We start from the raw sequence: 144,179 nt of genomic DNA, 5'->3' as shown, positions 1-144,179 counted from the left end.
AGATGTAAAGAGCAGGGGACATCTGTGATAGGGTGGAGGCTGAGAGTGACTGAATAATGCATTGATTGCCACTCCAGTTAAATAGGAAATGCAATTTTTAATCTCTCAACAAAAACTCCAATGAATGGCAATGTAATAATGACCGATCTGTTCTTCAAGATATGGGCTGAAGAGGTTGTATCAGGACATCAAGGTTAACTCTTTTGACCTTCCACTACCTGCAATCTCCGGCAACCACCTGCAACCTCCAGCAACCACCTTCAATTAGCATCGCAACCGGCTTCGACTAAAAAATTGCCGATTTTTAAAACGGCAACCTATTTTTAGTCGCGGCCGGTTTTGAATTTTTTGAAATAATCGCCGGAACCTAGACGAAGCGGAAACCACTTTCGACCATTAGGGAGACTGACAAAAACCTCCGGGAACCTCCGGGAACCGCACGGAAACCTTGGGTGGGGAGCAAAGTCTCCAGAGGTTTCCGTTCAGGTTTCCTAAGTGGGACAGGGGCATTAGCCTGAGCTGTGAACGTTACTTGTCATGCCTGAATGTAGGTTAAGTACTGCTACGAGGAGACATGGATTACCCCATTTTCTGAGGAATTGAACATCAACAGGGAACATCCGATTATGTTTTTATGATTGAACAATTGCTGCTGATGGTGCAGCTGAAGGTGGTAGTGCTTAGGACATGGCCCAAGGAACTCCTGCAGTTGCAGGTTGAAATGATTAACCTTCGATAACCATATTCATCTTCTTTTGCGCAAGGTAAGACTCCAGCTGTTGGAGTTTTAACCTCTTAATTTCCATTAACTTCACTTTACCAAGGCTCCTTGAAGCCACGCTCAGTCAAAGCTGCTTTGATGTTTAAGGTAGTCACTCTCACCTCACCTTTGAAGTTCAGCTCTTTGGTCCATGTTAGGATCATGGTTGTGAGGAGATCTGGAGCCAAATGGTCCCGGTGAAGCGCAGGTTGGGCATTAATAGCATGTTATTGCTTCTTGAGAAAACTGTAGACAGCCACTTGCATCATTTGGCTAATGACTGAAGTTACTGACTGGGTAGTGATTAGCTAGATTGGATTTGTCCTGCATTTTTTACATTTGGTGGCTTTCCGCATTGGCAAGTAGGTGTCAGTGTTGTTACAGCATTGAAGCAGTTTGGCTAGAGGCTTGAAAAGGTCTGGGACACAGGTCTTCAGTACTGCAGGCAGGCTTTGTAGAAATAAATGGATGCATGTTTGGGTGTATATACATGTGTACATATGAACATGAATGTATGACCACCTGTGCATATATGTCTGTTTTTAATGCATTTATGTTGGCTTGAGATAATAAATGGCCATTGACATGACACATTGACCCTGTTTCTCTTTATTCACAAATGTTGCCAGACCTGCAGAACATTTCCAATATTTTCTGTTTATATTTCAGATTTCCTTCATCTGAAACATTTTGGTTTTGCATGTGTGTGTGTGTGAGAGAGAGAGAGAGCGCGCGTGAGAGAGAGAGAGAGAGAGAGAGAGAGAGAGAGAGAGAGAGAGAGAGAGAGAGAGAGAGAGAGAGAAAGAGAGAGAATTGCTAGTGTTAAATAATGTAACTTTATGGAATTCAGGGGAAAATTTAGATTCCAAATACAATCAGCTCCTGGGCAACTAAATTGATGTTGAAAAGTTCCTGTTAGTCACTTCAATAAATGAGTAGATGTCTCGCTTTTCATAACCACTATTCCATTTTGCAGAGTCATGACGTTTGTCCTTTCTTTGATGTTCATTTTTGTGCATTGCATCCATTGTTCCATTGTGCCATTCCTGCAGCCACTCATGTAATCATCATTCCATTCTTCCCACCAGAGCCAAGCAGGACACAGCCCTCCACCTGCCTACACTCCCATGACAGGAGTAAGTATTGAACATCCTTTACCAGATAAACTCAAGTCAATAAGAGATGTTTGAAGAAGCCATTCAGAATCAGTAAGAGTTACTTTCTTTATTACTTGTAGGATTCAGTGCATGGGCCAGTTGCACTGGGGAACTGTTCCCCGATACAGAGATGGGTTCTCCCTCACCCTCTGCCTGCCCAGCAGGTGATGTAAGGTGCTGCGTGGAGACAAAGCAACTTACAGTAAGGCAAGGAGGGAGAAGGGGGCAGATCACCCTTCCTAATCTCGTTCACCTTCTAGTGACCAGTGAAGGTGGGGATTGCTGGAGGTTTCTGAGGTCCTGGGAAATCTCTCCAACTCTGGAGTATTGCCTGTCACAGGAACGAGCAGAAAGGGGAAAAGTATGGAACTGGGAGAAAGTAATGCTACAGAACAGGAAGGAAATCCTTTAAAAAACACTGATTCCACAATTCTCTCAAATTGGTGGGGTGTCTATCAAGTACATTTCTGATTAGATGTTTTTAGTTAAACTAGTTGTGATGAGAAATGGACTCAAAGTAATTTGAAATTTTATCGTTACTACATAAAACTTTGTTTCCTTATTTATGTGCGCAAATGAAGCGGAACACCTACAGTGCTGAGTGGTACTCTTTGTGTTGTTTAGTGTAGTTCAATGTTACAGAAAAATGCAATATAGCACAGTGTAGTACTATATTGCAGATGAATATACAGTGTTCAAAAAGGAACTGCAGATGCTGGAATATCGAAGGTACACAAAATTGCTGGGGAAACTCAGCGGGTGCAGCAGCATCTATGGAGCTATGCATATACAGTGTTTACTTTCATCTAGTACTGTGCACTGCAGTAAACTCAGTACAGTACAATGCTGTGAGGTGTAATATTATGCAGTATAGTACTGTGCAATGGGGTGAATATATGATGCTTAATATTAGGCACTGATATAGTGTTGCACAATGCAGTGCATTACAATACAATATGATCAGATAGAGTCCAGTACAAACAGTACAAGACAAGACAGTGCAGCCTAATATAATGCAATGTTGTACAATGCATACAATGTGGTAATAGTAGGGATAGTCCAATAAAGTAGTGGAGTACCAGCAGTAAGGTACAGTACATTGCAGCGCAATGCACTGCTGCAATAATAATCAAATGCAATCCAAAAAGATGAAGATCAAAAAGTCTAGTACAATACAACAGAGTAGAGCAGAACTATATACGTTCAATACAGTGCCATGGAATGCAGTACAGTACAGTAATTCTAATACTGCAATGGTTTACAATACCGCAGAACCTAATCCAATACCAGAATGCTGCCTTTACCAGAATGCCACCTGGAGAGAACAGTAAACTGCACATTAATATATTAAAATACAACGGAGCAAACTGATCTGTGGAGTTTCCAGCCGACGATGATCTGATGGGCCAGTGTCGAGGGGTGTTTACTCTATATTTAACCCATACATTTTGCCCTGGGACTGTGTAGCACATTGTGAAGGGAACTTTCTATCGAATCTTGGACAGTTTGATGGTTTGTGCAGAACAGGCTTTACTTTCCTATTAACGATTTAGAAGAGTTGATTGGACTGAATTCAATTGGTTTGGATTTGACTCAATTTAACGTCCATGGAGAGTTTTTGGTTGATATATTGGAAAAAAAAACAAAAGGCGTGGCAAATTGTTTTTGAACTTATGATTCTTTTTTTGTGTAACAACTCCCTAACATCTAAGCACACTGGAAAAGAGAGACTGAATAAAAGAGCTTTGTGATAATAGAGACAAACTATTCAAAGCAAAATCCCACAAGAGTTCCCAAACACAAAACAGATGGTGGCAGATCAGACGGAGGACGGTGTTTAATATAAGTGTGCAAGTTTAATGAATAGCGACACTGAGCACAAAAATAAGGAGGTGATGGGAAACCCTTATAAATCACTTATTGGAACTCAACAGGAGTATTGTGTCCAGTCCTGGGAACCATGTATTGAAGGTTGTAAAGTCTTTGGAGAAGGTTCAAAGGAAATTTACCGGGATGAAGGAACTCAGTTATTTGAAGAGACAAGATTAATTTGTGTTGTTATTCTTGGACCAGATAAAAGATAAGGTCAGAGGTCGTCAAAATTATCAGGGGAGTGGGGGAGGCTTTGAGTAGTAGATTAGGTAGTGGCGTACACCCAGATGACAGAGATTTAAGATCATGCAAAAATATCGGGCAAGGGATGAGGACTTTTCTTTCAGAGAATTGTTATGATTTGCAATGATGCTGTCTGAAAGTGTCATAGAGTTATTTTCAGCAATAACTTCCTAAAATAAGGAGGCTATAAATAAAATGTAATATCGGACAGGGTGATGGAGATAAAGCAGGAGGATAGGAATAATTGAACAGCTTGTTCAAAGAAACTGCAGATGTTAAAGGCCTGAAATAAAAACAGGAGCTGATGAGTATCCCCTGGTCCCTTCTAAAAGACCGACCACAAATTTGATGGGAAAAATAGTTACCAAAAATAAATAAATACAATATTCGAATGACCGGCAGTTTACCAAGGTGGGAGGCAGATGGCGGCTAAGAAAACCATTATTGTAGTTTAGTCTAAAGCAGATGAAGTGAGGTGGAATGGAGTCTGACAATGTTATGATGATGAAAGAAGATTTAGGTGATGGAGTAAAAGACACATGATCAGAAGCCTATCTTGGTTCAAATATGACACCAAATTGGCTTGGCTGTACCTCAGTAAGGCAAGAGAGCATGGCAGGATCTAATGATAATGTCTGCCAGTGGACATTTCCCCTTATCTACTGAGAAAGGTCGAGCTGGGTGCAGGCACTATATACAGATGGAAAGGAATAGTGTGCATTAAGAAAGTGGCACCAAGGGATGGCTGGTAAATGAAAAGTCAGACAGAGCCAAGGGCAGATCTCTGTAGGGCAACAGAGGTAACCCAACTGGGGAGATAAGTTATTGCACGTGCTTCCCTGGTTTTGATCAGATGGTTCAGACTGGAGCTGGATGTGTGCAGATGAACCCTGATGATAGCAAGGGTGTGTCATTGGAGGAGGATTACTCATGTCAAAGGGTGAAGGCAAATCAAAGATGATGAGAAAAGCCATTAAAAAGATTAGCAGTCTTGTGGATCAGGAAGGAAAATTGAGAATAGAGCAATGGGAGAAGGAAAAGGAATGGATAAGATTAACATGGGGAGCATAAGGCAATGCAGTAGACAAAACGGTAAATGTTGTGAACTCAGCCAAGGGCAGGGGGGAGTATGCTTCAACGTAAAAACAAAGAAATGAAATTCTTTTAGCTTTCTTTCCCTCCCCTTAAAATCAATCTAAAGAAGAGACCCGACCGAAACTTCATCTATCCTTGATCTCCAGGGATGCTGCCTGATCTGCAGATTAGTCCAGCACTCTATGTCCTTTTTAAGAGTAAGCGTAGTCTACTGAACTGGGGTGGGAGGGAAATGGCATGCAGGTGATTGACTGCTCCCGGCACTTGATGTTAGTGTTAGTGGAAGAGAAAGACTGGAAGAAGATGGAAAAGATGCTGGGGATTATCTTTGCATTCCATTAGATCATGGTATGGTGAGTGGTTTCAACTGATGTGCTGCCCCAAGAGTACACTGACCCTCAATGAATGGTTATGCCAGACATCCACCATGAGCACTTGCGTCTCGCATCTGCCTCCACTGGATAAAGGCAGTGGAAACCTGATGACAAAGGGGTGACTAAGGGAGAAGTTGATAATCCAGTGAAGGAAAAACCAGCAAATCAAATCGTTGTTACTTTTTGTGACATTGACATATCCGTTCGTAGATATCTCTTTAACTCTTAAAGTGTTAAACCATCAGTATATTGTTTAGTTGGTAGTTTAAAGTCAGAATCCAAAAGCAACAAATGAATAGATTGGCCATTGCACTTCATGCAATTGCTTCCACCAAGTACTATATCACATTGTAATGGACATTGAAATGTGTTTTATGGTAGAATAGAACTGATTAAAACAGAAGACCTCCTGTAATGCATGCTAGAGCATTCACGGTGAGATGGATTGGTTGCATCTACTTGAGTTTATTCACATCGGAGGAGCTGTTAGCACATTGCCAGCTGTCAGCAGTGCCAGCTGTCAATGATTTTGTTGCCCATTAAATCCTCCTGTAGAGTCTTTGCTATAACCCATATACCACACTATCTTCATTCATTTAGAGTGAGTTTGGCTTAACATTGGCCGAGAATCCCTCAAGGTTCGATTCTGTACTGAAACATGCTTACAGTTATATTTGGGAAGTTATCAATTGTTGTAATGTGATTTTGATAAAGTTAACTTAACAGCTGAATGTTACATAAATACATAGATACATAGAAAATTGGTGCAGGACTAAGCCATTCGGCCCTTCGAGACAGCACCGCCATTCAATGTGATCATGGCTGATCATCCACAATCAGTACCCCGTTCCTGCCTTGTGTCCATATCCCTTAATTCCTCTAGCCCTAAGAGCTTTATCTAACTCTCTTTTGAATGTATCCAGTGAATTGGCCTCCACTGCCTTCTGAGGCAGAGAATTCCACAAATTCATAACTCTCTGGGTGTTAATGACAATTCACCAGTTATTGGCATAGTGGGACAGTGGGAAATTATGTAAGGTATTGGTGAGATTGGGTATTAGTGTTCCAATCTAACTAGATGACCACAGGGCCACATGCTTCAATAGATTTATGATAATGGAAGATCAGTGAGATAATATGATTGGAATGAAAGGACACTATATGGCAGAGCTTTCAGCTTTTGAATAAACGGGATGACAGTGGAGTGAAGTGGATGAAGGTTTCTGAGACGGAATAGATAGAAAAGCTCATTAGGGAGGGATGACGATGTTCCATTTAGTGCTGTTGTCTCACAGGTGATGGTTCCTGGGCTCTGTGTGAAGATCGCAGGTTGTCCTTCTCAACGCAGGATTTCCTCTGGGGGCTCCCGCTTCCTCCCACATCCCAAAGTCATGCTAGTAGATAAGTAGCTGGCGGCTGTAAATTATCCCTCAATATAAGTGGCGAAAGAATCAAAGGTACTTCGAAGGGTATGTGAGAGAGAATAGACTGAAGGGAAATTAGGAGCAGTGAAGGGATTGATGAGATTGCTGTGGTGGAACTGGCATGGACCCAAAGAATCAAATGGCCTGCTTCTGCATTGTAGTAAATAAGGGTAGTGTGGTGACTGTTCAGAGACTGATTAGACTAGGATAGACAACACAACCACATGAATGGAGAATGGAAGAATTTAACATTGGGGTGGCAGAACAATGGAGTGATTTTGCAATGGTATTATAAGATTTATAAAACGATGTAATTGGGCAAAGAGGAGATCCGACAGTGAAATGATTGGTCAGTAGAGAGTAAAGTGAGTTTTGTGGGCAATAGCATAACTTGGATTGTGCAGTGTGGCCAAGCAGTGCAAAGTGAGAAATAACACACTAGATAGACAGGATTCTAGAGTTATTGGGTTATGGAACAACGAGAGAAAAGAGTGAGAGAGTTGAAGAGTAATTGAAAAGTTCTGTGAATGAACAGTGGAGGTTAGTCAATTGGATAAGACCCTGGAAATTTGGATAGAGGAATCATAGGAGAATAGGCAGCATGTCATTGCATCAGTTGGAAAGTGGGATGCCTGCACAGCTGAGTGAGTGGATAATGAATGATGGTAGTGGAAGGCAGAGGAACAACTTTCTGGCACGTCTTCCTTAATTTAGACCTTTTTTTATTCAAGTAGTTAAAAACATTTTTTAATACTTCTGAATTGAATGGAATTTAACAATGGAAGAGATCAACACGGAATTCTATAAACTCACCATTTTGTTGCTGAACATATTCATTCCAAGTGATTCTTTCAGCAAATTGCTTTAAATGAAATAAACAATGTTACCTTATTGTATGTTATTATCACAATGGGGTATAGTTTATAGAATTGGTCTATTTTGCTTTGATTCTCCCAGGTGCTTGCTAAAGTTACAAATTAATGCTCAGCACATTTGTTTTATTAGTTGGCCACTTTTACCTTTGGTGATGATATTGAAAGAACCCCTCTGTTTGAATTAACAGTGTCCCCATGTTGAATTTGTCCAGTGCTCCAATTCAACCTGTGCCAGTCATCACAAAGATGTGCTCACAAATTCACCAAAGGTAAAATAATGTTGTTCAATAAAGTCAGCATATTGAAATACTTGCAGATCAAAAATAAGGAGGAATTGTTTAGAGACTTCAAAAGACACTTGTAACTTTGTACTGGGCTGATCAATGTGACGTGTGAGCAGTAGGGCCATTGCACACTGGGTGGCAAGTGTGCTCAGTTTGCTGTTGATGGCATTATTGCAAGGATTCCAGAACAGGAATTTCAGGATAGACTTCATAATGGGAAAGGGAACAAAAATGGGAGGACCAGGGGTAAATCTGGAGAGAGAAAGGGGGACGCAGGGGTGAAGGATGACCTGAAATGTAACTTCAATGACAGACTCACCCAGTCATTAATACATCATCTGTTATTTATCTAATGACACAGATGGACACTAATGCAAGACTGCTTGATATTTCTTCTTTGATCGACTCCCCGGACAGAGTAAAATGCTTATCACCCCTTATGCCCAGAGTTAGTCCATTGATTTCCACAGCAAGCATTCGACTGAATCCCATTTAAAAATTCCTCCAGACTAACAATACATGGTAGAGTTGTCCTTTGGTGTACAAAGCACAGCCACTCTGCTAGTGCTTTTGTGAATCCCTGCCAAATATGTATGCCATTAATTCAGAGTTCGCAATGTTCCACCTGACATTCACTCATGCTCCTGCTTCTGATTCCCGTTCCACACTGTTTCATTGTTCCTGCAGGATTAAAACCAAAGGTTCTCAAGGTTCACTCATTTAAGAGCCCCGAATCTCTCAATGTCTTCCTCTCTCCCATCATTTGCAATCCTCTAATCATCTATATATTACTAAAAGTCTGTTCTTGACCGGTTTTGGCCATCTGTGCTGCGATTTCCGAGAGAACGCCACCACCAACAGCCATCATTTTTGGCCACCTTGCTCAGAGCCCCCCTCCGCCATATGTGTGCCGAGGATTTTTCCCGTAGATGAAAAATGACAGAGATATTAATGTTTTTACAAGATTCCCCATTCTCTCTGCTGCCCCTGCTGGCGGCAGGGGGAGGGACTATAAAACCAGGAAGTGGTGTGCCTCACAGTCTCTTCAAGATGGAGGGGCAGAGGGTCACATTTCTCTGAGCTGTGAATAACACTGAACACATGTCTACTCAAATGTAAGTGTCCTTAGTGGTTCTAAAACGCTTGCAGAATGTGTCTATTGGTTCTAAAATGTTTGCAAAAAGTGTCTACTGGTTCTAAAATGTTTGCAAAAAGTGTCTCTTTTGGTTCTACAATGCTTGCAGAATGTGTATTTTTTGGTTCTAAAATGTTTTTTAGGTTCTCCCCCCCTTTCCTCCCCCCCCCCCCCCCCCCCCCCCCCCCCCTCTCCCCTCCCCCTCCCCCTCTCCTCTCCCCCCTCTCCTCTCCCTCCCTCTCCTCTCCTCCCCCCCTTTCCTCTCCTCCCCTCCCCCCTCTCCTCTCCCCACCTCACCCCTCCTCTCCTCCCTCTCCTCTCCCCCCTCTCTCCTCTCCCCCCCTCTCCTCCCCCCCGCGTTCCTCTCCCCCCTCTCCTCTCCCCCTCCTCTCTCCCCTCCTCTCTCCCCCCTCTCCTCTCCCTCCTCTCCTCTACCCCCTCTCCTCTCTCTCCCTCTCCTCTCCACCCCCTCTCCTCTCCCTGTCCTCTCCTCTCCCCCCATCCTCTCGCCCACCCCACCTCTCCTCTTCCACCCCTCTCCTCCCCCCCTCTCCTCTCCCCCCCTCACCTCTCCCCCCCTCTCCTCCCCCCTCTCCTCTCACTCCCTCTCCTCTCCCCTCTCCTCTCCCCCCTCTCCTCTCCCCCCCTTTCCTCTCCCCCCTTTCCTCTCCCCCCCTCTCCTCTCTCCCCCCCTCTCCTCTCTCCCCCCTCTCCTCTCCCCCCTCCTCTCTCCCACCCCCCCTCTCCTCTTCCCCCTCTCCTCTCCCCCCTTTCCTCTCCCCCCTCTCCTCCCCCCATCCCCTCTTCTCCCACCTCTCCTCTCCTCTCCCCCCTCTCCTCTCCCCCCTCCCCCCCTCTCTCTCTCCCCTCTTTTTCTCCCCCCCCTCCCCTCCATTCCCTCCCCCACCTGTCCTCCCCTAAACCCCCCTCCCCTCCACACACCCCTACCCCCTTCCCTCCACCCTCCCTCCCTGCTCCCCACCTCTCCCCCTCCCCTCTCAGCACTCCCTCTCTCTCCCCCTCTTTCCCCTCTTTCACCTCTCTCCCCCTCTCTCCCCCCTCCCCCCTCCCCCTCCCCTCCCCCTCTCTCCCCCCCTCTCCTCCCCCCTCTCCCCCCCTCTCTCTCTCCCCTCCTCCCCTCCATCCCCTCCCCCAACCTCCCTCTCCCCTAAACCCCCTCCCCTCCACACCCCCTACCCTCTTCCCTCCACCCGCCCCCCTACCTCCTCCACCCTGCTCCCCACTTCTCCCCCTCACCCCGCTCTCAGCACCCCCTCTCTCACCCCCTCACTCTCACCCTCTCTCTCTCCTCCCCTCCTCCCCCTCCTTTCCCCCCTCACCCACCCTCCCTCTTCTCCTCCTCTCCACCCCCCTATCCATCTTGCCCCTCTCTCTGTGTCTCTGTCTCTCTCTCTGCCCCTTCTCTCTCTGCCCTCACTCTCTACCCCCCCCCCCCCCCCCACCCCTCTCTAGGTGTGACTGCAAGTTGGGGGCTATGCGTCAGTAGATAGGGTGTTTATGGGGTAAAAGGAACAAATTAATAATATTAATATAATATCAAGGGGGGTAATTAGCGTGTGCGGGGGGGGGGGATAGTTAGTGTGTGTGACGCCTCCCCCCCCCCCACAACCGCACGTTGGGGGAACAGACCCAACGGGTCTGCACTTGGTCTAGTACTCTATAAAGTTAAGTATCTGGTGAAGAGTATCAGACAGTAACCCTGGGATTTGTGTATGGCTTTTACTGCTCAGCATTAAATGATAACATTGGTAAAAAACATACAAAGGATGTAAAATATCTCAAGACGCTGCATTTGGCCATTGATTTTAACCTATCTATTCATGTGTGGGTCATGGAGCCTGCTGACCACAGTAGCATTTATTACCCATCATTAAAATGAAGAATGGTGAGAGTTGACCACATTGATGAGTCTACACAAAGGCCTGATGATGAAGGAATGCTTATTTCTTGTTCTGAAAGCCATGTTAATTATGAGAGTGCTTATAACAATCCAGTGGTTTCATGATCATCATTAGCAAGACCGTCTTTATTCCTTTCATTCCGATTTATTTAATTATTTGAATTTAAATACTCAATTGCTGCGATGGATTCTAGCTCATGCATCTGGATCAATGGTCCAAACTCTGGACCTGTGCTAACTGGAATTTAGAAAGATGAAGGGATATCTCATTGAAAATTACAAGATAATGAAAGGCCGAGATAGGGTAGACGTGGAAAGGATGTTTCCAATAATAGGAGATTCCAAAACCAGAGGGCACAGCCTCAGAATAAAAGGACGTAACTTCAAAATGGAGATGAAGAGGAATTTCTTTAATTTGTGAAATTGCGGAATTCATTGCCACAGATGGGTGTGGTGGCCAAGGCATTGGGTATTTGAAGATGGAAATTGATTGGTTTTTGTTTAGGAAGCGTAACAAAGGTAACAGGGAGAAGGGAAGAGAGTGGGGTTGAGATGGAAAAATAAATCAGCCATGATTGAATGGTGTAGACTTGATGAGCTGAATCAGCACCAATGTCATTTGGTCTTTAAGTAGGTTCCGTGACATTTTGCACCATTGCTGAACACATAAAGGTGACTAACAGGGAATGGGTGACAGGAGAGAAAAGGCTGATGGTGCAGGTTTGGGGCTCATTTAGGTTGAAGGGAAAATGGTAACTGGGATTGAGCTGACTCATAAATGATGGGCTGAGCAATATAGATCTGTGGCTGTAAGTCATGGATCATGGACTGAGGGTCATAAAATAGACCCTTGGGGTCATGAATTGCAGCTTGAGATTCATAGAATAGAGCCTGAAAGATCATAGATTATCACCTGGAGGCCAGGGATCAGAGCATGAGGTTTGTGACCTGGAGCCAGAGAGGGCAGGGGTGCCAGGAGATTGGTGGATGAAGGGGACTGGAGATCAGTCAGCAGTTGAAGGTCATGCGTTGTGAACTGAGAGCGGTGCGGTCAGTGTAGCGGGTGTCTTGTTGGAGGTGGTCTGAGTAACTAAACTAAAAAGGATGTAGATAATCGGGGCCAGGTACCCGCACAGGTTTGGCTGCATTTAAATTACACTGTTAATGCCACAACCAAGAGGTGATCCCAGTGTAATAACAAGGAACTGCAGATGCTGGTTTACCAAAGAGAGATGTGAAACTCAGCAGGTCAGGCAGCATCTCTGGAGAACATGTATAGGTGACGTTTCGGGACGGGGCCCTTCTTCAGACCCATCTTTAGGTGGTCCCTGTGATAAGTGACCAGGACCATGTGAATCGATCTGCCCAGCAACAAGAAGCGATGTCGGTAGGTACAAATCTGCCACAGAAAACATGCAAAATTTTAACATTGCCTCTTAGCTCAGGGATCACATCCCAGTTCCCACAGCAGTGCAATTTGAGCCCACAACCTTTCCCATCAGCTGTCTTGCTCACAGCGCTGTACAAAACAATGCTCTGTATCAAGGTTTTTAGATCTGACCACCACTAATGTGAGGTCAGTTCAGGAAATAATTATAATGCAAAACATATTCTGAGGAATGAGTTACCCAATGAAAATGCAACGTTGCCATTTAAAACTTCAAGAGACTTGCTAATTCAAAGGAGATGGCTTCTTATTTTAATGTGCAAGATGTCAGTCCTGCTGTATTGGAAATGGTCTTGCAGAACGAGAGTAGAATTAGGCTCTCTACCAGCATCACCAATGTTGCTCTCTCCTTGTCCCACACTCCTTCCACTGGAAATTTCAAAACAGTTTGAACCTGCTGCCAAGGAGGTTACTGTTCCAGCCTCTGTTTCCAGGAATTATGCCAAGATAAATGCAAGGTTGCATCGTAAGCATCAAACGAACATGCTGGGCATGGATTGAATTGGCCAGTTGCTGAGCAGGACAAATTGATGAATACTTGGCAGCTAAGGTTCAATTCCTGCAGAACAGTGGCACCTGTTGCAAACAAGACAATGTTTGTCCCAGGAAGATAGTTACAATTATAATTAAAACAATTAACAGCATTGAATCTTCCAACGATAGTTTGGGAGAAATTAATATTGATGATTGCTGGTCATGCAGTCTTAGATTGCTGTATCAGTGTGTCAGTGGAAAGTACAGCGCATATGTCTGGATTATTTTTTAATAGACATCAGATTACAACATCAAGGTCTGTGAATTAATGATGGGCACAAAAGCCTCCCTGAGTGATAACTTTTTAGTGCAGGTTGCTGCTAAACAACTGTCTGTTCAGTTGGTTGAGGATTAGAACATTGATAAAAGAAGGTTGGATATACCAGCCATTAAAAGCAACTAAGTGATACCAGTGTATCTGAAATATGACCAAGGTAAGACAGAGTTACAAATGTGATCAGCAGACCATTAGGTGATACGGAAGTTCCTTCACTTAGAATGCTTTTACTTACCCAAGCACAGTCTCATTTATAACAAAATATAACATGTTCTCTGGCTCACTGAGTCTGTGCCATTACCTCCCATTTACACTCATCCCATTCTGTCCTTTCTCAAGTTCCATTAACTCTTCCTATATTCCACAACTCATCTGCACACTAGGGGCAGTTTACATTGGCCATTTGGCTTACAAACATTCCTTTTTGATGTGGGAGGAAACTGAAGCATCTGGGGGAAACAAACGTGGTTACTGAGAGAACATGCAAACTCATGCACTGGAGATCAGGATCAAACGCGGGTTACTGCAGCTGTAAATGATAGGTGTACCAACTGCGCCACTCTGCTCAATGATTGTAACCTCAACTTCACATGCCAACTACCACTGGTAACTTTTCACTCCCTGTTCATCAAGGATCTCTCAACCATAACTTAGAAAGAGTCAAAGATTCTTCTTCCACTATTCTTTGAGGAACAGAGTTCCAAAACCTGATAAAATTTCTGAGAACAATGAATTCACCTCATTCCTGCTTTGAATACCAGATCCTTATTTTAAAACTGTGGCCACTTGTTCTAGATTCTCCCACAGGACGAAATCTCCCTCAGGTGAGAATTATCAGGACATGGAATCGTAACCCAGTCTGTCATTGGCAATAGCAAGCCATACTTGCACTGTGGCCACTCTCCTGTGGCAATCAGTGGCGTTGAGACCAACACAGTGCACAAACACTGGCCTGGTATCTGGTCAAAACTATGTTGTTAGAGCACCATGTTTCAGAAGAGAGGTTAAACAAGGTCCTGAGTACGTGTGAGATGAAAGTGGGGAGTTAACATTGCAGCCTTCCCTCTCTGGGTGAGCAAGGCTGGAGAGTGGTGGAAAGGCAGACATAGCATATGCATGTACAAGTGTGTGCGTGAGTGTGTATGAGTGAGTGAATCTGTGTGTGTGTGTTTATGTACACATGTGTATGTGACAGTATGTGTGTATGTATGTAAAGTGTTATTTTTATTTTTTTTCCCGAAGTTGGTGAACGTTATGTGATGGTTACTATTCTTGCTGAAAATCACCACTTTTCTCGGCAGTAAACTGTTACGAAGGTTTAAAATCAATGTGTTATACTGAAAAAGTTTTTTTTGGTGGTTTATTTGAGGAAGATACTCTATGATTTGAAAGTCTGTGAAAAATCTTTGATTTTATATTCTTAAATCAGTTATATTTTACAGTGTTGTTCATCATAAAAATGCGACAGATATGACTGAATGCAATGGACAACCTGGAAAAAGTAGAGGAAAAAATGAATTAAATTCTCTAAAAGATTGTGCCAAACATATTTTTCCCATAGTAGAGATGTTCATCTATGTGAAACAATGTTCAAATATGTAAAAATTTAAGTTTTATAATCGGGTTCCAAGAAACTTCAAAGTAGACACTTAACGAAGAATCACCCCTATGAGCATTGGTGTGGGTGAATGTAACAGAGAGAGATCATATGTTTGTATGTGAGCAAGAGATGATCTATGTGTGCAATGGCATGTGTATATGTATGTGAGAGTGTGAGGTGGTTTATGTATGTCAAAGAGAGAGAGACTGTGCATAAGTGTGTTTTTTGTATGAGTGTATTTGAGTATGTGTCAGTGTCCTTTTGTGAAAGAATTGTGTATGTTAGAATGTGACAATGTGTGTGTTTAAACATGTTTTTGTGTGAGAATATGCAGGAGTTCAAGAGTGTTATAAGATTGCTTATGCATGTAAGTCTCTGTGCGTGAGAGAGACAGTATGTGGTGTATTTGTGGTTGTATATGAGCATGTGCATGTGTGTATCCATCCATGTAGGAGTGTATGTGTCTCAGTGTGAATATTTGGGTGCATATAATAGTGTTTCATTTTTATTTGTATGTGAATGCCTGTGTGTGTGTGCATGATTTTCTCTTTGTGATGCGTGAGTGTATATGCCTGCATGGTGTCTGTCTTGGTGTGCATATGGTGTGTTTGTATGTGTGTGTGTGTGTGTATGTCAGGGATTGTGTATAAATGTGTGACAGTGAATGGATATAGATTATGTGTGCATATCTGTGTTTATATGTGTGTTATTTTGAATGAGCTTGCTGTGCATAAATGCAACTAGTGTGAGTTTGTGTTTGTTGTATGTAAGAGTGTGAATATATTTGTGGGTGCCTTTGTGCTGTGTGATTTGTCCATGAGTGTGCTTTTGTATGTGTCTATATCAGTGCAATGTCAGTCTGTATGGAGTCAACATGATTGTTGTGTATGTTTATCAGTGAATGCATGTGCACAAGTGTGCATGTTTTTGCCTGAGTCTCTGGGGGTCAGGGCCTGCCTTAGGAGGTGCGGGGCCCAATTGGGAACAATTTTGGTGAGCCCCAGGTTCCCAGCCAAGGTCTGTAGATTCGTAGAAATATAATATAAATATAATATATAATTATATATAATATATAATATATAATTAAATATAATTAACGTCTATTATAGACTTTATATCTCTATGGTAGAATGGAAGGTAATCAAAATGTGCGCTTAAAAAGTGCCTGCGACTTAATGTACCAAACAGATCTAAGCTACATTTTAATATAAAATTGCATACATGTAAGTCTACAAGTAACAAACAAAATGAATCACCTCTGAAAAGTACATAGTTACAATACCACTTGTTTTAGTGACTGAAATTAAAAAAAGGTCATTTAATTAAATAGATCCTGGAAAACCAATAATCATTGGTGAAAATCCAGTCCAGGCATTAAATTTTGGGCTTCAGCCCCATCCTACCCCTTGGGCTTCTACCCCATCCTAACTTGGTTGTGTGTGTTAGTTGTCTGTGCGTGATGTGTGTGTTAGTTGTCTGTGCATTATGTGTGTGTGGGAGGGAAGGAGAGAAGGGAGGGTGGAGGGAGGGAGAGAAGGGAGGGATGGAGGGAGGGAGGGAGAGAAGGGAGGGAGGGAGGGAGGGAGGGAGAGAAGGGAGGAAGGACGGGAGGGAGGGAAGTAGAGAAAGGAGGGCGAGAAGAAGAGAAAGAAGGGATGGAGCGAATGAGAGAAGGGAAAAGAGAGAGGAAGGAGGAAGGGAAGGAGAGAAGGAGAGAAGGGAGAGGGGTCCGGCGGCAGGAGCGGATGCCGGGTTCCGGGCGGACGGGTGTGAGCTGAGGCCGAGGTTTGTAAACGTTGCTCCAACCCACGGCCTGGCCATCCGTGTATTGTTCACCGCATTTCCCCGGGGAGAGAGAGTGGTGGAGCCGGGGCTGTGTGCGTGAAGCACAGCGACTGGAGGGGAGGGAGCGCTGCCATGAGTGAATGACCCACCTCCCCCTCTCCCCCTTCTCCATTCCCCCTCACACCCCCACCCCCCCTGCCCCGTCTACCCCTTTCTTCCCCCACCACCCCTCTGCACTCTCTCCGCCCCTCTGTCCCCCCTCCACCCGGGGTAGATCTACCCGAGCCGAGAGTAGATTATTCTGGCGCGAGTCACCTTACTCGCGGGGCCCAATTGGGAGCAATCGGTCCAAACGGCTTAAGGCCGGCCCTGCAGGGGGTGTGTGTGACAATGTGTGAGTTTCAGTGTTTGTGTATGTATCTGTGAGACAGTGTATATTGTATATATTTAGTGATGGGGAGAAGGGTCTCGACCCGAAATGTCACCCATTCATTCTATCCTGAGATGCTGCCTGTCCCATTGAGTTACTCCAGCATTTTGTGTCTACCTTATATTTAATGATACATGTCAGAAAAGGACACTGACAGTGTTAATGTGTGTTTATGTTTGTGAGTGCACATATGTGTGTGTGCAATGTATACTTGTGTGCAGAAGTGTGTATGGGTTTATGCATGTGCACTTGTAGATGTTTGTGTGTGTGAATGAGTGTGAGTGAACCTGGGTATATGGTGTTTGTGAGTGTTTATGTGTTTGTTTGTGTGTGCATGTGTATGTGGAGACATCAAAAGGTTGCGGTCTTTGGATATTGTTGCGATCGAGGTGGATACCTGATCAACAAGGCATGGAGGGTATGAGGAAGGCTGAGATATGTTGAGCTTATGGTCGGATCAGCTATGATCTTATTGAATGAGGAGCAGGCTCGAGGAATGGAGTCCAATGTTTGCTCCTAATCTGAATCCAATCACTGAATGATTGAACTAGCTGGTGGGCTGAGCATTGACTGCTGCTCCTTCGTTAATCCTTCGGTAAAGCAGGGCTTGTTGCCTTGTTGTATGCTCACACACCTCCAGCTCAGGTTTGTTTGATGATATTTGTAAATGCCGGGTTACAGACGCTATATCAATGCAGGTTGTTTACCCAGTTCCTCTCTGCCCGACAGCAGAACCAGTTTGTGTATCGTGACGGGGTCTTTGGGCCGGAAGAAGGGTTGCCAGTGCACGGGCTGTCCCTCAGCTGCTCTGGGACCACCCCGCTGGAGGAACAGGGTGCAGCCTCTCCGCTGGAGGTGTTCGACGACATGTGCTGCAATGGGACACTGAGGAAGCAGGTCCCACGGCAACGGGAGGACAGCAGCACCCAGCGGTACAGCGCTGACCCCACCGTCTTCCTGTCGGAGCGTGGGCAGAGGGGTGAGCTGGACGAGGGGGGCTACATGACCCCAATCCAGGACAAAAAGACCACAGGTAGGTTCGGCAGCACGAACTGCTCGGGAGAAGGTACCGCACAGAATGGCACTTCACCAGGGAACAGATGGAGGGAGGGCGGGACTCACACAGAATTTAGCAAACACAGTCGGTTCATGAAATGGAAAACAGGTCTCATGTGCAAACGTGCGGATACCTGTCACAGGAAGAGTAGTTGTATAAGAAGAATATAGAACTGTGCAGCACAGGAACAGGCCCTTTAGTCTACAATGTCTGTGCTGAACATGATGCAAAATGAAACTAATCTCATCTGCCTGTACATGATCTGTATCCCTCCATTCCCTGCACATCAATGTGTTGATACAAAAGCCTCTCAAATGTCACTATAATATCCGCCTCCACCATCATCCCCGGTAGAACATACCGTGCACCCACCACTCTCTGTGTAAAAAAAACTTGCCCCACACATCGCTTTAACTTCCCCCCACTGACCTGAAAGCTATGCCCTTTAGTCTTGATATATCCATCCTGGGAAAAGGTTCTTATTGTGTACCCTAGCTATGCCTTTCATAATTTTATAAACTTCTATCAGATCTCCACTCGCCCTCCAGTGTCCTGGAGAAAACAATCCCAGTTTGTCCAACTTCTCCTTGTAGTTAATACCTTCTAATGCAGGAAGAATCCTGGTAAACCTCTTCTGTGACCTCTCCAAAATTTCCATATCCTTCTTATAATAGAGTAACCAGAACTTCATACAATACTCAAAATCTGACCTAACCAGTTTTATAAAGCTGCCTCGATTTGCTCACTCTTATACTCATTGTTCTGACCCATGATGGCAAGTATACAATATGTCTTCTTTACCACTCTATCTACTTGTGTTGCTGCTTACAGGAAGCTATGGACTTGGACCCCAAGTTCACAACTTGTCCAATGTACACAATTACTTTTGAAAGTCCTCCCATTAACTACATTTTCCCTTTACATTTGCCCTCCCAATGTGCAATACCTCACACTTTTCCAGATTAAACTCCATCTGCCATTTCTCTGCCCATATCTGTAGCTGGTTTATACCCTGCTGTATCCCTTGACAGTTTTCTTCACTGTCCTGCCAGTCCTATCCCTCTCGCAACCAAGTATCTGTGATGGGCACAGCATTATAGTTTCAAGCACTTTTCAGGTTCAAGTTCATCTGCTTTATCCATCATAGTCCTTGCATTGAAATAAACATCCTTCAGCCCAGGATATTGGATGAAGGATGGCAGCACGCTCGTTAACCTGTCCTTGTTTACCTTCTATCAGACTTACTTATCTTAGCCTCTCCCTTTCCATCAATCCCTTTACCTGCTGATCTCGTTCCACCCACCTTTCAACCCCAGAAATTTCAGCAGGAAATTGCAATGAGTGGAGGATGCATACATGACCAATCAATCACAGGGCTGACGGGATTTTCCCTTCAACATTGCTGTCAGGGAAGTGATACCAAGTGTGGAAACAAAGAACTGCAGATGCTGGTTTATACTAAAGATAGACATAGAGTGCTGGGGTAATTCACTGGGTCAGGCAGCATCTCTGGAGAAAAAGGATGGGTGACGTTTCAGTTCTGGACCCTTCTTGTGACCCTTCAATGTGATAGCATCGTGATACCAATGCTGATTCAGCCATATTAGGCTTTGAAAATACTTAATTGGCCATAAACTACATTTGGACACTCTGAGGTTCTCTGTAGACTTAATCTGTTCTTTCTTGAAATGCAGGGTCATAGTAACTGTTGCCCTTCACACTAGATAGTGCAAGCACATAAGACAAGGAACGCTACTGAGGTAGGAGGTGGCACATCTAAAATGATCCAAAAATGCATTTGCCACTTCTCGTATGACACACCGTTACAGTGTTTCTGAGAATGGCAACCAGAACTGGGAACGTGAGTGTCTGCTGTCAGCTGAGTTCACCCAAACAGGAAGCCATCAGGTCCAATCTTCCTGTGGTGACTCTTTCCACTATGATGTTCCTCTGGTCTCATCCTGCCTGTGAACCTTCTCCAGCAGAATTCCCTCCTGCCTCCCTGTTTCCGTGCCCCCTTCTCGTGGAACAATATTTCATCCAGTTGTTTATCGGGAAGACAGTGACAGATCAACGCCTACCCCGCATAAAACTGGTGGCCACAAAAAGCAAGAGGATTGCTCAGGTGGTTCTCTGTACGGGTGTCAAGCACAGCCTCGAGACAACACTGTCTTTATGTTCCTCACCAAGTCCCCGAGCCCCTCACCCAGTACGGCAAGATTAGCTGCAGAGTTCCTACAAATGCTTCCCAGGCGGGCGCTTGGTGGAGAAGGCCATTTATACTTCCTGAGAATTTGTTTGAACCTGACTGACCTGGAGCTTACCCTCCATTTTCCCAACAACACCGTACCATTAGAAACCATCACCCAATAACCATGAAGTATTGTTCCCTATGCCTGCCCTGACTGCCCCTGCTCCAATTATTGGGTTATTCTCTAATATTATAATGCTCCTAGGAAAGGAGAACACCTTCCAGCAATCTAGCCCAGCACCTCCTTTAAACATCTCAAGCAATAACCTATCGTTAATCCTCATGGGATAACAAGCCCAGCCAGAGAGCAGGACATAATCTGTGGGCCTGGTATCATTCTGAGTTACACGCCCACAGTTGTGAACACAGAGCTGAATTGGCAGAAAACTTTAATATATGGCGACATGAAAATTACATTGTTGGCTGAGTGGTTCCACTATTTAAGAAGGAGAGTTATTATCTTGAAAAGAATCACTCACTATCTGTTGATCGATCTGTGTGCTTGTCTGATGGTGGTGGTGCCCAGTATCAATCCCTGGAATTATTTCCCTGAACCTGTCCGCCTCTCCCACTCTCTCTCCTCTGCCAAAAATGTTCAATAAAATCTATCACATTGGGCATCTGTTTTACAAGCCCCTCCCTAGCTCAATATCAAACTTTATCTATGAACCTTTCATGAAGCACCTTGGGGGGGGGTTCCACATTAGTTCCACCACACAAATACAAGTTGTTAATACTTGAGTGCTTCTATGTCAGAGGTTTAGTTAGAAACATAAACCATGGAGTAAATGACCTAGTTAGACATGCTGACCAGCATGTCCACTGTCTCCTCAACCTTTCGATCCTTCTCTCAGTAGTTTGTGAGCGAGCAGGACCTACTCAGGAGGACCGAACACTGACAAGACTATCCAAGGCAGACACCAAGCCCAAACATTCGCGCGCAGGTTAGTAATGTTCTCTGAAACCTCTGAAGATGTAATTGCCGTCTGTTCAACTTTTTGAATTGGGAGGCAGCACATTCTCGCCAGCCAAATAACTCTCTGTTTTTTCCACAATTCTATGAAAGTCGAATTTGTTAGTGATGCAATGCTTTATTTCAGAATGTAACTTTGTAGTAAGTGCATCCCTGTTCATTATCAGGGCTAGGGTCCCCCAAAATCTGAGGGATCATTTGCATAAAATGCAGAGCCACACACAGTGCAAAGCATGAGGCTTCAATGCTAGAATTCAAAGGAGATTTATGTTGGACGTATGCAGAAGCCTGTTGAACCCCGACCCTCATTACAGTGCTCAGTATTCAGGAAGAGGGGCACAGGGGAAGGTGCCTCCCAGAGAAGATGGAAGCAAGCTGGCTCGCTTCTCAGCAGGAGACAGTTGAGGTCTTTGAAGTCGCACTGTCTCAGAACCACCAAAATGCTACCGTTCCCAGGCAAGTAGGTCCCAGACGTATGCCAACCCACAGTAAACTGGGGAAGACTAGGAGTGTTAGAACCTGACATGGTGAAAGTGTGATGGACCAGTCAGGGTCTATATGGAGTGCCCAATGCTACAGGTTTTCCCCAGCAACGCCTGCAAATCCACCTCTATGACCCACACTGACCGGACGTTCATAAGATCAGGAACCCCATTCACTACAGGCGATTCGCATCCTGGAGGCTGAGAGGGTAAGGGTAGGTTCAGACTGAGGTTGACCTTTCAGGGAAAGATGAATGGACTGGGAGGAAGCCTGAGCGATGCACATATGGAGGTCTTTCAACGATTACAAGTTTGTTTGAATGAAGAGAGAGAGAATCTTTTCACTTTGGAGAAGAGTGTAACTAGAGTCTCCAAGAACTCATGTAAAATGATGTACCCAAAGAGCCAGGAGAAAGGCTAGCACTTGAGGGAGAAGAAATAAAGGGTCACACCGATGGAGAGGGAGGATGCTCGATGAAATGAAGCCCAATGGGAACATAAACAGCAGCACAGACCGGTTGCTTCACACAGTCTGTCTATACTGCCTATCCAATTAATCCTTTGTACATTTTTGTGAAACCTATTTTTATGCAATTGGTAATTTGTCAATTTAATTATTAGTTGAGATCATCTTTATGTTTATACATTTAGTAGACTTCAATGGTTTATAAATGTCAGTCAGATATGTTTACACTATATACACCACCCGAGAGTTAAGCCCTTGCTTGGCCTCCAGTCAGGATCGATCAGGGTCTCTCTAATTCCTAAGGCTTGGTCTCTCTGAAGACGATGCCCTGGCCTCCAGAGTGGGGATGGGACAGCTCATCCTGCCCTGTACTGGACGCAGTCACAGGATACCCGGGATGGTGAGACTGGGTGGCAGACTGAATCCAGCTCATTTTAGACACTTTAGTCAGAGGGTGGTGAAACGGTGAAATACATTGTCACAGACACCTGTGGAGGCCGTCATTTTCAAGGCGGAGATTTTAGATTAGTAAAGGTGTCAAGGGTTAAGGGGAGAAGGCAGGGGAATTGGGTTGAGAGGGAAAGATAGATCAGCCATGATTAAATGGCAGAGTAGACTTCATGGGCCGAATGGTATTCTGCTCCTACAACTTATGAACTTTTGAACAAACGCTGGAATCTGGAGCAATAAATAATGTGCTGGAAGAACCCAAAGGGGTTTAGCAGCATCTGTGGAGGGAAAGGAGTCCTGATGCAGAGTTTCAACCTGAAACGCTGACCACTTTCCTCCACCAACAAATGCTGCTCAACCCAGTGCTGTTGCAGAGACCCCAGCTCAATGTCATTTTCAGGAGGACAGATTTGGAACGATATCTTCACTTCTGGGGAATCCGTGTACCAATGAACGAGAAAAATCCACTCAGCAGGAAAGTCAAGGCAACCCAATCTGTTCAGAGAGCATCAGATATAAAACCTGTTGCCATTTGAGTGGTATAAGGGGGAAAAGGTCTAGTGACAATGATAGGAAGTGTGAGATGTGCGGAGACTCAAGCAGATGCTTGTTTTTTCTGAATTGTCATGCCTTTCACCACCAATTACCAAAAGAACTGAAACTTCCAGATTTAACTTCAGAAGGACCAGATGTGTGGCTTTCACTCCTGCAGTAAACTCTGATACCTTGTTCCTCTGGTGCTGATGGAGGCTTAGCCAGGCCACTGTAGCCCTGCTGCTGGGTTTACCCATGCGCTGTCTACTGTGCCACCAGTCAGCAGCAGACACCTCCGCCCCTGCTCTCATTACCAGTTCCAGCGCTCTCCTGCCACCCTCCCACCTTTAACCAGACTTTGCATTGCTCCAAACCTCTGCTGCTCTTGTCCCAACTCATCACAGCCGCCCATCCTTCATCCACGGTTCACAGGTCAGCAATGCATAAAGTCCGTGTCCTTGTCCCCAAGTTCATCTGCTGCCTCGCCCGTCTTCTGCACCATGCTATCCTCCAGTCTCTCACTCCCTTCAGATGGTGGAGACACCCTGACAAACACTGCGTTCCCCACCTGAGGTGCCATGCACAGCTCAAGGTTTAATTGCTGCTTCAATCTGAATTGATGCCCGAGATCGCACCTCCCATTCGTGGCCACACAACTCCCAAATTCCTGCCGGCCTTGACACTTCAACCATTCTGCAAGGACGTGAATGACAACTTGGCCTCAGGTGGTGGAGACTAAAGTCCTGCCCCCAACCATCCCACAAGCCTCCTGGAATCTATACTAGTCCAAGGCCTTCTACATTCTCTCTAAATCTTTGATCATTGAAGATATCAAGTGAGAGTTGAAAAAAAGTTGTAATTTATATATATAGATCAATAAATAAATTACAATTAAAAAGCAATTCATTCATTTAAATTCACATTCAACCAAACTGAATTAATCAGAAGCACTAACATAAATTACAGTAAAAACAGAACAAACCACTCAGCTTCATTTGCTCTCCGAGTGAAGGTCAGTGACTCCATTCTATTGAACGGGGCCTTCTGGATGTCCCAGTTACAAGTGTCATAGAGTCATACAGCACAGAAAATGGCTCTTCGGCCCAACTCGACCACGATGACCAATATGTCCCATTTAAGTTAGTCCCATTTAAGTTAGTCCCATTTGCTTGCATTTGGCCTAAATTCCTCTAAATCTTTCCTATCCATATACCTGTGCAAGAGTCTTTTAAATGCCAGGATAGTACCTACCTCAACGATCACCTCTGACACCTGGTTCCATATACCCACCACCTTCTGAGTGAAAATTTCACCCTTTACATTTGGACTATATCTTTCCCCTCTCACCTTAAACCTGTTAAAATTGCATTCACCCTATCTATTCCACCTCATAATGTTATATACCTCTATAAGATCACCCCTCAGTCTCTTGCACTCCAAGGAATAAAGTCCTAGCGTGCTCAACCTCTCCCCTTAGCTCAGCCCCTCAAGTCCTGGCAATATTCTTGTAAATCTCTTCACTCGTTCTGGCTTAACAACATCCTTCCTACAGCAGGGTGACCAAAACTGAACAAGTACTCAAAATGTGGCCTCACCAACGTCTTGTACAACATGTATCGGACTTTACTCTTGCACTAAACGTTATTCCCTTAACCTGTACCTGTACACCATGGACAGCTTGATTGTAATTTTGCATAGTCTTTTTGCTGACTTGACAGCATGCAACAAAAACCCTTTTCACAATAATGAACTAAACTAAACACAACGTCCCAACTTCTACACCCAATACCCTGACTGATGAAAGCCTCTTCTTTACCACCCTACCTACCTGTGACATCACTTTCAGGGAACTATGCATCTGTATTCCTAGATCTCTCTGCTCTACAACACTCCCCAGGGCCCTATTATTCACTGTGAAGATCCTGCACTGGATGACAACACCTCACGCTTATCTGCATTAAACCTCATTGCCATTCCTTATCCCACTTGCCCAACTGATCAAGACACTGCTGTAATTTTTGTTAGCCACCTTCATTATCCTTGATACCACCTACTTTAATATAATCTGCAAAGTTATTAATTATACTTTGATATTCTCATATAAATCATCGTCATATTACCCGCGTGAAGTGTGTCCAGCCTCTTAGCTCAGTGCAATATGGAACGCTGGAGAACTCGGGTTGAGTGGTAAAGCTGGATGGGCAGCTGGGGTAAGGTGGTGTGTGATTTGGAGGGGACTCTGTAGGTGGTGGTTTTCCATGTGCGTGTTGTTCTCATCCTTGGTGGCGGATGTCCCAGGTTTGGGAAGTGCTGTCAGAATAGCCAGTGTCGTATCTGCAATGCATTGTGTAGATGGTACTCACTCCTTAGGTTGGTGAAGGCAGTGTCGCCCAAATGGACTATCTGGCTCTGGGTGAGGATGAGCCCCCTGGGAGTTGTATGGATTGTACTCATCCAAATAATTTACTGGTGATTTGGAATTTAAATGGAGTTCAGGAATTACAACTATATTTTCCTCTGTACCAAAGATATAATGGTTTCATTGATTCTTTCGCAGAGTTCTTGAACCCCGTGGAGGAGAACCCATTTGTGACTCTTCGGAAAAATGGTGACGTCCATGCTCTGGATAACCCGGAGTACCACAATGTCCCAGAGGGGCCACAGACCACAGAGGACGAGTACGTGAACGAACCCCTCTATCTCAATACGTTTGTCAATGTGGTTGAGAACCCAGAATATCTACAGGACAAGATTGCCATATCAGAAAACGTTGACAAGGCCTTTGATAACCCTGACTACTGGAACCACAGTTACCTGTCCAAAGGTACCATGCACAATCCTGAGTACCTGCATGAGTACGGCACAAAGTTTTTTTACAAGCAGAATGGACGCATCAAACCCATCGTGGCAGAGAACCCTGAGTATCTTTCAGAGTTCTCACTAAAGCCAGGGACTGTACTGCCTTCATATGGACAGCGTAACACAGTGGTGTAACCTCACACCTCCTGGGATTCCAGCTTCACTGGACCTCCTCATCAAACTAGAAACTGGTATCCTCAATGATAACTGGAAGGAATATGTCTGAGGTCTTAGTACTGACAAACTTTGTCTGAACTGAAGGAGAGTTGGATTGCTAGAATTCAGCCCTAGTCCAATTCGAAGCTTCTGAACTGACACCCGTTACAAAGCAATATGGTTATAAACAGAAAAATGAAGGATTGCTGTGGAAGTACCAAAAATGTAGATCTTTGGGATTGAGTTTTCTTTTGGACCTTCCACAAGATGATTCAGAAAGTTATGGTCAAGGAACAGAGTGCAATAGCCTGTCAATGGGGGGATGGGGAGGAGGGTGGGTGTGGATGGCTCCAGGAGTGTTCAAGTTGAGGGTTAATTCTCAAAGATTGTTTGTCCAACCAAACATAACCCTCTAATTAGGGCGAAAATCCACAAACTCAGCCCATCAGTAACACTAAGGTATGAATTTTTTTTGGGGGGGGGAGGATCATGCTAACATCTCAATATCTGGTACAGGTTGAATCCTCTAAATTGGTAAGCTGACATGGCACCCCATGTAATAAGTTTTTTCAACAATTGACAATGGAACTAACCTGGATGGGCCTGACCTGACTACTGGTCCTGAAGCAAGCACATCTCATTGTTGATTGACCCCTTTCCACCCCTATACCCACTATTTACCTGAACACTATAGCAGGCTTCATTTTGAAGGTGGCTTTATTATGTAGCAGATCTCTCAATTCTTTTTTGTACTTAAATACAGTTTAATAATGGATAACCTTTGAAAAGATTGGAAAGTAGTGCCATTCTTAATTCTAAATAATAGATTGAGAGAACAGTTTTGTAATTGAAAAATTAATGGAAGGGGTTTGTTTTGTCTATGATAAGCACACATCATTTATGCCAATTGTGTTTATTACTAAGGTTGATATTGTAAATGTCATGATTATGCTGCTTTTATTAAGTCTCATCCAGTGTTTCTTTACCGTCACTGGCACAAAGACATGAACTCATTCAGTCAGCAATGGGGCCACCAGAACAACACGTATTAAAAAGATACACTTTTTTTTAGTCAGTTGGACAGGAGTTCAAGAGGCAGGCTGGATCTTATCAGAGACGTGAAGCTAGTCACTGGTTGCATTCAGTCAGGAAAGAAAGCAAGACAGCTTGGCGCAGAGTTGGCACACACTGGCTGACTCAGGCAATTGCACCTGCAAGGTTCCCCAGCATTACCGAAGCTTGCATATCTTCACAGAAAGAAGTGAAGGAATGTGAGTGAACTCAGCTAATCAGCCCATTGATATCTTTTTTCTGGAAATGATAAAGTGCTGGTATCTCAAGGTGGCCTTCCCTGCAGTGTTAGAGTAATTGCTCACTCTTTACCAAAGCCACAAGGTTAATCGGAAATTACATGACTGATTACTGCTTGGCTCTATAACATTGCTCTCCGGAAACACCACATTGCAAGTTTTCCCAAAGGCAGTGCTGCAATAGCGTTGAACATGAAAAAGAACACAACGTCTATTTACAATCTAGGTCAGTCGATTCTGTCAACAATTTGTCGTTAAGTGCTTCAAAGGATTGTTGTTTTTTCCTATTTTGATGCTAACCATTGCTTAATATTTTTGTCCCAGGGCCTAGACACCTTATTTAACCTGCAGTTAAATGTTTTGATCGAAATGGGTGCATATCAGTCATTAAAACATATCGCAGTCTCCAATGGGAGATAAGCCGGGGACACTCAAAGGTTGAAAAATCTCCTCTTTGAACTAAAGATGAATGGGGCTGAGGAGATTCAGGTCACTGCATGGGTTTGGTTTACCGGCCAGCTGGCCATATGGTGACTGGTTTGTCATGTACACCAGTGACTTTATGTGAGATTTAATAACTCATATAAAGACAGCAAAATGGTGGGGTAGAAACTCAAAAGTGGTCATCTCTGCGTTGAATAATCTTGTAATCTTGCTGTCTGACAGTGAGAGGCTTTGAAAATCAGGTTGAAATTAGAAATAGTTTTGCAGCAGTTCACACAGTGATAAAGGGGATTTGTTGGGTTCCCATCGCAAGCCATACATAGAGCCTGCTACTGCCACATTCCTACCATGTTAACTGCTGGGAAGGTGGACAAAGATCTCTCCCAATGGCAGCCACAGAGGTAAGAAAAATCCCATGGTTAGGCAGCTCAATGATCTCCATTTTGTGTTTAATCTTGATCCCGTGCCGCAGTCATGCCCAATTCTATGAACGGCCCATGCCTCTGTGAGGTATGAATAGAATAATCTAACCGATATGACAGCTTCGTGTACTGAGATGCATAACATGGAAATGCCGCATAAAATGAAAGCCAAGAGTATTCACAGTAATGAAAAATAAGTCCAGCCGAAACTGTGAGTTAAATATTAATGTCACACTGGGAACCCGTCAACTCAACACTCTGCTAATTTGTTATGGGATTGCTTCTTGAGTTTTGAATTTGATAAACAATGTTACACCTTTATGCATGAATTTATTTCAGTAACCGTGACAACAGCCACTGCACGAGCAATGACATCATTGGGTGTGCGGGCTGATGCAAGGAAAATGTCAACTGCGTTGAGGTGAATCACACATGGAAGCTCCCGGAATAATTTCCCAATGGGCACAGATTGATCCAGAATTGATTACTAGAGCGATCTAACCTGGGGAACACTGCACATAATGGAAACGCAGTCAAATGGATCCAACTCCTTGAGGTTTTGTCACACATTAAGTGGCATTTCTTGTCATGGTCAAAATCAGGAGCTATTGCCAGCATTCTGCATAGACGACATGTATAATAGAATGTATTGCATCTTTTTTCTAAGCAATTGTAAGTACAGATACTCACGATGGAAACGTCATACAGAAACTGACAGCAATAACTGTGGTTCTAGATGACAGTGCAATTGTAACCTGACTGGGGACATCTGACACTAACTATGGCTGTTTTTCAGATTTGAAGAACTTTGCAGAGTTATGGGTCAGACTTAATTACAGTGAGGTTTGTTGGATAGGACTTTCAGAGAGTCAGTACAAGCATGATGGGTTGAGTGGCCTTCATGTGGCGTTAAGCAGCGGCTATTAATAAGTGCGTGGAACTACTGCATCAAGAATCTTTCCTTGTTCTCTATCTACACGCAAACATAAAACATACAAATTCAGAGCAGGAGTAGGCCACGCTGTCCCTTGATCCTGCTAGCCTATTCGATAAGATCACAGCTGATCTTACTGTAACCTCCTCTCAACATTCCCATCAGGTCCAGTAACTTTTCACCCCTTGGTATGTTGGTAGGTCATAACATCTCTTATGTCATCTCTCTGTTTCCTCTGACGTTCTGGTTAATACATGATGCACGGGCACATAGGAGCCAGCAGCAGGAGGAGGAGGCCATTCAGCCCTTTGACACTACTATATCAGTCAATATGATCATGGATGGTCCCCTATCCCAATACCATATTGCCATTCTCTCCCCTTTACCCATAGATGACGTGCCTAGAAATCTATCTGTCTTCTTATATATATTCTGTGACTTGGCCACCACAAGCTTCTGTAGTAGAGACTATCAGAACTTCACCAACCTCTGGGTGAAGAAATGCCTCCTCATCACACCCATAAATGTCACACCCTTTGACTTCCAACCGTGACACTGGTTCTGGATCCTCTAACTTCTGGATCCTCTAACCCCAATCTTGAGTAAGGGAGTGATCAAGTCCAACCAGTGATTTCTGTGTTGGTATGAGACAAAGAACCTGCTTCCTTTTCCAATCCCACAAAACGTCACCACAGTAGGTTGTTATAGTGTTATACAGCACAGAATCCGTCCCTTCAGCCCAATACATTCATGCCAACCTTCAATGCCTTGCCTATTTGTCAGCGTCTTTTTTCCATCCCAGCTGATAGAAAGTCCATCTTTGGGTAATTGTGTCTTCACTCTTTGATACATCTTCTTTTATTTCAACATGGGGGTGTTCCTCAGAATAGGCCTTTGTGTCTGAGTATCACAGTAGTGAGGGAAATCTCCATACGGAGATGGTAATGACATTACTGTAAGCTTGCTGGCCTGGTGTAAGAAAGGTGAATGGGAGGGGCAGTGTGGTGTGTAAGCACAATTGGTGGCATTCCCCAGCAACAACACCTCCACCCAATCAAAATTCCATCAGTATCCATTCTCCGGTGGCCTTTCACTTCCCTCTCCTTTGAGCTTCAACCTCAAAGAATTCAATGTTCCCTGGAACTATTAATAATCAATCATCCTGCCTTGAGTTTAGAAATGCTTTGACAGCATTAGTTTATGTATCGTTTAGCCTGACTAAAACATCGGGTTCTCAAATTCAATTTACAAGAGGCACATTTAATTCCAGAGAGGAATGTTATTGATGTATAGAGAAGAGTTTGTATATACCGTTCCTGTGCACAGCCTGGCTTTTCATATAATCACTGTTTTCAACAATCTGATGCCTGTATGAAAGTCTGGCCAGAAGATCATTTTATCAAGGTCACCTTAACCATACTATTATATGATTCATTCCACTGTGAATCACTGTGAGGGATCCTTGGGATGTGATAAGCTGCGGTCGACGTGTTAAATATTAACTGCTTGCAGTTTCAATGGGAGCATTATTGTGCAGAGGTTAATCGCGCTTCGAACTGGGGACTGGACAGATAATTGACTTATACAACAGATGTGGTGCCCACAACACACTAGTCCTGAGCAGACTGCCACGAGGACCTGGGAAAGCTACATTGTGAACAGATCAAGGTCCAACCACAATAGTTGTCTGTATCTGCCTGATTTAGACAACTGGTTAAAAGTTTTCTCTTGCGTTTTTGGTAAAATGTCTCCCTTATGTTTTTGCTTGAAGTTAATACACAGCATGAAGGGGTAATGTGAACAAAGACTTGGGTAATATTTTCACAATGAGAGCCAACTGCTGTTCATTCTTTCTTGAAGTTCAGATGGGCCCTAGCTCCCTGTAGATCTCAAACTGATATACACAAAACATATTGGCTTTAGAATTTTTTTGAGGAAATAGTCAACACTCTGTGAGGCTGTGTGCAGTGATTAGTAAACATCATTTGATATGGATTACTTGATTCTAGGAAGCAACTGCAGGTACTTGCTTAAACCAAATAAACGAAATGTTCGCCATTCCTTCTCTCCAGAGATGCTGCCTGTCCCGCTTTTTGTGTCTACAACTTTTTTTTAGGACAGGGTTTTTCATTGGGATGGGTTAAAGAATTGGAGGATGGTTCATAGAGGGACATTCAGACTTTAGGGTTTAGCCCGCTGCTGGAATCTCAGAGCTCGTAAAAGCCCTGTCCCACGGTACGAGTTCATTCCAAGAGCTCTCCCGAGTTTTCCCTGATTCGAACTCAGAGATTTACGATAATGGCCACTCGTCGGTACTCGGGGCTCTCGTGGACATTTTTCAACATGTTGAAAAATCTTCACGAGTTTTCCCGTGCTTACCTTCCGTTAGCGAATCTTCCCGAGTACCTGCCGTTAGCGTTACGAGCCGCTAAAAGACGTCCCCGAGCTCCGACGTACCCGCTACGTTCATTCTCCGTGCTTACCATGAGTTTGATTTTTTTTAAACTCGGGACAGCTCTTGGAATGACCTCGTACCGTGGGACAGGGCTTTTAGGCTGTATCAAGTCAGACATGAAGCCTGAAAGGAGCTGGTGAACAATGGGGCTTTGAAATTTAAAACATTTGATTGTGAATGACTTTGTGTCGCAGTGTATGAATGATCAGACAACCCAACATCTAGGAGTGCTCCACGCAGTGAATTTACCTGGGGTGGATTCTCATTGGACAACTTGGAACCAAGGTCACTAGCACCAAACATTACACATAGGCAAGTTCACCAGGAAATCATTATACCAAGCTTATCCTGTCACAGTGATCTGTACAAAGCAAGCTTCATTGTTTTCTATGATTCTATTTTATCCATCTGTCTTTTTCATATTGCTATATGTTTATTTTTAACTGCTGGTAATTGCACATCAACTTCAATAGAGTGCATGCGGAATACAGAAAATCTTTGCAAGAGTTTATTCCGTGCATTGAAACTGATGAACTGTTTTACTTGGAAGCCTGAGGCAGATTGTGTTGTTGTAGAAAGAATACCAGCAGTCTGATTGTCCACAGACACTATCAGCCCAGTGTCCTGCTGTGGGGAGATGTTAAACTTGTGAAATGTGAACCTTGATACTTCTCTGATTTCTGTCCTTTGTGGAAGTAAGTAAGTAAGTAAGTAAGTTTATTGGCCAAGTATTCACATACACGGAATTTGCCTTGGTGCTCTGCCCACAAGTAACAACATGACATACAGCGACAGTTACAAATGAATCAGAAAACACTACACATTCATAATAATAAAACATTAATGATAAAACACCATTGATCAAGCATGTGAACCAACAAATACCAGATCAAAGGGAGGCTACAGATTTTTGGCTGTTGAGTAGAGCAACTACTCGTGGATAAAAACTGTTTTTATGTCTGGCTGTGGCAGCTTTGACAGTCCGTAGTCGCCTTCCAGAGGGAAGTGATTCAACGAGTTTGTGGCCAGGGTGAGAGGGGTCAGAGATGATCTTGCCCGCTCGCTTCCTGGCCCTTGCAGTGTACAGTTCATCAATGGAGGGGAGGTTGCAGCCAATAACCTTCTCTGCTGATCGGACGATTCGCTGCAGCCTCCAGGTGTCGTGCTTGGTGGCTGAGCCAAACCAGACCTTGATGGAGAAGGTGAGAACAGACTCTACGATGGCCGTGTAGAATTGGACCATCATTGCCTGTGGCGGATTGTGCTTCCTCAGCTGCTGTAGGAAGTACATCCTCTGTTGTGCCTTTTTGAAGTGTAAGGTGGCCTCACATGGTTGCTGTTGGCAGTGCTTTTGGGGTTATCATCGTGGGCCTAATGAGCCAGGTATCTATATTTATGTGTTTCTAGGCTACAGACATCACAGGCACGTAAGGTCTAGGCAACGGGTGGGTCCAGAATCTCATTGAGACCAAACCGAGAAGGCACATCTGAGCGGCATTAGTGAATTGGTTGGGAGTTTATAACAAGCAGTAGTTTTTTAGCTATTGTTACCTAGAGTACTTAAATCCCAGTAGAAACAAGGAACTGCAGATGCTGGTTTATCAAGGCAAGACACAAAATGCTGGACTAACTGAGTGGGTCAGGCAGCATCCCTGGATAACATGAATAGGTGACGTTTTGGGTCAGGGCTCTTCTTCAGACTGATTGATTAAACTACTGGAATTTAAATTTTACAGCTGCCATGGTGGGATTCAGACCCAAGCCGGACCATTTGTCTGGAACACCAACAAACTGAATTAATTTGTGAATTATTTTAACTTAATAAGAAGATCTCTTTGTTTAAAGAACATGCAATTGAAATTCATTATCAAGATACCAATCCACATTTTAACACTGGATGCTCTTCACTCCCCCTTGACTGATGGTCAGGCCTATCTCTTCTATCAGAGCAAGGATAAGGGGGGGGGGGGGGGCAGGTGCTTGGGCTTCCCATTGCCCTTATTAGCAGTCCCATGTTGACCCTTGACAATTCAGTTTATTCTGTCTTAAGGCTTTTTGGCTTCCAGTTTATATATTGTCTGTGATAAATGCACTGGTGTTGGGGCTGGTGTTCAGTCATGATGATTGATTGGTTGGTATGGCTTGTAGGTAAAAAATAATTAATACCTTACATCAGTCTCCAAATTAGGTTACTTGGAGTTATGATAGATACACATTACCAATGAGACTGGCTGTTGGGTGGGAAATCTGCCAAAGGAGTCTTAATGGCATGCGTTTCCATGCAAAGAAAAAAAAGATTCTCGTAGCACCGTCACCCCCTTCACCTCAACATTCATGTTCTACTCAAAGCTCCAAATAAATACCAAATCCAAATCTTAACGAAATTCCCACATGGCTCACATCCAGAGGCAATGTTACTGTAAGTGACTGGATTGCTTTAATGCACATATAGCTACTCTATAGCTATCCTTCACTCACAAAATGCAGGTGAAATAACCCTGCTGTTATCAAGAGAATTTGCAGTAGTTTGATAATGTGCTCTGTTTGTTGTAATGCATAGAAATTTGGTCTAATGTAACTACATTCTGTCTGATGTAAATCCTGCCCTAATTCCTAATCCATTAACTCACAGTTCATTAAATATTTCCAAACTGGAAGTAATGACTAACAATCACTAACGTGGTCTGCAATACTTATCCTTTTATTGAAGGGATCATGTTCTGCATTGGAGCTTGGTGTTTACACAAGTAACTCAGAATGGTTTGAATGGAAAATTCCAAAGACAAAATATATTTTTGGGATGGCCACAGCATTGTAAAAAAGCACTGTAGGTACCCTGTGTAAAAAGGTGGTGTTTCCTTTCGATGAAATCATCGTATGTTCCCTAGGCCTTTGCTGTGTTGCAGGATAAAGAGTTGACCAATGAAACTCTGAGCAAATATTGATACTGAATTCACTGCATTACACGGAAAATGTGAATAGTATTTTTTATAGATTGTTAAAGAAATGGCTAGATGCATCTGTAAATAAGGGAGACTGTTGCTTTTAATTTGTGGAATTGTTTTATTTGAGGCATACTTGTTCCTTTAGGGTTGTTTTGTATATATATGTATTTGGACTGTGGCTTTTTTAAATTCACAGCCTTGTAGAACTGCTGATGATTATGTGTTCAGCACTAGTTAACGTGGTGTTTTAACTTTTGCGCTCGGCTGTAGCTATAGGAAGCCTTAGCTCTATGTCTGGTGTCTTATTAATTAGCTTTTGGAAACTCAGCTTAAAACAAATAACTGTATTCACAATACCAATAACTAACGTTGAAGCTATAATTCTCTTCAGCCTCTAGTTTAGCTTCTTATGCTCTTTTCTTTCAGATGGCAATGTTCATTCCTGGCCTTTGATTTTTCTGTGCTCATTCACAGTGTAAACCTGCCTCCTAACTTTTGTTTGAGTGTTTAAGTAGAATGATGCTTTAAAGCTGGGTTATATTGCAGCAACCTACAGCTTAGCCATCATCTATGCTGTACAATTTGAAGATTTCTTCCTTTTTGTTACATGAATCTGTCAAAAATATATTTTTAATTTAATATAAACAAACTTAAATAAACTGTGAACCATGCTGTCTGTGGTGTTTTTAAACAATCGAGATTGTGAAGTACAAAACCTTTATAAAAGGTCAAAATCAAAGGTAATGTTGAAATTACGTGAGCACTAGTAACCTGCTCAATCTCAGTGGAAGGGGAACAGTTCATCAATTAATTGCAAATGTGAACCTGAAGCAAAAACAAGGACAGAATAATGATTTGCCCGCAAATTCAATCTGTGCTCAAACAACACTCCCTGGGCTTTATTATTAAGATCACAACACGAGAAAGGTTTGCTCCCAATTAAAAGATGGATTTAAATGTTCAACAGCTGAAACAATAATTGTCTACAATGATATTTGGTGTGAATGTGGTTATAGTTGGGGTCAATTTCATTGGCAGAATCAATCCTCAAACCAATGTGAACTACCATGTTTCACAATATTGCGAATAGAGCCATTCACGTGAGCAGTTGCGCACGAGTTTAAATGCTAGCAATTAATTTTTTGGGGGGTGGGTGGAGGTGATTCTAGACATGCAACTCAATTTAGTGGCCTTCTGGGGTCGGAAAAGTTCCAGCAATGCCATATCATATGGTCTCCGAATGATCTTCTGAATTAAAACACTTTCTGCTCAATTAAATGATGTCTAATGATTAATAGAATTTGATCCACAAAACTATGCACACAACGGTTGTGCGTAGCTTTGAATCAATTCAACTCAGGGCTCCCGTGGATTTTGAAGAAACAGCAGAAATGAGAAGCAGGAAAAAACAGTGATTGGCTCTAGCCTGAGTGGGAGGGGTTAGAAGTGAGTCAGAGGGGGAAAACAGTTTAAAAAGAGAGGCAAAGCACAGACATACCCAACTCAGAGCTCCCGTGGATTTTGAAGAAACAGCAGAAAAGAGAAGTAGGAAAAAGCAGTGATTGGCTCTAGCCCGAGTGGGAGGAGAGGTAGAAGTGAGTCAGAGAGGGGAAACAGTTTAAAACTGAAAAATTTGGTTTGTAAATTGGTAAATTAGGCAATTTATCAATCAATATAAGCAAGGGCTCTGCGGGAGCAGCCTTGTGCGGGAAGTGTGAGTATTTGGTGAGGAGAGGAGGCTACACATAAAGCTCGAGAGGACGGAGCGGGGTGAACACATGTCGGGGCAGATGAGACAGTGTGAGGCTTGCATGATGTGGGAGCCCAGGGGCATAGATGGAGCCTCTGGCTGCTACAACTGTGGCAAGTGCGTCCAGCTTCAGCTACTAAAGGACCGTGTTGAGGCACTGGAGAAGCAGCTGGATGACCTCAGGGCCATCCGGGAAAACGAGAGTTTCCTGGACAGGACCTACAGTGAGGTAGTCACGCTGAGGATATGGGAAGAACCAAGGTGTGTGATGGAGAGAAAGGGTGGAAGTCGTGGCGTGCAGAAGACTCAGGTGGCTGTGCCTAATGAAAACAGGTACGCCCTCTTGGGAACTGTCCGGGGAGACGATGTTTCCAGTCCGAGCGGCGGACACGTCAGTGGCTCCAATCCTGGAGATGGGACTCGACCGGCGAGACCGACGTCGGCTGAGCCCTAGTGGTGGGTGACTCCATTGTCTGAGGAGCGGACAGGAGATTCTGTGGTGGCAGACGATATGCGAGGATGGTCTGTTGCCTCCCTGGTGCCAGGGTTCAGGATGTCACGAGCCGAATTCAGAACATCCTCGAGAGAGCCGGCAGTAGTTGTGCAGTAGGCACAAACGACATCGGGAAGAAGAGGAAGGATGTTCTCCGACATGACGTCAGAGAGTTGGGAAGAATACTGAAACGCCGGACCTCTAGGGTGGTTATCTTTGGATTGCTTCCAGTACCTCGTGCTAGTGAGGACAGGAACAGGGCGATAGGGGATCTGAATATGTGGCTGAGGGGCTGGAGCAGGGAGCAAGGATTTAGATTTATAGAGTTTCCGCAACTCCCTCGTCAATTCTTCCCTTCCCTCCCGCACCACCCCCTCCCCGGGCACTTTCCGTTGCAACCGCAAGAAATGCAACACATGTCCCTTCACCTCCCCCCTCGACTCCATTCAAGGTCCCAAGCAGTCGTTCCAGGTGCGACAAAGGTTCACCTGTATCTCCTCCAACCTCATCTACTGCATCCGCTGCTCTAGATGTCAGCTCATTTACATCGGTGAGACCAAGCGTAGGTTGGGCGATCGTTTCGCCGAACACCTCCGCTCAGTCCGCAATAACCTACCTGACCTCCCGGCGGCTCAGCACTTCAACTCCCCCTCCCATTCCCAATCCGACCTCTCTGTCCTGGGTCTCCTCCATTGCCAGAGGGAGCAACAGCGGAAATTGGAGGAACAGCACCTCATATTCCGTCTGGGGTCCTTGCGCCCTTATGGCATTAACATTGAATTCTCCCAATTTGGCTAGCCCGTGCTGTCTCCTCCCCTTCCTTAACCCTCTAGCTGTCTCCTCCCACCCTCCCATCCGCCCGCCCTCGGGCTCCTCCTCCTCCTCCCCTTTTCCTTCTTTCTTTCCCCACCCCCCATCAGTCTGAAGAAGGGTTTCGGCCCGAAACGTCGCCTATTTCCTTCGCTCCATAGATGCTGCTGCACCCGCTGAGTTTCCCCAGCAATTGTGTGTACCTTAGATTTATAGACTACTGGGATCTCTTCTGGGGTAGGGGTGACCTGTACAAAAGGGACGGGCTACACCTTAACTGGAGGGGGACCGACATTCTGGCAGGCAGGTTTGCTAGGGCTACAGGTGTGGGTTTAAACTAAATTATGGGGGGGAGGGATTGGCAAATTGGGAGTATAAAGATGGAGTTGAATGGGAAGTGACTACAGGAAAAATTACAAAAGGTTCTCGAATTAATGGGAAGGAAAGCTCGAGAATGGACAACAGAGTAAGGTCAGGGATAATTGCGAGTGGTACGAGGGGGGAAGTGAATACGGAGGTCAAAGTGCTGTATATGAATGCACGAAGTATAAGGAATAAAGTGGACGAGCTTGAGGCTCAGTTAGAAACTGGTAAGTATGATGTTGTGGGAATTACCACCTCCAGTTTAAATTCCATTTCGAATATTTTAGAGGACCAAGAAACCAAGAACCAAGAACATGGCTGCAAGAGGGTCAGGGCTGGGAAATGAATATTCAAGGGTATACCGCTTACCGAAAAGACAGACAGGTGGGCAGAGGGGGTGGGGTTACCCTGTTGGTGAGGAATGAAATTCAGTCCCTTGCAAGGGGTGACATTGAAACAGGAGATGTGGAGTCAGTATGGATAGAACTAAGGAATTGTAAGGGAAAAAAGACCCTAATGGGACTAATCTACAGGCCCCCAAACAGTAGCCTGGACATAGGGCGCAAGTTGAATCAGGAGTTAAAATTGGCATGTAGTAAAAGTAATGCTGTGGTTGTTATGGGAGATTTCAACATGCAGGTAGACTGGGAAAATCAGGTTGGTACTGGAGCCCAAGAAATGGACTTTGTAGAGTGCCTTCGCTTGTATTGGAGCCTACCAGGGAGAAGGCAATTCTGGATTTAGTGTTATGTCATGAACCGGATTTGATAAAGGACCTCAAGGTTAATGAGCCATTAGGGGGCAGTGACCATAACATGGTCAGGTTTAATCTACAATTGGAGAGGGAGAAGGGTAGATCGGAGGTGTCAGTGTTGCAGTTGAATAAAGGGGACTATGGGCCATGAGGGAAGAGCTGGCCAAAGTTGACTAGAAAGATACACTAGCAGGGATGACAGTGGAACAAAAATGGCAGGTATTTCTAGGAATAATACAGAAGGTGCAGGATCAGTTCATTCCTAGGAAGAAGAGAGATTCCAAGGGGAGACCATGGCTGACAAGGGATGCCGGGGAGAGTATAAAAATGAAAGTGAAGAAGTACAACATAGCAAAGATGAGCGGGAAGCAAGAGGATTGGGTAATGTTTAAAGAACAACAGAAGATAACCAAAAAGACAAAGAAAAGATGAGGTACTAAGGAAAGTTAGCCAAGAATATAAAGCAGGATAGTAAAAGCTTCTTTAGGTATGTGAAGAGGAAAAAATTAGATAAGACCAAAGTTGGACCCTTGAAGACCGAAAAAGGTGAATTTATTATGGGGAACAAGGAAATGGCAGATGAGTTGAACAGGTACTTTGGATCTGTCTTCACTAAGGAAGACACAAACAATCTTTCTGATATAGTAGTGGCCAGAGGATCTGGGGTGACAGAGGAACTGAAGGAAATCCACATTAGGCAGGAAATGGTGTTGGATAGACTGATGGGACTGAAGGCTGATAAATCCCCAGGGCCTGATGGTCTGCTTCCCAGGGTACTTCAGGAAGCGGCTCTAGAAATCGTGGATGCATTGGTAATAATTTTCCAATGTTCTATAGACTCAGGATCAGTTCCTGTGGATTGGAGGGTAGCTAATGTTATCCCACTTTTTAAGAAAGGCGGGAGAGAGAAAACAGGGAATTATAGACCAGTTAGCCTGACATCAGTGGTAGGGAAGATGCTGGAGTCAATTATAAAAGATGAGATAGCCGAACACTTGGATAGCAGTAACAGGATCGGTCCGAGTCAGCATGGATTTACGAAAGGGAAATCATGCTTGACTAATCTTCTGGAATTTTTTGAAGATGTAACAGGAAATGGACAAGGGAGAGCCAGTGGATGTAGTGTACCTGGACTTTCAGAAAGCATTTGATAAGGGCCCACATAGGAGATTAGTGGGCAAAATTAGGTCACATGGTACTGGGGGTAGAGTGCTGACATGGATAGAGAAGTGGTTGGCAGACAGGAAACACAGAGTAGGGATTAACGGGTCCCTTTCAGAATGGCAGGCAGTGACTAGTGGGGTACCGCAAGGCTCGGTGCTGGGATCGCAGCTATTTACAATATACATCAATGATTTGGATGAAGGGATTCAAAGTAACATTTGCAAATTTGCAGATGACACAAAGCTGGGTGGCAGTGTGAACTGTGAGGGGGATGCTATGAGAATGCAGAGTGGGGGAGTGGACAGATGCATGGCAGATGAAGTTTAATGCGGATAAATGTGAGGTTATCCACTTTGGTAGCAAAAACAGGAAGGCAGATTACTATCTAAATGGCGTCAAGTTGGGAATGTACAAACATTGGGAAGTACAACGGGATCTGGGGGTCCTTGTACATCAGTCTATGAAAGTAAGCATGCAGGTACAGCAGGCAGTGAAGAAAGCGAATGGCATGTTGGCCTTTATAACAAGAGGAATCGAATATAGGAGCAAAGAGGTCTTTCTGCAGTTGTACAGAGCCATAGTGAGACCACACCTGGAGTATTGTGTGCAGTTTTGGTCCCCTAATTTGAGGAAGGACATTATTGCTATTGAGTACAGCGTAGGTTTACAAGGTTAATTCCCGGGATGGCGGGACTGTCATATGTTGAGAGAATGGAGCAGCTGGGCTTGTACACTCTGGAGTTTAGAAGGATGAGAGGGTATCTCATTGAAACATGTAAGACTGTTAAGGGTTTGGACATGCTAGAGGCAGGAAACATGTTCCCGATGTTGGGGGAGTCCAGAACCAGGGGCCACAGTTTAAGAATAAGGAGTAAGCCATTTAGAATGGAGACGAGGAAACACTTTTTCTCACAGAGTGTGGTGAGTCTGTGGAATTCTCTGCCTCAGAGGCCGGTGGAGGCAGGTTCTCTGGATGCTTTCAAGAGAGCTAGATAGGGCTCTTAAAAATAGCGGAGTCAGGGGTTATGGGGAGAAGTATTGTGGATGATCAGCCATGATTACATTGAATCATGGTGCTGGCTCGAAGCGCCGAATGGCCTACTCTTGCACCTATTGTCTATTGTCTATTGAATAATCTGATCAGAGTCAATATCCCAGACATTTACTCTCCTGAGGTGTAGTCTGTAAGAGGAGCAAGACATCTCCCTGTCAAGAGCAAATGAAAGCAACTGGTGTACTTATTTTCTGAATATATGGCGTAGGACAATTGAAAATTATTTATTACAAGTCTTTTCAGTTGTAACTCTGACATGCATAATCCATGGCGTGCATAATCATATTGCCATACATGTTGGAAACATGCCCTTCAACCCACCAAGGTCATCTTAACCATTGAGCACCCAGTTAAACTAATCCTACACAAATTTCATTTTAATCTCCTCAAATTCCTCTACACACCTCCATACTATGGGCAATTAACACACCGACACAGATCAATTAAACAACCAGCATGTCTTTGGGATGTGGAAGGAAACCAGAGCACCTAGGGCACAATCACGCAGTCACAGGGAGAATGAGCAAACTTCACACAAAGAGCATCCGAGGGCAGAATTGAACCTGAGTCATTGGAGTTGTGAGACAACAGCTCAACCAGCTGTGTTGCTATGTTGTGTTTCCAGCTACACCACCACATCACAGATTCTACTGAATTCAATGGTAGAGCCGTTCAATTCATTATCTCATGCAGAAAACTTTGAAACCACCAGTGAACTAAATGGGGTACATCTTTCCCACACACTAATGCTTGAGTGATAGTGGAGTGCAGTATAATATACACTCATTATTAATTCTGGACTTCCATTTTCCAAATTGGCTGATGTCCATGGCTAACTGACAGTTGGAGCACTGTGTCACATCACTTAAGAGACATAGTGAGAGGCGTTTAGATGACAATCTCTAGTCATGAAATCACTGGCTAGATTGATTTTAAGATCACCTAAGTGCATCCTTACAAAGCTCACAGTTGCTAACCTGAAGCAAGGTTGATTTATCATCACTCCCAACAACCAGACCAGCTGTTTGGTAATTAAGTAAGACAAGGCCTTGATAATAAATTAGAAAAATAACTAATTTCTGATAATGAGAAACTGTGGAGAAAGAACAGAAAAATATATTGATGGACAACAAAATAAAGAGGTTGGAGAAAAGATATAAAAAGCTGATCAATAAATATCTGAGGCAATTCATTTCTCTGAAGAACAAGAATAAATGACAGTAATGATAAACATTGCATGGATAAGGGCATGTGAAAAATTGAATTTTTGAATTTAATAGAAAACAAATACACATAATATACAGAAAATAAAGGATGGCAAATGATATAAAGAGTACAGGAAGGAATACAAAAATTGCAATCAGGAAAATAAAATGACATTTAGAAAAGAAGTTCTCATGAATCTTAAAAAAGGTAATATTTTCCTGAAAGCTGTTAAAAGGAAAAATGATGGTGACCAACATGTACACAAGATAAACTTGCAACTAATGGTACTGAAATGATTCAAATATTAAATAGATACTTTTCCAATGGGATTAAATATTTGGACATGATATAAAAGAAAAATAAACATAAAATTTGATATATTAAAAATAAAAATGGTGATGTAATTTTTAATTAGAAATGATGAACCCTGTGCGCTTATGAAATTGTGTTAGATGTTTAAACAAGTTAATAAGTGATCATAGAGTCATAGTAATACCGCATAGAAACAGGACCTTTGGCTCAACTTGCCCACACCAGCCAACATGGCCCAGCTACACTGGTCCCACCTGCCAGTATTTGGTCCATATCCCTCCAAACCTGCCCTATCCATGTACAGGTCGAACTGCTTCTTAAACGTTGGGATAGTCCCCGCCTCAACTATCTCCTGTGGCAGCTTGTTCCATACACCCACTGCCCTTTGTGTGAAAAAGTTATCCCTCAGTTTCCTATTAAATCTTTTCCCCTTCGCCTTAAACTTATGTCCTCTGGTCTTCGATTCACCTACTCTGGGCAAGAGACTCTGTGCATCTACCCGATCTATTCCTCTCATGATTTTCTAAACCTCAATAAGATCACCCCTCATCCTAGTGCACTCCAAGGAATAGAGTCTCAGCTTACTCAATCATTTCCTATAGCTCAGACCCTCTAGTCCTGGCAACATCCTCGTAAATCTTCTCTGTACCCTTTCCAGCTTGACAACATATTTCTTATAACATGATGCCCAGAACTGAACACAATACTCTAAATGTGGCCTCACCAACATCTTATACAACTGCAACATGACCTCCCAATTTCTATACTCAATACTCTGGCTGATGAAGGCCAATGTGCCAAAAGTCTTTTTGACCACCCTATCTACCTGCGACTCCATTCCGTACAAATGGAGCAATTCATCAGAGAAGGCTAGTATAGTATAGGCTCGATCCTCCTATCTCCAATACATTTGAATAAGTCAACATATGAGCAAAATCCGATAATATATAGTACTATCCGTATCTGGAAACAGCAGAAATTCAGTCTTAAATTGAGAAACATGTCTCTCCTTCTTCCTATTGCAAACAATCCCTTGTTTAAACCTACTTTAGATATGGTGTTTGTTCAATGGAAGAACCTGGGAATTAATACTGTGGGAGTCCTCGATAAGAAGGGGACTCTCTCTTCTTTTCAAGAACTACAGGAGAAATGTCACTTGAACGCCAACAATTTTCTTAGATACCTTCAAACCCGAGATTATGTGAAAACATATACACAGGACTGTCCTCTTATGGGTCCAGATATATTAGACGATTGTTTGAATAGACATGCCGATACAAGTAAGTTGATATCTTACATTTATAACACTCTTCTAAATATTGACACCTCACCTTCTGAGATTTAAAGGCGAGCATGGGAGGACGAGCTGGGTTTACCCATTTCAAAAGGTATATGGGAGGAAAGCCCACTATACATACATTACTGTTCTTTAAATGCCAGGCATTGCCTGATACAATTCAAAGTATTGCATAGGTTATACTACTCAAAGACCAAATTGAACAAGTTCTTCCCAACTGTCTCCCCTCTCTGTGATAAATGTCACTTCCAAGAAGCTACCCTAACCCATTCTTTTGTATCCTGTATAAAAACACAAAACTTCTGGATGGGAATATTCAATACCATTTCTAAAACACTCAAAATTCAATTAGATTCAAAATTAATAATATTAGGAATGTCAGAGGGCTGCCCGAAGTTAACGATATTCCAAAGACGTTTCCTTGACTACTGTTTAATAACTGCGAAAAAACTTATATTTAAATTCTGGAAAAAGATAACAGTCCCCACAGTGAAGATGTGGATCACAGAAATGACCGAGACACTACATCTAGAAAAATTAAGGCTTGTTTTGTCTGACAAATCAGATCAATTTTCCAAAATATGGTCTCCTTTCATTGAATTTCTTCAACAACAGAATGGTTGAACACAAATTCAAAACCGACGCTAGGGTCGGGTGAGCGGGCGTAGGGAAAGGTCGTGGGATATATCTCCGCTTTTTTTTCCCACTTCTTCGTTAGTTCAGGGGTTTTTCTTCTTTCTTTTTCGTATCTTTTTCGAAATTCTTTCTTTTCTTTTCCCTTTCTTCTTCCTTTCCCTTCTTTCCTTTTTTCTTTTTTCCGATTTACTTATTAGTTTATAAAATGTTAAAACTGAAGCTGTACAAAAATTGTATAATTGTTATGTCGATTACTTTCTCCTTGTACAATTGCCTCTAATAAAATAAATATTAAAAAAAAAAAAGTTTGCAGATGACACTAAAGTAGGTGATATAGTAGATAGCGAAGATGGTTATCAAAAATTACTGCAGGATCTTGATCAGTTGGGTAAGGGGGCTGCAAAATGGTTAATAGTGTTTAATGCAGATAAGTACGTGGTGTTGCATTTTCAGGTCAAACCAGGGCAGGACTTTCACAGCAAATGCCAAGGGCCTGGGGAGTGTTGTAGAGGAGAGGGATCTAGGAGTACAGATACATAGTTCCTTGAAAGTGACGTCTTAGGTAGATAGGGTGGTCAAGATAGCTTTTGGTACATGCGCCTTCATCAGTCAGGGTATTGAGTATAGAAGTTGGGATGTTATGTTGTTCAAGAGGTTGGTGATCACATTTAGTATTGTGTTGAGTTTTGGTCACCCTGCTATATGAAGGACATGGTTAAGTTGGAAAGAGTGCAGCGGAGATTTACGAGATGTTGCAAGATAGGGAGAGGTTAGGCAGGCTAAACTTTATTCCTTGGAACACAGGAGGATGAGAAGTGATCTTATAGAGGTGTATCTGATGAAGCCATCAGTGAAGAAGGGTCTCAACACAAAACGTCACCCATTCTATCCAGAGATGCTGGCTGTACTGAGTTACTCAAGCATTTTGTATCTATCTTCGGTATAAACCAGCATCTGCAGTTCCTTCCTGCACAATACCTTATGTTATGCTGCCCCCACCCTCTCCCCCCCCCCCGTTAAACTACGTAGCTCTAGGTTATATAATACAATGTCCTGTGTTACACTGCAGAACCCCATGTTACACTGCCCCATGTTATATAGCACAGCCCTTCATTACATTACCATGCCTTGTGTTACTCAATAACGCCCTGCATTACACAAAGCAGCCATGTGTGAAGATCTATGAGGTTATGTAAAGGCCTGTCACACTGCGGGGACCTAATTTGCGAGTTTAGAAGAGTTTGCGCTCAACTCAAACTCGCAGCATGGTCGACACGTGGGCCTAAGAGGTCTATGTAACTCTCCTTCATGCTTGAGAGAAGTTCCCGCATACTCAGTTTGGTCGGGGAGTATTTTGTAGCATGCTGATAATTGTCCGCAAGTAAAAATTGGTCGGCATGAAAAAAATTGTTTTTTTTTTATTCGTAGGTTTAGTCGAAGTAGGTCGTAGTAGGTCGGCATGTTATTCGTAGGTAATTGAAGGCAATCGAAGGTAATCAAAGGTAGTCGAAGGTAATCAAAGGTAGTCGAAGGTAGTCGTAGATAGTGTTAGTGTAGTTGAAGGTAGTCGAAGGTGGTCGTCTTCACTCTCCACTATTCGGTGTCCAATTTTCCTGAAGCTAGTCGAAGCTAGTCTTCAATATAGTCGAAGGAGGTTGAAGTAGATCGAAGGAGGTCTTCTACATATTCGTAGGAGGTTCTCCATAGTCGAAGGAGGTCGCAGGAGGTGTTCTACTTCAGCGATACAACAAGACCATTACACTTTTTTAAACTCTCCTAAACTCTTCTAAACTCGCAAATTAGGTCCCCGCAGTGGGACAGGCACTTGTTTTAAGTGTTTTAAGTGTTGCAAAAACTCTGAGACATTTAAAAAACATTAAAATGTCTTTAAATAATAGTTCTTTAAAAACGAATAAACATAACATAACATTTATTACAACACATCACAATGCCAATAAATAATTAAAACCTAAGAGCAAAATGAAATAAGTAAAAAATAAATGACTGAACTAACCTTTATTTAAAAATCTTCAGCTCAGCAAGTTAACAGGTATCGTAGGATTTGTGACTTTGCAGAGGACTGGCTGTGATGATGATCATGGTGACAGACTGTGTACCTATCAGCAGCTAAAGCACAGACAACTGCTGGGCCCAGCAAATCAACTTGTCCAATAAACCAATTTTCCGACTTCCACGTTGATGCATTCTATGTATATAATTAGCACAATTAATTCTCATTGAACTAAGTAAACAGATAACTTGCAACTCAAAACTATAGGGGACTTACAGAACACAACATTAACCTCCAGTGTGAATACACCAGGAAAATGACAGAGAGGATTACTGGAAAGACAATAATCCATGATTTGCAGTTTACATAAAAATGAAATATTATGAAATTTCAATAATGATATGATTTATATCTAATTGCAGACACGTAACTTAACACATCAGTTTTGACTGTGCAGATCTTTCAGAATTTACACAAAATATTTCATAATTATTAGACAGAATATCTGAAACATTGTCTGCCAGAAAGCAGGTGCTAGTACCTTAATTAAGACGTTTACTGATTTTTTGGGGGGCAAGGTCAGCATTTATAGCCCATCGCTAATAGGTCTTGAGAAGATGGAGGTGAGACTCCTTCTTAAACACTGCAGTCTTTCTGGTGAAGGTGCTCCTGCATTGCTATTGGGGAGAAGCATCCAGGATTTAAATCGAGTATCAATGGAAGATCAATTATATATTTCCAAGTAAGAATGGTGTGAAACTTGGAAGGCAACCTGCAGGTGGTGTTGATCCCATGATCCCATGCATCTCCTGCCCTTGTTTTTCTTGCTGGCAGATATATGGGATTGGGAGATGCTGTCAGAATAATGTTTCGGATTTGTCTTGTAGTCAGTGGACAGGTCTTGAAGTGTCGGAAGGTAAGTCATCCCAGGAATGATTGGGTTAATATATGATGAGCTTTTGTCGTCACTGAGCATGTACTCACTGGAATTTAGCAGGATGAGGTGAAGACCTCATTGAAACTTACCAAATAGTGAAGTGCCTGGATAGAGTGGATGTGGAGAGGATATTTCCACTAGTGGGACAGTCTAGGACCAAAGGCCATAGCTGCAGAATAACAGGACTAACCTTTAGAAAGGAGATGTTGAGGAATTTCTTTATTAAGAGGGTGGTGAATCTGTGGAATTATTTGCCGCAGAAGGCTGTGGAGGTCAAGTTAATGGATATTTTTAAGGTGAAGATTGATAGATTCTTGATTAATACGGGTGTCTGGGGTTATGAGGAGGAGATTGGGGGTTGAAAGGGAAAGATAGATCAGCCATGATTGAATGGCGGAGTTGCCTTGATGGGCTGACTGGCCTAATTCTGCTCCTATAACCTATGAACTTATGAACTATGAGCCGATCTTATGATCAGAGTTATTGTGTGGATGGTCCAGTGAGTTTCTGGTCAACCATGACCACTAGGATATTAATGGTGGGGTGGGTGGTATTGTAGGTGGCAGGTGTTAAGATTCTCTCTTGTTGGAGCTGGTCATTGTTAGGAAGGCTTGTAATAGGGGCCTTCCCTGCCTGGCGAAAAAATAAAACTGGGAAGCCGGCTCAACCGTGGCTGACGAGGGAAGTCAAGGATAGTTAAAGCCAAGGAAGAGACATATAAATTGGCCAGAAAAAGCGGCAAACCAGAGGACTGGGAGAAATTTAGAACTCAACAGAGGAGGATAAAGGGGTTAATTAAAAGGGGGGAAAAAAGCATGAAAGAAAGCTTGCGGAAAACATAAAAACAGACGGTAAAAGTTTCTATAGGTATGTAAAAAGGAAAAGATTAATGAAGACGAATGTGGGTCCCTTATAGTCAGAGGCAGGTGAATTTATAATGGGAAAACAAAGAAATGTCAAAACAGTTAAATGAGTACAGTCTGAAGAAGGGTTTCGGCCCGAAACGTTACCTATTTCCTTCGCTCCATAGATGCTGCTGCACCCGCTGAGTTTCTCCAGCATTTTTGTGTACCTTCGATTTTCCAGCATCTGCAGTTCCTTCTTGAACACAAATTAGTACTTTGGTTCTGTCTTCATTAAAGGGCCTGTCCCACTTGGGCGACCTAATCCACGAGTTCTGGCGAGTTTTCCCTCGACTCATACTCGCAGCATGGTCGACACGAGGTCATAGGAGGTCTTCGTAACTCTCCTTCATGCTCAAGAGTGGTCTCCGCGTACTTGAGGCCTCAGCTAGGTCGCGGCGTTTTTTTCAATATGTTAAAAAAATGCCTGCGAGTAAAAAAATGGCGCCATGGAAAAAATCGATACCTTTTTTACTCGTAGGTTTAGTCGTAGTAGGTCGTAGTAGGTCGGCATGTTAGTCGTAGGTAATTGAGGGTGATTGAAGATAATCGTAGATAGTCTTCATCATAGTCGAAGGGAGGTCAAAGGGAGGTCGAATGAGATCGAAGGAGGTCGTCTTCACTCTCCACTATTCGGTGTCCAATTTTTCCGAAGTTAGTCGTAGTCGAGTGAGTCTTCAACATAGTCGAGGGAGTTCGAAGGAGGTCTTCTACATAGTCAATTTTTTCAAATTCTTCTAAACTCGCCAATTAGGTTGCCCAAGTGAGACAGCCCCTTAAGGAAGACACAAACAATCTCCCAGAAATAATAGGGGACCGAGGATCTAGTGGGAGGGAGGAAATGGGAATCCACATTAGTCAAAAAATTGTGTTAGGTAAACTGTTGAGCCTGAAGGCAGATAAATCCCCAAGGCCAGATGGTGGCCCTAGAAATCGTGGATGAATTGGTGACCATTTTCCAATGTTCTCTCGATTCTGGATCAGTTCGTGTGGACTGGAGGGTAGACAATGTAACACCACTTTTTAAGAAAGGAGGGAGGGAGAAAATGAGGAATTATAGACCAGTTAGCCTTAAGGGCCTGGGTACACACAATTGCTGGGGAAACTCAGCGGGTGCAGCAGCATCTATGGAGCGAAGGAAATAGGCGACGTTTCGGGCCGAAACGCCTTAAGGGCCTGTCCCACTTCGGCGATTTTTTCGGCGACTGTCACAGTTGTAGCAGGTCGCCAAAAAAGTGGCGAGCTACGACAACTTACCACCTAGTCGACGTCAAGCTACCAACAACCGGTGACCCATTAGGACGTCCACATCCGACCACACCTACGACAACCTACGACAACCTACGACACAACCTACGACACAGGCGACAACCTACGACACAACCTACGACACAGGCGACAACCTACGACAACCGAAGTCAACCTGCATCCACCCGCGACAAGCTACGGCAAGCAACGACCCTGTCGGCGACATCTGAAGACAACTGACGACAATTCAGTCGCCAATATGTGTTGCCAGTTGACGTAGGTTGACGTAGGTAGTCGCCAATGGAATTCACCGAATCAGCATCCGGCAACAACCAGCACCTGGCGACAGCCTGCGTCATCCTGGCGACAACCTATGACAGTACCTACGACAGCTACGTCAAGCTACGTCAAGCCCACAGTCGCCAAAAAGTTTTGAACATTTCAAAATCCAGCGGCGACCAGAAAAACGTTACAACTCTTTAGGCGACTTGAGGAGACTTCTCACAACCATACAGGTGTCACCCCGCGACCATGTGGCGACAGCCTAGTCGCTTGTAGTTGCTGAAAAAATCGCCTAGGTGGGACAGGGGCTTTACATAGGTAGTGGGGAAGGTGCCGGAGTCGATTATTAAAGATGTTATAGCAACGCATTTGTAAAGCAGTGACAGGATTGGTCAAAGTCAGCATGGATTTATGAAGGGGAAATCATGCTTGACTAATCTTTCGGAATATTTTGAGGATGTAACAAGTAGAATGGATATGGGAGAGCCAGTGGATGTGTTGTATCTGGACTTTCAAAATGCCTTTGATAAGATCCCACACAAGTGATTAGTGTGCAAAATAAGAGCACATGTTATTGGGGGTAGGGAAGTGACCTGGGACTGGCGGGACTGGCGTATGATGAAAAAATGGGTTGACTGGGCTTGTATTCGCTGGCATTTAGAAGGATAAGAGAGGATCTTATAGAAACATATAAAATTCTTGGTGGATTGGACAGTGTAGATGCAGGAAAAATGTTCCCGATGTTGGGGGAGTCCAGAACCAGGAGTCATAGTTTAAGAATAAGGGGTAGGCCATTTAGGACTGAGATGAGAAAAATCTTTTTCACCCTGAGAGTTGTGAATCTGTGGAATTCTCTGCCACAGAAGGCAGTGGAGGCCAATTCACTGGATGTTTTCGAGAGAGTTAGATTTAGCTCTTTGGACAAAGGGAATCAAGGGATATGGGGAAAAAACCAGAACGGGGTACTGACGGGGTACTCAGCCATGATCATATTGAATGGCAGTGCTGGCTCGAAGGGCCGAATGGTCTCCTCCTGCTCCTATTTTCGATGTCTGTTTCTATGTTTCTAATATGAATGTTACGTCAACCCGTACCTCAAGGTTTGCTAGGTCAGGCCACAGCAGCCATGGGCTATTTTTGGTTGAAGTAAAACCCTTCTGAAGGAGTTAGAATACAGGTCGACTGTAAGTAACTGATAATTGTACAAAGCCTCATCAAAGCACAATTAAATCCTCCCACTAACCATGTTTCAACATAAATCAATAGAGAAAAAGTAATTTGGTGCAATGTCTGTCTTCTTAAAAATTGCAGTTACGTTAGTGATTGAAATCTGCCAAAAATTCTTGTAAATTAGCATGCTCAAAGCATTCTTAAAGAGGGCTGAATATGACAAAACATCTTGGAAATACTGAAAGCCACGGAGGGTGCAGTAACAACCTGGATTTATATACCATGTTAACAGTATTACATCCAAAAGTGTTTTGTGAGAGTTACCTAACATAATTTGCTTGTTTGCAGACCAGGAGCTGTTTGTGCAAAATGATCAGAAATGTGCTAAATGACCAAATTTTTAGGAGGATTTTAAAGAGGTAGGAAAGGGTAAATGAGTTAGGAAAGAAAATCCCAGAGTTTGGCCCTTGGTAGCTGAATGTGTACCTGGCAATAAAAAAAGCACACAGAAATTTTCCAGAGTCCTAAAAAGAAGGCATAAGGGAGCTTCTGATAGAGCTGCTGCCTAATTGTCTCAGATGCCCAGGTCCTTCCACATTGGCCACATTTCGAGTATTGTGTGCAGTCCTGGTCACACCATTACAGGTGAGCTGTGGAAGCATTGGAGAGAGTGCAGAGGAGGTTTACCACATTGCTGCCTGCATTAGAGAGTTTCAGCTACAGGGAGAGTTTTGATAGACTTGGGATTGTTTTCTATGGAATGTCGTAAGTTGAGGGGTCACTTGTAAGAAGTATGAGAGGCATAAATAGAATGTATTTCCCAGCGTGGAAACGTCCAGTACTAGAGGGCATAGCTATAAGGTGAGAGGGGGAAGTTTAATGGTGATATGTAGGGCAAGACTGTTACACAGAGGATGGTGGTGTCCTGGAATGCATTGCCAGGGGTGGTAGTGAGGGCATATACAATAATGGCCTTTGAGAGGCTTTTGGATAGGCACATGGAAATGCAGGGAATGGAGGGATATGGATCATGTACAGCCAGATGAGATCAGGTCAGCTTGGCATCATGGTCCGCACAACAGGGCCCGTCGCTATGCTGTCGCTGTCCTATGTTTTATGTACCTGGTGTGTACAAATTAGATGCATGCTCATTGAAAGTTGCCTAACTTGCAGCTCGAGAATCAAACCTGCGTGATTCTGACCACACCGAATCAATGAGAGGCCGAACATGCCCACATCAACCTCCTATATACTTTCATCCAAACACGTCTTTCTGAGAATTTATACTCAAGAATTTATATTGATTTCACCAATGTTATTTTCCTCTATCAGTTCATGAGCATGCAAGTTCCAATTCTAACAATTCTTAATAAAGTTTCTCTTATTCCTGGTTGGATTTATTGTTGACTGTTTATGTTTAATTGTTTAGTTTAGAGATACAGTGCGGAGATAGGCTCTTCTGCCCACCGGCTCCGCAACAACCAGCGATCTCCACATATTAACACCACCCTACACACAGGAGGGACAAATTACATTTACTGTATACCAAGCCAATTAACCTGTACGTCTATGGAGTGTGGGAGGAAACCGAAGATCACGGAGAAAACCCACACAGGTCACAGGGAGAATGTACAAACTCCGTACAGACAGCATCTGTAGTCAGGATCAAACCCGGGCAACTGGCCCTGTAAGGCAGCAACTCTACCGCTGTGCCACCTGTGAAAATGTGAAATTGATTACCTCTCTTTTCGGTCTGTCCAGAAGTGAAAACATTTTATAGCCATCCCACCAATCTCCTTCACAATCAATTTCTGGAGCGTCCTGATAAATATATCCTCCTAATTCTAAAGCTGTATCCTATGTTCACGATACAAATGTACATATTCATTTAGTGAAATTGTTTTTGTGAAAATTATGCCTTTACCTTTAAAGCACAAGAGAAATCTCAGGCAAGCACTTTCTTTATTCTGTTGCTTTAAATTCCTAACCAGAAATAATATGCAGTATGTGCCTATCACCAATTTTCTTTGAGTGAAATCTGAATCTAATGTGCGTGGGTGTACAAATGAGCTTTTTCGTATAGGTAATAATACTTCATTAAAGAGTACTGTAATAAGGCTAGCTTTGTTCTTAATAAAAGGCTTTTTATTGCAGAACACCTGCTAACTAACATTGTTACATCCTTCCACTCTCCTTTCAGTAATACCATTCAGTTGGCAGCTCTGTCCACCTGCACAGCCTCACTTCTAAATAAATGAAAATCAAAGTAGGGTATTGTGCTGTTATGTTACATCACCATGTCATCTCAGACAGATTGGAGAGGCTACATAAAACTTCACAAACTTTATCTACATCCCTTTATGCAATTGAAAAAGCATTTTGTTTCTTGTTTCGAATTGTGAAATTATTGGCAGTTAGATTCCACATCCCTCAAGAGTGACTGAGGGAATCACAATAAGAGATAAACTCATGCCCTTGAAATAGAATGGAACTTCATGGGGTCTGCTCATTTCCACAAACACAGATATCCATCTTAACCATTGACTGGGTGCATACTTAAATAGTAAATGATTGCAGTGCAGAAGTACTTTGTTGGGATTATGAAAAATAGTTCAGAAATTCCGTCTTTCTTTACTTTAAGAACCCAATATCCTGAGTGGCAGCAACACAGGTTGATTAAAGCTTGCTCGCCTTTCTCCAAAAATGCAAGTGTATTGTAGCCATGACAGACTCTTGGTGCCCACCAAGTGAAGGGGAGTTGGAAAACATCAAAGAGTGGTACAGCGTTAGTTTTGTGGGCTGTATTGAAGATCTTGCAGAAGCTGCAAATTAACAAGTTCTTGAGATTCTGATTTTCCTCTCTGCCCGATTCCCAGTTATCATCCTAAGCCACTGGACATTTCTCTGCTGTGATTCCGTCAACCCTCCTCAAATTGTGCCTGGGACCTTGGGCAAATCTGTTATCCTTTGTGCACTCCACATGCTAAAGGGAATGAAGGAAAACCCTTTCTATGTAAGATGGAATCTATAATGCACTTGGGCTTCATGTGCAGTAGGAATTTGCAGCAATGTCCCTCAGAAAGCATTTACTGATTTGCGGAGCAACCCTCTCCGGTCACCAACCTTAGAGGGTTAAAAGGAGAAATAGAGGGTGAGGTCAATTTTTAAATTGGGACACTAGTGACAGAAAAGCACATAAATAGGGAGTGATTTGGAAAATAATCATCAATGAATGCTTAAGGCTTCTGTATGATTACAAACAGAACAGAATGCATACATTCACTGGTCGGGAAAGAAAGCTAGAAGCTTTTTAAATTTAAACCCGAGGCCTCATAATGCTGAGGTTGCAGGTTTGATTGATGGGCCAATTATGAACATGGAAATAATTTTAGAATGGGAATTCCCATGGAGAAAGAGAGCACAGGGCTGCCAGCTTTAACTGGATGTGTCCATTAGATGACCTTTCATTTCTGACTATCTCATTCACTCAAATGGTCTGCCCCTTCTCCAATATTTTATAACTGCAAGTTAAAGCCTTCAAATAAAAAGAAACAGACTATTTGTTCATTGGCTTATGATTTTCTGCACACTCCATTGCCCTGTAGAATAAGTTTTAGTTCTTGTGATATTTTCAGACTATTCTGGAACACTGGCAACCCTCAATGTGTAGCATTTGACATTGCCTGTAAGAAAGAAGAGTATGGGAAATAGAAAATGTCAAAGATTCTAATTGTAGGAAATGTCCCATATGTTGAAACTGTCCTGAATTTACATTTACTTTGTAGTCTGATTTTGTTTTTAAAACATTTATATATAATCCACTGTAGCAATTCGGAAGTGGCAGTCTGGGGTGGGACATTGCAACCTTCACGTGGTCCACCCTGCTTCGACTAATGCAATCAACCCGACGTGCACAAACAGTTAGATCAAACAAAACAAGTTGATCTACACGCTGTGCACGCCATACGCAAGAAGATGCGGCAGTCTGTTAGATTTGAGGGTCAAAGAAATTAATTTTGCCCAGAAAATGATCAAAAGAAGTATTAAATATTACAAGAAGTGCTGGGTGGCTTACTGATACAACATCCTGCCCTTAAATTCATTTGCAACATTTCTGACACTTCTCTCCTTTTTTCTGGACCTTTAAAACTCCATCTCCAGAGACAAACTATCCAGCAATATCTATCAATATACTTATAACACTCTGATCTTGGATGTGGATGTATTTGTGTGTAGATTTGTGTGTGTATTTGTGTGTTTTTTTGTGATTCACATCTCCTCGAAAACACGACGCGCTAACGGTGAAATCTTTACATATTCCGATAGAGATTTACCTCATGATCTCGAAAATCGCCTCATCTGAAATTTTGATTCATTATTTCCCGAGTTTTTTATTAAAATTGATCACAAATCTGAGATCATTTTTGAAGCTAACGAGCTGATGATGTCACAATGGCTCTGCTCCTCACGGCCAGCTGCGCAGAGTTTTCAATGTGCAGCCTGCTGAGCACTGTTTTGCACGAGCTGCGAGTTACGTTAAACCCCCCCCTCCCCCCCCGCCCACTCACAATCATTTTGTCACCTCCCATTCGCTGCCAACTCGCACTCGGCCACAACCAACAGATTTAATATAATATCAAGGGGGATGGTTAGTGTGTGTGTGGGGATGGGGGGTGGTCAGTGTGTGTGTGTGTGTGGAGGGGTGGTTCTTATGTGTGTGACGCCACAGACCTACCTCCTTCCCCCCCCGCGTTGAGGGGGGCGGGACCAAACGGGTCCCCCGTGGTCTACTATACTTATAAAACTCTGATCTTGGATGTGGATGTATTTGTGTGTTTTTCTGCGATTCACATCTCCCCGAAAACATGACGCGCTAACAATGACATTTTTACATATTCCGATAGAGATTTACCTCATGATCTCAAAAATCACGTTATCTGAAAATTTGATTCACATATTCTTGAGTTTTTTAATTAAAATTGTTCACAAATCTGAGATATTTTTTAAAGCTAATGAGCTGATGACGTCACAATGGCTCTGCTCCTCGCGTCCAGCTGCGCAGAGTTTTCAAATGTTTTCCATCAGCTGCGAGTTACGTAACTCTCCCCCCCCACCCGACTCGCAGTCGACTCGCACACGGCCCCATCCGCGCCACCCGCCGAGTTCAAGTTCGCCCGCTCCCTCCACTCCCCCTCCTCTCCCCCCTCCTTCCCCCACTCCCCCTCCCCCCTTCCTTTCCCTCTCCCCCTCCCTCTCCCTCCTCCCCCCCCCCTCTCCCTCCCCCTCCCCTCCCACCCTCTCCACCTCCCCCTCTCTCTCCATCTTCACCCCCTTCCCCCCTCCCTCTCCTCCCCCTTCCTCTCTCCTCCCCTTCCTCTCTCCTAACCCTCTCCCCCCTCTCCATCTCCCCTCTTCCCCCCTCTCCCATTTTATTTACTTTTCTCAATATACTCGTCAGCAAACCAGAAACAGCTTGCCTCTTATGTTTTGCTGCAAGCTCCATTACGTTGTGTAAATGAATGGGTCACTGACACAATAAAGGATACCATAAGAAATACTTTGCTTATTCTTTTAATGCATCAAATTTGAAATGCACCTATCACTGTTGTCAGATGACCATGTTTATGACATTTATACTAGTTATAATTCAGTGTTGTAGGATCTACAGTATTTCTTTGGCATTCAGTGCGCAAAGTATTGGGTGTTTTTTTTGTTTCTTGTGTTTTCAAAGGACATTTGGCGTCCTTGAATCTTGATGCATGTGGCGGTTTCTCTGAATTTCCAGGTTGACACTTTGAAGCTTGGGAAACAAAGTAGTTTCTGCAAGTAAGTAAGATGTTAAACAATTGGTTATTTTCTATCAGCAAAATTACCCATTTGCATTTTCATACGTGATCAGAAACCGGACACATTAAAAAAAAATCAAATGTTGGAATTGTGAAACTGGGGAATTGCTACAAATCCCCAGAAGAACCATCAGTATTCGAGAAAGGGTTAGTTACAAGTAAATCAATTTCTCCCAGCAATTTATAATTTCCCATTTAACCAAAGGGAAGAATGGTTTGGCATTGCATTCAAAGGAGTACACTTGTTTTTCAAAACATACTTTTGGTGATGAGGCTTCCTAAAGGAGAATTTTGACTTTCAATTATTATATATTATATATTATACTATATATTATTATACTATATATTCAGTCATCCAATATATTGTGTAGCAACATCATCCTGTCACACACGGTAGAGTAGAACAGATTTGGCAGATCAAAACTGGGCTTCCTTGAGGCACTCTAGCCTATCATCAGCAGCAGAACCGTTCAGTACCACAACTTGCCAAATTGTATCCCTACACACCATTCACTCAGCCATTATTACTAAACCAAGAGACTAGTCTGGTTCAATAAGGAGTGCAGAGAACCATCAGGAGCAGCATCTGGAACACCGAGAAATTAAATGCAACATATTAGATGCCAATTATTGAATGTAGCACACGTGACCGGATCTAAGCAACCCCACAACCAACAGATTTAATATCATCACATCAGTCATGTCATATCTGGTGGTATACAACTGAACAGCCAAGAAGAGAAGAGGGTTCCAGGAACACATCCAATGTCAATGATGGAGAGGCCTAACAAGAGGACTACACTCAAGACTGGAGTGTTTGAAGCTGTCTACAGCCAGTAATTCCAAGTAGGTGATCCATCTGGGCATCTTCCTGAGTTCCACCATTATAGAATACAGTCTTGAACAAATTTGACATGTGATCAAGAAACGGGTGATAACTCTGGATACAGTAAAGACTATGGGACCTGACAACAACCCAGTTGTGTGCTGAACATCTGCACTCCAGAATTGTGGTGAGGCAAATGAAACTTTACACTACTCGTAATTTACTTAACTTTATTTAAGCTTTAAGCAACCTATTTCTTAAAAAAATAAACTTAGAAATGTCTGGCAAACATGGCTGATTCCGCAGGCCTTTCCCGCACGTAATCTCCGCACATGCGCACACTCTGGAAAACCCCCGCACATGCGCACACTCTAGAAGAGCCCCGCACATGCGCTCACTTAATTCTCCCCTCCTATTTATAAGTTGAGACGGTCAGGAGGTTTAGTACGTCTTGATGACCGTCGCAGCACTGGAGCTTCAGGAGATAATGGTGTTTCAATAGCTGGTGGTACATATATTGCTTGGTCATCAACTTCACTCATAATGTTATTTAGATTTACAATTTTAGAATTTCTTATAGAAGTTTCCATAGGTGATGGAAGTGTTGGAAGTTCTTGATTAATGTTATCAAGAAGTGACAGCTGATGGCGAGGACGGACATGGTGCAAGGTCATGAAGTGAGACAGTTGACTGACGTCCATCCTGATATTTGATAGTTGCATAAGAAGGGTTGACATCAGTCAGTTCGACTTCATCAACAAAAGGCTCATTCTTATTTGATCGGACATAACGACGAAGCAATACAGGCCCAGGGCTAGTCAACCATGATGGCAGAGAAGTGCCACTAGAAGAACGCCGTTTGAAGTTAAAGAACCGCTCATGTGGAGTAGTATTGGTAGCCGTTGACAGTAGAGATCTGATGGAGTGTAATGCATCTGGTAGAACACATTCTCACTGCTGATCTGGTATGTCATTTGACTTTAAAGCCAGTTTCACTGCTTTCCAAATGATTCCGTTATACCTCTCAACCTGACCATTTCCAATAGGATGAAATGTTGTTTTACTTGTTGCAATTCCTCTAATCGAAAGGTAATCTTTTAAATTATTTTGACATGAATGAGGTGCCCCTATCAGAATGTACGTAACTTGGAAATCCACAGAATGAAAACAGTTGATCTAAGCATTTGATAACCGTAGCAGCTGATATATTTGGACAAGGAAAAGCAAATGGAAACCTCGAATATTCATCAACTAAGGTAAGTATATAAACATTTCGAGAGGAGGATGGTAAAGGCCCTTTGAAGTCAATACTCAAACGTTCCATAGGTTGAGTAGCTTTCTTCAGGACGGAAGAACCTTGGTTTTAATTCAGCACAGATTCTACATGAAGCACACGTCATCTTCACATCTTCTGTAGGGAAAGGTATGTTTTTGGAACGAACATAATGTAACAAACGAGTGACTCCAGGATGACATTGTGAAGATCAGTGAGTGCAGAAGAATGAACAGAGGCACAAAATGCTCGAGTTAATGTATCCGGAGCAACATTATCCTTACCAGGGCTGTACTCAATTGAATAACTAAATGCAGATAATTCAATCCTCCATTCATGAATTTTACTGTTTTTAATCTTCGTTTGTTTCCGATTATCCAGCAAAAAAGCTACTGAAAGCTGATCTGTTATCAAAGTGAAGTGCTGGCAAGCAAGGAAATGACTCAATTTTCTCACTGCTTCAATAATTGCTGTAGCTTCCTTTTCGACGGGTGGATAGTGCAATTCACTACCTTGGAGAGTACAAGACATGAAAGCCACTGGTCGTCCTCCTTGATTTAATGTTGCTGATACTGCTAAATCAGAAGCATCCCATTCAACAACAAAGGGGAGATCCTCATCGATGGCGTGTAATGTCGCAGATTCCAATTGTTTCTTTAAAGAAGTAAAGGCACCAATTGCTGTAGAGTCAAGGGGGAAAGATTTTGCTCTAATCAAAGGTTGAATTTTGTCAGAAAAATTTGGTGCCCATTTAGCATAATATGCAAACATCCCAAGAACCCTTCGTAGAGAGTTTAATGTGGCTGGAACAGGTATCTCTTTGAGTGGGCGGAGTCTTTCCGGATCAGGCTTGATTATATCCATGTAGTATTCAGGAATAAAAATGAAGCTCTCCTGATTTTTTGTTTCTATATATTTCAATGGATGTGAAAATGGGAGGATTGTATAGTGGCCAATTAAATAAATATTGCTTAAGATGACCCCGCATGAACCTTTTATGGGCAGTTTATACCTCTAAAGCTATTTCCTTCCTGTAGACACTTTGGATGTCCTCCTCAAATTACAAACCTTTGGTTTATCTCCCCATTTCGATCTCCCTAGATGTAAGTCTCTGTCTAACTGATAGGTTAGTGAACACTTTCTCACAACATTCCATTACAGACATGACTTGCTGCTAAATATATTTACAGCGGAACATAAATATCGATGACTTTTAAAGCCTCTTGATTTGGTAAATGTTCACAGTACTTTGTTTCAGATACTTCAAGAAACGGGCATGAACCCAGAGCACCTTAGCTGTGATAACGGCTCTCAAACAATGAAAACGTTTTCAATCACAACATTGTTCCGGTACTGGCCTCACACTGATTTAATTTGTAAGTGTAAATGGAGTTTTTATTGCAGTTGCTGCTGGGAAATGTAGAACTAATTACACCATGAGCAGCAGGGATGTATGAATAACATCAGATGAAAAGTGTATGGTTTAAATAATACACATTATTGCCTGGCAATTTTTCACCCATGATTTATTTCCAATGGATTATTAATGATTAAGCAAGATAGCGTACAGTTGTGCCTTAACTACTTCCATCCCACTTTATTATTCTCTTTCTTGTTGTTCCTTCCTTTCACCGGTGCCTCTCTTCCTCTTTCCCATTCTGTTTTGGTCATACTTATGTTATTTTCTTCCTGTCTCTCCCTCATCCACTCTAATTAACTTGATTATCATGTCCTCACTCCCTTCTTCATGCTCCTTTTTACATCTCTTTTCCTGCTGCATATTTCTTTCCCTCTGTATTGTGTACCCCTCTCTATTTGGTATGTCCCTTGTTCCTACAGTCTCTCTTAACTACGAATGTAAATTTGTCCTTAATTAGTCTGCCCTTCTCTTTAGCTACTCCAGTCTCCTTGCTTTTTTAACTGGTGCCTGACTTACACTTGCTCTCTCTTTCAAATCTTTTTCTTATGTTTTGCTGATTATTCCACTTCTTTCCTTGTTCACTCACTTTTTGCCTACCCTGCATAAATCTGTTGTGATGGAATATATAACTCACTGACCATAACTGTGATAATGAAAAATATAACTCACTCACAGGTTACCCTCATCCAGTGGAAGATGTGTTCCATTTGCCTCCGCTGGTGGAATATATAAACCACTCAACTGTTACTTTGTTGTGGTGAAATATGTAGCCCACATACATGCTCATCCATCCTGGTGGAATTTACAACCAACTCAGTGCTACTCTTTGATAGTGGAGCAGTCATCTCTAGTTTTGTGATAACAGAACAAATCACCATTCTTTTGTTACTGTGGAACAAAGAAATGCATAATTCTACAAAATCCGCACTGTATTGTTCTATTATAAGAACCCCATGTGATTCAGAAAATTCTGTGAAGGCGGCATATCAACTGAGAAAAGTACAGTATAATGCTCTGATTCTGTATAGTTGTATAATCATTGACTAAAATTTACATGGGCTTTATATCACATCAGATGCTATGCTATATATTCTGCCTAAGCAGAATAACAGGTGATCCATAGCTGTGCACTTTGCTACAGTACTTTGACTTTGATCTCCAAGCAGAATAGTATTTCAGATGCTATTCGCGTACATACCACAACTTTTCATGCAGAAAAGTTACATCAATCACAAGCGACTGAAGTAGCTGCAGCCAGAAAGCCACCGTAAAGTCCAAGGCTAAGGGCACCAACCTGAAACATTTCAGTGAGGCAATTTGCCATCACTCAGCCAGGCAAGAAGCAGGAATGGCAACAACAAATAGATTTTCAAGTAAAGGTGCTGATTAACGACTGGTGCATTGACTGGTGAATTGCAGCCGTCATCGGCTGTTTGAAGAGATAAGGCACCTCCTCCAGTAAGTTTAGTAGATACTGTTGATAGAAATTTCTATTTGTTGCGGTCTTACAACTATTACGGCAAATGGGGTCTTCTTCTAAGGCAGTTCATTATGTTTGCTGATGTCACTGGACAGTCCTAAAAAGGAAGAGTAAACAGCCAGACGTCCTGGTCATTCCAATAATGATATAGGTGAATAGAGCGATGAGATCCTGCAGCATGAATGCAGGGAGCCAGGCAACAGATTAAAGAGTACGCCCTATAAGGGAGTAATCTCTGGATTACGTCATATGGCCTATCCACTTATTCCCATACTTACGAGCCAGTAAGAAATGAATAGGAGGATAGGTCAGATAACGTGTAGTTTAGTTTAGTTTAGATTGGTTTAGTTTAGTTCAGAAATACAGCACGGAAACGGGTCCTTCGGCCCTCCGTGTCCAGTCCACACACTAACACTGTCCTACACACACTAGGGACAATTTACAATTTAACAAAGTCAATTAGCTTACAAACCTGTACATCTTTGGAGTGTGGGAGGAAACAGGAGCATCTGGGGAAAACCCACGCTGGTCACAGTGAGAACTTACAAACTCCGTACAGGCAGCACCAGTGGTCAGGATCGAACCCGGGTCTCTGGCGCTGTAAACTTCTCACAATGACACCTATTTTGGGCGATCCTCCTATCTCAATATCAGTGGCAGTTCATTATGGAAGTCCCATGGAGCACTGTAAATTGTCCATCATGGCTCCAGAATGAGAACTCTAATGTTGAAAGTGGAAATGTGGTCAAACAGTAAATGCAATCAATGAGGTCTGCTTATTCCTGAAATCATAGATAACACTTAGAAAGAGACAGTTTTGAAAAGGGCCTCTGAACATTGTGTGAATGGAGAGAATATGACCAGGAATCAGATGAGGACTGAAACTGTTCTACAGTCCACACAATGTTGTCACACAAGCAAGGCTGTATCAATAGGCTCATTGAGTGGTAAACAAAAGGTAAATCATGTCTGACGAATCTTATAGAATTTTTCGAGGATGTAACTAGTAGCGTGGATAGGGGAGAACCAGTGGATGTGGTGTATCTGGACTTCCAGAAGGCTTTCGACAAGGTCCCACATAAGAGATTAGTATACAAACTTAAAGCACACGGCATTGGGGGTTCAGTATTGATGTGGATAGAGAACTGGCTGGCAAACAGGAAGCAAAGAGTAGGAGTAAACGGGTCCTTTTCACAATGGCAGGCAGTGACTAGTGGGGTACCGCAAGGCTCAGTGCTGGGACCCCAGCTATTTACAATATATATTAATGATCTGGATGAGGGAATTGAAGGCAATATCTCCAAGTTTGCGGATGACACGAAGCTGGGGGGCAGTGTTAGCTGTGAGGAGGATGCTAGGAGACTGCAAGGTGAATTGGATAGGCTGGGTGAGTGGGCAAATGTTTGGCAGATGCAGTATAATGTGGATAAATGTGAGGTTATCCATTTTGGTGGCAAAAACAGGAAAGCAGACTATTATCTAAAAGGTGGCCGACTAGGAAAAGGGTAGATGCAGCGAGACCTGGGTGTCATGGTACACCAGTCATTGAAAGTGGGCATGCAGGTGCAGCAGGCAGTGAAGAAAGTGAATGGTATGTTAGCTTTCATAGCAAAAGGATTTGAGTATAGGAGCAGGGAGGTTCTACTGCAGTTGTACAGGGTCTTGGTGAGACCACACCTGGAGTATTGCGTACAGTTTTGGTCTCCAAATCTGAGGAAGGACATTATTGCCATAGAGGGAGTGCAGAGAAGGTTCACCCGACTGATTCCTGGGATGTCAGGACTGTCTTATGAAGAAAGACTGGATAGACTTGGTTTATACTCTCTAGAATTTAGGAGATTGAGAGGGGATCTTATAGAAACTTACAAAATTCTTAAGGGGTTGGTAAGGCTAGATGCAGGAAGATTGCTCCCGATGTTGGGGAAGTCCAGGACAAGGGGTCACAGCTTAAGGATAAGGGGGAAATCCTTTAAAACCGAGATGAGAAGAACTTTTTTCACACAGAGAGTGGTGAATCTCTGGAACTCCCTGCCAGAGGGTAGTCGAGGCCAGTTCATTGGCTATATTTAAGAGGGAGTTAGATGTGGCCCTTGTGGCTAAGGGGATCAGAGGGTATGGAGAGAAGGCAGGTACGGGATACTGAGTTGGATGATCAGCCATGATCATATTGAATGGCGGTGCAGGCTTGAAGGGCCGAATGGCCTACTCCTGCACCTAATTTCTATGTTTCTATGTCTAAACACCACCACTTTAAGAGAAAGTGGCACGGTTGGTAGAGCTGCTGCTTCACGGCGCCAGAGTCCTGAGTTCAATCCTGACCTTGGGTGCTGTCTGTGTGGAGTTTGTACAGTCTCCCTGTGACTGCATCGGTTTCCTCCGGATTCTCCAGTTTCCTCTCACATCTCAAAGGTTAATAGGTCAATAGGTTAATTGGCCTCTGTAAATTGCCCCTAATGTGTAGAGTGTGGGTGAGAGAGTGGGATAACATAGAACTAATGTAAACACTTTGTGGACCGAAGGGCCTATTTCCACATTGTTTCTCTAAATTAAAGTAAACTAAAAAACATAGGTCCAACTCCATACTGAACACAAAGGATTAGTGCTGCAGTTTAAGCAAGAAACATAGAAAATATGTGCCAGACTGGCCATTTGGTCCTTTGAGCCTCCTACCTCAATACCACACCAATGTGCTGTTGCTATGCTTCTTGAAGCATTTTGTATTGCAAATCTATCTATCTACTTCTTAAATACATTCGGAGACTTGGCCCCGCCAACTGATGTGGACAAAAATTCTGCATTCATCAGCCTCTGAGTGAAGAAATTTTTCTTCATCTCAGCCCTGTATCTCTTTCCCTACATCCTGTGACATGATTTAAGGAGAAGAAAAGTGCACACAATACTCCAGCTGTGGTTTCGCCAAGGCCCTGTGTAGGTGTAGAAGAATCCTTGCTCTTTTAATGAAGGTCAGCGTATCATTTGTCTTCTTAATTGCTTGTTTCAGCTACATATTTGTTTTCAGTGACTGTTAAGTATGAATACCAAGGTCCTTTTACACACAATCTATTACCATTTAAATAATACTCAGTTTCTGTTTTTTCCCCATCAAAGTGGATAACATCACATTTATCCACACAATACTGATTAGGCCATGTTTGGCCCACTCAATCAATTTGTCTCAATCACCTTGAGAGCTACTCCCTGGCCTTGTGTGAACAGTAACCTGGAATCACTGTGTAAGCAAGTGCAGTATTTGCCAAAGATGTAGGAACAAGCCCACAGAGACTCCTTTGCTGGTCCTAGTCACAGAGAGCATTTAATCTTGTACTATTTCTGATCAATAATCATGCAGGTGGATGAAGTAGAATGCATGGGTTCATGTAGGACCACCTCTGATACTATCATGAAGGTACCACTGATGAGTCAAGGTCTCTGTGTGTCCGTCCTTGTTTGTTTGTTCCTGACAATGGCCTCAGTTTTTAGTTATTCTGTTCACAATCTTTATGACATAGAATAATATCAAATATGCTTTTATCTCTGCATATTATCAGGCTTCCTACAGGGTAGCCAAATGTTCACCCAGAATATTAAGGAAAACAGGAGTACCAAGAGTTCCAGGGATATTTGGAATTCAGCATGAAACATCGTGTGATCAATATTTTGCTGAAGTACAAAACAACTCCATACACTGCCACAGGCACAAATCCGCAGACTGCTGATGAAGAGAGACTGTGCCTTGTTCAACCAGACTTGACTGCTAGTTGAATATAAACAGTTAGCTTGGAACATCACCATGACCCTGATCACAAGGTGCACTATTTCAAATGCACTTCCATTATTAATCTAGCCAAATAATCGAGCTCATGCTAGTTGGAGGCAAGATCAGAGATGGCTCTGTGGAATCAATGGGTGGCTGATTGGAAATGGGGATAGAACCTAAGTGTGTAGGTAGAATCAAATCATCTTTGTCGCTGATGGACTGATTCTGGATGGTGACTCACTCGATCTTGAAGTAGCATCAGAGTTGGATCTTGTGTGAAATGTCAGGAAGTGAAGAACCTCAGCAATCTGACATAGAAACAAATTCTCTTCAAATCCAGGAGCAAACAGTCCAAGAGGATTCAACACCCAACCCTGGAAAGAGAGCCGGAAGAATCCTCGGATTGGTAAACAGACTGAATATATATTTGTGTTCAATAAATATTGAGGTGAATTACTTGCTCATTATTGCATTAGAGAAAAATTGGGGACAGCTTTAAGCATGAACATGATGTTCTCTATCAGAGTGTTTTATAATGTGACCCTATTGTACAGGAGAGTCAAACTGTGTGCCTGCTTTTCAGGCCTAGTCAACCTAACCTCTCTTCATAAAACAACAGGGGTGGTGTGGTAGCTGCAGCAGTGGAGTTGCTCCCTTACAGCGCCAGTGACCCGTGTCCCACACTCCAAAGGTGTACAGGTTTGTAGGTTAATTGGATTTGTAAAATTGCCAATTGTCCCTTGTGTGTGTAGGACAGCGTAAGTGCGCGGGGATCGCTGTTCGGCGCGGGCTCGGTGGGCCGTAGGGCCTGTTTCTCTGAACCAAACAAAAGTAAACTAAAAGTAACATTATCACAAAAGTCTGGAACATTGGGCCTGCCAGTGTAAAGTCTTTATGTCCACATAGTGTAATTGTGTTGTATGCAAATAAACTATCTCTACATATATTCTGCCTTATTACCTTTAGGCAGGCGTTATGTAAACTGCGTACTGGGATAAGGTTCCCCTGTTTTTGGGAAGGACATTTTTATAATCTATCTCCAAAGAAAATCATCATTCAGAACTGATTGGCGCTATTTTAACTTGCTGCTGCAGTATACAAAGGGCAATGTGGATCAACAACTTTTTTCTACTGAAGCAAAACCTGTCAAGAGAGTTTCAAAAGTTGTCAATTGTTTGAAATGGGGAAAGATTTATGACTTCCCTGCAATCATGAAAGATTCTGGAAGTGCAGATTAAATATGTATTATTGAGGCAGTGAAGAAAACTTTCCCTATTATCTAGTTCAAGAAACCACATTGCAAATTGAAAGAGGAAAAACTGCAGATTCAACAGTTTCTCTGGAATTTGTGCTGTGAAACACTGGAGAGAGGTGAGTTGAAACAAATCAAACCAAACGAGCATTGGTATAGTCAACACCACATAGGCAGAGTTCTTTACTACATGAAATGATGTGAACCATGCTGCCAAGCCATATAACAAGCATCTCAAAGGAAAGTCCTTTGAAACTTATCAAAAAACAATGACAGTGCCTAGCTGGAACTCAGTGATGCTTTTGGCATAATAGCACTAAAATATATTTATTTAACAGCAAACTATAACTGATTAGCATCCTTTGAAGTATATTGAACAATTTAACTCAGTGAATAAATTCCACGATGAATAAAAATTAGATTTATGATTTTTTAGGTACTCAAGAAAGACTATTTTCCAATTAATCTAAATGTACATTTGCACAACAGTTTCAATTTGCATAATATGCTGACTCTATTAACATAAAGAGCATATATTTGAAATCTTGATTCATTCTTCTAAATTATTTGTGAAATTTTGCAATAAACAATGTGGCTATAACAAGAGCTTTCATTTTTTTCTATTGGTTAATGTAGCAAAACATCTCAAGGTGATTCACAGGGTATATCAGAGGACAGGAGATGTGAGGGAAGATGACAAAATGCTTAGTCAAAGAGCTGTGGTGTAAATTAAAATGAAAATGCTGAAAATACTCTGTAGATCATGCCGCATCTGATTTAATGTTTCATTTTTGTAGTTTCAACCTCTTTTAAGTTCAAACAAAGAGACCTTGTAAATATATGAGATAGATGAAATAAAGACATTCGCCCATTTTTAACTTATAACATAAAGCTTGACATGTTTCCAAATTACTTTGCAATATACATATATTCATGCTGTATGGGGAAAGCTGAGCAGTTAGATGCTGTGCGGCATTCAAAGGGGAGAGTTAGCCAATGATCTACCATACTGCACTCAAGCAGAGAGCAAAATATATATTAACGATTTAGAAGATGGAATTAAATGTGATATCTCCAAGTTTGTGGATGACGCAAAGCTGGGTGGCAGTGTGAGCTGCAATGTGGATGCTATGAAGCTGCAGGGTAACTTGGGTGAGTGGGCAGATGTATGGCAGATGCAGTATAATGTGGATAAATGTGAGGTTATCCACTTAGGTGACAAGAACAGGAAGGCAGATTATTATCTGAATGGTGTTCAAAAGGGAACTGCAGATGCTGGAATATCGAAGGTACACAAAATTGCTGGAGGAACTCAGCGGGTGCAGCAGCATCTATGGAGCGAAGGAAATAGGCGACGTTTCGGGCCGAAACCCTTCTTCAGACTGAATGGTGTCAGATTAGGAAAAGGGGAGATGCAATGAGACCTGGGTGTGCTTGTACATCAGTCACTGAAAGTAAGTATGCAGGTACAGCTGGCAGTGAAGAGAGCTAATGGCATGTTGGCCTTCATTGCGAGATGATTTGGGTTTAGGAGCAGGGAGGTCCTACTGCAATTGTACAGGGCCCTGGTGAGGCTGCACGGAGTATTGTGTGCAATTTTGGTCTCCTAATTTGAGGAAGGACATTATTGCTATTGAGGGAGTGCAGCATAGGTTCACCAGGTTAATCCCCAGGGTGGCAGGACTGACATATGATAAAAAGAATGGGTCGACGGGGCTTGTATTCACTGGAATTTGGAAGGATGAAAGGGTATCTTATAGAAACATTTAAAATTCTTAAAGGATTGGACAGGCTAGATGGAGGAAAAATGTTCCCAATGTTGGGGGAGTCCAGAACCAGGGCTCACAGTTTAAGAATAAGGGATAGGCCATTTAGGACTGAGATGAGGAAAAACATCTTCACCCAGAGAGTTGTGAAATCTGTGGAATTTTCTGCCATAGAAGGCAATGGAGGCCAATTCTCTGGATGTTTTTAACGGCTAAAGGAATCAAGGGATATGGGGAAAAAGCAGAAACGGGATACTGATTTTAGATGATCAGCCATGATCATATTGAATGAGGGTGCTGGCTTGAAGGGCCGAATGGCCTACTACTGCACCTATTTTTCTATGTTTCTCTTTGCCTATGTTATTGTGTTGCACTATAAAGGGGGAGCTTGCCAGTTACACAATTACTGAAAGAAGCTTACACAAGGAGATAACTCCAGTGAGTTTCAGTAAGGCACTCTTAAGAGGAATTGACCAGTGAACCATAACATATGAAACAGGCATAACAAATCAGGGAGCAAAGCAAAATGCAAATAAGGAAGAGTTCACCAATGAGTTACAATCAAGCTGACAATAAATATTTGACCAATAACTTACAGTACTACATTAAGAAATATAACTTGGCCATTGAGTTAAGGTACAACACCGACATAGGCAGAATCACCATATGACACACGATTAGTGACAGTTATTACTGTAGTTAAACTTACTTCAGTCATGGAGAGGAGCTTCAAATTGAGATTGGTGTTTTCCAGATAAACACCGTACGTAGAAGATCTGTAACTTTAGCTAACAAACTCAATAAACCAATACAACTTGCCGTTAAGAAAATTAAGTATATCAAATGCTTTATAGGAACATTAAGAAAGAAAATTTAATTTCATCGTATTCGGCAGATGGTTAAAAAGCCTGGTCAGGGAGGTAGATTTTCAGAGGGAGAGAGAGAAGCGGTGAGATCCAGAGAGGTTTAGGAAGTAAATTTCAGAGGCTCTGGCCCAGGCAGCTCAGTTGCTTATAGAAGAGAAAATAATAACTCATTATTATTCATCATAATTGGAAGAATGCAGACATCCCTAATAAATCCCTATTGCTGAAAGGATTTATAGAGGCAGCAAAGGTTGAGGCAATAGAGGGATTTGAACATGCCAATTTGACCGGTTAGCATGGGGTTGTGGTGGTCCAGTACGCCACACCGGATCAGAATTTAGTGATGTCTGCTGGACCTTCATACCTATGGCTGCAATAAGGATTCAAGCTGGACTATGATGTCCCCTGTGGTGAAATAGCTGCTAAACTGAATAAGAAAGGTTTATTCAATAATAGTGGCAACTTTGAACAAGATACTTTTTTGCCAAAGGTGACTTTACACCCATGAGGGAAGAGAAACTGGTGTAAATAGAAGCATGGATCCTACCTCTTTACGGGGATCGATGCCATCTCAGACTCCTTTGGCCGCACTTCAGCTGTTGTCTTCATCAACAGGCCAACTGCTGACAATAGGTGATAGAAAGATATAGAGAAACAAAAAGAGCTTATTTGTAAAATCTGTAATAGTTACTCACTGATGGACTACTCAATTATCCTAACTAGAGTAACAGGTAATTCAAAGAAAAGAGCTGTCCGTCTCTTTATGCAACTACAACGACCCACTGACCCCATTTGATTTACACGAATCTGACAAACTAAGTAATGTTAATATGTTCATTAGGCCACGTGATCCTTGTACCAGGAGGGTTTAGCTGATAGATCTAAGGATGTGGGCTACAAGTCTGAAACGACTGCTGTTCAATATTAGATATGGCCTTTCGGAAGGATGGTGGAGGGAGGTTGGAAGGAAGACAGGAATGCAGAAGCTAATTGTTTCTGTCAGCTTTAAAAATACAGATAACATTTTGTTATACTATATAGCAGCATAGCAAGGAAGAAGTTCCACACATGTTCTAGTGACATAACTGCGACAGACCATGGCACTTCAAGGTGAAGGTCCATCACCGCCTTCTCAGAGTGACTAGGGATTTAGCAAAGTAACACTGAATTACAAGGTGGATTGTACATAATACAAAGTCTTTCAGCTGTTCCATATTTACAGCTCGTTCATGCAAAGCCTTCATACTACCGTTTCTGTTCATTGCACCTCATGCAATAAGGTATATTGTCAATATGCAACAGATCAATGAAAATCACACGATTCCAACTGCTAAGGAATTTGGCTTAATTACATGCTGCAATCATTGCCCCCTAGATGTTTTGGAAATAAAGAAACAAAAACAGAATAAGCTGGAAAAATTGAGCAGTTCATAATTGAGTATGAAACATAGACTGTTTCTCTCTCTACAGATGCTGCCTGACCTGCTGAGTTTTTCCAGCAAAAATAGACACAAAGTGCAAGAGTAACTCAGCTGGTCAGGCAGCGCCTCTGGAGAAAAAATATAGGTGACGTTTCATTAATAAATACCTTCCATTAAGGGAATTTGCAGCGTTCATAACTTTTGTAACTTCAGGTACATTGCTCTCTTATGGTTTCCCTTTACCAAATGTATCTCCCTTCACATCTTCTTTCCCTAATGCATCCACAACAGTCAATACATATGCTAAACCAGCATCTGCAGTTCTTTCCTGCGCAATACATGTAATTATGTTCACTTCATTTATCTCACTCAATTTCCTTTTGTCAAATACCTCACTTCTCCGACTAACTTTCCCCCATATCTGAGAAAAATCCCTGATGCAAAAAACATTGACTGGTTTCTCTTTCCACAGATGTTACTTGACTGGCTGAGTTCATCCAGTACCTCTGTATTTATTTACATCCCAGTATCTGTAGTCTTATGTGTTTTACTTTGCTGAATTCTCATGGCACACTGGAAAGTAAATAACACCAATTTTTAATTAGCTTTTAAAACATTTTTGTTGAGCATTAACTGAAACTTAAAATATGCAGTTAAGAATAAGATACAATCTGAAACACCATAAACCCTTGAAAACATAAAAATGTCTTATTTTAAAATTGATGGAAATTTGAAATTGTCTGAGAAAATAATAATCCATACATGTTATGGCCAGAGGTTTAGCAGTAATTAAAAAAATAAATCTAACAAAGCATAATATATATATATTTTTTAAATTTACATTGGGAATTCTTCATAAATATCTGAAGCTCTCATCTGTTCATAACCTTTTTCCCTGGGTGGAAATGTCCAAACTAGAGGGCATAGCTACGAAGTACGAGGGGGAATGTTTAATGAAGAGATGTATTAGTAGAGAGGGACTGGGATGCATTGCCAGTGGTGGTGGAGGCTTCTACGATATAGCTTTTAAAGGGCTTTTAGATAGGTACATAGAAATGCAGGAAATAGACAAGATACGGGTCAGGTACAGGCATATGAGATTAGTTTAGCTTTGCATCATGTTTGGCACAAATATTGTGGGCCGAAGGGCCTGAACCTGTGCTGTACTGTTCAATGTTCTAATTGCTGTGGTTTATGGCAAAGAAAGTTACCAAAACTGGTAACAATGCATCCTGAAAAGGAGGAATTAAGGGCCTGTCCCACTTACGTGATTTTTCGGCGACTGGCTGGCACCCGTCATAGTCGCAGCAGGTGGCCGAAAATGTTTAACATGTTGAAAATCCAGCAGTGACCAGAAAAAGGTACAACTATTTGAGTGACTACTCACGACATGTCGCGGGGTAACGCCTGTACGGTCGTGAGTAGTCGCCCAAAGAGTTGTACCTTTTGCTGGTCACCGCTGGATTTTCAACATGTTGAAAATTTTCGGCTACCTGCTGCGACTATGACGGATGCCGGCAGTCGCCTAAAAAAATCGCGTATGTGGGACAGGCCCTTTACTGACCACACCCTAACTGTGCATAGGAATATTCTACAAAAACAAACTATAAGATGCTGGAAACACTCAGCAAATCAGCTGCAGGAGGCGTTGTACTGATGGATTTTTTGTTATTCTAGCTGCAAGATCCATGCCACTGTGCTCAAATCCCCAGTGAGATTAAACGTTAATTCAGAGGCACTGCTGTGCCACAGTTGTCGTCTGATGATAGCAACTATGTGCAGATATGCAGAATGGATAGATTAAATTGACCTGCTAAATTGCACATCAGTGAAAAACGTTATCAAGTAGATCAGTTTGATAAAACTGAGTGCACAATGAATGCACAGGTCAGAAGGCTCTGCCCTATTATAATGCCTCACTCTCTGACCTATCTTGATCCTTCAATCTCTGCCCTATTGTACTGCTTGTACCCACTGTCCTATCATAGTGTTTCATTCCCTGCCCTATTGTAGTATTTCATATATTGTCTAGTCGTAGTGCTTGATACACTGCCCTATTATACTGCTTTTACACTCTGCTCTATCATACTGCCCTGCCGTGGTGCTTTCACACACTGCCCTATCGTAGTGCTTTCACACTGTCTTATTATCGTGCTTTCACACTCTGCCTTATGCTATTGCTTTTGCATCCAACTGTCATCGTGCTTTCACACTCTGCAGTACTTTCACTAAGCCTTATCAAAACTGTTTTTTATGTGAATGGCTGGAGGAAAATAATTCCAAGAACGTGGAATATAATGATACTTTCCCATAGTCATCTTTTGCAAAATTGCAAGCAATCGGTAAATTGTTTAATTTGAGCTGTGAGATGAGGATTATACTTTTAGATTTAATTCCTGTAATGTATTTGGATCCGGATGAGAACATTCTGGCCATTTGTGCTAAAAGTCTTTATTAACTCTATAAGCTGAGTTGAGTGACACAGTTGAAATGGCATGTCCTTCTGAAAGCCAGCAATCTGAAGAAGGATCTCGACCCGAAACATCACCCTTTCCTTCTCTCCAGAGATGATGCCTGTCCCACTGAGTTACTCCAGCATTTTGTATCTCTATTTAGTGGCAATGTTAGGATTGTGCTCCCACTAAAACGTAAAGCCAGTTTTATTGTCTATGCTCGTTAACATGAAGTTTTTAATGAACAATGGGAATAAACAAGTAAACAGCTGGGCACATTGGTGATCTAGCAATACACCAGAGGAACACTGCCATGTACCTTCTAGGCTGGGCAGCGGCTCATGCAGCCCTTCCTGTTTAAATAAGTAAACCTCAATTAAAAGTCACCAAATTACATCTCCCATCAATACTGGTCTTGTAGATAATGATAAGTTTTACCCAAAATGATAGCCCCCAAGTTACAAGGAAAACTTCTGATATGAACTAAAACAAAGATAAAATTGCAAAGAAAAGCAGAAAATAGAACATAGAACAGTACAGCACAGGAACAGGCCCTTAGGACCCCCAATATCTATGTTGAACATGATGCCATATTGAACTAATCCCTTCAGTCTGCTTGTGCTCCATATCACTCCATTCCCTGCATATCCATTTTGCCTGTGTAATAGCCTCTTTAATGCCATTATCACATCTGCTTCCAAAAACACCCCTGACACTGTGTTCCAGGCACCTACCACTCTCTATGGAAAATAAAGTGCCACACATGTCCTTTAAACTTTCCTGTCTCGCCTGAAAGCTGTGGCCTCTCTATTTGACAGTTCAACCCTTGGAGGAAGATTCCCATTGTCTATCTTATCTACGCCTCTCATAATTTTATAAACTTCTCTCGGGTCTCTCTTCAGCCTCTGAAACTCCAGAGAAAACAACCAATTTGTCCAATCTCTCTTCGTATCTAATACTTTCTAATCCAGGCACAATTCTGGTAAACCTCATGCATCCTCTCTAATGAAGGCAAGCAAACCCTACACTTTCTTCACCATTCTATCTATGTTGCCACTTTCAGGAGAAAATGGACTTGCACCCCAAGATTCGTATGTACACCAATGCTGTTAAGGGTCCTGCCTTGAACTGTATACTTCCCTTTGCATCTGCTATTCAAAGCACATCACACATGCTCAGATTAAACTGCCAATGTACACCTGGAACAGGGATTGTTCAACGTAACCAACAAAAAGGCAGGCATAGCTGGGGCCCATGCGAGTGACCATGGCTACGTAACTTGACGACTAACTGCCCTCTAATTCACTTGGGCTATCTCTGACACCTTACTCTTCTTTCTTGATCTCCCTGTCTCCATCACAGGGGATAGACCATAGACTGACATCCACTACAAACATACTGACACCCACGTTATCTACACTTCCTCCCACCCTGCCTCCTGCAAAGATGCTATCCCATATTCTCAATTCCTCTGTCTCTGCCACATCTACTCCCAAGATGAGGCTTTCCATTCGAGGACATCCAAGATGTTCTCTTTTTTTAGTCTACATGGTTTCCCCCCTCTGTCACAGGTGGATCCTTCATCTGCATCTCCTCTGGGTCCCGCAGTTCTGCTCTCGCTCCCACTTCCCCCAGACCCAACCCTCGCCTTTGTACACAATTACCTCTCATGCTTTGCCCTGCCCCCCCACCCCCCCCCCCCACTCTTCTAGCTTTCAACATTTCCTCACCCACTCCTGCAATCAGTCTGAAGAAGGATCCTGACCCGAAACATTACCTATCCGTGTTCTCCAGAGATGCTGCCTGACCCACTGAGTTACTCCAGCATTTTGTGTCTTTCCAGGGTCACTTCATTTATTTACCCTTTCCATCACTTCTGCACCCACCAAACTTGGCTCCATCTGCTGATCATTCCACATCCTCATCTGGTTCAGTACATCACTCACCAGCTCCTGTCCCACTATTCCCCCACACCATATACTGGCCATCTTTCCTCTTCCTGCACCAATCCTCCCAGACCCAAAATATTGACGCACCCTTTTAGCCTGCACAGATGATGCTTGACCTATTGTTATTCCTGAAGTTTAATTTTGCTGAGAAACTGTGCTGTATAACACACCTTGTTGATCAGGAGAAACCATGTGGAAAGCAATCTCTGAAAATTACAGATTCTGGCACCATTTTCCAGTCAAAGCTGCAGCTGACCATAACGGCCCATTGCAGCCATCACCCCATTTGGTTTGCCAGTGAGCCATCCTTCTTCTCTCCAAGCCTTCAGTCTTCGTGCCCAGGGGTCGCCTCCTGCAGCCAACCTTGAAGGCATGGAAGGTTGGACTCCCGGTTCTATTTTTCCAACCCTTTCTCCACTGGTGTCGTCGACTCTCACCTCCTTTGAGTTCCTGGTCCTCGGGGGCGAGCGGGAGCCTCAGACCCACTCCAGGCGGGCTTCCATTATATTCCACACATATATCTGCAGATTATTTCTTTTTTCTTTTTGCACTATCTGTTGTATTCGTGTATGGTATGATCTGCTTGGTATGCAGTGCAAAATGAAGTTTTTCCACTTTACAATAATAAAACAATACCAAAGATCTATATCGGTGAGACCAAGCGGAGGTTGGGCGATCGTTTCGCCGAACACCTCCGCTCGGTCCGCAATAACCAAGCTGACCTCCCGGTGGCTCAGCACTTCAACTCCCCCTCCCACTCCGTCTCAGACCTCTCTGTCCTGGATCTCCTCCATGGCCACAGCGAGCAGCACCGGAAATTGGAGGAACAGCACCTCATATTCCGATTCGATGTTCATCCTGGGGGCATGAACATCGAATTCTCCCAATTTTGTTAGTCCTTGCTATCTCCTCCCCTGCCTCAGTCCCCCTGCTGTCTCCTCCCATCCCCCAGCCTTCGGGCTCCTCCTCCTTTTTTCCTTTCTTGTCCCCGCCCCCCCACACCCGATCAGTCTGAAGAAGGGTTTCGGCCCGAAACGTTGCCTATTTCCTTCGCTCCATAGATGCTGCTGCACCCGCTGAGTTTCTCCAGCTTTTTTGTGTACCAAAGATATGTTTGCCTTCATCCCATTATCCAAATTTGACCAAACGTCCATTTGCCAATAACAAACAGACCTGTAGGGACGGCAGCATTTAACTACTGAGTGAATTGAATAAACTGACATCTCGATTCCAACAGAAACAAACTTGAGAGACTGAAAAGATTAGAACAGAGCACTTCTAAACGGTGAAAAACTGGCAGATTAAAGATCCAAAGAGACCTGAGAGTCCACACACATCTCCTCACATTTGAGCTACTATGATCTCTGGGCACCACATTGCTGGAGGAAATATAAAGTCAATTTACAAGAATGATCCTGGAACTCCATGGGATTATAGCAGCTGGTTTGCATTTTCTACAATTCAGATGTATTAATGGTGATTTGACAGGGCACAAATAGATCAGATGGAGAGAATGATCTCAACTTTTTGAGCAACCCAGGCCAAAGAAGCAAAATTTGAAAATGCTAAACCTTTCACAATGTGCGGAAGATGGAAACATACGGAACATTCTTCCATGAACTGCAATTGATGGACGGTCGATTACTGATTTTAACTCTGAGGTTGAAAGATTTGTGTTATCTACCAAAGGTATGTAGATTTCTTCAACCTTCTACCGCTGCACCACAGAGAGCATATTAACGTATGGCATCTCTGTGTGGTATCTCAGCTGCACGGAGGCGGAGAGGAGAGCTCTTCAGCGCGTCGTCCACAGAGCGCAGAGGATTATTGGGACACAGCTACCAGCCTTGGAGGGCATCTACCACACACGGTGCCTCAGGAAGGCCGTCAGCATCCATAAAGAGTCCTCACACCCTTGTAATGGACTGTTCAAACTACTTCCCTCCAGCAGACGTTACAAGGCTTTCTACGCCCGAACCTCCAGACTCAGGAACAACTGCATTCCCAGAGCTATAGCAGCTCTGAACCGGCCCTGCTGAGTGGCCCCCATACCCCCTGGACTGTCTCCCTCAGATGGTCACGTCGCACAGACACATCTGCACTTTAGTCTGTTGAACTGTTTTGACTGTTTTACTGTTCTTTTTACAATCCATGTTCTCGGGATATCTAAATCCAAATTTTATTAGTTATTTATGTTATGACATCGGTTGGAAGCTGCATACCAAATCTCGTTGCGCTTATGTGCAATGACAATAAAAGATATTATTATTATTAGATGTATAAAGGTTTGCATTAGTAAAATATAATCTCACTGAATGGTGGCACAATCTCAAGGGGTTATTAAACGGCCTGTTGCAGTGTTCAGTTTGACCATACCACCCTACCACCCATGTTAGCTGATAGCTTTGCCATCCTTCTTCCCAGAAACTTGCATAAATTACTTATCAATGTGTAGTTATGAAGACATAGTGAAATAGCACAGCAAAGGGGCCTTTGGCCGGCATGATGGACCAAGTTTTTGCTGTATCACATATCATTCATTTCCAGCAATAAATTATTTTTATTTCATTACATATCCAATGCATACAACTAACATGCATTTCTGCATTTCTAGGTAAATAGAGGTGAGTGAGCACTGGAAAAAGAACTGCCACATGCCTTTGTAATATATTCATTTACTAATTACAAGTTGAAATCAGATGGATTCTCACTGCAATGGTGATTTCCTCCAGAAGTAGGGTATTTCTAACCTTGTTGAAATGAAAATACACTGATATCTATACAAAGATGTATTGAATTGAATTGAATCCTTTATTTGTCATTCAGACCTTTCGGTCTGAACGAAATGCTGTTGCCTGCAGCCATACATGTAATAATAACAAAACACAATAAACACAAATTAACATCCACCACAGTGAGTTCACCAAACACCTCCTCACTGTGATGGAGGCAAAAGTCTTAGAGTTACTGTCTCTTCCCTCCTCTTCTCCCTCTGCGCCGAGGCGATACCCCACCGGGCGATAGCATCAGTCCCGCGGTTCAAGCTCCGCGGCCCGGGGGTGGTCGAAGCTGCCCGCAGCTGTTGCAACGGGTACTCCGGAAACCAGGCACCAGCCTGTGACCTGCGAGCTCCCGACATTGTCCTCCACTGGCCCGCGGCCGAGCCCCGGATCCAGGTCGCCGCCGCCAGAACGGCGCAGCACCGTCTCCGCCCCGCACCGGGCCGCCCACAAGGCAGCGTCTCAGCCCCGCACCGGGCTGCCCCCACGAGAGCACCTTCCAGCCGGGAGCCGGTCCGCCCAAACGGCAGCGTCTCAGCCCCGTACCGGGCTGCTCACACGGGAGCGCCTTCCAGCCAGTAGCCGTGCCGCTCACACAGGAGTGTCTCAGCTCCGCGCCGTCCGCCCTCACCGGAGCGCCGAGTCGTGCCGCTACCCGGACGTCGCCATAGCTCAAAGACGGCCAGCCTCGCGTTGGTGAGTCCTGGCTGGCTCTACCTCCGGACCCTCGAGGTCGGTCGCAGGTTGGAGGCCGCCAGCTCCGCCATTAGGCCTCAGCGCAGACGGGGGAAGAGAAGGGGGATACGACAAAAAGTCGCATTCCCCCGAAGGGAGAGACAGAAAGCTCTGTTTCACCCTCCCCCCACATAACACCACCTAATAACCAAAAAAATTACTAAACTAGACAAAAAAAACAACACAAAAAGTAAAAACAGACAGACTGCAGGCGAGCCGCAGCTGTATCACAGCGCCGCCACTTCCGGAATAACAAGGAAAGTCTGTGAAACTAAGGAGAATAGTCTCATGAAAATGTGCATAAGTGTGTATATCTGTGAGTGAGAGTAATATCTGTTACTGTAACTGCAAGTGTCTTGCACCCTTCCTTTATCAGTTGAGGCAAGCAATAACTGACCTAAAGTGGTGACTGCGAATTCCTTGCGGTTCACAGTACATCCGCCAAAAAATATTTTGCATTGCTTATTTTAGCAAGCATAAAAATTGTTTGTTGAAATATACGTAATTCCATAGTTTTCTATCAAGCTGTACAGAGCAAAACCTTATCTCCCATTATGAAAATACTCCTTTTCCGACAAGAAATCTAATCATGCAATCTAACGAGCTGAAACCATCAGTGGTTGAGCTGTTAGCTGTCCTTCCTCCAAATTTTTAAATGTAACATTTTCGAGCGCCAGATGGTCCATACAGTGAAGAAGACTTGAACTAACATGTGTCCATAACACATCTGCTACTCACCACACATTTCTGGCATGAAAACTGACTGCTGCCACACCAGGTGTCTGCATATGACGGCTTCTGAGCTGCCAGCAGCTTTTGAGATGTTACAGGTAATTCTCACTTTGTCCGATCCAAATCGTCTTGAGGACAGATGGTGAAGTATCCTCAACTGCTGACTAAGAAGAGCAAAATCTGGCAGATGAGTCTTCACAGGGAGAATTTCTCTACTTCCTTTTGCGACATTACAGTTCAAAAGAATTATGATTAATAGCCTTTTTTTGTTAGCTCTGCAGATTGTGTTCATAGTTTACTTGTTTCGTCCTTGTTTACAAATCATTGGTCTCTTAACTCTGTAACATTCTCAAGATCTATAAGTAGCCGAGAGATTTGCACTCTGGTCTCTTCGATATTCTTGCTTCTCAATGGCCCACCCTTGGTGGCTGTGGGTTTGGCTGCATGGGGTCTCATCTCTGGATTTCCTTTTACAACTCTTCTCTTTAGTCTCTAATTCATCTCTCCTTTGACTACTTTCCTCACATTTATGCTCCCCCTTAATTCATTCTCAAATACACTTGTTTTTTCATTTCTCTCCTACATTTTTGTATTTAGCTTTGTTTTCAATTGAATTAAGAATCACATGTTTATCCAGTCAGTGGTTAATCATAACTTCTCCAATTTTAGTCAAGTGAAAGATATACCTTTACTCAGTTGTACTTTATCTGTCAGTTTTTGATTTCAGTCTACCTGGACCTGCTCCTTTCTGAACTCATTGAAATTTTCCAAAATAAAAGTTACTCCAAAGCTAAACCCTGCTTCATTGGGATGGAAACAGAATGGCCAGGAAAGTCTTCTGAGTATTTAATCACATACATTGTAAACTTTGTCTTGTATTTTCTCTGACTGATCTACTTTATAGTTGAACTTTCCTTCATTTTGATGGTGTGTTTCTCTTCTTGTGTCTCTGCACGCTGCCTCTGCTCTTTAACAAATAATCTTGTTGCTTCTGCTTCAGGATGATTCTTTTCTTTTCTAGTCCAGTTATGCTATGGTCTGTTCTAATAGCTTTATTCCTGCAATAGCTAAAGCCAACTCACTTAGCACTGACCAAGCATTAAATCTGGAACTTTTCTATCTGCAAGGCTTAATTACTAATTTATGAAACGTGTCATTGAGAAGAAGAGTAAAAACAATTTTACAGCAAAGTTCCTAACATCTTTCCAAATTAGCTTTTCTATATATGCTACTAAATTCAGTAAAATCCTCAGTAATTATATAAATCTTTAGCATTGCTTAATTGAAGTTCAGTCACCTTTATCCTTTTTCATTGCTTTGATGTTATCCGTGAACCAAAGCCAAAGCCATAATTTTTTTTTGGGATAGCGACAAGACATTGCAAAAATCACGAATGCATGAGAAGATCTTTTCTCACCTCCCTTTAGCTATTACGCAAACATCAACACTCTAGCTGAGGCCTATTGGCATGAGTAGTCTCAACAAATCCACAATCGCAACAGGTCCACAGCAGATGCCATCACCCTGGCCCTGAGCTCATCTCTGGAACAACTAAACAACAAGAACTCCTACGTTAGACCGGCTATTTCACCTGTAGCTCCGCCTTTATCATGATAATCCTATCCAAACTAATCTCCAAAGTCTGGTACCTAGGAATCATCCCTCCCTCCCCCCCTCTGCCACTGGATTGGTTTAGTTTTATTTTAGTTTAGAGGTACAGCATGAAAGTTGGCCCTTCGGCTCGCCGAGTCCGTGTGGAACAATGACCACGCTTACACTAGTTCTATCATGCACTCTAAGAACATCTTTGGATGTGGGAGAATCTTTGGATGTGGGAGAAAATTGGAGCAACTGGAGAAAACCCACACAGTAACAGGGAGAATGTACAACTACAGACAGCACCCGTAGTCAGGATTGAACCTGGGTCTCTGGAACTGTAAGGCAGCAACTCTACCACTGCGCCACACTGTCAAAACTCGTCTTTCTGATCCACAGACCACAATCAGTGAGTTTGGTGACAACATCTCTTCCACAATAATTCTCAATATCTGCATCCTGCAAAGATGCATTCTCAGTCCCCTACTATACTCCCTATACACTCACAATTGTGTGGCCAAATTTGGCTCTAACCATCTACATTTGCTGATAACCCCACTATGGTGGGCCAGATTATGAACAATGACAAGATGGAGTACAGGAAGGATATAGAAAACTTAGTAATATTGTGAATAACCATCTCTCCCTCAATATCAGTAAGGCAAGTGAGCTAGTTATGTACTTCAGGAAGCTTGGAATACATGCAGGAGCCAAAGCTGATCATTTCCTTACTGAAATTTCAAATAACCTAAACAATCCATTGAAATTCTGGAAAACCATTAAATCAATAACTGGAAATAAAAATGTTATTGAGCTACCTCCATGCATTGTCAAAGACTCTACCCAAATTTATGAAAAGGCTGACATGCTTGGTTGTTTTAATGAGCATTTCATTGCCTCTGGTTCATTTTTCAACTCTCAAAACACAGCTCAAGGCTCCTCTGCTTGCTCTGATAGTAGTTGTATTTTTGAGGGACAAGCCTTTACTTTTGACGCTGTTACACTTTCAGAGGTGCATAAGGCCCTGAGATGTTTAGACACAAAAAAATCGGCAGGTCCAGACAACCTTGAGCCTTACTTCCTAAAGTTAGCCGCTGATTTTATTGCATTGCCTCTGACTTATCTTTTTAATCTATCCCTGGAGACAAACGAAATTCCCCTTATTTGGAAATCTGCCTTTGTTCTCCCACTGTTAAAAGGGGGGGACCCCACTGTGCTAAACAACTATAGGCCCATCTCCAAACTGTCTGTTTTAATTAAGGTGCTGGAATCCATTGTAAACCATCAACTAACAGTATTTTATCTGAATTTCAATCTGGTTTTAGGAAAAAATATAGTACGTCAACAGCTGCTTTAAAAGTAGTGTAGATGGGTTATGCATGCAACCTATAATGTAGTTACCTCATCACCACTAACCACGCCCCATCATATTAGTATAACTGTAGTCTCCTCCCTTTGTTCCCCCCACTAGGTTCCAGTACGCCTGAAGACTGGATGCAGTCAGTGCTGGGACGTGTGTGCCACGTGCTATATTAAACTCACAGTAAAGCTTACAGTGTGTCAGTAATCACTCCTTTACATGGTGTCAGAAGTTTAAAAAAACTCGCGTTTCCCGTTTACCGGTTTTCATTTATTTTGTGCCCTCAGCTCCCAGACAACTCCTAAACAACCTTCTACAAGTTGATAGCGAGATGGATTCTCAGCCCTCTGTTGACGCTGCCCCCGACTCTGAGCTCAGCTATTCCACGGGAGATGTAAGTATTTACACTCTCCTCCACAACCGATCTCGCCTCCCCGATCCTGCTGTGAACATAACTGTAAACAACAAGTCCTTCTCTGCTAAACTTGACACGGGGGCAAAAGTGAACGTAATGTCAACAAAGCTGTTCCACCAGATAAGGAATAATGAGCTGCTGATTGCAGACCGCTCTGTTTTGCGTGCCTATGGGGGAGAGGAACTAACACCTGTGGGGAGGGCGACTTTCCACTGCGTGCTGCAGAATTGTTCCCAGGACCTGTCTTTCTTCATTTTGGACAGTGACTGTGTGACGTTGCTGAGCAACCGGGCATGCCAGGATCTTGGGCTGGTGTCGTTTGCCCCTACGGTCCACGAGGTGCAAGCTGTGATGGATCCACTATCTGAATACCCAGACCTGTTTGACGACAAGTTGGGGAAGCTGCCGTTGGTGTACAAGATTGAGACTGACCCATCCGTGGTGCCTGTGATCCGTCCACCCCACAGAGTGTCTTTTGCCATGAAGGGCAAGGTGGAAAATATGCTGAAGGACATGGTCAACATGGGAGTGCTGGAGGCTGTCAGCGATCCAACCCTATGGGTCTCCACCATGGTCGCCACGTTGAAGAAAGGAAAAAATGAGATACGGGTATGCATCAACCCTAAGGACTTGAATATGGCGATTAAACGGCCCCACTACCCCATGAGGACTGTCGAAGATGTTGCCGCCCAGGTGGGACAAGCCACTGTGTTCTCCGTCCTTGATGCCAGAAGTTCGTTTTGGCAGATACCACTGGACAAACGCTCCACAGACCTGACCACGTTCAGCACGCCCTTCGGCAGGTTTAAGTTTTTACGGATGCCGTTCGGCATCAACTCTGCCAGCGAGGTATTTCAGCGTTCTATGGAACAATTATTTGCAGGTCTGCCCTGCGCGATTATTGTGGATGACATTCTGGTCTATGGGAGGGATGTGGCCGAACATGACCACAACCTCCGGCGGATTTTGGACCGTGCTCGGCAGATAAATTTGAAGCTCAACCGGTCAAAGTGCAAGTTCCGGGTGCGCCTGAGGTCACATATGTCGGCCACATTTTCACGGCCCAGGGATTGAAGCCAGACCCGCAAAAGACCAGCGCCATCTCAGAGCTGCCCGCCCCGACAGACGTTGTCAGTCTGCAGCATTTCCTGGGTATGGTGAATTACCTGGGGAAGTTTATCCCCGACCTCAGCGAATTGAGCGCACCCCTGAGACAGCTCACAAAGAAGGACATTGCCTGGGCATGGTTCCCACACCACCAGCAGGCGTTTGACCTGCTGAAGACGAGGCTGGTCAGCACACCTACACTGAAGTTTTTTGATCTGCTGCTTCCGATCGTGGTCACTTGCGACGCCTCTCGATTTGGTCTGGGTGCTGCCTGCCTGCAACTCCACGCCGACGACTCGCTGCTGCCGATCTCCTATGCCTCTCGGACCATGACGGACACAGAGCAGCGCTATGCTCAGATAGAGAAGGAGCTGCTGGCGGTGGTTTTCGCGTGTTCGAAGTTTAAGGACTTTTTATTCGGCACCAGGTTCACCGTTGAGACGGACCACCAGCCACTGGTAACAATACTCAACAAACCAATACACTGCGCTCCTGCCAGGCTACAGCGGATGATGCTGCAACTACAGCGCTTTGAGTTTAAAATCATATATAAGAAGGGCACCGAGATGCATGTTGCTGATGCGCTGTCCCGGGCCCCCCTGGCCTCTTGTGACCAACACCCCTTCGAGCAGTCGAACTTACAGGTACTGAACGTTAACTTCGTCCCCTCTCACCAGCTGCAGTGCTTGGTTGAACATACCGCTAATGACCCTGACCTGCAGCAGCTTGCTGCTGTCATTAAGCGCGGGTGGCCCACCAAGCGGAATTCGTTGCCTGCCAGCGTCCACCCCTATTTCTTGGTCCGCGATGAGTTAGTCCTCCGTGACGGTATTATTATCAAAGGACACAAAGTTGTCATCCCGGCATCGCTGCATGGCTTGTATTTTGATGCCGCCCACATGGGTCATCCCGGGGCAGATGCCACTATCTCTCATGCCCAGGAGCAGTACTACTGGCCGGCCATGGCTAAATACATCCAGGCAAGGGTGGATTCCTGTCCGGACTGTCACTCGCTTGCCCCGCATCACCAAAGACAGCCGCTTTTGCAGCAGCCTGCCCCTGACATGCCCTGGTCTTCTCTGGCTGCCGACATTTTCGACTGGCGCGGGAGGCATTACCTTGTGCTAGTAGACTCTTACTCGAATTGGTTTGAGGTGGACCTCCTCCCTGCCATCACCTCCGAGATGGTGATCAGCAAGCTTCGCCGCCACTTTGCCACGTTTGGTTCCCCTGTCCGGCTGCAGACAGACAACGGTCGCCAGTTCACCAGCACCGAGTTTCGAGCGTTTGCCACGAAGTGGAACTTTAATCATTTCACCAGCAGCCCGGAGTACCCGCAAAGCAATGGTCTAGCTGAACGGGCGGTCCGCAGCGCTAAGCACCTGCTTGAACAAACCCGCCTCTCGAACGGGGATTTCTATCAGGGTCTCCTGAACCTTCGGAACATTTCCAGAGACAGTACCATGGGATCCCCTGCCCAGCGACTCATGTCCCGAGTTGTCCGCCCTCCGATGCCTATTGCCCAGCAGTCCCTGATGCCCAAAGTCCTGCAGCCTGCTGATGTCCAGAAACGTATTGCCCAGAAGCACGAGATCCAGCGACGATCGCATGATAAATCCTGCCGCCCTCTTTCACCACTGATGTCTGGACAGGTCGTCCGTTTGCAGACGCCCACCGGCTATTCCCGACTTGCCACCGTCGTCGGGTTTGACAGCGCGCCACGGTCCTACCTCGTGGATTTCGAAGGGACTGTATACCGACGCAGCCGCCAGCACCTGTTGGCGGTTAACGAGCCCAAACCACCTCCTGCGATTCCGTATACCCCTCCATCGCGTGTCGAGCCTTCCTCCACTAATGTACCATCTGCTCCCTGCATGCCACGGTCGGTCCCTTTGCCTCGGGTAGCCCCCCCTGCTCCTCCCGGGTTTGCTCCCCAGGCTCTGCTGTCCCCTGCAAAGTCTTCTCTCTCTCCCACTTCAGCTCGTTCAACCCCTTCGTTCTCACCTGGCTCTCCTGTGCCTCTCCGTTCCCCTTTCAAGCTGGGTTCCCCACCCATCTTCTCTCCCCCTCTTGTTTCTGTTCCTGTCCCTCCTCCTATTCTTTCGGGTGGGGAGGGTGAAGGTGCTGTGCGCACTCGCTCGGGTCGGGTTGTAAAACCTCCGGCTCGCTACGGAGACTTTGCTTAGCTATGCAGGTTCTGTATAATAAACCTGCCACTGTAGTAACTTGTTTTAATCGTAAGGGAAAGGATGTAGATGGGTTATGCATGCAACCTATAATGTAGTTACCTCATCACCACTAACCACACCCCATCATATTAGTATAACTGTAGTCTCCTCCCTTTGTTCCCCCCACTAGGTTCCAGTACGCCTGAAGACTATATGCAGTCAGTGCTGGGACGTGTGTGCCACGTGCTATATTAAACTCACAGTAAAGCTTACAGTGTGTCAGTAATCACTCCTTTACAAGTAGTAAATGATTTTATTGAATTTTTAGACAATAAGCAACACTGTGCAGCCCTTTTCGTTGACCTATCAAAGGCTTTCGATACTGTGGATCATGCCTTATTGTTTCAAAGACTATGCAGCATCGGTTTGTCTGATCAAGCTGTTGGTTTAAAAACTATCTATCAGGCAAATCCCAGTGTGTGCGAGCAGAAGGTATTACTTCTAGCTCTCTTAATGTATCCAAGGGTGTGCCACAGGGATCGGTTCTAGGACCTTTATTGTTTACTATTTATATTAATAGTCTAGATCATAAAGCTCCGAACGCAAATTTTCATTTTTATGCTGACGACACAGTGATATATTGCTCTGCGTCTACCCCAAATCAGGCTCTCTGTCAGCTCCAAACTGCTTTTAACACTGTGCAACGTAACCTGTGTGATTTAAAACTTGTTTTAAATGCTGACGAGACAAAGCTCATGCTGTTCACTAAAGCTAAATCAAAGCCCTCGGACCTCCCTCCTATCACCATTTGCAGGGCTCTGTGGTTGAATCTGTCTCAATATAAATATCTGGGAATTATAATTGACGATTCTCTCTCTTTTAAACCTCATATCCAGCAACTTGTGAAAAAACTAAAGATAAAATTAGGTTTTTACTTTAGAAACAAATCTTGTTTTTCTTTTGAAGCCAAAAAAAGACTTGTTGCTGCAACGTTTATGTCTGTGTTGGACTATGGTGATGTTTTATATATGAATGCATCTTCAAAATGCCTACAGTCTTTGGACACTGTCTACCACGGAGCACTGAGATTTGTTACTAATTTTAAAACCCTCAAGTTGGATGGTTTGCCCTGTCCACCCGCAGACTCCATCATTGGCATATCCTTATTTATAAGACTATCCTCGGTGTTCTTCCTTCATACCTGCAGAAGTATGTAATTCGAAAAAGCACAGGAACTTATCAGCTCCGCTCTGAGGACTTGTTCTTACTAACTGTACCTAAAGTCCGTACTGAACTGGGGAAAAGGGCATTTAGTTATGCTGCTCCCTTCGCATGGAACCAGCTGCAGAATCAACGGAAACTTAAGGAGCTGGTTTCTATAAACAGATTTAAATCCCTTCTTAATGATGTTGAAGCGGGCTCTTCTGTCTGTACATGCTTTGTTTGATGATGTTCTGACTGTGACTCTATTTATATGTTCTCTGTTGTTTTTAAATTATTGTCTGTAACTGTGGAACTGTGCTGCTGCCTGTCTTGGCCAGGACTCTCTTGTAAAAGAGATTTTTAATCTCAATGAGACTTCTCCTGGTTAAATAAAGGTTAAATAAAATAAATAAAGAAAATAATGCCTCAATCAGCATGAATGGTGCCAAAGTGGAAATGGTTAAGAGCTTCATGTTCCTAGGCGTTAATATTACCAACGATCTGTCATGGACCAAACACATTGAAGTAACAGGCAGGAAGGCTCACTGTGCGTCTACTTCCTTAGGAACTGAGGAAATTCGGCATGTCTCCAATGAGTCTTACTAACTTCCAGAAATGCACCAGAGAAAACATACCGTCGGACTGCATCACAGCTTGTTTTGGGAACAGCTCTGCCCAAGACTGCAAGAAATTGTAGAAAGTTGTGGATGGAGCATAATCCATCACACTACCTTTGACTCATAAAAACAAAGAAACATAGAAAAATAGGTGCAGGAGTAGGCCATTCGAGCCAGTACCGCCATTCAATATGATCATGGCTGATCTTTGAAAATCAGTACCCCGTTCCTGCTTTTTCCCCATATCTCTTGATTCCTTCAGCCCTAACAGCTAAATCTAACTCTCTTTTGAAAATATTCAATGAATTGGCCTCCACTGCTTTCTGTGGCAGGGAATTCCACAGATTCACAACTCTGTCCTAAATGGCCTATCCCTTATTCTTAAACTGTAACCCCTGGTTCTGGACTCCCCAACATAGGGAACATTTTTCCTGCATCTAGCCTATCCAATCCTTTAAGAATTTTATATGTTTCTATAAGATATCCTCTCATCCTTCCAAATTCCAGTGAATACAAGCCCAGTCGATCCATTCTTTCATCATATGTCAGTCCCGCCATCCTGGGAATTAACCTGGTGAACCTACGCTGCACTCCCTCAATAGTAATAATGTCCTTCCTCAAATTAGGAGACCAAAATTGCACATAATATTCCAGGTGCAGTCCCCCCAACTGCAGTAGGACCTCCATGCTCATAAACTCAAATCCTCTCACAATGAAGGCCAACATGTCATTAGCTTTCTTCACTGCCTGCTGTACCTGCATGCTTACTTTTAGTGACTGATGCACACCCAGGTCTTGTTGCACTTGACTTTGACCGATCCTGTCACTGCTTTCCAACTGCGCTGCTATAACATCTTTAATAATTGACTCGAGCATCTTCCCCACTACCGATGTAAGGCAAACTGAACTATAATTCCCCGTTTTCTCCCTCCCTCCTTTCTTAAAAAAGTGGTTACATTGGCCACCCTCCAGTCCACAGGAACTGATCCAGAGTCAAGAGAACATTGGAAAATGATCACCAATGCATCCACAATTTCTAAGGCCACCTCCTTGATTACCTTGAGATGCAGACCATCAATTTATATGCCTCTTCCTTGGATTTAACACTATCCTTGATTTCCCTCGTTAGCCACAGTTGAGCCGCCTTTATTTTTTTTTGTCAGACAGGGATTAACAAATGTTGAAGTTCATCCATGCGGTCTTTAAATCTTTGCCATAGCATCTCCACCGTCAACCCTCTAAGTATAATTTGCCAGTCTATCCTAGCCAATTACAGTCTCATACCTTCAAAGTCTCCTTTCTTTAAGTTCAGGACCCCAGTCTCTGAATTAACCGTGTCACTCTCCAGCCTAATGCAGAATTCTACCATATTATGGTTACAGGTGTCCAAAGGGTTTTGCACAACAAGATCGCTAATTAATCATTCCTCATTTCACAATACCCAGTCTGGGATGCCCTTCCCTCTAATCGGTTCTTCTACATATTGGTTTAAAAAACTATCCCGTATACATTCCAGGAAATCCTCCTCCTCAGCGCTGCTACCAATTTGGTTGGCCCAATCCATATGTAGATTAAAGTCACCCATGATAACTGTACCTTTCCTACACACATCCCTAATCTCCTGCTAGATGCTATCCCCAACCTCCCTACTGCTGTTTGGTGGTCTGTATACAACTCCAACAAGCTTTTTCCATCTACACTTCGCGATGCCTGGGAAAAGCAGCCAATATAATCAAAGACTTGTCCCACCCTAGTGATTTCTTCTTCTCCCTGCTCATATTGGATATAACATACAGACGCTTGAAAATGCACATCACTAGATTCAGGAAAAGCTTCTTCCCCTCTCTTATCAGGCTTCTGAATGGCCCTGTCCGATTCACCTCTACCCAATTGTGGACATTGTACTTTGTCTATGGAACTGGTCAGCTGCAATGTTGAAAATTACATTCTGCACTCAATCCTTGCTCTTCCTATTGTACTTGAATTTGATTTGATTGTATTTATGTATAATGTTATGAGATCTAATTAAATAGCATGCAAAACAAAGCTTTTCACTGCACATACAGTGCATTCAGAAAGTATTCAGACCCCTTCACTTTTTCCACATTTTGTTACGTTACAGCCTTATTCTAAAATGGATTAAATTCATTTTTTTTTATCAGCAATCTACACACAATAGCCCACAATAAAAAAGTGAAAACAGGTGTTTAAAATTTTTTGCAAAATAATTAAAAATAAATAACTGAAATATCACATTTACATAAGTATTCAGACCCTTTACTCAGTACTTTATTGAGGCACCTTTGGCAGTGATTACAACCTCAAGTCTTCTTGGGTATCACGCTACAAGCTTGGCACACCTGTATTTGGGTAATTTATCCCATTCTTCTCTGCAGATCCTCTAAAGCTCTCTCAGGTTGGATGGGGAGTGTTGATGCACAGGTATTTTCAGGTCCCTCCAGAGATGTTCGATCGGGTTCAAGTCCGGGCTCTGGCCGGGCCACTTACGGACATTCACAGACTTGTCACAAAGCCACTCCTGCGTTGTCTTGGACGTGAGCTTTAGGTTGTTGTCCTGTTGGAAGGTGAACGTCTGCCCCAGTCCGAGGTCCTGAACGCTCTGGAGCAGGTTTTCATCAAGGATCTCTCTATACTTTGCTTCGTTCATCTTTACCTCGATCCTGACTGGTCTCCCAGTTCCTACCGCTGAAAAACATCCCTACAGCATGATGCTTCCACCACCATACTTCACCGTAGATATGGTATTGGCCAGGTGATGAGTGGTGCCTGTTTTCCTCCAGACGTGACACTTGGCATTCAGGCCAAAGAGTTCAATCTTGGTTTCATTAGGCCAGGGAATCTTGTTTAGGTGCCTTTTGGCAAACTCCAAGCGGGCTGTCATGTGCCTTTAACTGAGGAGTGGCTTCTGTCTGGCCACTCTACAATAAAGGCCTGATTGGTGGAGTGCTGCAGATATAGTTGTCCTTCTGGAAGTTTCTCCCATCTCCACAGAGGAACTCTGGATCTCTGTCAGAGTGACCATCAGGTTCTTGGTCACCTCCCTGAATATGTTAGTAAGTCTCTATCCAAAGGCCCTTCTCCCCCGGTTGCTCAGTTTGGCCAGGCTCTATGAAGAGTCCTGGTGGTTTCAAAGTTCTATTTATGAATGACGGAGGCCACTGTGCTCTTCGGGATCTGCAATGCTCCAAAAAATGTTTTATACCCTTCCCCAGATCTGTGTCTCAACACAATCCTGTCTCGGAGGTCTACAGACAATTCCTTCGTCTTCATGGCTTCGTCTTTACCACTTGTAGACTCCTATCAAGTTGTAGAAACATCTCAAGGATAATCAATGCAAACACGATGCACCAAAGCTCAATTTTGAGAATCACAGCAAAGGGTCTGAATACTTAAGTAAATGTGATATTTCAGTTATTTATTTTTAATTATTTTGCAATAATTACTAAACACCTGTTTTCGCTTTTATATTATGAGGTATTGTGCGTAGATTGATGATATAAAAAATGACTGTAACCAATTTTAGAATAAGGCTGTAATGTAACAAAATGTGGAAAAAAGTGAAGGGGTCTGAATACTTTCTCAATGCACTGTACTTGTGACAATAATAAACCTGAACCTAAACCTAAACATAGTCCATATGTAACCTTAAAGGCTTAGATGAATTTTGAATAAACAATATCACAAAGAGTCATGATTTAATATTGGTACCAAAGAGAATACCTGACTTCTTCACTGTATATGACAATCGTATGCACATAAAACCAGGAACACATTTTCATCTGAGGACCGAGAATCTAATCACAATTGTAGCACCTATGTTTTAAATTAACTTTCTTCACATGGGACACAAAAACTTTATGCAATAGGAAAGAATTTCACCTAGTTGCTTTCATTTATTCCGCTATATCCAACAGTGTGAAGTTGATTTTCCTGTGAGCATTCTTTCTGTGCATCTCTTTTCAGTCGTGTGATACTGAAAAGTGCCAAAAAAGATTGGTTGGCTAACTTTATCCTTTTCCCTTTTTTTTAACTTTAACCCACACCTTCCCCGTGGAATGGCTGGCTCGCTTCCGAGCTGGATTCAGTTTGTGCCTTAATTATAACTGGAAAGTCAACCACGCATGATGAGAAACTGAGTAACAGACCATGGCAGGTCTACAGTTCAGATGGGTTGAAGATTCATTATGTGCTCATTTTCCACAAGGAATACTTCCAAAGAAATGAATTTTGACTGAATTTATTATGTCAGAAGCTCTGTCCAATTAGGTGAAATTTAAATCAGAGAAATGTATCTGAGACGCGCACACATTCAAACTAAATAACCGTATATTACTTCAACTCCCATTGTACTGTGTGATTGAAAATGACACAAGAATGAAAAAAGCCAAATGGGAGAAGCTAATTTGGACTGATGACAATGGATATCAGGAATGGTACATTGGAATAAAATATGGACAAACCAAGAGAGAGATCAACTTTGGAAAATATTAACAATTATGATCAAGAAAATTCATGGGAAACATATTCCATTAAAAAAAAAACAGTGCTAACTAAGACAATGGAAATTAAACAAAAATATGAAGGTAACATTTTTGTACGAAGAAAAGATTTGTACGAAAAATGCAGGTAATAACTGGGAAAATGATGAAAGAATTTGGAAAATTTACCAAAGAAATTCCACGAATGGAGCAACTATAAAGTTGCATTAATAATGAATATTCCATTTAGTGAACATTTGGCCCTTTTAAAGACCAGGATTTCCAAGCTGAGGGGATAGGATGGGATGGTGTGGGATGGGGATGAGTGGATATGCAATGGTCAAAGTTTGTCAAGATTACATAAATTGCCACCACATGGCTGAACAAGAGATTAGCCAGAAAAGAGACAATGCAGACTTGTCTCTTGTTATAGGGTTGTAATGGATAAGATTCTGTACTTGGGGGCTTGAGTTATTTACTAAGAATAAATCACAAAAATCTCTGTTGAAATGAACTAGAAATGCATTTACTTAGTGTGGAACAAGAAGTGACAGAGGCTAAAAACATTAAAGCATTGAGAGCTAAAACAAATAAGTGCATGAGGGGCAAAGCAATGGAGTGATATGTCAAATATGGGTGGGTGGACACTCGGGGAGAATTTTCACTGAAATAATCTATTGTTTAGATTCTGTACTGTAAATACTTAACAGTAGTAACTTAACAAAGCCGACTGTATTTTTTAAGGAGGCTGAGGTCATTTAACATCTGCCAACCCCTACTGTGCAGTGTCTACCATTCAGTGGTGGCCAGTGCTCTGTTTTTTGCTGTGGCCTGTTGGGGAGATGGCGCCCGTATAGCGGACAAAAACAGACTGGACAAGCTAATCAGGAAGGCCGGCTCAGTGGTCGGGGCTGAGCAACGAACGGTCCAGCAGGTGGCAGAGGCCAGAACTCTGAACAAACTGGGTTCAATAATGACCAACCCCACTCACCCACTCCATGCCCTGAAGGTGATCAAGAGCAGCATCTTCAGTCAGAGGCTGATTGCACCAATGTGCAAAACTGAGAGACATAGGAAGTCCTGTTTACCAGCTGCTATAAGGTTACATAATGCGCATAAATAACTGCACTTTTTTTTAAATTAATTGTATTTTAACTTGTATTTTAACTTGTATTTTAACTTGTTAAGTATGGAAGCCATTTGAGGAAATGTGTGGTGTTATGTCTGTCTTGAAGCTGTCGTGGCACTGTAATTTCCTGTAAAGGATTATTAAAGGTATAATCTAATCTAATCTAATCTAATCTAGTGAAATAAAAAAAATAAAAAAATAGTGACTTGCTTTGCCTTATTATTCATTGATTAGACTAACAATTTTAATATGGCATTACAAGATGAGATACAATTAACGCAGGCTATCCCTGGGTAACAAACGGGTTTCATTTTTACAAGTCGATTTTGTCCATGTCAAGAATGCACAAAAATTACAGATATAATAACATATGCATGATGTCCATATATTTGGCATTTGTAACCCAAGGCCGCCTGCAAATAGATCAAAATTAAAACTTCTAACATTTATTTTGCAAACAATAATTTATATTAGATCAAATTAATTGGTATTTGTTTACAATTCCAGCATCATCGTACTGAGTGGATTTTCCCTTTCTCCCAGCTGCTTGCGTTCCAATGAACTGCAATCAGGACACTTATAGAAGTTAAAGGAGAGTTCATAATAGATATATCGTAAATATAAGTAGAAAAAAATCAATTGTTGTAAAGTTTGCCGATGACATTATTCCTGGCCTTTCATCAGGAAATAAAGTAAATCCAAGGTGCCACAGAATGTCAACAGTAGATAAAATGAATCCTAAAGCAAAGGTACATAAAAAAGTACAGAAATGGAAAACACTAAAAGACCATTGCGATTTCAAAAGGGTACCATGCATGACCAATCTTATTTGTATATTTGAAGTGGAAGCTGTAAGAGTAGATAGGGGAGGGTTTAGCACATTTAGTATATTTGATTTTTTTTTTTTAAGGCTTCTAATAAGGTATTGTATAATAGTTAGTGGACTGATATCAAAGTGACAGCAAGCTGGCTACATACAATGCATTCAGAAAGTATTCAGACCCCTTCACTTTTTCCACATTTTGAGACATTACAGCCTTATTTTAAAATGGATTAAATTCATTTTTTTAATCATCAATCTACATACAATACCCCAGAATGAAAAAGCTAAATCAAGTGTTTAGAATTTTTTGCAAAGTAATGAAAAAGAAATAACTGAAATATCACATTTACGTAAGTATTCAGACCCTTTGCTATGACACTCAAAATTGAGCTTCGGTTCATCCTCTTTCCATTGATTATCCCTGAGATGTTTCAACAACTTGATTGGAGTCCACCAGTGGTAAATAATTTTTTTGGAAAGGCACACACCTGTTTATACAAGGTTCCACAGTTGACAGTGCATGTCAGAGCAAAAACCAAGCCATGAAGACAAAGGAATTGTCCGTAGACCTCCAAGACAGGATTGTGTTGAGACACAGATCTGGGGAGGGGTATAAAACAATTCCTGCAGCATTGCAGGTCCTGAAGAGTACAGTGGCCTCTGTCATTCTTAAATGGAAGAACTTTGGAACCACATAGGACTCTTCATAGAGCTGGCCGCCCGGTCAAACTGAGCAATCGGGGGAGAAGGACCTTGGTCAGGGAGTTGACCAAGAACGCGATGGTCACTCTGACAGAGCTCCAGAGTTCCTCTGTAGAGATTGGAGAACCTTCTGAAGGACAACTATATCTGCGGCACTCCACCAATCAGGCCTATATGGTAGCATCGCCAGAAAGAAGCCACTCCTCAGTAAAAGGAACATGACAGCCCGCTTGGAGTTTGCCAAAAGGGTTGTCTTCTCTGGTGCTCTGGTCTGATGAAACCAAGATTGAACTCTTTGGCCTGAATGCCAAGCGTCACGTCTGAAGGAAACCAGACATCGCTCATCACCTGGCCAATACCATACCTACGGTGAAGCATGGTGGTGGCAGCATCATGCTGTAGGGATGTTTTTCAGTGGCAGGAACAGAGAGACTAGTTAGGATTGAGGGAAAGATTAATGGAACAAAGTAGAGAGAGATCCTTGATGAAAACCTGGTCCAGAGCATTCTGAACCTCAGACTGGGGCAGAGGTTCACCTTCCAACAGGACAACGACCCTAAGCACACAGCCAAAACAATGTCTGTGAATGTCCTTGAGTGGCCCAGCCAGAGCCTGGACTTGAACCGATCGAACATCTCTGAAGGGACCTGAAAATAGCTGTGCATCGACGCTCCCCATCCAACCTGACAGAGCTTGAGAGGATCTACAGAGATGAATGGGAGAAATTACCCAAATACAGGTGTGCCAAGTTTGTAGCGTCATACTCCAGAAGACTTGAGGCTGTAATCACTGCTAAAGATGCCTCAACAAAGTACTGAGTAAGGATCTGAATATTTATGTAACTGTGATATTGCAGTTATTTCTTTTGAATTATTTTGCAAAAATTTCTAAACACCTGTTTTCACTTTTTTATTATGGGGTATTGTGTGTAGATTGATGATTAAAAAAATGAATTTAATCCATTTAGGAATAAGGCTGTAACGTAACAAAATGTGGAAAAAATGAAGGGATCTGAATACTTTCTGAATGCACTGTAGCTGATAGGAGTCAATAGTCAATTCCTGATTTGTGAGTGACTCCATTTACATTAATCAACTTATATTATACACCCTCACCCGTGTCTTCTCTGTCCCGCAGTTCTAGTCTCGTTCACCTCCCCCAGGCAGAACACGAATCGAAGATAGACACAAAAAACTGGAGTAACTCAGCGGGATAGGCAGAATCTCTGGAGATAAGGAATGGGTGACGTTTCTTCAGACTGGTTAGGGATAAGGGAAACAAGATATATAGACGGTGATGTGGAGAGATAAAGAACAATGAATGAAAGTTATGCAAAAAAGTAACGATGATAAAGAAATCGAGATCCCCGAGTCCTTCCTGTTAACCACACCAGTCTCCGCATCAACACATCCTACTGAAACACAACGCTCATCATAATCCCACCACCAGTCACATCTTCCCATCCCCACCCCCTCTGCTTTCCACAAGATAATAAAGATTCCTATGTTAGAATCCTATTTAACAACTATATGTCTGTCTTCAACACCATTATTCCATCCAACCTCATCTCCAAACTTTGGGATCAACTTTAACCGACGGACCTCAATCAATGAGAATAGGTGACATCTCCTCCACACTTACTTTCAATACTGATGCCCTACAAGGATGCATTCTCAATCCCTTACTATACTCCTTTTACACTCATGACTGTACAGCTAACTTCAGCTCTAATTCCATACAAGTTTGCAGATGACAAATCACAAACAATTATGAAGTCCCAATCAGCATCAATTGTACACATGTGGAAATGTTTGAGGGCTTCATGTTCATTGGCATTAATATTACCAATGATCTGCCGTAGAGCAACCACATTGATGTGACAGCCAAGAAGGTGCATCCTACTTCCTGAGGAAATTTGGCATGTCTCCAGTGACTCCTACATACTTCTACAGATGCACTATAGAAATCATACTGTCGGGTTGCATCACAGCTTAGTTTGGGAACACAACTCTGCCCAAGACAGCAAGAAACTGTGGAGAGTTGTAGGTGTAACCCAATCCATCACGCAGACTAAACTTTACACTATTGTCACCATCTACACTTCATGCTGCCTTGGAAAAAAAGCCAACATAATCAACAACTTTTCCAACCCTGGTCAATCCTTCTTCTTCCTGCTTCCATCCGGAAGAAGGTACAGAAGCTTGAAAGTGTGTACCACCAGACTCAGGAACAGCTTCTTCCCCTCTATTATCGGACGTGGTCCTTCCATTGGCTAAGGTACTTCATTTCACCCCATTGACGACACTCGACTTTGTCTAAGGAACTGATGTGTTACAATGTACTACAATACTGAGATGGATACAAAATGCTGGAGTAACTCAGCGGGACAGGCAGCATCTCTGAATAGAAGGAATGGGTGACATTTCGGGTCGAGACCCTTCTTCGGACTGAGAGTCAGGGAAGCGGGAGACACAGAGATAAGGAAAGGTCAAGTGTGTGAAAATGAGACCAAAAGAGATGAGAATCAAGGAAAATGTAGAATAGATTATTGTTAGCTGGGAGAAGTTGACAACAAAGCAAACAGAGATAGTCAGACTGGCCAGAGAACTGGGAAGGGGGAGGGATAGTGAGAGGGAAAGCAAGGGCTACTTGAAGTTAGAGAAGTAAATATTCATACCGCTGAGGTATAAGCTGCCCGAGCAGCTGCCCTTTCAAACTAGATTAATGGGCCTGTCCCACTTCGGCAACTGCAGGAGACAATGCAGTCGCCACATGTTCGCGGGTGGTTACCGGGGAGTTGCCTTCATGGTCGTGAGGAGTTCTCACATTCTGGTCGCTGAGAATTTTTCAACATGTTGAAAAATTAGCGGCGACTAGATTGAAGCCGCCATGGATGCGCGCGCGCGTGTGTGTGTGTGTGTGCGTGCGTGCGTGCGTGTATATGTGTGTGTGTATATGTGTGTGTATATGTGTGTGTGTGTGTGTTCCACGCTGACAGTCGCCGTTCCAGTTGCTGGTTTTTCAGGCGACTGCCGGCAACTTGACCGTCGCCGGCAGTCACCTGAAAAATCGCCTAAGTGGGACAGGCCCATAAGGAAATAAAATAAAAATAAGATAGACACAAAAAGCTGGAGTAACTCAGCAAGACAGCAAGACAGACAGCATCTCTGGAGATAAGGAATGGGTGATGTTTCGGGTCGAGACCTTTCTCGTTACTTTTTTGCATATCTTTCATTAATTGTTCTTTATCTGTCCACATTACTGTCTATATCTCTCGTTTCCCTTATTCCTAACCAGTCTGAAAAAGGGTCTCGACCCGAAACGTCACCCAGTCCTACTCTCCAGAGATGCTGCCTGTCCTGTTGAGTTACTCCTGCTTTTTGTGTCTATCTTCGATTTAAACCAGCATCTGCAGTTCCTTCTTACATAAAACAAAAATAAGCTTGATTAGGTGATCTTTGACCTTGTTCAATGTAACCAGTGGAGATCCATAATGAAACTGCAGTTGGAAAAGTAATACAATGAACCTCAAATGTATAATTAGGCTCACAGCATGACAAAGATGAGACTTATTATATCAAATACCCGTTTAGTTAAACTCATCAGAATAGATGTTTAAAAACGGTCTTGGAAAGTTGTTCACACTTGTTTGTGTTAAATGTGTGAAGGCTGCATATTGCAATGGGTTGTCAAAATGTGGCTCCATGGACCCAATGAACATGAACTTCAGAAACACAACACTTTTTTACAGTGTGTCATTATTTTCAAGTTCCATTAGAAATATTGTCACCATGAGCTAACTTATATTCATTAAAATAAGTCAACACCTCGTGACTGTAAGCATGTGCATAACATTTTGACAGTTATGTGATCATTTTTTCAGCAGTGCAAGACATCTAAACCACCAATATTACAGTTGAAAAGCACCCTTGCATTTCATGCCAACTGATCATTGCCAGCTACATTAGATCAGGCAGGAGGGATCAATTTCAGAAAATGAATACATTACTTGAATTTGTGCAATGTTTCTCATATTGATCTGTCCTCATGCCTCTTCCTCCATATACTGACCTTGCTCAGCAACTCGTGGTATTAAAACACATGAAGGACATTTTGCTATTAAAAGGGATCCTGCAGTAGCTAGAGCTTTAAAGTTTCAGGCTGCTGTCTAATTTCTATGCTTCCAGTGTGTTTTGAGTCATGTCAAGTTGAGTTTATTGTCATGTGCAAAAGTACAGTTAGGCATGGGTACAATGAAAAACCTTGCTTACAGCAGCATCACTGGTATATAGACTCAGCCAAATATACAAAAACATAAATTACTAGACTAAGTGGGACCCGTTGGGTCCCAGCATCACACGGGAAGGCTGGTCCCCCAAAGAATATTCCACCTCTCCACCAATTCCAATATTGGTGGCCAGTGGGGGGGGGGGGGAAGCTTTCTAGAGCTCTTGTATGGGTAAGGGTGTGGGCTGAAGGGACTGGTTTCCAGAGAGCTAGTTTGGACATTGTGGGCCAAATGGATTCTTGGGTGTGGGGCCACCAAATTCAAGTGCAGTTTCTTACCACTTCAAGCAGGGTGCAAGGCCACCAAATTCAAGTGCAATTTCATACCACTTCAAGCAGGGTGCAAGGCCACCAAATTCAAGTGCAGTTTCATACCATTTCAAGCAGGGTGCAAGGCCACTAAAGACAGCAAGTCATGACCTCTCCCTCCTCCATCTTGCAGAGATTGAGCCACGCCCACACTTCTGGGTTTTATAGTCCCTCCCCCCTCCCACCAGAAGGGGCATGGCCTTCATGGCGTGATTGACAGGAGAGAGAATCTCAACATTTTTTAAACACTAATAACTCTTTTATTTTTCGATAGGAAAAATCCTCGGCACCTGATGAGCGGAGGGGGACTCTGAGTAAGATGGCTAAAAATCACAGCCGTACGTGGTAGGGTTTATTCTAAAATCATTATAAAGCGCAAACAGGAAGTGGTCAAGATTAGACTTCTAATTATATAGAAGGCAAGGCAACTTTAATTAGGCAAGGCAACTTTAATTAGGCAAGGCAACTTTAATTAGGCAAGGCAACTTTAGCATTTCCAAACCAAAGGCAACACAGCTTTAGCATTTCCAAACCAAAGGCAACACAGCTTAGCATTTCCAAACTATTTTTTCAAACCACATTAAGGGCACTGACAGGTCAGTAAAACCACTCACAGTTTAGTAGACATGTGTTCAGTGTTATTCACAGCTCAGCCTGAGAGACGTGACTCTCTCGCTCCCCCCATCTTGCAGAGATTGACTGAGGCAATCAACACTTCCGGGTTTTATAGTCCCTCCGGAAGGGGCGTGGCCCTCAGGAGAGAGAATCTCAACATTTTTAAAACACTAATAACTCTTTTTTTCATCAATGGGAAAAATCCTCTTGTCTTGCGCAGCGATGGGGGACTCTGAGTAAGATGGCCAAAAATCACAGCCGTAAGTGGCAGCGTTTTTTCTAAAATCAATATACAGAACAACAGGAAGTGGTCAAGATCAGACTTTTAGTAATATAGATATACAGATTCCACCTAAAATTCTGCAAGACAGTAAAAGGAAAAAGACCGTGAAAAAAGAAGATATTAGTGCAACATATAATTAGAAAATAAACAAGGCAATGGTGGTGCAAGATGTGGTTGGTAATGTTCCGTTATCAAGGAGGGATTAGGGACATGCGGGTTGGTTTAAGAACCTGATAGGAAAGTAGCTGTTCCTAAACCTGGTGGTGTGGGACTTCAGATTTCTGTGCTTCCTGCCTGATAGTAGCTGCAAGAAGAGGGTAAGGCCAGATGGTGGTGACCCGTGATGACAGATGCTACCTTCTTGAGATAGTAACATGCCATGTTTTAAACTCCTTTGACAGTAATTCCCATTCCCATCATCAATAATGGCAGCCATCTGAGCTTCCATGGCAACATAGGAGGTTTCAACTTCATATCATGGTTGGTGTCGACCGTGTCGCTGAGAGATTGATTAAGCTGTCAGATCATTTGGTGTTAGGTTAGATAACATCATCACTCTCCCATGCATATAGAGTAGACAGAAATTGGGGTTGTACTATGGTATAGAGATGGTATAAATGTGAGCAGAAAAACGAGAGTACAAAGATAACTCCATTTCCAATGTTTTTTCTTGTTTCAATCTTTTTCCAATGCTACAGCCATATTCCTGGAGCTAAGCTCCAGCCTTTCACTTTGTCACCTCTTCCATTGATTGTGCTGTCTGCCATTAGAGAGATACCAGAATCTCCATCTGCCTGCAGCAGCGCCTCCAAAGCAATACTGGATAACTTTGGGCAAAATTTGAAGGTCTAGCAATTATTTATTTCTCTCTAATTTTATAACATCATCAGTATATTCACACATCGAGTAAAAACAACACATGATTTGGCAGTTCATCACATTGCATTCTATGTAAGAGGGCATTGGTATTTTTATGCATAACACAATCACAACACACAATTTGTCCTAAAATGCTCTCACCACTGAAAATGCAGTTTAAAGTGAATCAACCCCTCTCAGAGCTGCTGACTGCTTTTAATTGTCTGCAAAATATCTGAACTCCCAGTGGATAGGCAACTTATGGCAAACATGTTTTAAGGATAATAACAAACATAATTCACAGGTATGTGTGCTGTCCACAGTCAACCAAAAATAGTGTGTGTAAAGCACACCTTTCCCAACTCCCCCATTTCCAGGCATGGCTCAATTTCTAACGTAAAACCTACATGCTAGTTTCTTGTAACAGTCTCCCACGAAAGGTCACTAATTGTATATAGATTAGATGGCACAATGGGCTAAGTGTTCGGCTGGCAACCGGAAGGTAGCCGGTTCGAATCCCGCTTGGAGTGCATACTGTCGTTGTGTCCTTGGGCAAGACACTTCACCCACCTTTGCCTGTGTGTGAATGTGTGTGAATGTGTGTGAGTGATTGGTGGTGGTCGGAGGGGCCGTAGGCGCAGATTGGCAGCCACGCTTCCGTCAGTCTGCCCCAGGGCAGCTGTGGCTACAGAAGTAGCTTACCACCACCGAGTGTGACTGAGGAGTGAATGAATAATGCGATGTAAAGCGCCTTGAGTATTAGAAAGGCGCTATATAAATCCCATCCATTATTATTCTTATAGTGACTGTTGTCACGTGAGAGCTGATTTACTCTTCCTTTATGAAGAAAAAAAAAGTAATTTAAGAATACTGACGAGTGCAACAGCAAAAGATCAAACTCAGCCTATCTATTAATAATATAATCACTGAGATCTTATGGTTAAAAAAATCTTTTGTGCTTTAATACGCTGCAGTATAGAGCTGCACTATGCAGGGAAAGTTGTGCGTGCATTATAGTTGCATTACTGGTTTCAGATGTAATTCCAGTGACTGATTATGTTTGACAGCTTTTAAATAGTCACTTTGATTGTTAATGTGAGAGTGATAATTTCTGTTAAACGCAGTAATTAGGATTAGCCTCATAATGGAACAGATGAGGTACTTGCTTGAGGTTCACACCAGTAGAACTGGAGTGCTGAAGTCTAGTGAAGGATGACAGCTCAATTCCCAAGCCAGCATAGGTGATGATGAGTTTTTATATAATTCCAGCAAGGCTCCTATGTGTTACTTTCATAGCCTCCCCATCAACCTCAGCCACTTATCCCCCCCCCCCCCCCCCCCCCTCCCACCTGCCCATCCACCCCTTTATCTATCAAAGCTAGCTCATGTTGATTATCCGAAGAAGGGTCTCAACCCAAAATGTCACCTGTTCCTTCTCTTCGGAGATGCTGCCTGGCCCGCTGAGTTACTCCAGTATTTTATGCCTACCTTTAATTGTTCTTCAGTCAGGCTTGGAAATCTATCACATTCATATTAGTTACCGGTTGTGGAGAGATTTTCACCATTTGTGATTTTTTTTTTGTGTGCATCTATGAGCTATTTGTGATATTGACCAGGACGCCGGATGTTAGTGGTGTGAAGAGAAAACAAATAATTAATTACTACGTTTGAAATTCTATTCTTGTAGAAGCAGTAACATTACAAATCATTAATATAAATGACAAACTGCAATGGGCCCAGCACCAAACCCTGAGGCACACCACTAGACATAGCCCTCCAGTCCGAAAAGCAACCTTTCACCATCACCCTCTGCTTCCTTCCATTAAGCCAATTTTCCTGTCCTTGGATCCCAGGCAATCTAACCTTCCAGAGCAGCCTACCATGCAGAATCTTTTCAAATGCCTTGCAGAAATCCATCTATACAATGTCTACAGCTCTGCCGCATCCACCTTTTTGGTCACATCTTCAAAGAACTCGAAAATAGACAAAAAATGCTGGAGAAACTTAGCGGTTGAGGTAGCATCTATGGAGAAAAGGAGTAGGTGTCTTCAAAAACAATCTGATTTGTGAGAAAATTGTGCTGATCAGCCATTGTCCATCTATATGCATGTATACCTTATCCCACAGAATAATCTCTAGTAACTTTCTGACAAATGTTAGGCTAACTGGCCTGTAGTTCCCAGACATTTCCCTGCAGCTCTTCTTAAATAGAGGCATAACATTTGCCACCCTCTAGTGTTCCAGCACCTCACCCGCATTTAATGACTCGTAATTTCCTGAAATTTCCTATCTAGCTTCCCACAGTGTCCTTGTATGTATCTCATCGGGCCTGGGAGATTTGTCTACCTTCATACACATCAGGACCTTCAGCACCACCATAATACTGACTGTCCTCAAGACACTTCCATTGACTGCCCCAGGTTTACCGGTCTTCATGTCTTTCTCCACAGTAAAAACAGAGGAGAAATACTCATTGAGGTCCTTGCACATTTCCTGTGGCACCATGCAGAGTTGACGCCTTTGATTGCTGAAGGGTACCATTCTCTTTCTCTGGTTACCCTTTTCCACTTAATGCACTAATAAATTTTCTTGGGATTATCCTTAATATTATTTGCCAGAGCGACCTCCTGTCCCCTTATTGCCCTCCTGATTTCCTTTTTTTAGCTTTGCTCCTCAGTTCCTGAAACTCCTCCAGAGATACACGTGATCCCAATTGCCCACACCTGCCTCGTGCCTCCCTTTTCCTGACCAAAGCCTTAATTTCGCATCTCCTACTGTATGCTGTGATCTTTCTACCGTTTTCATCAGTTCTGGCCATTATCCTCATCACACAAATCTCCCTACCCTCTTCAAGCCACATGCATTTGACTCCAATATTCTGAATCTATCTCATCACTTACAAGAGCCTTCCAATCACCCTGCCTTTGCGTTTGAATTTGCCGTTATCCTTTTAAAGGAATGATCTACTCAATCGTATCAATTGTATCATGTGCACTTTTAACATAGCAATCCAAACTGTAGATAGACACAAAATGCTGGAGTAACTCAGCGGGACAGCCAGCATCTCTGGAGAGAAGGAATGGGTGACGTTTCGGGTCAAGACTCTTCTTCAAACTGAATCCAAACTGTATCTTATTCTGCTTCGCTCTTCTATTTTAGCCACAATCTATTTTTAGTTTAGTTTAGTTTATTTTGGTTTAGAGATACAGCTCGGAAACAGGCCTTCAGCCCACCGGGTCCGCACCGACCAGCGATCCCCGCATATTAACACTATCCTACACCCACTAGGGACAATTTTTACATTTACCAAGCCAATTAACCTACAAACGTGTACGTCTTTGGAGTGTGGGAGGAAACCGAAGATCTCGGAGAAGACCCATGCAGGTCACGGGGAGAACGTACAAACTCTGTACAGACAGCACCCGCACCTGTAGTCGGGATCGAACCTGGGTCTCCGGTGCTGCATTTGCTGTAAGGCAGCAACTCTACCGCTGCATCACTGTGACCGCCCTTCATTGAGGAGATAGAATTTAGAACTAAGTCACTTTGGAGAAAATCGAGAAAGCACTTTTTAAGGGACAAAGTCTGGGCTCCCCCTTTCAAATGGTTGGACAAGTTTCAGAAGTCAGATTGATATATTTTGTTAGATGAAGTTATCAGTGACATGGAATGAATGTAGGTGAATAGAGATTGTCCATGAACTGACAAAACAGTAGACCAGGCACAACCGCCTTCTTGCCTGCTTCTATTCCCAATTCCTAGCACATTGCTTACCCATCCTTCTCTCGACATGATAGATCTACTTCAGGCTTTACTGGGTTTGCTCCACCCTCACAAAGTAATCCATGGCTCAGGTATCATTATTTTGGCCATTTTTTCCCTTGCAACAATCATATTCTTAACCTCCTCTCCCATGTAACTTCCATGTTTACCTCTCATTGCGCAAAATGTTAATATATTTCTTTGTTGCCAATATAGAGGCAATTCCTTCAGCCAAAAAGCATCCAGTAGATTTTGTTCCCTCACTGTTTTCTGCAAACATCTTTCTACTGCTTTAAACTGAATCAGTTCCCATACTGATTAGACTCCAGCAGCCTGATCAATATGGAAACCAGAGGAGTATAGGGCCTGGAGGAATCCAAAATCAGAGCAAGTATTTTCCAATACAATGCTGAGATGAATATCTAAATTTCCAATGTGTTGAATTGTATGTATTTCTTGGTAACATCTTTCTTCCCTCTCTTTGTTGCCAACTTCTTTCACTATCTATTTGGCATTTTGTCAAAATTCATGAAAATACCTACTAGCCAGACTTTGGTTGAAAAATAAAAGATGTGAATACTCAGCAACATAGAAACGAGAATGTCAGTCTGAATTACTGGCTGAGTTGCTTCAAAAAATCATAACTCTCCTTAATTTCCACAAAGTTGTACATTACTAACCCATTAAATGCACCATAGAAAATTGTTCAGTACTTAACAATGTATTCTTTTAACGATGTGATCATTATAATGACTAGTAATCATGAAAATGAGTGACCTTTTAGGCAATGAAAACCCGGTGACTAAAAATATCAAATGTAAATGTAATTTTTCTTACTTTTCATTTCCCTTTATAATTTTACTTTTTCTTTCATTAATTAATTTGATATTGAATTCAACTATCCTCTCCTTCTCAGTTCTTGGTGTTTATTTCTCAGTCCATTAATCCCTTTGGCAAGGAAATAGATTGCTGGCCATAACAATCACCAAGGTCCCAGATGCCCTGTCGCTCACATTATGCCATTATTAGCAGTAGTATTAACACCTTTGTGGGCATCAAATGGTGATGGCCAAACACGCACAAGCAGGACACACCGCTAGATGACCTGCTGTAGCAAACTCTCAGCCGTGGTCCTTTAAAACTTGCAGTGCCCTTGAGAAAGGTGGGGGAGGGGGTATCAAAGCAACTGCAGACAAACACCCCGCTATCTGAATAAAAGGGGATTCTGCTAACTTTCCAATGGGCTATGTGAATGTAACTCCTACCCCCACCTCTATTGCTAGAATTCCCAGTAGCAAGAGTGTTTTTCCTCAAAGCTCTCTGCCGGAAAATCTCATAAAATGTAGAAACATGGCACTGTCAAATTTTCCTAAACAAGACTACTTTGTAGGAAGTGGTCTCCTGTGGGGAATGAAGAAGGCAAAATTGCAAAACGAGAATGGTGTAAAATGATGAAGGTGACCAAGGAACTTAAATAATATTTGAACCTTTAATTCTTCTAAATAGGAAAAACACAATACCAGAGAAAAAAAATTAAAGAATTCACAAATTGAAACACTTGGGCTAAATTAAACTTTAAAGGAATGTAGCAATATTTTTACATTAAATAATAATTGTTTTTTCTGCTGGTAAGATGGCCCTTATATCCAAATAGGTCAATAATTATTCTTTTATGTAAAATGCTCCTGAATGAGGATGCTAACACAATTGGGTGTTAAGCTTCTTTTGTCTAATTACCCTTGAGCTTCTTTGCAAATGAATAATTACATTGATCTCTGCACTAATAGATCCAGCAGAAAGGGTAATAAATTATTTTCAAATAAGATAAAATCAAGCGTGACATTGTCTAATTAATTTTTGGGAGTTTTTTGAGAGAAGAGTGCAGGCTTCCGCAGGGAGACTGGCTATTCATTGAGCAACTAATACATGATAGGTAAGAAGTCGAACCCACCTGCATCTTGTCTGGAGGCTGACAGTTCCCTGTGACCAGGTAGGTAATAATCTATCTTCCACTTTAATTCCAATTCTGCACGCTCTTTCTGTACAAAGCAATCATGTGCAATTATGCTTAGTTTTATAAAGATTCTATAACCTAAGTTTTCTGGTGAAATTAAACAAAGTATTTTTACATAAACCATTTAAAAAATTCTGCAGAATTACAATAATTCCTGCATCTCTTAAGTGTATTATGGGCAAGTGGTTGTCAGTAGATTAGTGCGTGGCTGCATCTGGCACAGTACTATCAGTGTAAATTCTTACCTGCATTCACAATGTGGTAATTTCCCGGTTTCTATGATGTAATGGAGGCAGATCATTGCACATAGTAGAAAAGCAATGAACTTATGCCACTTTTTTACAAATACTTCATTTTGACTAGGGAAAAGGTAAGCTAAAAAAATGGCACCTTATATTTCAACTCTACTCCTTGTGAACAACCAGGAGTACAACTTCTGATCATTACCACTGCTCCCATTTTTTTTCTAGTAGCAGTTGATGCTAATGATTGATATTTTATAGTATATGTCCAATCTCTTGTTTTCTTCTTTGTTCTGTTGCCAATCCCTTTATAATTGTATCTCATTCCTTCTTTATCCTTTAATTTCTCTCGGCTTTTCACCCTATTCTTCCCAGGCACTTCCTTAAAACCTGTAACATCTTCAGCTTCAATCATTTCTCAAAAAAATCAAATACAATTGCTAATTCTTTTTTCCTTAAACAGATACTGCCAGCCATACAGAACATCCATGGCATGTTTTCCATATACATTTAATACATTTCCACAGTCTTAATATATTCCTTTTGCTACTTCATCACGGAACAATCTGATCAGTCAGGCACAAATCATATTTAAAATTTCAAACTGAAAGCTAGAAATTGGTTTGTATAGTGTATGTAAATGTGTGAGATATCTATGCCACATGCAATGTGCACAAATCTCCATGTCTCTGAGTGGTTCATTATATTCCTGGCACTACAAGCAGTTAGAATAAAAACCTACAGTCACATAACAGATTTCCAATGAGGAATTTAAAGAATGGACCAACCTTCCACAAATGAGAATTAATTCTGTGGCTTGTGATTTTTTTCCCTACTGACTGGCTTAGCTTTACCAGATTTATACATCCTTCCCTTTTATAAAATCTAGATTTGAAATATATGCTAATATCATTTTGCAGCCAAATTTTGTATATGTAGCTGCTTTCTGCAAGGGGTACTAGTTAATCTAACCTTTCTCATGAAGGTGCTCATTCCTGTTAATCTTCCTTCAGGCCAAATTGCACACAAGGTCCCTTATAAGAGCAGCAACTTTAAAGTATAACAATACCGCAAAAGTAAAAAGATTAATCATGCAATTTCAAAATACAATTGCAAGTTAATTGAGATTTTAATCACATTATTAAACAATAGTAGAATACCCATATTATTAAATGGTCCAATGGAAAACACTGCCTTAAAGGCCCCTATGGATATCATTTATAAATCCCATTGTACTACAATTCTTTGACCTTGTCCCGGCACTTACAATTTCTTCGAGTCCTAGGTCTGCATTCCTCAGTTGTGTCCTCTTATGCACCCCTGCATTCCTTCATCCCAACACTGATTATAAACTAGGCTACTTACAATCATGCTCGCCTCACAATAGGGATATTTTGGGATATTGCAAAGGGAAAGTGTTTGAGAGAGACAGAGAGAAAGTGAGAGAGAGGGATGGGTAAATTGGGAGAGAGGAAGATAGAGTTGGGAAGAGAGGGAGTAAAAAGGTATGGCATGAGCAGAAGAAAATGGGAAAGACAAAGTGATAGGGAGGAAGATAGGGAATGGAGATAGGAGAAAGAAGGGAAAACATTTAAATGGCGAGATGTAGTATAGAAGGGAAAGCGAGAAAGGAAAGAAAGAAGGAAGAAAGATTGGAAGGGGTAGAGCAGGGAGAGAGGGAACAGATGGGTGTGGGAAGAAATTGATGGTTGAGAGGAATGTGGGGTCTTTGATATAATTTGGATTGAGAGAGAGAGGAAGATAAGGGTAAGAGGGGCAGGAAGAGAGAGAAAAGTAAAAGTCGATATGGAGGGAGGGGAACTCGAGTGAGGCAGGGAATGGGAGAGAGAGAAGAAGAAAAAGAGGGAATGACAAAGTGAAAATAGGTAGGCTACTAAATGCAATCCCTGACCAGCCAACCAGGTATAGTAGCTGCCAATTTGTGAAAGTTATTTTGCTTTACCTTATTATTTTTAATTATGTTTGCATTTTAGTTAACATTTTACTTACTTAAACAGTTTTAATGTTTAAAAAAATACTCTACATGTCAGAGACAATTCAAAATCAGCAACAAGTTTTACAGCCAACTAAGCCAGCTTTACCAGCCTGCTGATGATCTCAGGGCATTTTTGGTCCTCCTTACTGCATCCTTACTACATGAGGCCTTCTCTCCACTCAGCCTATGATGCAAAATGCTACAACGATCCAGCCTAGTTATATATGTATGGGCAGGACAACTGTCAAGCAGATTGCTGTCTGTATTGTGCATTGTAACAAGATAGCTTAGTCGGAATAGAAAATCATGTGCATAATTTCCATAGTAAAAGTCAAGGCTGATTACAATAAAGAAAAACTTTGCATTCCGTGATAACTACTCCCATCTGAAGGGCTAGGTCTAATGAGAATGTAAAATTTTGGAAGTTCTAGCTAGTTCATATAGAAAAGAATCTCACTTGTTCCAACTAGGGGAATTAATTGCCAGAGGACTACTTGTGACCCATATACAGTCTTTGCGTGTTATAAAGGTAATTTTCCATTAATTATTAGATACACATTTAATCTTAGCTCTGAGGAGGTAAGCTCATTACTTTTCATAACTGCACAAATCCTAAAATTATTGACATACAGCTGACATTTAAGCAGAGATTATATAACTATTGTGGCTCACATTTTGTTTTTATAAAAATCAATAAAAATCATTACTTTTTCATCCTTCATCCAGGCCTTTGATGTGCCAATGTGGGATTTTATGCTTGTTTCATAACGCATAATAATAATAATAAATTTTATTTAATGGGCGCCTTTCAAACATCTCAAGGACACCTTACATAGTAATCGGAATAACATATAATCGGAATAAAACAAGTAATAAAGACATCACAGAGACACAAATTAAAAAACAGGATTCAATCCAAAAACAGAAAATCAAAAACACAGTGTGAAGAGGGAGCAGCGGCAGCCAAAGCGCGCCAGCGTTCACTCTCTCTTCACGGCAGCCATCTTGGACATAGACCTACAAGACTACAATTAGACAAAAAAATCATCCCCCCACAGTGGGTAGCACTGTGGAGGAAGGCACAATGTCCAGTCCCCACCCCATGTTCACCCCAAAGTCAGGCCTACTGAGGCCACCGCAATTGCCTCTACGGAGGCCCGATGTCCCTGGCCGTTCTCACTGGGTGGTCTTGCCCCGGCGTCGGGAGAGTCCTTTCGGCGGCTGGGCCACCTGGAACGGCCGTTCCCTGGTTGGAGCCCGCGGCTGCCGAAGCCGACGAGGCTGCGCCGGTTTGGAGCTCCCAGGCTCCCGATGACAAAATCGGCGCCGCCTCTCCGCTCCGCAGACCCGCAGCCCGGAGTTGTTGCTCTCGGCGGTCCAGCTCGCCAAGCTCCAGCCCGTCGCTCCAGCGCGGCGACCCAGGCAAGGGATCGCCCGCTCCGCTCCAGCGCTCCAATGCTGTGCCGCCGCCGAGGCCGAGGTGCTGGGCGGTTCCCGCCAGGAAACGGCGCTCCAAGCCCGCAGGTAGGCCACGAGGACGTGTCGACGGGCAGCCCGGAGAAAAGGCTGCCACACCGACCAGGTAGGGACCTAGAAATTAAGTTTACACCTACCCCCCACAATAAAAAGACCATATCCCCTACAAACAAAACAGCATAGAGTACAGAACAGTACAGCACCACAACAGGTTGTTCGGGGTGGGAGATTGCAACCTTCATGTGGTCCACCCTGTTTTGACTAATGCAATCAACCCGACGTACACAAAGATCAAATAGAACAAGTTGACCTACAACTTTAGGCTGTGCACACCATATGCAAGAAGAAGGCCGTTCGACACACCATGTTTGTGCCGACCATGATGCATATTTAAACAGCAGGTCTGCCTGCACATGGCCCATATCCCTCCATTATCTACTTGTTCATGTGTCTGTTTAAATGTTGCCATAGATTCTGTTTCCATCACTTCCCCTGGCAGCATGACCCAGTCATCTACCACCCATGTAAAATACTTGTCATATAAATCTCTTTGAAATTTCCCACTCGCACGTTAAAACTATGGGGTCTAATATTTCCACCCTGAGAGAAAGACTCCGACCATCTATCCTTTTTATCAACGTACCATAATAAGCTAATAATTCCTTGGAAAATTGCATCCACATTGACTAGTTGAATGATGAGGGCAAACGTGGATAAGACCCTTTACCCTTAAACAACCTTGCTTCTCATCAAGGTGATGAGTTACAGTGGGCAACAAGCTGAGTCTGTGCTGATGTAGGAGATACTGGTGCAATATGCACAGCCAGTATGTCGACATACTCCGCTTGCCTCCACATATGCTGCCTGATGTGCTGAGTTGTTCCTGCATTCTGCTTTCTGCTTCACCGGTGGGTCTGATGGGAGAGTGGAGTGCTTCTAGTATTTAAGTGGCCTTCATAAATGTGTTAAGCCCTCTACTCCTTTCCTATTCATCTTCTGATGCCTTTTAAATGCCTCAGATTGCAGCAAAAGCAGTTTATTCCTTATGAATCAACATTTTCCAACATTTGCTTCATAAGCAAACAGGTTCTTCCCAAAACTTTAATTACAATGCAAAGATGTGCAACAGTTACACAAAACTTTTGTACTTTGAAGGGGAAAGTAAATTCCTAAAGGTCAGCAACAAACGTTTGTCAGATTTTCACCACCACCTGAAATCACAATGTTAGCTGCAGCCCAACGGTAACACTCTTACAAGTGAATCAAACTTAATGTGTGCAGTCTGTGCACACAGAGGAAATAGGTTTTAACCCATTCCACCATGAGTCCATCAGCCTGTCACAGGTGCACAAAATATCCATTGACATTAAAATGGGGGGGGGGGGGGGGCCCAATGACACCCTAATCATTATTTAACCAGAGTGAATGTCAATAAATACAGATTAAGATGCTGTTATTATATTATTATGTATTTTTCTCTGGCTCTCCATGACTCTAGAATCATGGAAATATGCAGCATGGAAACAGACCCATTGGCCAAGTCCATGTTGATGGAGGATGCATTGGTGCTATATACTGTACACTCAGCCAGTATGCTGATGTACTCCTTTTGCTTCCACAGATGCTGCTTGAGTTTTCCATTCATTTTGCTTTTTTCTCCGGATTACAGTATTTTACGTCTTTTTTCATACACCATCTGGCATCCATGGGTATAGTGATGAAAATGCTGATTGCATGAGAATTGCTCAAAAACAATTACCGTACATCATAAACTAGTATTCAATGCAAAAGCCTTGAAATAAATTGTCAAACTATATGTAATCTCATTAATTGTCAAACTATATGTAATCTCATTAATCTTTTAATTAACAATGATTTACACTGCAATTATATATTTTAAGGCAAAACAGTATTAACGTAAAGTACCACAAAATTAAATCAAATATATGACTGTACGCACCACTGCATGGTGTCAAATCTTCAAAGAGAATGCTGCTGCTAATGAGCCTACATTGGACTGTCCATTTGCATTAGCGTAAATAAACCAATGCTTTTATCATCCCTGAGTTTAGGAAGAACTCTTAAAGCTTTGCAATTTATGATTTAATATCTTAAATTGATATGGCAACTGATCTGCCCAAGAACACAAGAAACAGAAGAGAGTCATGGACGCAGCCCAATCTATCATGTAAACCAGCCCACCCCACACCCCCATTGACTCCATCTGTACTTCACGCTGTCTTGGGAAAGCAGCCCACATAATCAAGGACCCTCGGTCATTCTCTCCTCCCCTCTCTCATAGGGCGTAAGATACAAAAGCTTGAAAGTATGTAGCCACAAAAACAGTTGTTAAACTAAACTAAAGATATGCTAAGAATGTATTTCTATCTGTTAACCATATAACCATATAACAATTACAGCACGGAAACAGGCCATCTCGACCCTTCTAGTCCGTGCCGAACACGTATTCTCCCCTAGTCCCATATACCTGCGCTCAGACCATAACCCTCCATTCCTTTCCCGTCCATATAACTATCCAATTTATTTTTAAATGATAAAAACGAACCTGCCTCCACCACCTTCACTGGAAGCTCATTCCACACAGCCACCACTCTCTGAGTAAAGAAGTTCCCCCTCATGTTACCCCTAAACTTCTGTCCCTTAATTCTCAAGTCATGTCCCCTTGTTTGAATCTTCCCTGCTCTCAGTGGGAAAAGCTTATCCACGTCAACTCTGTCTATCCCTCTCATCATTTTAAAGACCTCTATCAAGTCCCCCCCTTAACCTTCTGCGCTCCAAAGAATAAAGCCCTAACTTGTTCAACCTTTCTCTGTAACTTAGTTGCTGAAACCCAGGCAACATTCTAGTAAATCGCCTCTGTACGCTCTATTTTGTTGACATCCTTCCTATAATTAGGCGACCAAAATTGTACACCATACTCCAGAATTGGCCTCACCAATGCCTTGTACAATTTTAACATTACATCCCAACTTCTATACTCAATGCTCTGATTTATAAAGGCCAGCACACCAACACCTTTCTTTACCACCCTATCTACATGAGATTCCACTTTCAGGGAACTGTGCACAGTTGAAACAAGGAACTGCAGATGCTGGTTAATACACAATAGGGCACTGTGATGTTTGGTGGACTGTGTGGGGTGGGAGGACCCTTTGCTCCTCCCATGCAGCAGGTGGCGCTGCACAGGACAAAGGGAGATGTTTTGTATATAGTTTATCCTGTCTGTAGACAGTGAGTGTGCAGTCAGATCTATGGCTGCAGCCATTTTTGACTTGTCTTGCTGCCAGCATTGAGTAAACCATTAAAGATTTCTGTTGTAAATTAAAGACTCTCAAGTTTTGTGCAGATCTAGAAAATGAACACAAAAGTGGTGCCAGGAGTGGGATCCTTCGGTTACGTCCAAAGACCCAGATAAGAGCTTATTTTGCGATTAAAAAAAATATATATATATTTTGAGCTCTGTAGTGTACTCAAACTAACATGTCTCGGCAATTCAATCGTTTAGATCCTGAGCGAGAAAGGTGGTCATCGTATTTAATGCGAGCTGAGTTTTATTTTGAAAGATATGTGAAAAGGAAGAGATTAGATAAAAACAAATGTAGGTCCCTTGCAGTCAGAAACAGGTGAGTTGATCATGGGGAACAAGGATATGGCGGACCAATTGAATAACTACTTTGGTTCCGTCTTCCCTAAGGAAGACATAAATAATCTGCCGGAAATAGCAGGGGACCGCGGGTCAAAGGAGTTGGAGGAATTGAGTGAAATCCAGGTTAGCCGGGAAGTGGTGTTGGGTAAATTAAATGGATTAAAGGCCGATAAATCCCCAGGGCCAGATAGGCTGCATCCCAGAGTACTTAAGGAAGTAGCTCCAGAAATAGTGGATGCATTAGTAATAATCTTTCAAAACTCTTTAGATTCTGGAGTAGTTCCTGAGGATTGGCGGGTAGCAAACGTAACCCCACTTTTTAAGAAGGGAGGGAGAGAGAAAACGGGGAATTACAGACCAGTTAGTCTAACATCGGTAGTGGGGAAACTGCTAGAGTCAGTTATTAAAGATGGGATAGCAGCACATTTGGAAAGTGGTGAAATCATTGGACAAAGTCAGCATGGATTTACAAAAGGTAAATCATGTCTGACAAATCTTATAGAATTTTTCGAGGATGTAACTAGTAGAGTGGATAGGGGAGAACCAGTGGATGTGGTGTATCTGGACTTCCAGAAGGCTTTCGACAAGGTCCCACATAAGAGATTAGTTTACAAACTTAAAGCACACGGCATTGGGGGTTCAGTATTGATGTGGATAGAGAACTGGCTGGCAAACGGGAAGCAAAGAGTAGGAGTAAACGGGTCATTTTCACAATGGCAGGCATGACTAGTGGGGTACCGCAAGGCTCAGTGCTGGGACCCCAGCTATTTACAATATATGTAAATGATTTGGACGAGGGAATTGAATGCAACATCTCCAAGTTTGCGGATGACACGAAGCTGGGGGGCAGTGTTAGCTGTGAAGAGGATGCTAGGAGACTGCAAGGTGACTTGGATAGGCTGGGTGAGTGGGCAAATGTTTGGCAGATGCAGTATAATGTGGATAAATGTGAGGTTATCCATTTTGGTGGCAAAAACAGGAAAGCAGACTATTATCTAAATGGTGGCCGACTAGGAAAAGGGGAGATGCAGCGAGACCTGGGTGTCATGGTACACCAGTCATTGAAAGTGGGCATGCAGGTGCAGCAGGCAGTGAAGAAAGCGAATGGTATGTTAGCTTTCATAGCAAAAGGATTTGAGTATAGGAGCAGGGAGGTTCTACTGCAGTTGTACAGGGTCTTGGTGAGACCACACCTGGAGTATTGCGTACAGTTTTGGTCTCCAAATCTGAGGAAGGACATTATTGCCATAGAGGGAGTGCAGAGAAGGTTCACCAGACTGATTCCTGGGATGTCAGGACTGTCTTAGTGAAGAAAGACTGGATAGACTTGGTTTATACTCTCTAGAATTTAGGAGATTGAGAGGGGATCTTATAGAAACTTACAAAATTCTTAAGGGGTTGGACAGGCTAGATGCAGGAAGATTGCTCCCGATGTTGGGGAAGTCCAGGACAAGGGGTCACAGCTTAAGGATAAGGGGGAAATCCTTTAAAACCGAGATGAGAAGAACTTTTTTCACACAGAGAGTGGTGAATCTCTGGAACTCCCTGCCACAGAGGGTAGTCGAGGCCAGTTCATTGGCTATATTTAAGAGGGAGTTAGATGTGGCCCTTGTGGCTAAGGGGATCAGAGGGTATGGAGAGAAGGCAGGTACGGGATACTGAGTTGGATGATCAGCCATGATCATATTGAATGGCGGTGCAGGCTCGAAGGGCCGAATGGCCTACTCCTGCACCTAATTTCTATGTTTCTATGTTTCTATGTATGGCAATTACTACTGACCTGAAGAAGAAGGCTCTCTTGTGTTCATCAATGTCTCCAGAAACTTTTGCACTGCTTCAAAATTTACTTACAGAAGAAATAACTGAAGTTTCATATGTTGAAATCACATCAGCTTTGCAGCTGCATTTCGAAGAAAGTCGAAATTTCCTAGCAGCTCGCCTCAATTTCTACCGGACGGTGCAACAGGAAGGGCAATCGATCACTGAATTTCTTGCCGAACTTCGCACCAAGGCAAAGGCATGTGATTTTAAAGCTCAATGCTGCGAAAAGTGCCAAAACAATGTGTTGCGGGATAGACTAGTCATGGGCTGCAGGCACGCATTAATCCAGCAGGTGATTCCCAAGGAATCGGATGCCTCATTGAAGAATATGCTGCAGTGTGCTAAGATGGCCGAGCTGCTAAGTAAAGAACTGCACAAAATGGCCGGCGAAACAGCGTTGAAGCTCCCTCAGGAGGTGCATACAGTTCGTCTAACCCGTCTGCAACACCAGATTCCGCAACGCCAGAAACCATTTGAATGACCCAGAGCAAATCCGGAGAAGGTGGGACAGTTTCAGAAGAGCCGTTCCCCTGTGGGGGGAGGATCGAAACCCTGCTACCGGTGCGGCTCGACTGCTCATCATCACCGTGAGTACCCGTATATCACGTATATTTGTTATGCCTGTTACCGAAAAGAACATCTCCAGGCAGTATGTCAATCCATAGGAAAGTTGAGAAAGGGCAAGAAAGCGTCAAACAGTCGACCAAATCACGGAGAGCATTCCTATGAAGTGCTCGGTGTGTCTACTATCACCGACAAGACGAGGATTTTGCTGCGGTCTCGAACGTCGATCTACAGTTTCAGGTGAACAGTGGTGCAGCTGTGGCGCTAGTGGGTCAGGACATCTGGGAGAGGATCGGATCGCCAAAACTGAAACCGGCCAACATCCACCTTTTCGGATACGGATGACAACCCATTCCCATGAAAGGCAAATGCACTGTCGCCGTTTCCTGTAATGGTATGACACAGATATTGCCGCTGATCGGCGCTGGTAAAGAAGGTACATCCCTGTGCGCCATCGACTGGAATGTTTTGGAATCTTCTGGAATGTTTTGAGGATGTAACTAGGAAAATGGACAAGGGAGAGCCAGTGGATGTAGTGTACCTGGACTTTCTGAAAGCATTTGATAAGGTCCCACATAGGAGATTAGTGGGCAAAATTAGGGCACTTGGTATTGGGGGTAGAGTGCTGACATGGATAGAAAATTGGTTGGCAGACAGGAAACAAAGAGTAGGGATTAACAGGTCCCTTTCAGAATGGAAGGCAGTGACTAGTGGGGTACCGCAAGGCACGGTGCTGGGACTGCAGCTATTTACAATATATATTAATGATTTAGATGAAGGGATTCCAAATAACATTAGCAAATTTGCAGATGACACAAAGCTGGGTGGCAGTGTGAACTGTGAGGAGGATGCTATGAGAATGCAGGGTGACTTGGACAGGTTGGGTGAGTGGGCAGATGCATGGCAGATGCATAAATGTGAGGTTATCCACTTTGGTAGCAAAAACAGGAAGGAAGATTATTATCTAAATGGCGTCATGTTGAGAAAAGGGGAAGTACAACGTGATCTTAGTATTTAGTATATCTTTATTGTCATTTTCCTGAGTACTCACATACCCAGAGGAAACAAAAAAATGTTGCTCAACCAGTGTCCATTCAGTGTGCAGTAAAAAATAAATAGAAATAAAAATACATATATCATGAACAAATTAAACACTCTACTCTCTACTAAACATCAAAAGGCGTTCCATTCGGCAGCGGCACGACAGTGGCTCTGCTGCAGTGTGTCCAGGTTGGTGGTTGGTGTGCGATACTTTGGCAGGGGGCAAAGTCCGTTTATCAGTCTTATAGCCTGCGGGAAGAAGCTGAGGAGCATCCTGCTAGTTTTGCAGCTAATGCTCCTGTACCTCTTCCCAGATGGCAGGATGGGGAATATGTGATGCGATGGGTGGTAGGGGTCTTTGATGATGGAGATGGCTCTGCTGATACATCTGGGGGTCCTTGTTCATCAGTCAATGAAAGTAAGCATGCAGGTACAGCAGGCAGTGAAGAAAGCAAATGGCATGTTGGCCTTCATAACAAGAGGAGTTGAGTATAGGAGCAAAGAGGTCCATCTGCAGTTGTACAGGGTCCTAGTGGGACCACACCTGGAGTATTGTGTGCAGTCTTGGTTTCCAAATTTGAGAAAGGACATTCTTGCTATTGATGGAGTGAAGCGTAGGTTCACAATGTTAATTCCCGGGATGGCGGGACTGTCATATGCTGAGAGAATGGAATGGCTGGGCTTGTATACTCTGGAATTTAGAAGGATGAGAGGCAATCTTATTGAAACATATAAGATTATTAAGGGTTTGGACACGCTAGAGGCAGGAAACATGTTCCCGATGTTGGGGGAGTCCAGAACCAGGGGCCACAGTTTAACAATAAGGGTTAAGCCATTTAGAATGGAGATGAGGAAACACTTTTTCACACAGAGAGTTCTGAGTCTGTGGAATTCTCTGCCTCAGAGAGCGGTGGAGGCCGGTTCTCTGGGTACTTTCAAGAGAGGGCTCTTAAGGATCGTGGAGTCAGTGGATATGGGGAGAAGGCAGGAACGGGGTACTGATTGTGGCTGATCAGCCATGAATCACATTGAATGGCGGTGCTGGCTCGAAGGGTTGAATGGCCTATTTTTGCATCTATTGTCGATTGTCTATTGAATGTGGAAAAAATATAGAGCACAAGAGGAACTGAAGAGCGGGCTGCACTGCTGTATGCTGATGAGAGACAGTACGTTAACAAAATTACAATGGAACCTGGTATGCCAAATTCAAATTGACATTTGTAAATTAGAATAATGAAATTCTTTAATAATCTTGGAAAATTGTGTCAGCTGTGTGAGAATTCTGGATATATAAATACCATATAAATGTAGTTGGTGTGGTAGGAATGGGAAGACAATAGGTGGGTTTGGATATGATAGATTGGGTTCTGGAGCTGGGGATGAGAGCGTAGGAGAAGGTGCAGAGGGAGTTGTGGAGTGTCAGTCGGCCCCATCATTGGCAATATTGGATGCTTCTCCACCCTACCTATTCTGACTGACTGTCTGTCTTTAAACTCTTCTCTCTCTCCTTCTTCTCTCTCTTTTTCACACTATCTTTCATCCTCTCACTTCAGCACCTCCCCTTTTTTCCACCGCCTTGTAACCCATTCTCTCTTCCACCAACTCTCTCCCTCTCCACCACACTCCACCCTACCGTCTTTACAACTCCCTTATCCTTTCTCTTTTTCTCTCTCACACCCCTTGTCCACCCTTTCCCTATCACCCTTCCTTTCCACTCTCATTTCCCACCTTAATCACAATCCACTTCCTCTCAATTCTCTCATTCTAACTCCCTTTGACATGCTGCTTTCCCTCCCCTAACACCATCCCTCCCTCTCCCATCCCCTTTCATATCTTCTTGCCCTCCCTCTGAGTCCAATCCACTCCTTTCCTACTGCTCACTCTCTCGCATTCTTGCATCATCTTTTTCTCCCTCTACCTATCTCTTTTCCATCTCAATCTTTTCCTCTTTTTCATCTCTCACTTCTTCCTCTCTTCACCCTCATACTTTCACCAGCTTTACTTCCCTTTCCCCCTCTCATGTCCTAGCCCACTCCATCTTCCCTCTTGCTTATAACCAAGCTTCTTCTCTCCTCACAACAGTGTAATTCACCCAAGCGTATTCTTACGGTGGCACCTCAAAAATGAATGTAGCCCTGTAAATTGTTAATGATCCATGTGGTCAGTTACCAGTCATGGTATAAGAAAAGCTGGGGTGCATAAGTGATCAGAGGTCAGAACTGGAGGAATGGAGAAATATAGAACTCTGAGGGTTTTGTAACATTGGAGGAGGTAACAAGGGATTTGAACATAATGGTGTTTTTAATTATATTCATGGACTTGTTAAGACAAAGCATTTTCCATTCGACCATTTAAAACCAAGAAGCAAAGTATTTTCCTTTGGACCACTCAAAATATCGTTATTCTATTATGGTTTAACAGTGCGATTAAAACCGTGATTAACTTGCAATTAATTTTTATAATTGCATGATTTATCTTTTAAATAGCGATTAGTTCTAATGTTAAATATGTTAATGAACACAGCAAATAATGAAACATCTTTTCTGCAGATTGATAAACCAGTTGTTTCTTATACATTTTGTATCATAATATTTCAAAATTTTATTTTCCAGTCATAGTCAAATTTCATGGTTTGAAGCTACATAGGTCAGATTAACTGGTACTCTTGTAAGGAAGCATCTCAATATATAAAAGTTAGCTGCAAACAGATATTATGTTGAAACACCATTCAAAAAAAGAAGAGAGGTATAAATGTCCCAACTCTAATGGGCCTGTCTCACAGGCGATTTTTCAGTGCCAGTGACTGTCAAGTTGCCGGCAGTCGCCTGAAAAACTGGCAACTGGAACGGTGACTGTCAGAGTAGAACACATACACACACACACACACACACAAACACATCGCTTCTTTCACCAGCCCGTTATGCAAGCGGGGGACAGGGCAAGTGGGGGGAGCCCTGTCTGAGTGAAATTCACACAGTGCAAAGCCAATGTGATACAGACACATTGAATAGGAAGGTTGGCGCTGTAATTAAGAAGCTAAAAAGCACAGTGTAAGTAAATCCTTTAAAAGATTGGGGGAGAGGGGGGAGAGAGTGGGGAGAAGGAGTGGAGACAACTTTTAAGAGCCAGAGATAAACAGCTGTGAAGCTCAGCGGATATTAACATTACCGGTCGGTTATCCTTGGTTCTGAAAACTACTGCTTACGTTTTTTCCCCCAATGAGCCAATGAAATTCAACAGTCAGCACTGGCTACAACCTATAAGAACCTTAAGAGAACCTTCGATCTCCTGGCAACTCACTAGGACCTCCGGCACGAGAATTCTCCGTACTCTCCATGGCGGCTTCATTCTAGTCGCCGCAAATTTTTCAACATGTTGAAACATTCAACGTTTCAACATTCCCAGAATGCGGGAACTCCTCACGACCATGAAGGCGACTCCCAGGCAACCACCCGCAAACATGTGGCGACCATGTGGCGACTGCATAGTCTCCTGTAGTCGCCTAAAAAGTCGCCTAAGTGGGACAGGCCCATTAGCCAATCAACCTGACATCAGTAACATTGCCTCCTAATTCTTCAGCCAATAATTCCAAATATATCAGTGGGGTCTTGAATCCTGCACCAGCTCTGATTTGGCAAGGATTTGTGGATTTGTGCAGTAATAAAGCAAACTGACAAAATAGGTTTTCTGAATCCAACCGTAATTTAACAGTACAAGAACAGAACTATAGAGCTCACTGCAGTTTCAATGGTTGAATAGTTGCATTAGAAACAGTTGGTAATGGTCAGCATAATCCGGCCCACTTTTTTTTTTTAACATCAGAAATAAGGTAAATTAATTCCATATTATGAAGAGCCGTCTGGGTCAGTGGTAAACTAATTGCTCCTGCTGTAAATGCGCCCCTTCCAACATATTCAGCGTACATAGACTAGAGGGTCTAGGCTGACTCTCTAGTACAGCAGAGAGGGTGACACACTTTCTTATAGGTGTTGTTTTTCAAATGGGATGTTGAACTGAGATCTTGATACAGTTAAGAAATTAAATAGTTCAAGGATGCTCATTATTAAAAGGCTGGGCAGTTAGTTCTATCAGCGTTACAGATTGACAGTCACCAGATGGGACAATGACACAAACAGGAAAGAAAGTAGGTTGTGAAGCATAGAGTCCAGAACCAGGGGCCACAGTCTTAGAATAAAGGGGAGGCCATTTAAGACTGAGGTGAGAAAAACCGTTTTCCCCCAGAGAGTTGTGAATTTGTGGAATTCCCTGCCACAGAGGGCAGTGGTGGAGGCCAAATCACTGGATGGATTTAAGAGAGAGTTAGATAGAGCTCTAGGGGCTAGTGGAATCAAGGGATATGGGGAGAAGGCAGGTACGGGTTATTGATTGGGGACGATCAGCCATGATCACAATGAATGGTGGTGCTGGCAAGAAGGGCCGAATGGCCTCTTCCTGCATTTATTTTCTATGTTTCTCTATGTTTCTATAAGGAGATCTGGCAAATTAAGTATAATGTTGGCAAATGTGAAATTGTCCATTTTGGCATGAAAAATAAAAAAAAGTCTATTATCTAAATGGTGAGACATTACAAATGCGGAGGGATCTAGGAGTCTTAATATTTGATTTGCAGAAGGCTATTATGCAATGTATTCAATAATTAGTAAAGTTACTGAATGTTATTTTTTATTGCAAGGATAATGAATTGCAAGAGTAGGGAGGTTATGTTTCAGTTATGAATGGCATTGATTAGACCATGCTTGGAATACTTTATTTGGTGGAGGGACAAAAAACTGCAGATTTATTTTAGGCTGTTGACTTTAGAGATACATGATGTAAACAGGTCCTTCAGCCCACCGAGTCCATGCCGACCAGCGATCACCCTGAATGCTAATGCTATCTTGCACACTAGGGACAACTTACAATTTACAGAAGACCTACAAACCTTTGGAATGTGGGAGAGACCGGATCACACGGAAAATTCCCACACGGTCACAGGGGGAATGTACAAACGCTGTTCAGACAGCACCAGTATTCAGGATTGAACCCGAATCATGGTGCTGTAAGGTAGCAAATCTACTGCAACACTGAAATCTACTGTGCCGAAATCTTGAGCAAAAACAAAATGCTGGGGGAACTCAGCAGGTCAGGAAACATCTGTGAAGGGACATTTCAGGGCGGAGTGATCAGGCTGAAAAAGGGACCTGACCTGAACTGAAACGGCGTCTGTCAATTCTCTCCACAGTTGCTGCCAGCCTGTTGAATTCCACCAACACTTTGCTTTATATTTTGTGCAGTGTCCACCTCCTTGTTTATGAATGGTTAAATGCAGTGGAAGCAGTTCAAATACTGGACTGGACATATTGTCACATGAAGATAGATTGGACAGGCTAGCTTTATATCCACTGTAGTTGAAAAGGAAGGTGACTTGATTGAAGCATATATGACCATGAGAAGTCTTTTCAGGGTGGATGTGGAGAAGATGTTTCACCTTACTGCTAACATAGAACAAGGAGGCATGTTTAAAAATATGGGGTCACTCACTAAGACAGAGATGAAGCATTTTTCTTCTCTTGGGAGTTGTAAGTCTCTGGAGCCCTAGAGTTACAATCAGATCAGATCTTGGAAGCAAAATCTGAATATTTTCAAGGTTAAAATAGATTAAAGTGCACTGGGGTTCGGTGGAAATGTGAAATAGAGTTACAATCAGATCAGCTATGATCTTATTAATGATGGAGCAAGCGTGTGTGGGGATGTGGATTATTCCTGCGCATTATACATTATTCAAGTATGGTGTTAGCTGAAGTCTGCCTATATTTTACAAAGAGCAAGAGTTCTTTATCTGTAGGTAACCTTTAATATAGGGTTTCTCAATACCAGTAGGCAAAAAATAAAAATGCAAGGCCACGCTTATATGCGAACCCCCCTCTCCTTGCTCCATCACACACACTCTTGGTTCGTGGGTATGTTTTTCCTGCAAGATAGAGGACGGTCTCAAGTCAAAGTATCAAGGAACAGGTGACAGGGTGGGTCATCCCTGAATGTTGTGTCATTGATGGCTGCAAAGATTCATGTCTCACATCTGATATCACAGTCTAATAGGGAGTGTATATATCACCTGCTGGCCCCAATATTTGCCACACATTCCCCTGCCCTCCAATTACCAGCACGCTTTAAAAATCTGATGGGTCCTTCAATCTGACTCCTTCAACTGCACTGTCAATTTTTCCTATTACTTGCTTTGTTTCATATCAATTCTATCTTCACTACTACACAATATAGTCATGCACCTTAACAGCATCTCACAGGAGACTAACCTTTTAGACAATCTCTTGACTAATATCATGGAGCAGCTGAGGACAGGTGAATAGAAAGTGTGCTCTCTCCAGCTGAGGAGGACTTTATGGAGTTCAAGTATAGTGTCAGGGATATGGCAGGTAGCAAGGCTGGAGAGTGCAATTGTCGAGTCCTTGGGTGGGTGTTCGAATGGGGTATCAGAAGTGAATTAGCCACTACTACAAACTATCATGGTAATCAGACAATGCTATTTTAATATCCATTACCTAATGTAGTTAATTAATCCATGATCGTTTATTACACCAGGATAGCTCCTCATGTCTATTTCATTATTCAACTCCTCATTTGTCTATTTCATTATTCAAGGAAATAGTGGCTGTCCTATTTTAATTTTGTTTACTCCTTTACCCATTGCCGAATGAAAAAATAATCTGCAATTTCAATCTAGAAGATTGTCAGTTGATCCCTATCTTTACAACTGTTGGCAGGGGCAGCTCCAGATTGCCGCAGTTCTTTGAGCAACAGCAGCTTTGTCTAAGGTAGACTTTCCATTTTGTTTCCATGTATTGTTGCTAGTTGTGCCTCATTACAATATATGTGTGGCATGGGTGAGGTAGTGTCATTGTATATCTGACTCCTGTTCTGTGGGTTCATTCAAGGGATATGGGAGAAAGCAGGATGACTGTGCAATAACTTTGACTCAGTTTATCCAAAATGAAATATAGAATGAGAGAGAAAAATCTATTGCATTGATTAAAGGATGAGGTATCCTTACCACAGTATTCATTTGAAATTTGAGTTCCTTCTTCTTCTTCTGTAATTCCTCCAGTTCCTCAGTAGAAAGTATTGGAGGAAGGCTATGGGCAGTGTAAGAACCACATTTCAGCTAGAATCAAAGACAGAGAAGGCAAATCATGTTGTATGAAAAATAATAATATTTGATGCTACACAATGAGAGAAAAAGTCTGACATCAAGGTGCTGAACCAACAATCAGCTTTATTCAGGCATCCCTGAAAATATTCAGTTAAGGTTCCCTCTATGCCCATTACAACTTGTTACGTCATAAAGCATGGAAACAGGCCCATCAGCCCAACTTGCCCAAGCCGACCAACATGCCCCATCTACATTCATCCCATACGCGCTTGGCCCATAATCTTCTGAAACTGTCTTATCCACATACCTGTTCAATTGTCTCTTAAATGTTATGATAGGGCCTGCTTCAACAACGTTCTCTGGCAGCTCGTTCCATATACCCACCACCCTTTGTGTCAAAAGGTTACCCCTCAGGTTCCTATTAAAACTTCTGTGATTCTGTGTCAGCTAGCTACTTATAGCCTTGCTGAAATGGCATGACAATCACCTGAATAGCTTAATCAAAAAATAAAGTAATTGGAGTCCACTGTGGGGCTGGGGCTGACGTTCTGTGGAGTTCCACCAGAAGTCCCATAAAAAACATAAAAGATCCCTCTTTTCTCACTAACCACGTATCATGTGCCTCAGGCCCTCAGCTTCCACTGCCTGCAGTAGCCAGGTCCTACTGACTCTAAACCCTATGTTGCAGGCCCCCATCTCCTGCTGTCTGCAGCCTCCAGCTCCCAATGACTCCAATCCCTTCACCTCGAGCCAAAATTCCCACTGAGTCCATACCCTGTGCCTCAGGCCCCCAGCTCCTACTGCCTGCAGTACCCAGGTCCCACAGTCTCGGGTTCCCAGTTTAGTTTAGTTTAGTTTTAGTTTAGAGATACAGCGCGGAAACAGGCCCCTCGGCCCACCGTGCCCACACCGACCAGCGATCCCCGCACACTTACACTATCCTACACACACTAGGGACAATTTACATTCATAAAAAGCCAATTAACTTGTAAATCTGTGCATCTTTGGTGTGTGTGTGAGGAAACCAAAGATCTCGGAGAAAACCTACAAGGTCACGGGGAGAACGTACAAACTCCGTGCAGACAGACATCACTTCACGGCCTTTTGGCGAAGATCAAGTGTAGTTCCTTCTCCCTCCAGCTCCAGCTCCCACTGTGCCTGTCTAACCTAAACCAGCTGTTACTACCTCCAACCGTCAGCTTTCACAGACTCCAGCTCCTACCCTAATGTCTACTGCTGCACACCCTGCAGTCAACAACACCTTAGACCAGTGTTGTGGAAGACATTTGTATCTACATCCATAATCCCCTGGACTGCAGCTAAAATCAGGAATTTGTCTTTATCCTATTTATCTTATAGTTAATGATCCATCTATACCTCTTTTCCTCAACAATATTTTTTCCTGTTTCCATTTTATGAATGTGCTTTCTTTTCATTCTCTGAACTGCCTAAATTCTAAGTATGCACCCTAGAAAGCTTTATTTCCCACTGTTCATATCATCCCCAGTTCTTAGATGGGGATGATATGAACAGCACCATCATTCATTGTGATCATGGCTGATCGTCCCCAATCAATAACCCGTGCCTGCCTTCTCCCCATATCCCTTGATTCCACTAGCCCCTAGAGCTCTATCTAACTCTCTCTTAAATCCATCCAGTGACTTGGCCTCCACTGCCCTCTGTGGCAGGGAATTCCACAAATTCATAACTCTCTGGGTGAAAAGGTTTTTTCTCACAGGCTTAAATGGCTTCCCCTTTATTCTAAGACTGTGTTCTGGACTCGCCCAACATTGGGAACATTTTTCCTGCATCTAGCTTGTCCAGTCCTTTTATAATTTTATATGTTTCTATAAGAATCCCCCTCATCCTTCTAAACTCCAGTGAATACAAGCCTAGTCTTTTCAATCTTTCCTCATATGACAGTCCCACCATCCCAGAGATCAATCTCGTGAACCTACGCTGCACTGCCTCAATCACAAGGATGTTCTTCCTCAAATTAGGAGTCGAAAACTGTACACAATACTCCAGATGTGGTCTCACCAGAGCCCTATACAACTGCAGAAGAACCGCTTTACTCCTATACTGAAATCCTCTTGTTATGAAGGCCAACATTCCATTAGCTTGATGGACCTCTCTCGGTAATCTTGTTTTTAACCTGTACTAGACTAAGTGGGACCCGTTTGGTCCATCACATGGGAGGCCTGGTCCCCCAACGCAACCAGTTCCCCCAACGCTATATTCCACCACTCACTCACAGCCCCCAACTGTGCAGGCATGGCTCATTTGCCCTCATCCCCAGCACTCTCTCCCCCTCCTCTTCACCCTCCCTCTTCTTAGCCCTCTCCCCCTCCCCTCCCCCAATCCTTCCCTCACCTCTCCCTCCATCTCCTTTCCCCTACTCTGTCACACCCTCCCTCCCCCCATAACTCCTTTCCCCTCCCTACCCATCTCCTATCCCACTATCCCCACCTCCTTCAATTGTTCAAGGAGGCTCCCAACCAACCTCCTTTTGGAAGACATTTTAGGATGGATGTTAAAGCCCATATCACACAAAAACTTTAAAAAACCATGTTGTAGTTGCCTAATAATCATAATCATACTTTATTAGCCAAGTAATGCAACATAAAAGGAATTTGATTTGCCATAGTCATACAATTAAAAAGCACCAGAACACACAAAATACATTTTAACATGAACATCCACCACAGTGACTCCTCCACGTTCCTCACTGTGATGGAAGGTGAAAAAAGGTTAAATCTCTTCCCTTCATTGATCTCCTGCTGTCGAGCCTTCCTTTGACAGGACGATCTTGGCTCCCGTAGCCGGTGGCGGGCCTCCTCGCCGGTGCGATAAAGCTCCTCTGATGGTAAGTCCACGCCTCGTGATGAGGCTCAAAGTCAGTCTCGAGCAAGGCCTCCAGCTCCATGATGTTAAGCCACAGAGCCACCAGAGATACGACCCGGAAAACAATCACATCTCCGGCAAGGTAAGAAATTGAAAAAAAGTTTCCCCCGACCCCCTCCCCCACCCCTCACATAAAACAAACCAGAGAACATTAACACAAACTTTTAAAACACACTAAAAATACCAAAAAAAAGATAAAAGGACAGACAGATTATTGGCGAGGCTGCCATCGCGGCGCCACCCGGTGGTGAAGTATTGTAATCAAAGGTTCCAAGGTTCAAAGGTTCAAAGGTTGATTTATTGTCACATACACCTAGATGTAGTGAAATTCTTTTTGCCAATGCAGCACATTAAAAAAAGGAATACAAACATAACAATGATAAATAGCTTTAACATAAAAAACATCCCCCCACAATGGTTCCCATTATGGGGGAAGGCACAAAGTCCAGTCCCATCCCCAATGTCCACCCATAGTCGGGCCTATTGAGGCCTCCACAGTTGCCTCTACGGAGGCCCGATGTTCCAGGCCGTCTTCGCCGGGTGATGATGTTCCGGCGTCGGGAGAGTCCTCCCAGCGGCCTGGGAACCCTGGAACGGCTGCCTCCCTACTCGAGACCGTGGCTTCCGGAGCCGGCAAGGCCGCGCCGAATGGAGCTCAACTGGCGATCTCGTCGCGAGATCCCAGGCTCCCGATGTAAAGTTTCAGCGCCGTCGCCCGCAGCTCCGCGATGTTTTTAACGCCGGTCCCAGCTCACCGGAGTTCCAGCGCGGCGACCCAGGCAAGGCACCGCCCGCCCCGCAATGGCGCTCCAGCGCTGCACCGCCATCCTCAGACCCGCAGCTCCGCCGCCGCCGGTGCCGCCGCCGATGCCGCCGCCGATGCCGAGGCTCCGGACGGCCCGGTCGCTCCTCGGACCCGCAGCTCCGCAGCCGCCGCCGATGCCGCCGATGCCGATGCCGAGGCTCCGGGCGGTCCCCTCAGGAAATGCCGCTCCAGGCCCGCTGGTAGGCCGTGAGGACGGGTCGAAAGTGCAGCCCGGAGAAAATCTGCATCTCCGACCAGGTAGGGACCCTGAAAATTAGTTTCCCCCTTCCCCCCCCTCCCCACACATAAAAAAGCTAGAACTCCTTAAAAACAAAACACTAAACTAACTAAAAATAAGAAAAAAGAAATGAAAAACAGACAGCTGCAGGCTAGGCAGCCATACCCCCTACAGGTCGGCGCCAAATCCTACAATATTTGTCAATTCAGGACTACTCCTTAAGATTTAAAAATTACACAGGCCTGTCCATTATTTAGGAGAAGCAAGAGGGGGAAACTAGGGACTTACAGACCTTTTAGCCGAACATCTGTTATCATTAAATTATTAGACTCCATAATTAAGGATTGAGTGACAAAGACCTTGAAATTTAAAAAATTAGATTCATTATTGTTAACTGAAAAGATTAAAGTGTTGGGGCAGAGATGAGTATGTGGATTTTGGTCACACTATAACCACAATCTCACTAAATTTCAGAAGAGGCTTCAGGGTGTAAATACCCTACTCTTGTTCCTACTGCTGAGAGTGCATCCTGGTTAGCTTTGTGTTCCAAAGGCCTTTAATGCCCAATGTCAGCAACCAGAAATCAGATTGTGCAACTATGTTACAGGGACCTCAATATTTAAAACCAGCCTAGGAGTTGACATTCAGGGTAAAAATTCCAAATGGCAAATTTTGCTTACAATTCCTCAGTGGACTGTCCCACACACCTTGGAGTATTATTTTTCCACACCTGCTATTCATTTGAAATAAACAGTTTAGAACTTGTGAATTTTTTTACACATGGGAATGTACTGTTATAAATGTCTGTGCTTGAAGGTTGCTGAGGGAGAAATCATATTTGCAGTCAAATATTCCCTGTATTTCAATGCACTCTATGATCCAATGTGAATGTGAATATTTCTAGTTTCCTTAATTCGATCCAAGCTAAAAACACAAATCATTCCCGATCTATTACATTTTACATTCAAAACAGAAAGGGCCACCAGAATTGATTATGGAAATCCGTTGGTGTACTCTATGTTATCCTTTCAAAATAATTCCAAGACAAAAGTAACAGAGGTTAAACATACTCGAAGTGGATGTTTCTCAGCGGAAGAAAAGAGGTTTGCCAAAACAGAACCATTTGTCGTAGACTTATTGCTTTGGCTTCACTGTGAGAAGCATAAATGTCATGCTGTATATCAGCAGGAACGGCTATAATATTATGTCAACCAAATAATGTTTACTCCCCTCAGTCATTTTCTCAGGCTGCCACTGCATAGCATCAGCTCACAAAATGATAGTACATTAAGTATTCAATTAAAATGAGAATGTTTAGTTCACAATGTGTGTATACTACATGCACAATTCGAAATGTTTAGCTTCTCTGAATGACTTACAGGGGGAATAGATACCACCCAGACCCAATCATCCATGCCCTTCTCCTGTTGCCAATGTTTTCCAGACTCTGCAAGATAAAAGAAAAACATATTCATTATCCCAAATCAGGATTCCATCTATCTGTGGACCCAATTATACCTACTTCTTACCAATGCATTGCATGGCAGAAAATGCGGACTAACAAGTAGTTTGAATGTTAACAGCACTTTCAGTGGTGTGGAACAGGTACATTCAAGTTGCTTATTTCTGTGAACAGGTTTAGATGATGACACAAAACAGAAAACACTGCGAATACCTAGCAGTTAGGGAGCACTTGTGAAAAGAGAAAACTTCCAATTAAAAAGCTTAATGGTCTATAAGTTTTCATTTTAAATTTCCTACATCTATATTATCTCTTTTTATTTTAGTTTGGTAATATTCTTTAAATGCCAGATTATGATTATTTGATACACTCATAAGTATTAATTATCACTACCCTTTTGGAGCAACATATTGTTATTCACCCAGCACACGAGTGGAGCTACATCCCAAGGATATAATCTTATATGGAGGCCCATTTTAATCTAAACCACCATCACAAAATAGATGAGGTTATTACTATGCTAGATTTATACCTTACCCACTTTTGCTGACTATTGGAGCCAGTGAAGAATATCAACAAAATCAAACCAAAAACTGCAGATGCTGGACATCTGAAATAAAAACACTACTAAATACTCACCGGGTCAGGCTGGGAAACAGGGTTAATGTTTTGGATTAAAAACCCTCAATCAGAGACAATCAGAGACAAATAGCCCCAGCTTTGCTGTAGCTCAGCAAACTTCATTTCTCTCTTTCCCAGTTCTGATGAAGGATCTTCCATCTGAAATTTTATGAAATGCAGACCTGCTGGACATATCTTCCTGAACTGCATTTTTCAACTTCTTCACTCTTTTGTCTACCTTCTTTTGTCTTTTCATTCTCTAACTGCTCCCGTTCGTTCATTGACCAGATAACCTTGTTTACAGTTTATCCCCATAATTACTCTGATTTTACCCAAGTAAAGACAAACAATCCCACCCTCCATGCAGCTTCACAAGCTTATTTTTTTGCTTTCCTAGTTATGATGAAGGATCTGAAATGTTAAATCTGTTTTCCTTCCCAAATATGTTGCCTGACCTGCTGAGTATTTCCAGCAAATTCTGAAGAACAATATCACTTTGTGATGAAGCTAGACTAATAGATACTACGTGATTCCCATTGAGTCAGCTGGGTTAAAGTTAACACCCCACCAGTTCCCAATTTCCCTGTGATTATGACAACATTATCTCGTACAAAGTACATATAAAGACCTGTGAGTCGTGCTGTCACACCATATTTTGTTAATGCAAGGTCTTCAATCATTTTTCTTTCTGTTGCCCAAAGATGTCAAAGGAATCTACCTGCAATAGTTGTGAATGACATAACTCTATACTGGGAGCTCAACTGTCCCACAAACACTACTCATGCTTCACCAGAAAGTCATATGGTTTCCCATAAGTTAGAATGGACCTTGTTCATAATCCATCATACATTGTGTAGGAAGGAACTGCAGATGCTGGTTTAAACCAACGATAGACACAAAAAAGCTGGAGTAACTCAGCGGGTCAGACATCATCTCTGGAGAAAAGGGGTAGGTGACGTTTCCAGTCGAGACCCTTCTTCAGACTGAGAGTCAGGGGAAAGGTAAAAGAGAGATATAGAGAGATATAGAACAAATGAATGAAAGATATGCAAAAAAGTAACAATGATAAAGGAAACAGGCTAATGTTAGCTGTGGGCTGGGTGAAAACGAGTTACAGACAAGTAGACTCAACAAGACGACAATACTGATTTCTCTAACTTCAAGTAACCCTGGCAACCCCTCTCTCTCCGTCCCTCTCCCACCCAATTCGCTGTACTAGATTCAAAATAGTCTTGTTGAGTTTCATTGTCTGTAACTCATTTTCATCCTGCTGTCATTTCAGGTCCTACTGCCTTTATTTCAAACACATTTTATTACATTTTATGTTGAAGATAATAAAACAGTATGTGCTATTGCAATTAAAATGGTGATGAAGTGGACAATGAAGAAGGTTGTGAAAGATTGTAACAGGATCTAGATCATCTGGGAAAGTGGGAAAAGTATCGTCCAGTGGAATTTAACTCGGATATGTGTGATGTGATGCATTTTGTGAAAATAAACCCGGACAGGACATACATAGTAAATGACAGTACCCTGGGGAATGTGGTAGAACTGAGAGGCCTAGGGGTACATAGTTCCTAGAAAGCAACTCAGTTAGAAAGAATGGCAACAAAGGTATATCACACTCTTCATTGGCCATGGCACTGAGTACAAGAATTGGGATGTCATATTCCTCCTGTACTGGATGTTGGCAGCATTTCTGGCTATTCTGTGTAGTGATGGGCAAGGGGTTTTGGTGGAATGTTTTTTTTTCCAAAAGACTTTGAGAACACTATCAAATTATTTCCTTTGACCACCTGATAATCTCTTGTCGCAATGGAGCTCAGAGTAGAATGACTACTTTGGTAGTATGGAGAAGGCACATGATGAAATGGCATACTTATAAAGCCCTGGATAAGTACCACTAACATTGTCTATGCAAACACTCGGTGTAAGGGTAAATGAACCAATGTCAGTGACCTCTCCCAAATCAACATCTCCATTATTGAGGATCTAATTGTACTCAGTCAGCTCTGGTTGGTGTGTTACCACAGGCAGTGAATCATACAGGTCAATGCCCAGAATCTTGACAAGAGACAGAGTTCATTAATTTGTGGAAGTCTGTTTTGCCACCTGCATCCCAGCCTCCATGGTAAAGCAAGAGCTACCTGCCAATGCTCCAATGGTCAACTCACGCATACACTGTCACACATACACACACACAGTGTCACACAAAGAACTGGCTGAGCAGAGCTGAAACAATATTTCTGCTACCTCAACCACACTGAGGAGCCCACCTCTACTCAGCAGGGTGGTCTCAAGAGTTCTTCTGGTTTCCTATATTCTGCACAAACTAATGAGTGGAAGACTTATTGTCTCCATTAGTTAGTGAATGGACTTGAAGGAGGAGGTCTGCTTGGAGACATATGTTCCCCTTGTGGGTCCATTATTACACTTCTCATGCAACAATGAGTTCAACCGTGAATTCTGCCACCTGCTCCACCTTCCCATTAACAGCTGCAGACTAGTTTATGGACATTGAAAATGTGCTGATGTCACCAGCTCCTGCTGAATTGTGCAGAGTATTCATTGGCTGCATACTGCAATTGTTCAATAGGCAAAGGCAGAAAGTTGGCATGCTAGCTGCCTGCATCAGAAGAACAAGCAGCAAATTAATCCCACACTATAATCCCACATGAATTGAACAGTATTTTTCATATTCTCTCCATCTCATATTTAAAGTTCCAATTGTTTATTTATTGATCTGTATACTCGTTTACAGTATACTTTTCTTTCTTATTAGTTTGTGCCAATTCTATTCTTGCTTCTTGGATCTTTACAGGCCAGGACCTTTCATTATCTTTTTCTTATTTAGATCTGGTACAGTTGCCATTTCCCAAGTGTTTTCTTCCATCAGCTACTTGTTCGCCTTCGACCACCCCGGGGCCACGGTGTTTGAGCCGTGGGACTGTTTGCTACATCGCCCGGTGGGGTATCGCCTCAGCGCAGAGAGAGAAGAGGAGGGAAGAGACTGCAGCCCTAAGACTTTTGCCTCCATCACAGTGAGAAGGTGCTATGTGGACTCACTGTGGTGGATGTTAATATGTGTTTATTGTTGTTTTTTTATTGTATTGTATGTATGTATGACTGCAGGCACGAAATTTTGTTCAGACTTCGGTCTGAATGACAATAAAGGAAACCCCCCTGTTCTAATCCACTCCTAAGAATCGACGAAGTGTTACTGCTTGGTGACCTGTCAACACACTGATCCAAGAATCCTTCTTGTAAGCATTCTAGAAAATATATACTGATTTGGCATGCACAAAATTGAATCTAACTGTCAGAAATATAAAGTAATAAAAACCAAAGAAGAACAGCACTAGCAGCAGTAAAAGGTTATTCACTGGTGATGGAACGTCAACATAAAATAGCTTGAAATTGTTTTCAATAAAAGTAATGATTATGATCCAAGACCTGAAGAAAGTACTTTGTCTAGAAATTGATTGGTGGTTTAAAGGCATTTTAAGGAAGTAATTCACGGAAACCCAGTAAATGCTTGGGAATTCACCCCGGAAAATGTAATAGTGCCCAAGGCCCATGATGTTGGACATTTCCCAGTAGCTCTTGCACATTCAAGCACCACTCTCTGCAATCCCAGCAATGGTGGAGAGTATGTGGTATAACCAGGCCATGCACAAGTCTGGAGGGTTGTGGGGCTTAGAGGCCTGAGGTTGAGGGGAGGTTCAGACATCACAAATCATAGAAGTTGATCCATGGGTAGAGGTTTCAGGGTGAAGGTCAGCTACTCGGGTGCAAATGGCGAGAGCAGGATTGGTAGCTGAATCCACATTAGTAATCTGGAGTCAGGTTTAATAAACAGGAAGGAATCAGGGATTAAGGTTGATAGTTGGCAATAAGGGGAGTTTGAAACTTTCAAATAACATGTAAAGTGCTGGAAACATTCAGCAGTTCAGGCAGCATCTATAGTGAGGATTATTAGATTTAACATTTCAGGTTAATGACGATCCTTAATAATCATGGTATCCAATCTTACCCATGCTATATGAAACAAGTTAATCCAGAAATAGCAGTTAACATGATACGATGTACACAGTGCTCTCTCTCATATGTAAAATATTTTCATTATCCTTTTTACTGATGAAGGCAGAGGAAGTGGAGTCAAGGTATTGGAACAGACACTTGCATCTTTGTACAAGGGGGAACCAATGGTTATTTCACACCCACTATGTAAAGCCACACTACCTGAATGAACCTGGCAGCAAGATGCCTGAATTCAGGTCTGCGGCAGACATTACAATGTCAACTGCACACCAGTTTCTTGAGCAAGTTGGGTTATTTCCCAGAGAAATGTGAAACCGAACAGGTTCCAATAGAATGACATGGAATATTACACATAATGGTGCCTTTCAGCCCAATTGCTCCCTGTTTGTGCATGCATTCCAGACTGACCCCGTTCCTACTCTATTCATCTTAATCGATGTAACTGTCTTTTCTTTTCCCTGTGCGTTATTTACCATTCATTTAAATTGCCTGACAAATCTGTTGGAATTCTTTGAGAAAGTTAATAGCAGGATAGACAAAGGAGAGTCAGTGGAAGTTGTTTACCTAGATATTCAGAAGGCCTTTGATAAAGTGCCATTCGCGAGGCTGCTAATGAAGATGGGAGCCCATGGTATTAGTGAGAAGATACTAGCATGGATAGAAGATTGGTTAAATGGCAGAAGGCAAAGAGTGGGAATAACGGGAGTTTTTTCTAGTTGACTGCCAGTGATGATTGGTGTTGCTCATGGGTCGTTGCTGGGGCCACTACTCTCCATGTTGTGCATCAGTGATTTGGATGAGGGAATTGAAGGCTTTGTGGCCAAGTTTGCAGACAATACGAAGGTAGGTGGAGGGATAGTTTGGAGAAAACAGGGACTCTGCAGAAGGACTTGGACAGGTTGGGAGAGTGGACAAAGAAGTAGCAGATGGAATACAAAATGGTGTAGCAAATTGTACAGTCATGCATTTTGGTAGTGGGAATAAAGGCATAGACTATTTTCTAAATATGGAGAGGATTCAGAAGTCAGAGTTTCAAAGGGACTTGGGAGTGCAGAGTTCCCAAAAGGTTAATTTGCTAGTTGAATCGGTAGTAAGGAAGGAAAATGCAAGGTTAGCATTTATTTCAAGAGGACTGGAATATAAAAATGGGGATATAATGCTGAGGCTTTATAAGGCACTGGTCAGACTGCATTTGGAGTATTGTGAGCAGTTTCCACTTTTCCTTCCTATCAAAGGTTACTGGGAGAAGGCAGAAGAATGGGGTTGAGAGGGAAAGATAGATCAGCTATGATTGAATGGCTGCCTCCATTGGCCGAATGGCCTACTTCTGCTCTTCTGATGTATGAACTTATAAACCTATGAATAGAAAGTGTATATTCAACTCTGCATCTTTAAGCCAGCATTAGTGCTCTTGGTTCCAAGTGCACATCCAGGCACATCTCTTGTTTGATCCAGTGAATTCTGTCATAATTTGACTTCTATATAACGTTGATCTAATTTGTGATAAAGTAGAAAAAAAATTATATATAAAACTACAGAATATGGTGAGCCAATTTTAATGCTTGAGGTGAAGCAGTTTGATAAGAAGAATAAAGAAGACATACATTTCACTGAAAATGTCTAAATTGGGGTGAAGAAACAAAAGGATCTTGAGGTACAAATGTGCAAATCTCTCAAAGTAGTAAGACAGTTTAATAAGATATTAAGAATAGAGCACTGAAGTTCCTTTCAGGAGATATAATTAAAAATGTGATTGTAAGTGCTCTGAGTCTACCTACTCTCGTGTAGGTGGTAGCTCCAACCTATTTCTGGATCAAATGGTTATAGCCTAGAAATTTTGGTAGATAATATTTGATGCTTCTGACAATGTTCTCTCATCCTCTATTATGAAATAGGCGATAATACATCTATCAAAATCTTTTAAAGCTATACTAATGGGAACACTTTAATTTTATCTTCCAAAAAGTATATGATGATAAATTTCACAAAGTTCTCTGGCATACATAATGAACTGTAAAATAATAACAGATATTAGCCCAAATGTCTGGTCATGCTGTGGAAAGGTGTAATGATTGAAGAGTTCACATGCACCGTCGATTTGCAAGCTACTTCTGAAGCAAGTAAATTAAATAAGAATTAGTCAAAAGAGGTTATTCAAATAGCAATGTCATTACTGTGATAACCTTGTATTGTTGAACAACTGAAATACTGTGTTTAAGAAGGAACTGCAGATGCTGGAAAATCGAAGGTACACAAAAATGCTGGGAAACTCAGCGGGTGCAGCAGCATCTATGGAGCGAAGGAAATAGGCAATGTTTCGGGCCGAACCCCTTCTTCAGACTGTGATGCATATGCAAGACTCATAGTGCAGGAATAGCAGGTTAGAAATTCCCATTGTAAGGAAACCTGGACTACATGCATACTTATTACTGAGAATAAAACATTTATTTAAATGTTTCGATTCTCATCTTGATCTGCTCAATTCTTAGAGCTAAAAACTTTCTGACATTCTGCCACTTTTGCAGACAAAATAGAGCAGACAAACAGTGATTTGATTGTGCATTCTGAACTGGAAATCTAGAAACTAACCAACTGCTGAGGGATTGAACTCTGTTTGAGAATTAAATTGTCCGTCTGGATTGCTTCTGACATGGGTCAGCAATTTTCAATAAAATCAAAACTATGTTGGGTCTTTCAACACTCTGGATCACCTGGTCACAGCAAGTACTGGAAAGCCAGAGGAGTTCCTTTGTAGGCATGCACAAGCATTCATAAAATAAACCTAATCATGCTGCTCATTAGCCAGGTATTCAGTAAAGAACCGTTGACTGACAAGCACAAAGAACTGAAAGTCAGTTTTCAGGACATCCCTCTTTCTGCTCCATTGCTGGACTCAGCATTGAGTGCTAGGGCAGAGCTCAGTTGCTGTTGCACTCTATGTGATGTGGTCCTATTCATGTGAGTATGGTTACTGACTGGAACTGAAAAAAGAGTAATGGTTTGCTTTACTTTACCCTGTTTAATTAATATTTTCATTGATTTCTATTACTTGAATGGACTTTATTTGTTTTCAAGAACATAAATTAAAGAAATAGAAGCAGAATAGGCCATTCAGCCCCTCTTGTGTGCTTTGTCTTTTACCTCAGCTCTATCCTGCACAAACCTCATATCCCTTGATCCCTTTCGGATCCAAAGATCTCTCAATGTTTATAATTTTAGAACTTTTTCCATTTTTCTCATTTCAATTACTTAAATGTATTTCAACTCTCTCTGTAGATTCTCAAAATATATAAAATTAGTTGAAAAGCCCTTTGATTACAAAGTGCAGGTAAAAGAGCATCAGGGTGATCCAGAGGACTAGTCCTTACTTGGCCTTAGGATCTACCATATGAGGCCAGGTACCTGCTAAATTCATGAGATAGCAGCGGTAGCCATAGAATGTAGTTGGACCCACAGGCTGGCAAACAGTAAGTGTGGCCTTGGGAATGCAGTGATCATGAGGGTTGATAGATCAAGAATAATTCAGCCCTATTTTCAGAGGGTGTCCTGAGGCACTTGTTTTCAGACAAATCTGTACACCTTACCCACCTGATTTTCTGAAGTTCAATAAATGTAGATTCAGAATCTCTTCTCATTTATCTTGGAGGGAATTCTAGAGATACTAGGAGTTTGATGTCTGGAGATTTTACCATTGCAGTAAGTTCATATGTTCGAGGAGCAGAATTAGCCCATATGCCCCATCAAGTCAACTCCGCCATTGGCTGATCTATCTTTCCCTCTCAACCCCATTCCCCTGCCTTCACTCCATAACCCCTGGTGCCCTCACTAATCAAATTTGGGTAGGACATTTTAAAGCGTAATGATAACAAACTTCTTACAGTCCTTCAAGAAAGTGTTTCATGGTTTAATGGAAAATATGATTATAATATTTGAAATGAGATGAAAATCACTCTTCAAACTTAAACTTAAAAACTATATATAGAACTTTCTGGGCCTACCTGTTTATCAAAAAATTTAAGAAAATATGGTTTGCCAAAAATACTTAAAATGGTTTAAGGTCTTTTGACTTTTTCGGTTCTCTAAAGGAGTTGCTGCCCGAGAAAAATTTAACAGTGGAGATTCAATCATTCTTTGAATGAGGCATGTATAACTGAATATGAGTCTCTTCTCATTCTGGATTAATAGATAAATGCATGAAAACAAATCATATAATGGGTTATTCCACTGGGAACCAAGGAAATGGAAGCCACCACATGGCATTCATTCCAATTCTCTATATAAAGGAACATGATGTTGCACCAATGGGAATGTGACTTCTAAATTAAAAATGAAACTAAACATGGCATTGATATAGACTTTGCTGTAAATATGAACTCTCGCTGTCAGTACCAGAATAAGTCAAACTAAAAACAAAATCCCACAGAAGGCTGCTTTAAATATCAGTCAAGTTTGTTTCTATTTAAAAAAAATGCAATAACACTTATTTCTATAATTAACAGTTCATTTATGTGCTGCTATTGTACATACAGTCTTTGGCACCGCAGACCCCCAGACTTACTGGCAGAGGAACTTCTCTGAAAGAAAAGGACAAAAAGGATGATTTTCGATTAAAATCCTGCTTCTCAAATGCACCACAGAAAACTGGCCATATGCCAGGAACATATTTCAATTTCATCTTTTTTTATTCTCATTAATGAAAAACGATTACCTTTTTTGTCATTTAAATTCTCTCTGCTAGCATCATCAGTGTAAAGCCAAGATATTAATTTTTATCCTAGTAGCTGTAAAATAATTTTTTAATACCTATTAAGCAAACCAAAATGAATGGAGCTATAAAGAACAAGAATACAAGCATGCCCTTGGATGGATGCGCCAGGGAAATACAAATCAGAATGAGCAAAAATCTGCATATTGGCCTGATAACTGCTAACTGGATACCACAGCAACCAGTAGCTTTGTGTATCACAGCAAATTATTCAACACACAAGGTACATTTACATGTGAGGTTAGGACAAACTACAAATGCTTAGTTGAAATTGTGAGTGAGGCTTAAATATCGAACCGTTAGATTGACATTCAGGTACTTTCACTGGATTACACGAGTTGTGTACATGTAAAAATTATTCAAGCATTTATCTGAACGTGCATAGTGATTTGAATCTTACGGATTAATGAGTATTAATCTGAGCATTGTGCATGGTCATAATAAGCTGACAAAAATAATGAAAGGAAGTAAATTTAGTGTTAGGTCAGATTTTCAAGCCCTTTTCTCCCAGTGGAAAAAAACAGATCTTGGCAGTGCCAGAAAAAAAACATGTTTATGTTATATGTGAATCTTTGTCAATTGTTGAGCACCTTGTAGAAAAAGAGTGAGAAACTTAACTCAGGCACTGAGAAAGTTCCAAAAACAATTAAAGGGATTTAAAGAAGGCATAAATGGAGAAGATATCAAAGCTACCAGTAAAATGCATAGAATATCAAAGCTACCAATAAATGCTTTTACAAGAAATTATACTGCTTAGTGAAACGGTTATGGGAACTGCATGAAATAATGGCAATTAAAAAAAACATGGACAAGTAAATCAGAAACATTGTGGAACAGAGAAAAGTCTGTGTTAAATTCTTTATGTGTCATCTGTACATTTGCTAACACACAGCCATGCCTGCATGCCAGATCCATGATTTACATCCAAGCATGCAAGACCCTTAAAGGATGTGAGGCATTCATGCACAAGCAAGCTTTCACAATGCATCTAAGGCATGCTTTGGAATTACTGGAAAGGGGGATCAGGGGTGATGTGGGGTTCAAGGTTGCAAATGGGTCAAGGACAGAATGCCATCATAACAAGTAACAATGTTTAACTTAAAGAAGAGCTACATGTGTGGCATTCTGACCACTGGGCTCTCAAGCTTTCCTTCAAGCCCCCACTGGTCATGAGCCAATTGCAAACCTTGAAACATCCCATCATTAGACAAATATTTACCAGCTCCCATGATTAATTGCCAGCCTGATCCTTTTCCTCTCTCCACTATCATGATGGTCAGATCAGATCCATCTGCCATTTCCCAGTAACTGATCAAGACCAGTCTTCCCCTGGCTCTGATGAGCCGACTAATCCTTGAGATCACAAGGTCTTAATCTCCCTTCGCCCTTCTAACTGACCCTCAACTCCTCACAAGCTGTCCACATCTCTAATAGCTGTAACTTGCCTACTCAATGACTATTCCCTACTCCATCACATATACTGGACTGGATCCAGATACCTGACTTTGCACAAGGCTTTCCTTTACAAACTCTATAAAGTAGTTAGAATACAAAGGAAAGGACTTTGAGCGTGCATGGACTGTTCTATCATGTGCTATCACCTGGACCTTTCATGAATTCAGCTGCAGTAAAAACGTACATTGATCTGATGGTTTCAGTCCTCAACTCTGATGAGTATAATGGGGAAATTTAACATGTATTTGTGAAAAAAAAGCAATGGCTTTCAAGAAATTCTGATCTGGTTTGGAAGTAAGTGCATATGATACGCCGTTATGTAAGAGGGAGATGGAAAAATATGGCTGTTGTACCTCAATAGTAGGAAAGTTTTAGAATCATCAGGGACAGAGTGGTGAACACTTGGAGGGATGTGAACTGACCAGGGAGTCAATATGATGGGTGAATAATCAGGTTAAATATTTCTAGGAAAACAAAAAGGAATAGTATTTAACAGCTATCATAACCTCCATTTCAAATGGCTCAGTAGCCCATGAAGTACATGACTTGCCCGGTCCATCGCGATACTGACATCTCACCATCAATGTGATCTCTCAGAGGCACTGCCTCAAGAAGACAAACACCTACACCAACAATCATTTCAATGAATGATCACAACCTACCATATATGCCCACTGATAACGTCATTGGCCTAAAAGTTTGCCTCTATTTCTCTCTCCACAGATGCTGCCGAACCTGCTGAGTAATTCTAACATTCTCCATTTTTATTTCAGATAATCAGCATCATCTATTTATTTTTAAGCTTTCATCCAGTTTAACCTGGCTCTGATAACCCTGGATAATGCAATGGTGGTGGTCTGTGGACCCTGAACTCTTCATAAACCTTTATGACCAATAACATGGAGAGAAGAAAATGTGATCAGCATACAATTACTGCAAATAGTACTTAATGCTCAATAGGAACCCAGTGGATTGAAATGCGTGTTTCTCTTCTGATTCTAATAATTTCCCCATCGTTGAGATCAAACTGCCAGATTTCTCCCCCTGAAATAATAGTAATATGCATTCACTTCCAACCCAAATCAGAATTTATTGAGAGCTATACCTTTTCTTTATAAATCATCTTTAATTTCCCCATTGTTTTTCTAAGAGTATTGGATTGAAAAAATGTAGGTTTGTTAATGGAACTGAATTCATGCAAGATCTAAGTGGTTGCACACTATAGAACAGGCCAGCATGTGGGTGGGAGTGGGCCGTGACATTGATGGTATGGGTTATAATTAATCAAAGATCTGGGAGATGGGATAGGGAGTTCAGAGGTCCAGTTATTATGCTACAAGTAAGAATTTAATTGTTACTTCATTGGTACATATGACAATTAAACACTCTTGACACTCAGAAAATTGTAACGAGATTCGGCCATCCATTTGTAATTTGGAATTTGGCTTAAAATTTGGAATTAAAATGTAGCCACCAGTAAAAGCTGTTGATTATTAGAAACAGAAACTGCAAATGCTGGAATCTTGAGTTAAACACAGAGTGCTGGAGTAACTGAGCAGGTCAAGCAGCATCTGTGGAGGGAATGGATAGGTGTTTTGTGTCGGGAGCCTGAGTTACTCCAGCACTTCATGTTTTGCTCATTATTAGAAACATCCAAATCATTAATATCATTAATAAGAGCTCTGCCATTGTCTATCCCTTATGTGACTCCTGTCCCACAGCTATATGCTTGACTGCATCCCAGAATCACAGAGTAGGTTGCTCATTTGTTTTGAAGAAGAAATTGCTGCTCTGTTTTCTTAAGATACCTTTGCATGAACAATAAATGCCAATTATGCTCACCTACCAATAAAGTATTAAAGACAGGAAATAATTGTAAAAACTGAAATGGAAGGTAACATTGCTAATTGGTTGAGTGGTAAGAGGCTAAGATAAAGAGTGAAGAGACATTGTTTTGACTGATAGTATAGCTGAGAACTCAGCTTTTCATTATATTTATTCATGAACAGGATGAGGAAATATCAAGTTGTCTATCCCAGCTTGCGGACGACACTAGAGTGCCCAGTAAATAATGCTGAGGGGAAGAGGATGTTAGAAAGAAACATGGAAAGATTAAGTGACTGTGCAAATCTATGGCAGATGGAGATCAATATGGGAAAGTGCAAGGTCATCCACTTTGGAACCATGAAAGACAAACTGCAAATGTTCTGGTTTGGTGAGAGACTACCAGCTGCAAACAAAAAGTGATATATGTGCAGAGGGATCTTGAA

The 144,179-nt window shown here is 42.6% G+C and overlaps 1 protein-coding gene and 2 long non-coding RNA genes across 8 annotated transcripts in view; 1 reads left to right on the top strand and 2 right to left on the bottom strand.

Annotated features, from left to right (window-relative positions):
- The window catches only part of erbb4 (erb-b2 receptor tyrosine kinase 4), a 798,196-nt gene extending 770,848 nt beyond the window's left edge, over positions 1 to 27,348 (top strand). For 2 of the 6 annotated variants that reach the window (XM_033024309.1, XM_033024307.1), the window contains 5 exons: positions 1,849 to 1,896; positions 7,989 to 8,069; positions 17,943 to 18,246; positions 21,376 to 21,465; positions 25,984 to 27,348. In XM_033024309.1, the coding sequence (XP_032880200.1) occupies positions 1,849 to 1,896; positions 7,989 to 8,069; positions 17,943 to 18,246; positions 21,376 to 21,465; positions 25,984 to 26,420 (960 nt within the window). In that variant the 3' untranslated portion in view covers positions 26,421 to 27,348. The remainder of the gene's footprint in view (positions 1 to 1,848; positions 1,897 to 7,988; positions 8,070 to 17,942; positions 18,247 to 21,375; positions 21,466 to 25,983) is intronic. The other 4 variants (XM_033024308.1, XM_033024311.1, XM_033024310.1 and 1 more) reach the window with 4 other exon arrangements.
- A 687-nt stretch (positions 27,349 to 28,035) lies between these two features.
- Positions 28,036 to 28,866, bottom strand: LOC116975331. Its single transcript, XR_004412599.1, has 2 exons — positions 28,287 to 28,866; positions 28,036 to 28,244 (listed from the first exon to the last, which is right to left on the bottom strand). It is a non-coding gene; the product is annotated as an uncharacterized LOC116975331 (long non-coding RNA).
- A 28,144-nt stretch (positions 28,867 to 57,010) lies between these two features.
- Positions 57,011 to 131,015, bottom strand: LOC116975328. Its single transcript, XR_004412598.1, has 4 exons — positions 130,945 to 131,015; positions 125,520 to 125,630; positions 70,374 to 70,449; positions 57,011 to 57,160 (listed from the first exon to the last, which is right to left on the bottom strand). It is a non-coding gene; the product is annotated as an uncharacterized LOC116975328 (long non-coding RNA).
- Between the last annotated feature and the right edge of the window lie 13,164 nt (positions 131,016 to 144,179).

The sequence above is a fragment of the Amblyraja radiata genome, chromosome 7 (assembly GCF_010909765.2).
Source record: "Amblyraja radiata isolate CabotCenter1 chromosome 7, sAmbRad1.1.pri, whole genome shotgun sequence".
In the NCBI taxonomy this organism is placed as follows: Eukaryota; Metazoa; Chordata; class Chondrichthyes; order Rajiformes; family Rajidae; genus Amblyraja; species Amblyraja radiata.
The sequence above is the reverse complement of the archived record's forward strand: the minus strand, read 5'-3'. Positions and strand labels throughout refer to the sequence as shown.